At 27.1% G+C, this 138,556-nt stretch overlaps 5 protein-coding genes and 1 pseudogene across 15 annotated transcripts; 5 read left to right on the top strand and 1 right to left on the bottom strand.

Moving 5' to 3' along the window:
- The first annotated feature begins 9,840 nt into the window (after nucleotides 1-9,840).
- LOC113555223 lies at nucleotides 9,841-11,875 on the top strand. The gene is made up of 6 exons (XM_026959607.1): nucleotides 9,841-10,591; nucleotides 10,752-10,830; nucleotides 10,984-11,083; nucleotides 11,377-11,496; nucleotides 11,557-11,715; nucleotides 11,819-11,875. The coding sequence occupies exons 1-6, from the start codon at nucleotides 9,841-9,843 to the stop codon at nucleotides 11,873-11,875; spliced, it is 1,266 nt and encodes a 421-aa protein (XP_026815408.1).
- Nucleotides 11,876-14,576: 2,701 nt separating this feature from the next.
- On the bottom strand, nucleotides 14,577-17,384 carry LOC113555222 (annotated as a pseudogene).
- Nucleotides 17,385-19,079: 1,695 nt separating this feature from the next.
- LOC113554633 lies at nucleotides 19,080-25,683 on the top strand. Its single transcript, XM_026958557.1, has 8 exons — nucleotides 19,080-19,145; nucleotides 19,271-19,304; nucleotides 23,306-24,073; nucleotides 24,214-24,292; nucleotides 24,439-24,538; nucleotides 24,862-24,981; nucleotides 25,051-25,209; nucleotides 25,627-25,683. The coding sequence occupies exons 3-8, from the start codon at nucleotides 23,323-23,325 to the stop codon at nucleotides 25,681-25,683; spliced, it is 1,266 nt and encodes a 421-aa protein (XP_026814358.1). The 5' UTR covers nucleotides 19,080-19,145; nucleotides 19,271-19,304; nucleotides 23,306-23,322.
- A 27,149-nt stretch (nucleotides 25,684-52,832) lies between these two features.
- On the top strand, nucleotides 52,833-102,745 carry LOC113552254 (ATP-binding cassette sub-family D member 1). Its single transcript, XM_026955034.1, is given in 11 exon segments — nucleotides 52,833-53,846; nucleotides 81,569-81,807; nucleotides 94,623-94,795; nucleotides 96,906-97,086; nucleotides 98,038-98,153; nucleotides 98,793-98,958; nucleotides 99,927-100,170; nucleotides 101,681-101,911; nucleotides 102,031-102,156; nucleotides 102,300-102,369; nucleotides 102,445-102,745. Coding segments are annotated over 11 exon segments (2,220 nt in total). The 5' UTR covers nucleotides 52,833-53,238; the 3' UTR covers nucleotides 102,511-102,745.
- A 9,213-nt stretch (nucleotides 102,746-111,958) lies between these two features.
- Nucleotides 111,959-123,740, top strand: LOC113551602 (ninjurin-1-like). 11 transcript variants are annotated; one of them, XM_026953941.1, is made up of 6 exons: nucleotides 111,959-112,178; nucleotides 113,175-113,221; nucleotides 117,334-117,584; nucleotides 117,652-117,849; nucleotides 117,924-118,043; nucleotides 120,738-120,873. In XM_026953941.1, the coding sequence occupies exons 3-6, from the start codon at nucleotides 117,351-117,353 to the stop codon at nucleotides 120,807-120,809; spliced, it is 624 nt and encodes a 207-aa protein (XP_026809742.1). In that variant the 5' UTR covers nucleotides 111,959-112,178; nucleotides 113,175-113,221; nucleotides 117,334-117,350; the 3' UTR covers nucleotides 120,810-120,873. The 11 variants fall into 11 exon arrangements, with proteins under 11 accessions (XP_026809742.1, XP_026809741.1, XP_026809736.1 ...); XM_026953942.1 differs by lacking the exon at nucleotides 113,175-113,221 and having other exon boundaries at nucleotides 111,962-111,998; nucleotides 112,098-112,178; XM_026953940.1 differs by lacking the exon at nucleotides 113,175-113,221 and having other exon boundaries at nucleotides 120,738-120,941.
- Nucleotides 123,741-126,474: 2,734 nt separating this feature from the next.
- LOC113553393 (egalitarian protein homolog) lies at nucleotides 126,475-138,308 on the top strand. The gene is made up of 7 exons (XM_026956707.1): nucleotides 126,475-128,064; nucleotides 133,538-133,618; nucleotides 134,834-135,078; nucleotides 135,890-136,087; nucleotides 136,156-136,245; nucleotides 136,304-136,398; nucleotides 136,474-138,308. Exons 1-7 carry the CDS (start codon nucleotides 126,838-126,840, stop codon nucleotides 136,728-136,730), a joined length of 2,193 nt encoding a protein of 730 aa, XP_026812508.1. The 5' UTR covers nucleotides 126,475-126,837; the 3' UTR covers nucleotides 136,731-138,308.
- The last annotated feature ends 248 nt before the right edge of the window (nucleotides 138,309-138,556 follow it).

Raw genomic sequence — 138,556 nt, 5'->3', positions numbered from 1 at the left:
TATGGCCTTTCAAAAATATTAATTGGGGACCCCTGATCTAAAATAATGTAATCATGCTAATAAATTAATTGTTAAAACAACGTCGAAAAAATTATCAATCTACAATTAATTAATAGTGTATCAATATCACTATTAATTTATATATAAATATATGTATATTATATACAAAATTTAAAAAATAATTATGAATGGTATGTCTATATTCTATGTTATTATGTAAGTTGCAACCTAAACGTAATTCTATTCCACTTATAAATTATAAAAATAATTCATGAGTTATAAACTGTATCGAAACACGTTACACTTGCACTACTCGTCGGACATGTCGCGCTCTACGTACGGGTGTCTCACATATTTTCTAGTGCTCATTCGTAACAAAACTAATAACAGATAGTGCTATCCTTTCAGAACATTAACCGCCTACAGATATTCATTATTTCAAAACCCTTTTAATTAATATTTATAACATTATAGTTTTCGTCAACCAAATCAACTAATCACACAGTCCCAATTCCAGTCACCAAATAAATCATATTTAATAACCCATTTATATTTATATTTATAATTAACGTATATTAAATAAATAGGTAATGAATAATTAGATTTTGTTAAAACAACATGAACATTTTTTTTTTTTGATTTTGTCACTACTTTTTAGATAAATAAGATTACTTCGACATAAAAGTTTGACGTTTGTTTATGATTAAAAGTTGAATATTATTTTAATTAAAAGTATAATATTACAATAAAAATGTATAACCATCATCTCAATCCTTAGTTTTTTTTCATTATTTTTAATTTTGAAGAACACCATCGTCTTAGTTATCAAGAATATATTCAAACATTATTTTGAATGGAAATTGGAGCTGTAGGCATTACACGTATTGAGACAGAGATAACACTGCTTATTAGTGTTTCGGAGAGAGACTTGAATGCCCGGCATTTATAAACTACACGGAGCTTCACAAATCATATAGAGTTGACATTGTGTATAATGCCAGAATGTGTATGTTCGTTATGATGTACAAACCATATTATATATCTATACAATTATATAATAGAAAGGAAACAAAAATATCGCTAGTACACGAGAATTATCCACATCATCGTGATACTATCGTTACAATAACAATTATTGTTTACAATTTACAAATATGATCGAAATGTCAAGAGATATGATTCAAATATATCAACTGTATTGGGATATAATATTATAATAATGAATTGGCAGCTCTCGTGTATAAATTTAAGAATAAAAATACGGGAAGAACGGATGATTGACACAGAAGTGACCTAATAGCTACCTTCTTAAATTTAGTTAGTATTACTATTTATTTTGTAATTTGATGCAGCACAATCTTCAACAATAATTGGCGTTAATGTTAATCACAAGCTGTAACATTTTCTCAGCTATATTGATTATAAGTTCTACATAAAAATAAGATAAAGTAATATCAACATAATTTCCAGTCATTTTGATTTATTTATTAATAATGATAGTATGTCCACTTTTTAAAATTTTTCAGGAACAATTAAAAACGAAAGAACCATAATATTATTTAAGTAATATTTTAATTGTTAAATCTCAAGTTATTATAATGGTATCAAGCCAATAGCTCAATAACGGTGTATTATAATAAGAAGAGTTTTATCTTAAAAAAATTAGTGTCATAAAACTTTCGTTTATAAAAAGTTACAATAACTTTTTCATACAACAATACTAAAACGTTAATAAAAACATAAGATATTTACAATAATATTATTGTTTTGTAATTAATTAAAATTAATTTCTGAATGTAAACAATTGTATTGTCTAATGATCGGATTGAATTATATTATGAATTATTTTTCGTAATGTAAAATAATATATAAATCACAAGTCAGAAAAATAATAAATTTCATATTATCCTAAATAAATATCAAATTAATTTTAAATTCTCTGTACTCAGACATGTCATGTTCTCTTGGTGAACATTTAAATGGAATGACATTTCACATTTCTTAAAAATTAGCAATATAAAAATATTACCACAAAGTAATTAATTCTTCTATACAAAACCTGACTGAAATACGTGTTATACTTACTTTAATTATTTTATAAGGAATTCGTGAACTAATAGTAACTACAGAATATTTAATTTGAATTTTCAGATCGAATCTTTAAGAGCATGGCATTTGAATAAGCTTATCGAAGCCTAATGGAGTTTGCATAAACTTGAAATTGCTTAAGCTATTTCGTTTTTTTCATGTATGTGATCCAAAAAGCAAAACAATTTTCCATTTCAATGTTTACCATCTATTTTATTACATCATAAGTTTCGTAGTTGGTAGTATAGTAATTTACGGATTGATGGGTTATGTTACTGAGAAGGAAGATGTATTCATTATCACTGACATACTGACAATGTATTGTTGTATATTATTTTATCTATGTTTAGTTAAAATAATTACATTAATTTATAAAGCGAATAACATTTGGAATTTACTCCATGTAACTAGTATTCATTTTCTGACGAGTACCCAGTATCAAATATATGTTGGATTTCTCCAAAAACATCGCAAAAAATCAATGAAAATTACTAATACAGATTTTTTTGTTGGTTGTGACGACTGTAATTGTTGTTGATTTATTATTTATTATTTATTATTTTATTTTATCTTTAAATGGATTACTATAATTATTAGTGTGATTGATATATCTTGCATTTTAAATGCAATTCCGTTTTACTTTTAAAATTATATAAAATAAAATAAACATTATGAGTTAATTTATGATCTAAAATGTTAGTTGCGACTTAAACGTAATTCTGTCCACTTATAAATTATAAAAAATAAGTCATGAGTTATAAACTTATAACTAATCGATAACCACTAAAATATTATTTTATGTATTCTATAATTGTACATAAACCTTTATGTAATTATGTAATTTCTTTTATTTCTAATAATTATAGACATTACGTACATTAATCTAATAGGTAGTGAATAATTGAATTTTGTTATAATAACAGAAACATTTTTTTTTTGAATTTGTCACTACTTTTTATATTACTTTAATCTTCAACATAAAAGTTTTACGTTCATTTATGATTGAAAGTTGAATATTATTTTGGTTAAAAGTATAATATTACACTAAAAAGTTATAACCACTGTCTCAATCCTTAGTTTTTTTTCATTATTCTTAGTTTAGAAGATTGCGATTTCCACAGATATTAAAAATATGTTCAAACATTATTTTATACTTATAATTCAATAACACAATATAAGTTGAATTGTATAATACCCTAAACCACCAATGTTTTCAAAATTTACGAAATATGTAAAAACATGTAAAATGAAATATGCTTTGTTTTATTGAAAATCAAGTGAAATGAATTTATCATTTGCAATACTTAATTTATCATGTTTTAGTAAAAATATATATTTAAATACAAATCCCAGCCCTACATATAATATATAAATAATCACACTGCAGTAGGTATTTATTAACTTATACATAGATACTATAGTACCGTAAAATAAAACATTAATTATATACATTTTTTAATTTTTTAATATATTAAAAAATGCATGTATAGTATAAAATAGTTTGCACAATGAAGTCAGACAGTGAAACTACATTTTTTTTCTTACTGATTTTAAAATTTTGGCTCAACACTTATACCAAGTCCACGGAATGCTCGTGTTCCGCGGAACGCTGGTTAAGAACCACTGTACTATAGAATACTAATTACTTATAGTTATATAAGGTTAGGTATTAATAGTAAAAAGTTTCTGATTTAGTAATTTATAAATAATTAATATTTACTAATAAATAATAATTAATAAGTGCATATTGCATAATAACACATCAAACAACATATTATTTAAAACAGTACAAAAAAATCCCCATATAAATCTAAAAACAAACTATTTAAACACATAAAAAATAATGTTTTATAAGTATATAAATGATTCATCACTTAAGCATACCTATCCTAATTTGTCAATTAGTAATGTATTTACTAAATACTGATAAGTATAGGTTGTAATCAATATATATTTATATATATATATTGATTTTCAAAATGTTGACTATTTTTATCAAAATTCCAATTTTTATGCCCTTGTAAAGAAAATTATTTTTATCGAAATTTTATTTGTATTTTACAATAATCGAGAAAATTTCCTTAGAAATGATGTTTTAGAAAAGTAGGAATAATATTTTTCTTATAATCAAAATATGATAAGTTGCTTCAATTTTCTATTGAAAACGTACCTTAATACTGATGATTAAAATTATTTTATTAATTAAAAGATAGTGATTGATAAAAAAACTGTATTTATATTTTTATAGTTAAACTAAATTGTTTACTACCTATTTAATTCATATATCTAATGTCTACGATTATCAATAATAATAGCAATTACAAAGTAACATTTACATGTGTAATTATAAACTATAGATTAGAATATTTTAGAATATTATTATAGTGATTATTGATTAGCAAATTTAGTAGAATAATTAAAACTAAAAAAAAAAAATGCCGCGAGTTGAGAATTTTATATTCAGTGCGTTGAGTAGTCTTCCTACAGTAAGTTGAAGAAGGTGACATTTGTAGTGTTGGCAATCTTTAGATCGGCATTTTCGTGCGATAAAGCGTTCTTTGCATGAGTATAATAAAAAGTAAAATAGAAAGTCAACTACGAATAAAAACCTAGAGTCGTGTTCGAAACTTAAAATAACAAGTTATGGGCCCGAATCGACGAAACTTTTTGAATACATGCAAAGCCCATGCTGCCATTGATGTAACCATGTAACTATCTATTATCTGCAATATTATCCAATAACTTTCGTTATATTATTAGTATGATTATATATTATTATACCTAAAACAATTGAATATGTTTTATGCTAAAAATGTTTATATGTCTAAATATGAATAAATATTATTTCGTGCACAACGCTAGTGACTAGTTATAAATATAAATATTTTAATCCATATTCCTTGTCTTTGAATGTTTTATAATTATTAATGTACGACATAAATATGCACTATTATACAATATTGAATATTCTTTTCGTCCTCGTCGTAACAATGACACTACCAACTGATGCATATTATTGTTAGTATCAGTATGGACACTGGACTATGAAAAAGGTACAAACGAACTGTTCCAGATAATAAATCACTAACTTAATTTGTAGCATTCTACTTATTAAACCATGTTCAACGTCAACAGTATTTGTTGATAATATCATTAACTTAAAGCTTACAAACGCAGACTATAATTATATAATGCAATACATCGTTTGGTAATTATTAATAAAGAACACTTGCATTGTTTTCAGCATAACCCATTAATTATTAATTATGTTACTGATATAATCTATATTTGGGCTTACATTATATCAATTTATTTTTAATAGGTAAACATTGCTGCGACGGATCTAGGAAAACAAAGCTAATATGCTATTGTACGTTAAAAACATTTTCGATCTAACTAATCATCTTGAAAAATGGAAATAGTTGTATGAAATAGAATCGACATTTTCAACAATTTCAAAAATAAAATTAATTAATTGAGTCCACGTGGTCTTTACATATTTAAACTAAAATTGAATAGCATATAAATATTTTTTGTTAATTTTGTAGGGTATTTCAGAGTTTGTATGTAATTTTTAACACCCACTTTAGCATAATATATTTCAACTATGCAGAATTCATGTTAAAAATTTTATTTTCTAACGATTTAATGATTGAGTTGATTTATTTTTAGGGATGTCATTAAATACATAGATTATTAGTTAGTGAAATAATATATTTCACATTTTCAATTTTGAATAGCAGTTTATAACTCTATAGTATAAATCCCAAAAATTTTACATAAATATTAAATCATACATCTAACTATACATAAACATGTCATATTTTTAAATTTAATTGATGAGCAGTTATCTAATTCTTGAAATGGAATCTGCATTTTATATTTCTGGAAAATGTAAATATTAGTATTATTTTTTTGTTTTTTTATAAATGAAACGAAAGAAAGTAAACGTTTCATACCATTACTATCCTCATACGTATAAGATAAGTGTTAAACTTATTACTTTATAAGTAATAGTAACTATAGAATATTTAATTTTAATTTTTAGATCGAAGCTGTATGAACATGACATTTGATATAAGCTTATAAGAGCCTAACGAAGTTTGCATAAACTTGAAATTGTTTAAGTTATTTTGTTTTTTTCATGTGATCCAAGAAGCAAAACAATTTTCAATTTAAATGTTTATCATCTAGCTTATTACATCATAAGTTTCGTAGTTGGTAGTATAATAATTTACGGATTAATGGGTTATGTTACTGAGAAGGAAGATGTATTCAATATCGCCAACGACATACAAATAATGTTTTGTTGTATATTATATTATACGTGTTTAGTTATAATATTTATATTCATTTATAAAGCAAATAACATTTGGAATTTTTTCTGTAATCCTCCAAGTGAAATGTATGGCTGAATAAGTTTTTTACACAATTGATAAAAAATTTAATTTATAGACTAATATAGTAATGCATTAAATTGAATATTTTCAGAACACAAAAATGATGTTTACATTAACGATTGTTTTGATGATTTAGTATCAATTATGAAGGATCAACAAAAACTTTTTGAGTTAGTACTTATAGAATAAATGTTTTATAATAAGTCATAAGACATTTATTAAAAAAAAAACAATTATTTTTTTTGAATATATCATTTAAACTTGAAAAAAATAAATTTACTGACTATAAATTTTAATAATGTGAACGACTATTTTGATAATTTAATATCTATATCAAGGATCAACAAAAAAAATTTACGTCAGTGCTTTTAGTTTTAGAATAAGTAATGTTAACTCTATATTATGACCATTTTTCATTTTTATTATGTCATTAATACCCAGTTCAAATAAATTTATTGATATTATTTATTTAAATATTTTTTTTTATTTTTCAGGAAATTAAAATTATTTCATTCTACGTTTAAGCTTGTAATTGTTTCAAATGTTGTAGTATATTCGTTGTCTATTATAATTTTAATATATTGAATATTCATCCACTCTGGTAATACACATTTAATAGATTTAATAAAAATGTGTAACCAGGGATTGATCTATGATTATTTTGTAGAGGGTAAAACGATTTCTAGACTTCCGATCACCATTCCCAACCGAATTGTCGGTGGATAGATTTTCACTCGACCACTTCGAAAGGGGTTTTCTATACACTGGAATCAAGTTCCGCCAATTCCTAGTAAATTATATAAAATAAGTCATGAGTTATCACTAGTCAGTAATCACCAAAATAATTCTCTAAAATATTTTGATCAGTATTCTATAATTTCACTTAAATTATTTCTTTTTTGTTTTCTATTGCTAATTATAGTCATTACGAGTATTAATTTAATTGGTATTGAATAAATAGATTGTATTACAACTACAATCGATGACTGCACTTAACATGACTTAAACTGTAGTCTATAACATATTATAAATAGTAGGTATACTATTATTTCGCTTTCGTAATTTATAATATTCTTGTTGAGATGAACTACGAAAGTAATCTTGATACAAAAATCGACGTGGGCTTTACGCAACTCTCATTTTTAGGATGAGGCCCTCATAGTGTCAATGACGAACACAGAGCTGCTCAATTTACTATTATTATTTGTTCAACATAGTAATATATGATGGCTTCGATAACAATTAGGTATTTACTATTTGAATAACTTACATAAAATAAAAAATTTTAAGTAGTAGTATACTACGACATTTTTATGTCATCATGTTGAATAAAATAAAAATATTAATAAATAAAGTATTTTTATATTAAGTATAGGTACTAATTTTGTGTCTTATATAACTAATATACAAATTGGGTTTTATACATTAAAATTAAAAATTCTAATTAGACCTTAAAGTATGCAAATGATATATGTTATCATGTTATAACGTTCTATCCGCTATATGTTGAATACACAATATAAATAAAATAAAAAGATACTGCAACGTCAAAAAAAATATCAATTATAATTTTGGTTAATTTAATTTTTCAATTTTAAATTATGTATCTATATTATAATAATAATATGTTAGGTACAATCTTAACGTAATTCTGTCTCCCTCATAAATTATATAAATTTATTAAGTCATGAGTATTAAACTATATAATAACTAAAGGTCTTTTTTTTTATAAATATCAAATTGCTTTGATAACATTTTAAGTATCAAGTATTATGTGGAATCAAGTCATCTATTTAACAATTGTATATCATGATCAGTAAAGTTTAACCTCAATAAATTTATTAGTTTCATAAAAATTATTTGTCATGTACTTTTTTAGAAAAAATATTTGTTAGAAAAATTATATCTTGCAAGAATATTACGCACCTACAAAATTAATAGGTACAAATGTTTATTAAATAAAAATATATATTCTTTTGTCTGCAATGGTTGTTATATTTATAATTTATAAACTATGCAATTTTAACATATATAATTACATAGTATGGTATTTCAAATTAAGTAGTAAAACTTAATTTAGTGATACAATAATTATTAATTGTAATTTTATCAATTTGTTAATTACTTTAAAATAATACTGTAAAGTGTATAATATTCTACTATATTTTGTTATTGGTATATAATTTTAACAGATTTATACGGAGTGCAATATTATATTTTGTTTATCGCCACTTATTTATATTCAAAAAACGAATAGTACCATCACAAAATTATATTAAATTTCTAATTTAGTTATTTGATTAGGTCTACTTAGTGTTGTTGTATTAAACACTTCACCTATACTGGATTAAGGTCTCAATAACGGTTCAATTGTAAACACGCAATACGTAGTTATAGAGTTATTAATATTTTAATCCATATTCCTTATTTCCTTGAATTTGCAATTTAAATTGTTATTTTATGAAATAATTATACAATATAACATTTTTTCTTCGTACACCATGTAATACAATGCATTTTTTTTATACTTTCAGTGTCCTACGCCTATCTACGGATAGCTAGTGTTAGATATTTAAAAATATATCTTTTAGTATCGGCATGCATACTGAACAATCAACAAGGTACCAATCAACTATACCATATAAATAAATACTACTTCTTACATGTTAAATTATCAAAAATATTTGTTTAGAATATCATTCCATTAAAGTATACAAAAATTGAATATAATATTATACTCTGAGAAATCATTCACTAAATAAGGTACGTTTACTTTATTTTTAACAAATATACAACAACAAATAACATTGTTTATATAATATAACTTGTAATACTATAATAATTATTAGTATAACAATAATTAGTTAACCAGTATATTTTTAAATAGGTGTAAATAGGTATATAATTACTGCAGTAACGGAGCAAGTGAAACAAAGTAAGTATAGTATGCTATAATCACTACAGTAACAAATCCATTGTTAATCAATATAGCGAGTATAATACGCAATCGTACAATTATATCGATCTAATTGATCGTTTTGGAAATCAGCTTACACAATTTCGTGCCAATTGATATAACTAGTTAATATTTTAGTAAAGACAGAAATTTTTCAAAATTAAACTATTTATAATAAGAAGTTGCAGCTTATATATTATATATATATTAAAATATAATAGCAGGAATAGATATTCCTATCTTATTAATTTTGTGGAGTATTTCAAAATACGTAGGTTATTTCTAACACAATTTTTATTTTAAATGATTTTATCCAATTTACTTTATAAGAATTACATGAACTAATATTTACTACAGAATATTTAATTTTAATTTTTAGATCGAAGCTGTATGAACATGACGTTTGATATAAGATTACTGGAACCAAAGGAAGTATCCTTAAACTTGAGATTGTTTAAACTATTTCGTTTTTTTCATCTATTTGATCCAAAAACCCGAAAATTTTACCATTTCAACGTTTACCATCTAGTTTGGTACTTCATAAATTTTGTTATTGGTAGTATAGTAATCTACGGATTGTCTGGTTATTTTACTGAGATGGAAGATGTAATCGACATCGTTTTTAACTTACAGTTAATGTTTTGTTGTTTAATTTATTCTCTAAGTTTACTTAAAATAATCACATTTATATACAAAGCAAATTACATTTGGGATTTACTCCGTGTTACTCATTTAAATTTTCTAACGAGCATACAGTGTCAAACACATATTGGAATTCTCCATAAATATCGCGAAAAATCAATAAAAATTACAAATTACCTAAGTGTTTTTGCAATTACAATTACCATCCAATGGTGCTTGTATCCTTTAGTTCTGCTGTTGTTACAAAAAGAAGATGCAAATCAATCAAATCGACGGTTTGAGAATATTTTCAACTTTCGGTTCCCCGTGACTATTAGTTACTACAATAATAATTATGTTATATTTTATATTACGGAGACATCCTTTGAAATGTTTCTGTTGTACGTATACGTAGTGATTGATATCTTCTTTATTTCTATTTGCTATATTATGATTGCTCATTATGAGATGATCAAAAAAGCTTACGAAGGTGTCAACAGTGAATGCAATTCTGAAAATAATAATGGTAAGTCAATAGATCTAACATTTTTTTTAATCAAGCTTTTGACCGTTAACCCAAGTTAGTGGTTTGATTGTAGGGTAACTTTTTCACACGATAAATAATGAATAAATATCTAATAAAATCCATTGACTAATAGTAATGCATTATAATCGAATTTTTTCAGAAAACAAAAATTATTATAATATGAACGACTGTTTCGATGATTTAGTATTAATTTTGATGGATCAACAAAAACATTTCGTGTTAGTACCTAATATATAGTCAAAACATTTTAGAATCAATAATCATAATACATTTCTTTAATAAGTTTTTTCTTTATTTATTATATGTCATGAAAACTTTGTTAGCATTATTTTTACGATGTTTTTAATTTAGATATTTATTTTATTTTTCAGGAAGTTAAAATTATTTTATTCTACGTATAAGTTTATTATTTTATCAACTGTAATAATAAATTCCGGGTCTATCATAATTTTAACATATGCATCAGTTGTGGTAAAGACAAAAGCAGATTTAATGAGAACGTATGACAAGGGTGGATCTTTATTTTATAGAGTGTGTTACGTTTGTCATACACAAATTATAATAAAATGTATTGTCATTTATTACTGAATAAAAATAAATGTCAACATTGACTTGCAAAACAGGCAGAATGTTGTTTGTAGGTTTTGTGTAAAATTGTTTTACCGCTCTCCCAGTACTTAGATCCACCCCTGTTTATATTATTTAAATATAATATATAAGTGTTGCTAAAAAAATATTGTTTATTAATGTTTATATATGTATAGATATTTACGTCATCAGAATCTATACCAATTCTTGGTGTAATCAAGTTAATATCAGCGTTTGGTTACCTGTTAATAATTTTATTTTTTCTTTGCAATTTATTAGAAAGCATTCATAATAAAGTAACGTTAATTTTATTAATCTCTAATTTAGTCGGTTTATAAATGCAATATGTTTTGCAGATGGAATCCGTTCACTTTGGGATGTATAGTTGTAATTGGACTTCAATGAATTTAAGATCAAAAAAAATGTTATTGTTATCAATGAAAATGAATAATGCTAATAGATTTATGATTAAACTAACACCGAGAAAAATTGTCAATCTACAATTATTTAATAGCGTAATAACATTTATACATATATATATATATATTATATTACATTATATTATCACTCATTAAAACAAATTTGAATAAATTAAAAATAATCAATTCTTAATTTCAGGTATTAATCACATGCTATAACGTTCTATCAGCTATGTTGAATACTCTATCTAAATAAGTAAAGAAGATAAATAAATAACATCAACAAAATTTCAACCATAATTATAGTTTTGATTTATTTAATGTTTTAATTATTAATAATGCACGAATGATATATCTATGTTAGATGGGTTTTAACCTCGTTTAACTTATACAATTTTATAAAATATGAGTTATGGCTAATCACTAATCAGTAATTAGAAATCAATTAAATAGTTTTTTATAATATTCTATTCTATATTCTACAATAATTTCACATGTGTGTGTTATTTTGTAATCCGTATTATTAATCTATAGTACCTGTTTCATATAGCTATATTATAAATGCATCGGTTTGTTTTCTAAGCACTCTTTTAATCTAAATTTATAAAATGTATTTAATTAGATTACCAAAAAAAAAAAAAAAAAAATAAAAAAATAAAAATAAAAGTAATTTTTTTTTAACTCCTTAGTTTACTTTATAGTTACATTTTATACATAAATAAAATGATCACACTGCAGTAGGTATTGTATTGACATATACAAAGTCAGAGATTCCCAACCAGGATGCCGCAAAATTTATTTAATTTAAATTATTTGAAATATATTTTTAGTCTATAGACGATAGGCCATAACATAAGTACTACAATTTAATTATTATACTAATATTATTGTAATGCTAGCAAAGGCTAAAAAAAAATGTTATCTACCTACAATTATTTAATAGAATAATATTAACATCAAATATTAATATATATATATATATTACATAATATTATATTATCACTTAATAACACAAATTTGAATAAATCAAAAATAATCAATTCTTAGTTTCAGTTATTTATGACATGCTATAACGTTTTATCAGATATGTTGAATACGCGATTTAATTTAAAAAAATAAAATAAAGTAATATCAACTGTAGTGACTTAAGTTATTGAAACCTTGAGAAGAATAGATTACACAAAATATTTATACTCGCATAAGTTATAGAAAATAACGCTATAATTTCTTCAAGAAAAAGAGGTAGAAAACACTATATAGTAGCTAGTAAATATGCGGCGACGACGTATTTTGAATAATGTTCCAGAAGAAGAGTAAAAAAATAATATTTGACATACGTTATATAAATTATAACAGGTTTTGTATTATATAATATTATAACCAAAATACTATATCAACTAAATTTCAACCGTTATTGTGATTAAATATTATATTAATTATTAATAATTAATAAATCATATATCTATATTAGTTTTCATTTAAACGTCATTCTGTCCCACTTATAATTATATAAACAATGTTATAAACATATAACTAGTTGATAATCACCAAAATAATTTTCTCAAACTATGTTTTATTTATTTATGGTTTAAAATCGAATATTATTTCGGTTAAAAGTATATAATATTAATTTATTTTTCTAAGACTTCTCAATGATCGGGAAAAATATAAAACTATATCGGTAAAATTGAAACTAACACTGAAACTGATAACGTGGACAGATAACAGTCAGATGCGTAAGACAAGATAATTTCTTTTACAAATGGTAGTGGCCGGGACTCCGAGAGTAAATTTCAGCCGTAATTTTCAAAGTTGTATATCTGGGGACGAGATAAAGTACAAACCAGTACAAACAAATGGGATAATTTGGTTTTAAAAATTCGTAGTGGGCGGCTAATTATATACCCAGCCCTTTTACTTTGTGAGTTGAATAAAGTTTGGAAGGGTTTAAGCACAAGTAGGTTAAACTTAACCTGAGTGGTATTAATTTTTATTCAACTCCTATAGAACCTTTAGTTACTTAATTTTGATGCTGAGTGGACTGAAACAAATTGTACAAATCCTAATTGGTGATGTCAACAGGCACCAATGAAATTTGTCCCGTTTTCCGAATAAATTACCTAATTGTTAAAAGTTAAATCATAGACCATTTACATGTGTATATAGCCTTACAAATAGCATACAAATATTACCTTTATAGCATGGCGTGTTTTTCATACATATTAGTATGTTGATCTTGATCTTCTTATTTCATTTATATTGTGTACTCAACATATAGCTGAGAGAAAAATAAAAATGTAGTAATAAGTATATTATTACTTAAATATATTTAAATTATAATTATTTATGGTTCTCAAAACTTTTCAACATTTTAACATAATTTTTTTTTTATTTTAAAGCTCTTTAATAATTATACTATCATCCAAAATACACAATTAAACCAGAAATTATGCAAATTATTATTATTAAATAGAAAAAGAAAACATTTTTTATAAAAAAATAGAATTTTTTTAAATAAATCTTGTATGACTATAAATAACTCAATATTTAATATGGGCTTTTTGTTTGTGTATATAAATGATTGAGATAGTGGATACTCCTATAACATTTTAGTGTAATAATATTATACTTTTAACCATAATAATATTCAATTTCAACTTTAAACCAACTTTTATGTTGAACATTGAAGTAATCGTATTGATCTAAACAGTAGTGACAAGGACAAAAAAATTTTTTGTTATTTTAATTAAATCGAATAATTTAATACCTATTAAATTAATATAATATAATAATATCTATAATTATTAGTTAGAATAAAAATTACAAAGTAGCTTATACATTTGATATTACAGAATATTTAGAATATTATTTTGATGATTATCGATTAGTTATAAGTTTATAAAACTCATGAAGTCATGACTTATTTTATATAATTTATAAGTGGGATAAAATTACGTTTAGGTTACCACTAACATATGACATAGATATATCATTAATAATTAAAATAATACATAAAGCAAAATTGTGGTTGAAAATTTGTTGGTAATAATATAATACAAATAATACATATTATATTAATGTATAGTATTACACTACTAAAAAATGTAAATTGACAATTTTTCTCGGTGTTATTTATCATCAATTCGTTAGCATTATTCAACTGCATTGATAACAACAATATTATTTTCGATCTTAAATTCATCGAAGTCCAATTACAACTATACATCCCAAAATGGACGGATTCCATCTGCAAAAAGTATTGGATTTATAGATCAACTAAATCATTGTTTAACAACATTAACAACGTTATTTTATTATTAATGTGTTCTAGTAAATAGCAAAGGAAAAATAAAACAATTATCATGTAAACAAATGCTGTTATCAACTTGATTACACTGAGAATTGGTATAGATTCTGATGACGTCAATATCTATAATATAGACGAAAAGACGCAATAATAAGTTATCAACACGGTATATTGGATTTACAGATATTCACAGGGGTGGATCTAAGCAATTCAGGAGTGGTAAAACGCCATGACCACAGTAGATACTTTTTTGTTCAGTAAAAAATTATGCTTTTTATTATTTTTTATGTCAGATAAACATAGCACACTCTATAATATAAAGATCCACCCCTGTTATACATTGTCAATAAGTCTACTTTTTTTTTACCACAACTGATTCATATGTTAAAATTATGATAGACCCCGAATTTATTATTACAGTTGTTAAAATAATAATCTTAAACGTAGAATAAAATAATTTTAACTAATTTCAACAAAGTTTTCATGACATATTATAATAAATAAAAAAAAAACACGTAAAAAATGTCTTATAATTGGTTCTACAATGTTTAGACTAATAGGTACTAACGCGAAAAGTTTTTATTGATCCGTCATAATTGATACTAAATCATCAAAACAGTCATTCACATTAAAATCATTTTTGTTTTCTGAAAATATACAATTAAAATGCATCACAATTAGTTTCTAGCTTATGTTATTTATTCATCGCATGATAAAGTTATCCAGTCAAACCTCTCACTCGGGTTCGTGGTGGCAAATAAAACTTGTTTTATCTATCGACTTACCATTATTATTTTTTGAATTCAATTTAATGTTGACATTTTCGTAAGCTCTTTTTATCATCTCATACTGAGTAATCATAACATAGCAGACAGAAACAAAGAAGGCATCAATCATTACGGATACGTATACCATAAACGGTGCAAAAGATGATTCCATAATAAAAAATATAACATAATTATTATTATAGTCGTTTATGGTCACCGGGAACCGAAGGTTGAACATATTCTCAAGGCGTCGATTTGATTGGTTTGCGTCTTCTCCTTGTAATAAATTCAGAATTAAAGGATACAAAGTCCATTCGATAGCATTTATAAACACAAGAACACACGTGATATTTGTAATTTTTATTGATTTTTTGCGATAGTTATGGAGAATTCCTATATGTGTTTGGCAGTGTGTGCTCGTTAGAAAATTTATATCAGTAACACGGAGCAAATCCCAAATGTTATTTGCTTTGTATAAAAATACAATTATTTTAATGAAACACAGAGAAATATTCAAGCAGAAGAACATTATCTGTATATGAAAGACGACGACTGTGACACCTTCCGTCTCAGTAAAATAACCCAACAATGCATAAATTACTATACAACTAAGAACGCTGTTTATGAAATACCAAGCTAAATAGGTAAACGTTGACATTGCAAACTTTTCTTGTTTTTGGATCAAATAGATGAAAAAATCGAAATAGCTTAAACAATTTCAAGTTTATAGGAAACTTCCTTTGGTTCCAATAAGCTTATATCAAACGTCATTTTCGTACAGCTTTGATCTAAAAATTAATATTAAACATTTTCTATTTAATGTTAATTTATATATTACCTATAAAATAAATCAAATATAGTTATGAAGAATTTCTATATGTTATCTAACACTGACTATCGGTAGGTCGATATATAAATTAAATATTCATTAAATTGAACGAAAAAATGTTATATTGTATAAATATTTTATACTATATCAATCATTAAACATTCAATGACAAGTAATAAGAATTAAAATATGTATAACTAGTGCATGTTTATCGTGAAAACAATCACGAGAAAATTAAAAAGTTGTCATCACCTTAAACCGATATTGGTATTTATTACAAAAATAATAATCATTATATAATAATTAAATTAGAAATTTAATATGATATTTGTGATAGTATTATTCGTTCTTCGAGTATCAATAAACCATAAACATAATATTATAATATATTACGTTACACCTTACACTTAATCCCGTTATAATTATAACCTATAGTAGAACAAAGAATAAAAAATATACATTTTAGAGGTCTATAAAATGTATCCTATATAATTATGTGTTTTAAAATTGTATAGTTTATATAAAACGATTGCGTACAAAAGTAAATATTTGTATTTCTATAAATTGTGTTTTTTAATAAACATCTTATGTTTCTATTTACATTGTAGTATACAAACATTGAATATTAAGATTGTACTCTAAGAAATCAATAAAAAAGATACGTTTACTTTATTTTTAACAAATATATAACAACAAATAAACATTGTAATCAAGTTGATATCAGCATTTGGATACATGTTAATTGTTTTATTTTCCTTTGCTATTTAATAGAACGCATTAATAATAAAGTAACGTTAATGCTGTTAAACTCTAATTTAGTTGGTTTATAAATACTATTTTTTTACAGATGGAATCCGTTCATTTTGGGATGTATAGTTGTAATTGGACTTCGATGAATTTAAGATCGAAAACAATATTGTTGTTAGGTATCAATGCAGTTGAATAATGCTAACGAATTTATGATTTAACTAACACCAAGAAAAATTGTCAATCTACAATTATTTAAAAGCATAATATTAACACTAAATTATATATTATAATATATTATCACTTAATATCACTAGTTTGAATAAATTAAAAAATAATATGTTTTTAATTTCAGGTAATTGCTACGTGCCCTGATATCCCATACATAATACATAATAGGGATATTGAGACGTAGGCATAAGTATTAGAATGACGATCAGTAATATATCGGGATAATACGACGTAGAAATAAGCAGTCTACCAAATAATTAGAGTAGAGTAGCCAACGTACCGAAACGGTATTGCACTAGGCCTAAGAAACAATAATAATAAAAACATTAAAAACCGCATTAACTTTAACCCTCTGCGATAGGAGACGCGCCCCACGATGTATTAACCTAACCCAACCACAAGAATATATTATAAAAACTATATAATTATATTGATAGTCATCGGACGTCTTATTGGAAATAAGTGCCACCTGATATGCGTAATTGCATGAGAATGAATGACGAACTTAGGAATAGGCCAGAAGGGACATGAGTAGTAAGTCGGGGGACAGTGACTATATAAGGGGGCTCTGGAGAGAACTCCGGCAGACGTGATTTACCAGGGTCGGCGCAAGCACCTTCACGTCAGTCTACATCAGAATTTTGTCATTTGGACTTAGAATATTTTCAATTAAAAAACTGGTTGTTTTCGAGAACCAGTTATTGGCCCACTACATAATCGTCACATGCTATAACGTTCTATCAACTAAGTTGAATACACAATCTAAATAAAAATATAGACAAATGATATATTAACATCAACAAAATTTCAACCATAATTTTGATTTGTTTATTATTTTAAATATTAACGATATATTTTTGTTCTGTGTTAGTTGTGATCTAAACATAATTATTATTGTAATGAGCTACGGGTATTTCGCATTTAATGCGGTATATGTGTTTTTTGTCTATTATGTAAATAAATAAGTATATAATATTATATTATTGTCGTGAATCATAACGAATATACAAAAACTGTTATAATACACAGCGTCAACTCTTGCTATGATTTGCGAGGCCTCGAGCAATTCATAAATAACAGTATCCAAAGGCACACTTCCGATGTCTAAAACGTTATAACCAGTGGTCTCGGTCGTTTGTTAATCCATCTTTATTTATTAATTTGAAGTCGAATCTTAGTTGTATTCATTAAACTTTCAAAATATGTCGGAAGAATTTTGTAAGTTTGAGAAATTATCAAATAAAAACCATAGTATTACACGATAACACGCACTAGCAATACAAATATTAATATTTAAATCCTTATTTTTTTTTTTCATATTTTAATGCTTAATATATTATGACATAAATATACACTATAATATTTTCTTTCCGAATTCATTGTAAGAACGACATTTTTCAATTTATAAATCCACCTACTGATAGTTATTCTTAGAAACTTCAAATATACCTTTTAGTATCAGTAAGGTCACTGAACAACGAACAACGTACCAATGAGCTACTCGAGATTAATAATCGATTTTCGTTTTAAGCTCCTTATCAAATCACGTTTTATCGTCAAAAATATTTTTTTGATAATATAATTAAATTAAAGTTTACAAATATTGAATATATATTTAACTCTAGGAAATCATTTAAAGAATAAGGTATGTTTAAATTATTTTAATCAAACATATTACATTAAAATCACGATTGTAATATTACTTGTATAATTATACTATATTTGAGCTTGCAAATTTACAAATTTAAAAACCGATTTGTTTGTAAATAGATAATCATTGCAATAACGGATCTACACAAACAGAGTGAGTATAATAATATGCTATTGTACTTTATTATCATTTTCAATATTATTAATCTCTTAGAAATTCAGTGTACCGATTGGTGTGTGAACTGATAATATCCGTTAGTTTATATTCTATAATGAGTGTTCTAAAATTTTCTGGCGATGTCAATAGGATTGTGAAGATTTTAGAGACTATTCTTTCTATAAAGAGTCGCTGTGTATCATGATGTAGTTGTGGTTGATATCTGCAATAATATTGTATTGAATGTATTTGAGAATAACCAGTACTTCGGCCAGTGACGCAACTACGGGGGTACTAGGGGGTAGGGGGTGCTGAAGCACTCCCAAGTTCCACGTCTTAGTAATTTCAAATATCTATAGTTTTCACAATGTAGTTTATTCTATGATTTTATGTCATAAAGTAGGTATGCAAATATTTTTAAAAAACCTGAAAACATGCGAAAATATGTACATTAAAATTTAATTTTTGAACTCGTTAGATTGTGATTTGTTATCTCATCCAGCAACTTTTTGATGCACCCAGTAAAAAAATGCGAATGCATGAACTTCCAGGCTTGGAAATTTTGGATTCACAAGACCTCTTGTATAATTTGATCTAGAATTATATAACTGTTGAGCATACTATCCGTAAATCGCGAACAATGATTATTATTGTAACGATTGTATCACGAAGCTGTGAGTAATTTGCGTGTACCATCGATGTTTTTGTGTCCTTCCTATTATATAACCACTTACGCACATAATATAATGTGTCATAAGGAACATAGAAATTCTGACATTATATACAATGCCAACTCTATGATTTGCGAGGCCCTATGCAATTTATAAACGCAAGGCACCTGTTTTTGTATGGAATGAAAAATAATATATTATATACGTAACTATCCGCCGAATTGCGGTAAACACAATACAATCATTCGATCAGATGCATTATAATATGTTTTAATAATTAAACTTTAATTGAATTTATTTATTAGACACGCTCGAGTATTAGTACAATAAATATAATTCATACTACTTGATATACTTCGTTATTGTTGTTATTAAACAGATTATGCCGAATTATGTTTAGGCTACATAGGTAAGGAGTACACCGTCTCCATGGGTATCGAAAATAAAAACAAATACATATTTTCTCATATGATGAAATAACACACTTCTTTCACGCGCCTCGAACCAGTGCTGGTGAACACCCATTTATTCATGTCTGTATTAGTGTATTGAATAATAGTATTTTGATTTTGTTGTCGATGAGAATATAATGATATTCCATTACACCTTATACACAAGTCTTAATGTTTGCCTATACTTTACACCTGCAGTAGTTGAATGGTTATGGATTTCGATGTATATTGCCATAAAAATATCACTGACAAAAAAAATATACAATCGTATATTTACGAATTATTAAACATAGAGATATTTTATTTCGAGAAAAAACATTAAACGATATAGATGAGTATTAAATTCACACGAATGTGAGTCGATAACGTTAGCAATATAACTGCGGTATACAATAATAATTAAGTAAACTAATAAAATTAATACTTATTATATTATCGTATATTTAGGTTATACGTATAAATAATATAATATTTTTTATAGACAAATTAAAAATACACTAAATGAATGGTTATTTATTATAATATTTAGTTTATTCAAATTAAATATTATATGATTTATATGATATACAAATAACTAATATTTTTAAATTATTAAGCTTTAGTATACTTAATCAGTTTAATATTGATTAAAACAATAATTAAATTCCATGTTTTATGTTTAATCTTTAATTAATTAAGTTGGTAAAATACGATTGAGAGCGGAATTTTAAATATAAACAAGTTATGATTGTTACTAGACTAGACCCACAATTAATATTTACCTTTTCTGATTATGAAACACATTTATTGAACAATTGATTTAATACTAAAGGTAGGTAATTAGTTATATTGTTAATATTTAATTATTATAAGAAAAAAGTTTTTACGAATTTCTAACTAAAAATAGTTTGCAGTTTTATTCGATTTCGACGAATTTTGTCAAAATTCTAGCTACAAAGCGTATGAAAAAAACTTTGGATATTTTTTTTTTTAATATTTTTACACAGATATAATGAAGTACTTACTTTCTTTAGTGTTACTTAAAAACATAAAAACATTTAAAATCCATTTCTTACATTATCTAAAAAAGAGAATAAGGAATTAAATTATGTTTTTAAAAGTGAAATCGGACTTTAGGTACTGAGTGAATTTTTTTTTCGCTTATTGGTCTAAACGCACGAAAAAACGAACCACTTACAACAGCTTTAATATATTTAATTATGTAAAATATTTTATTTTCTAATGATTGAGTTGCATTATTTTAGGAGTTATTTTTGTGCTGTAAATCAAAACATAAATTACTAGTCAGTTAAATAGTATATTCCACATTTTCCAACATAAATATATCAAATTATTTTCTCCATTCAACAGTAATCAGACATGCCATAATAACGTTACTGCGTTGATGTTCACTACTATATGTAGGTATAAAATTTTAACAGATTCAAAGAAAGAATAATAGTTAGACAAAAGTCATATTAAATTTTGAATTGTAATTTTAAATTAGGTCCGTTCCTTTTTCAATAAATAAACATACACTGTGTTAAAATGTGAACAGCTGTTAATTTTTCTCAGTTCAAATGTTAAATCCGTATTAGCTAGATGGATATAAATATTTTAATCCATATTCTTATGGCTTAGAAGTTTTTATGATTAATATATAACATAGAAGGATGTACAAAAGGTGGGCCGAATCCGATTGTAAAATACTTATTACATGTTAAAAAAAAATACGGAACTTCCCTTTGAAACATTTTTCTGGGTACACCCCCAATGACATAAATATTTAATATATCATTTTCTGTTCATACTCGTTGTATGTATGCCATTTCCAATTCCAATACATACCTGTTGATAGCTATATTGTTAGAAACTCTAAAATACATCTTTTAGTATCTGTATGAACACTGAACAATGAACAAGTTACCAACGAACTAATCCAGATAATAATTGGCTACCATTGTGTGTTACTTATTAAAACTTTACTAACATTGAATATCATTTTATACTTTGAAAAATCATTTAGTAAATAAGCTAAAGACTTAAGGTTAAACTATTTTTATCAAAAATATTACAGTAAAATCACTAGTTATAGTAATATTTGTAAGGTATAATATTTGAGCTTATAATACATTACATAGACATATTTGTAAATAGTTAATCTCTGCAGCAACGGATTTAAACAAACAAAGTGAGTATAATAATGTCATTGTACCTAAACAATTTTTTCGATCTCATTAATCTCCTAGATAGTACGTGTTAATCTAAGTAGTGACAGAAGTCTTCAATATAAAAATTTGCTCCTTACAAATAAACAATACAAGCTATAATATTATATAGACCTACTTTGTTGATTTTGTGAGATATTTCAAAATATTTGGTATTTTTTAACACTATTTTTTAGCATAATATATTCAAATTATGAAGAATTTAATATATTAAATATTGAACGTTCTGATGATCTACTTATTGGGTTGAATAATAAATTTCAGTAATTATTTTTTGTGATGTAATTCAATATATAAATTACTATAGTTTAAAAAATATTAAAAATAATATATTTCACATTGTTTAACATCAATATCAAATTATTTTTTACATTCTATTGTAATAAACATGTCATATTCACTTAGGTTAACAGGTATCTATTTCATGAAATTTTAAATTTTTTGAAAATGAAAAATACAAAAATATTCCACTACTACTTGTACATGGTTACATAGGGTCATTTGTTCTTTTTTATTATAAAAATAAGTTAGGTAGGTAGGTAGAAAATATGAATTTCATACATTTACAATCATATCTAGTATAATAAACGTAGTATACTAAATTTAATTATTTTATAAGTACTGAATAAATTAATAGTAACAACACAATATTTCATTTTAATTTTTAGATCGAATCTGTAAGAACATGTCATTTGATATAACCGATATGGAGCCCAACGAAGTTTCAATAAACTTGAAATTATTTCAACAATTTCGTTTTTTTCATCTTTTTAATCCAAAAACTAAAAAATTTTGCAATTTCAACGTGTACCATCTAGCATTGTACATCATAAATTGCGTCATTGGTTGTACAATAATTATCGGATTGATGAGTTATTTTACTCTAGAAGATGATACATTAAATATTGCTGATGATGTACAGTCAATGTTTTGTTGTTTACTTTATATTGTATGTTTAATTAAAATGACTTCAATAACTTATAAAGCGAATATCATTTGGAAATTACTCCATGTAACTAGTATACGTTTTTTGACGAGCACTCAGTGTCAAAAACATGTTGGAATTCTCAAAAAATATCGTCAAAGATCAATAAAAATTACAAATTATATAAGTGTATTTTCAATTATAACTACCATCCAATGGTGCTTTTTTCCTCTAGCGCTGATGTTATTACAAAAAGAAGACGCAAACCAATCAAATCGACGCTTTGAGAATATTTTCAACTTTCGCTTCCCAGTAACCACTGTTTACTATAATAATAATTATTTCATATTTTATTTTATAGAGGTATCTATTATAATGATTCTGTTATACACTCATATATTGAGCGATATCTTTTTTATTTCTCTCTGCTATGTTATGATTGCTCAATTTAAGATGATCAAAAGGGCTTACGAAAACGTCAACAGTGAACTAAATTCCGAAAATAATAGTGGTGAGATAATAGAAATAACAATTTTTATAATTTTCACTGTTATGCCGAATAAGTAGTTTGTTTGTATAATTTTTTTACACAGGAAAGAAATAATAAAATGTATTAACTAATTGTTATGGATTTGAATTGTATATTTTCAGAAAACAAAAATGATAATAATGTGAATGATTGTTTTGATGATTTAGTATCAATTATGGAGGATCAACAAAAACAAATCGCGTTAGTGCTTATAAATTAAAAGTTTTAGAATATGTTATAACACATTTATTTTATGACCATTTTTAATTTTTATTATGTCACTAATAACCAGTTGAAATAAATTTATCGATACTTTTTGTATAAATATTTTATTTTTTATTTTTCAGGATGTTAAAATTATTTCATATTACGTATAAATTTATAATTTTATCAAATGTTGTATCATATTCGGGTTCCATCATTATTCTAACATATGCATTTGCCGTGGTAATAAAAATTTAATAGATCAAATTAAAATGTGTAACCAGGGCTGGATCTATATGATTATTTTATAGCGGATGATGCGGTTTTTATTTATTCATATTTTTATCAAACAGACACAATTTGATAATAAATAGTATAATTTCTTGCTGGACAAAAACAAATATTAACAAGAGCAAACGAGGCAAGAATGTTGTTTTACATGTTTGTCGTTAAAGTGCTATAGTATCATTCTCGTGGTCCACCCCTGTGAATGTCTATGGATAAATATATATATATTTATTTTATGAATATTTTTAAAAGATTATTACGTATTTACGTTTATATAGATTTTTACGTCATCCGAATCGTTACCAATGTTTAGTACAATCAGATTGATATCATCATTTGGAAACGTTATTGTTGTTTTACTTATCTTTTGTCATTTGTTGGAACGCATTAATAATAATGTAATATCAATGTCATTGAAATCTGATCGAGCTGGTTTATCAATTCATTTTTTTTTTTTTTTTTTGTAGATGAAATTCGTTCATTTTGGGATGTATAGTAGTAATTGGACTTCGATGAATTTAAGATCGAAAAAAATGTTGTTGTTATCAATGCAGTTGAATAATGCTAACGAACTGATGATTAAAATAACACCGAAAAAAATTGTCGATCCGCAATTTTTTAGTAGTGTAATATTAATATTTATTGAATATTTTATATTTTATTTTATTTTCACGCTATATTGCATATGCCAGTTACAATTACAGGTTACACAGTTAAAAATCGTTAAGCGTAAGATGCTAATAAGAGTTTAATATTAAATGAATATGTGAGTTGAAGGGTAGAACAACTTCAGCAAAATTAAATGACGCGACATGTCGCAATATTTAGTACAAGTCTGACCTGTGGTAACCAATTATAAGAACAGTTAACGTTAGTCTGTACTGTGTGTAGAAAAATGCAGTCATTGGTACTCGGTAGTGTGTATTTTCATGTCGAACTTTGGGAAAGGATAGTTGAGACTACTGAGGCACATATATGTTTATATTATAATTTAATACAATAACATAAAGTCGAATAAATTAAAAATAATTTCTTTATTTCAGGTGATAATCACATGCTATAACATTCTCTCAGCTATGTTGAATATAAGTTCTAAATAAAAAGAAAATGAAGTAATATATCAACAAAATTTCAACATTAATTTCGATTTATTTAATTACTTTAATTATTAATAATGATAGTTTATTTAATTATTGTCAATGATTTAACTATGTTAGACGCATTTTGAATGTAATCCTGTCTCACGTATTCACCATAATATAACATGAAAGTTGTAACTATCCACCTAATTGTTGAACACAAAAAGCGATCATTCGATTTGCTGCAATGTATAGTTTAATTGAACTACGTGTAATACGCATTTATCACACTAATAAACCTATAGTTATTAAATATACACGATGTATTTACCATATTTGCACCACACCCGACGGCCGTAAGCGTTACCCGCTCTTCGCGTATTTTGAATGTCATCATATCCGAGAGCTGTAGATTCATTACTTTAAGATGATGTCCCAATGATCTAGTACAGAGGTTTCCTTTTGAATTATATAACTATTGACGCATTGAACGTGTACGAAAATTGTAAACAATAATTACTATTGTAACGATAGTATCACGGAGCTGCGGGTAATTCGCGTGTATCGGCGATATTTTTGTTTCCTATTCCTATTCTATGACTACATCAGTGCTTGAATTGTGGGTGAACGTGGGGGGGACAGAGTCTTTATTATCTTTTTTTTTTTTTTTAGAACGGAACGCTGTAAACGCAACATTTGCTGTATAATGAATTTGTGAATCATCAGTTTTTTCTGATGCAAAATATACCTATAACCTATTAGTCATAATATTTGTATCGACTGTGAAAAAAAATTGGTTAATAATAATGGGTAATTAATTTTTTCAATCGTTAGGTTGCGGCGACCACACTTAGACCTTTTTTCTATGCGAACGCTGCGATTCTAGATATTGTGAACGTGATTATTTTACACTTTATTATAAAAATTTATAAGAGAAGAAGATGTCAAATCTATGAGCGTTTTTTCAACAAATGTTACACTAATTCACTTTCAACAGCGATTGGCCACAGTTGAGTTGATTGCTCATTTTTTATAGGAAATCTATAAAAAAAAAAATATTCATAACTAGGTATTTATAAATAATAAACTTAACTAAATGAACGTGGATATATGTATAACTAAAAAAGATCTTGTATAATAGACATTTATTATACGTTACAACTTTACACACACTACCAAAAAAAAATTAACGTCTTCGTAATGTGTACAATGTTTCGAGCAGATTTGTATATCATTCAACGACGTCACAGCCACCGAATAATCGGATCAGAATCGAATCGCACGCGTTGTCAGATCATTACAGCGGCACACGAGACGGGCAGCTCAAACGAGAGCGATACACCCGTAACGCGAAACTCTGACGAGTCGCTGGAACCGTGCCATATGCTCGCTAGATTCGACGTACGCGCGACTTGTCATTCCTGCGGAACGTAACACGCCGTGGCTTTGCGCATAATATGTCGACGCACAGGGAAACGGGGTTTTACGAATATACGTTCTGTTTGGGAAACATACTCGAACACTTACGAATAACGTATTCCTACGAATGACTGTCTATCGCATAACACGGAAACAGAAAAAATAAAATATGCGTTAACGCGAATATTTAATACGGATATGACGACGAACGCAACGAACGGTGTCAGACTTATATTATAGGCCAAGGTCGAATTTTGTTTGTGCATACCAGAGCTTGAGCTAAGGAAATGTTAGAGCTGCGAATAGGTATGAATAAAATCACTTTTTGGTAATACGAGTACAAGCAATGTAATGTGCAGGAAACATAATATGTTAATGATCAAAAAATATAGACACCAGATGCCTTCCCTGATCGTGCAAGTCTGCCCGGGGTGGGTCTTGCTACGACGGAGGGCAGACAGTGAATGCCAATGCTTGTCGTTTCGCCGGGCCTTTTATACCCGGTGTTCTGTGACAGATAACAAGAAACCGTAGAAACCTCAATAGTGCAATCGCCGATAAACGCGCAATTTAAATAAAAGTTATTACAAGAATAAAATAATTATAATAATAATAACATTAGGAATTAGAATAATAAAAATGATAATAATAAAAAGGAAAAGAAGAATCTAGAACATTATCCGTGCAACACCCACCCCCCCCCACCCCGAACGGAAAATTTCCCATCGCGGACAAAAATTAAAAGTTAAAATATTAAACTACTATTCATTATGTACAAACTTTCCACGGGATTTTAAGACTTTTCTAGAGTTTTTTTCAACCCGTTCTTTTCGTATTCGCGTAGTTTGCGTCTTTTGAAAGCCGTGCGTGTATACGATTTTTTCGCCGTTGTTTTGATTTTCGCACGTAGGAACGCGGACGCCGACCGATGTACGTGTTATTTACTCCACTTTTATTGTTTAAATGTACACGTATATGATATACGTCTGATTCGAAGCCCGTTTGTCGATGTACAATACTGTTTTATTTTTTATTCAATAAATTGCATTACATATTTCTGTTATTTTTGTTGTTCTCGGTAGCTAAACGCTTACGTCACACTTATATCTTCAACCACGGGTTGTGCTGTATACCATAAAAGCGTTATGATCGACGGCGTTTGTGTCGCACAATACTGTATTCACGTACATGGGTGTATTGGTGTATATATCTAATAATACATGATAAGTTTTTTGTAGGTGTGGTATTGATGAGTTATTAACAACATTTTATATATCTTTATAAATCGCAATTTAAATAATAATGTCATCGGACGATGTGTAACAAACAAATAAGTGTCCCTTTATTTTAAAATATTTTTATATAATAAATTTAATGATTTTTGGGGATTATGGGCGACTGAAGGTGATGTGGGGGGCTTTGCTCCGCAGTCCGCGCACAGTAATGTGATATTGAATTTTGTGTGGAACGCTCGTTCGTCCAACATCCACTGAGTCCCCCTTCTAGTTTTTTTTCCAAATCAAGCACTGCAGGACTGTACATAAGTATATCATTAATATGGTTTGTAAATCATAACGAACATTCAAATACTGACATTATGCACAGTACCAACTCTATGTTTTGCGAAGCCCTGTGCAGTGTATCAAAGGAAGGCACCTGTTTTTATATTATGGACATGTAAAATACTATATTATTTGTCCACCGAATTGCGGTGAACACGCAATACAGTTATTCGATCAGATGCATTATAATATGGTTGGATTGAAGTCATTTGTTAGACACACTCGAGTATTAATACAATAAATATATCGTACTACCTAATATACTTAGTTATTAAACATATTGTGACGTATTATGTTTATGCCACACAAGGAGTACATCACCGTCTCCATAGATATCGAGAATTGACATAACATACAAATATTATTCTTATACATGATGAAATAAAACACTTCTTCCAAGCGCCTCGATCTATTTATTGATTAGGTTGAATCAAGCGTGAAATTATTTCTTGTGCTGTAATTTAATACATAAAATACTAGTTGCTAAAATAATAAACGATACATATTTCATACTTTCCGTTTTGGATTTCAGTTTCCATTATAAATTCTATATTTTCGACATGAATATCAAATTATTTTCAAAATTCTTCTTTACTCATATTATACAAAACATGTCATATTCACTTGAACAATTATCTATTTCATGAACAAAATATTATGTAGGTAAAAGGTACGCGTTTCATACATTCACAATCCTTATGCGTTATATTTTCTTTAATTATTTTATGAGAAATGCATAGTTTAATTGTAACCTAATACGGTAATTCACTATACCCAACTAAGGTTTAGTGTTACAATTTTGTTTCGATTTTATGATTATTATCTAATTTATTGTTATTAAATAAACCCTTATAGAGTATACTGTATAATATACTGTACTATATTAGTAACGTAGCGTGAGGTTCGACTTAATATATGCGCTAAAAATTATAAGACGATGAATTTGTGGGGGGATTTGTCTAGAGTATAGAAACTATAATATTCTATTATAAGTATATAAGTATAACGAATTTAGGTTTAATGTCGTATACTATATTTTGTTTATAGTTTATTAATATTCAAGGTCTGAATAGTATTCAGAAAAAATTCATATTACATTTTTAATTTGAATTTTATATTAGGTCTGATGTTTTTTATTAAATATACATATACTCTCTATTAAGTTGTTAATAACAACTGTTCATTTTTCTCTGTTTTTACGATGAACACGCACTAGCTATACGGTTATTAATATTTTAAATCCTTATTCTTTGTCACAGAGATTCAATGATTAATATAATATGACATAAGTATACGATAATTTTTTTTTTCGCACGCTATGTAACAATAATGCAATTTTTTATTCCTATACCTACCTGCTTGAATTAGGTTAGTACTTTGTTTTATTTTTAAACGTGATGCAGCATAACCTATAATTACCGAATGAGTTATTTGTATTATGTATTCTGTACGTATTATTATATTTTTCATTTTCAGCTATAGATGATTGCAGTAGAGGAGCATTGGCGTAACTAGGGAGGTGGGAGCTTTTTAGCTTCAATTAGCCTTCAAATTATTTTTATCTTTGGTTTTTTAGAACTCCAGCCCTTAAAAAGTTGTTATAATTCACCCTCATAATTCACGATAAACACGCACCATCGATATTATTATTTTAATTATTTATAGGTACCTTGTCATTGTATTTTAATGATTAATATATGACATAAATACAAAATAAAGCTACTTTTTTCGTCCGCATTGTAATAATAATATTTTTTTAATACATATTTGCCTACCATCTTGAACTAGGTTAGTATTTTGTTTAATTTTGAAATTTGAAATTTGATCCACTGCAACCTTTACTTAGAGTTATTTGTATTATGTATAATATTATTGCAGAATTTGTATACAGCCATAAACGATTGCAGTAGAAGAGTAGTATAATTGTTCACACAGAACCAGCTCTGATTTCAGTTAAATAGGGGAAAAAAGTTATTACTGTACGTGGAAATACCTACTAGCTATACATAATAAAGTTTTCATGATTACGAATGAAATAATTATTTTATATAATATAGGCAGTATTTTCTTTTCGTGCTCGTTGTAACAATGATATTTTTTTTATCCCTATACCTACCCACTGATAGGTTACAATGACTGTTAGAAACTTCAAAATAAACCTTTTAGTATCGGTATGAAAACTGAACAATAAACAAAATACAAATTAGTTATCTCGTATATTGAGCTATTAGGTTTTGTAAAATATTTACAATCAAATACAATATGACTTAAATTGTATTTTTATATTTAATCTTTATGTATCGCTATGTGCTCTGATCATTCATAAACATTATAACAATATTCTACTGCAATTATAATATATTCCAGAATATTACGAGGGAAAGCTAGGTTTAATAACACTACATACACTCATGAGTAGGCCTACTATGTCCTAGCTCCTACGGGATCATCAATAAATTTCAAAAAGTATTAATCTACACTTTCAAAGATTATAGTCATTGTATATTAAATATATATGAATAGTACGATTAGATAGGTGTGAGTTACTACGCAGTAGTTTTGACCGAGTGGATACTGCGTCCTTAAAAGTAAGGCTGGGCAAGTTAAAGATTTTTTTAACGCGCTAAGATAAGTTATTTTAAAATAATAAAGTTAATTAAGTTAAATGTTACTCGTGTTTTTTTCGTTAATTCGTAAGTTAAAAGCTATTTAAAAAAAAAAAGTAGCTGAACTTAACTTAGTTTAAAGTAATAGTTGAAATTTTCTAATTTCCAAAAATAAAAAAATTCCTGACATATAATATTGGTTATTAGATAGTTTTTCCTTACGCTTAAGAAAACTAGTAAGGACATTTAAAATGATACATCAAAGTACCAACTAGCTATCAAAAAACATAATTTTCTAAAATAAATCCTAACATTTTAAATTATTCTTGCATTATGCTTTGGACGAAAATTAAATTAATTTGAATACTCTAGAATAAAATTAACATGAAGTTAAAACGTTAATCAAAAAAAGTAACTTATTAAGTTAAAAGTTAATTTGAAAAAAATAAGTAAGTAACGAGTTAATTAACTTAATTTTAACTTTTAATTAGTTCATGCCCAGCTTACCCTTATAGACTAGGTACGGGGAGAATCGTCATCCAGACACTATAAGACCACGGGATCATCGGATTAGGTTGTCGTGAATCTGAGAACGCGTAAACCGTGGAAACACGACGACGCACATCTTTTGACCAGCAGGGATCATGAGAAGTAAGACGCGGAAAACTGTCTTTATAAGAGATCTCTGGATGGGACTCCGACAGACTTGATTTACCAGAGTTAGTACGAGCAACTTCACGCCTATATCTATGTCAGAAATGTATTATTTTAACTTAGTTTATTTTTTCTTTGTAAAACACTTACAATAGGTAATTCAATTAAATATCACTGAAATATCTTTAAATAAAAATATACGTCATGCAAAAAATTTCATAATTATTTTACCACGACTACAACATCACTTTTCAACTGTTAGATGATAGGCTCACCACAGTTGTAGTTATGAACTAAATCGATAAAATACGAATATTAATATTAAAATCCTTATTCTTTGTTGTTTTAATGGTTAATATTTTATGACATAAATACACACTATAGCATTTTTTTTTTTGTGTGTGCTCATTATAACAACGATATTTTTAAATTTTTAAATCCACCTACTGATAGCTATTGTTAGAAACTTCAAAAAATACTTTTCAGTATCGGTATAGTCACTGAACAATGAACAAGGTACCAACGAGATACTCCAGATAATAATCGACTATCATTGTACGCTCCTTATTAAATCACATTCTATCGTCAAAAATATATTTTGATAATGTAATTAATTTAAAGTTCACAAATGTTGAATATAATATTTAACTCTAGGACATCATTAAATTAATAAGGCACGTTTGAATTATTATTATTATTAAACATATTACACTAAAATCAAAATGGTTATATTATTTTTTTAATACCTTACACTGTATTTGAGCTTAGAAATTTACAATAAACCGATATGTTTGTAAATAGGTAATCACTACAGTAACGGATCTAGGTAAACATAGTGAGTATAGTATGCCATTGTACGTTAACATAATTTTCAATCTTATTGATCTTCTGGAAAATCAGCGTACCAATTTTTATGTGAACTGATAATACCCGTCAGATAATATTCTATAATAGTTGTTCTAAATTTTTCTGACAATGTCAGTAGGATTGTGAAGATTTTGGAGACTATTCTTTCGACAAAAGAGTCGCTGAGTGGGAAAACATCATATTCCCAGATCGTATTGTATATGGCTAAAAGTTTTTTTTTTTTTAATATATTCAACAAAAGTTTTTTGCCATTATTAACTAATTTATAAAATTATACGTTTTAATATCATTAAATGTAAATAATGTAGGTAGATGGAATTTACACCTTTCACACATTTACAATCCTCACTTGTGCAATTAACGTATTATACATATATTTTATCAGTTATAACTGATAAATAAATTAATTGTACAGAATATTTATTTTAATTTTTAGATCGAAACTGTATGAACATGACATTCGATTTACGCTTATTGCAGGCTAACGAAGTTTGTATAAGCTTAAAATTGCTTAAGCTATTTCATTTTTTTCATCTATTTGATCCAAAAACCAAAACAATTTGCAATTTGAATGTGTATCATCTAGCTTGGTACATCATAAATTGCATCATTGGTTGTACAATAATTTTCGGATTGATGGGTTATTTTAATGAAGCAGACAATGTATTAAATATTGTTAATAATGCACAGTCAATGTTGTGTTGCTTAATTTATTTTATATGTTTAATTAAAATAATTGCATTTATTAACAAAGCAAATTACATTTGGGATTTACTCCGCGTTACTTGTATACATTTTTTGACAAGCTCACACTGTCAAAAACATATTGAAATTCTCAAAAAATATCGTCAAAATCAATAAAAACTACAAATTTCATATGTGTTTTGCAATTATAATTAACATCCATTGGATCTTGTATCCTCTAGTGCTGATGTTATTACAAAAAGAGGACATGAACCAATAAAATCGACGCTTTGAGAATATTTACAACTTCCGGTACCCCTTGACCAATGGTTACTATAATAATAATTTTGCTATATTTTGTATTATTGAGTTATCTGTTAGATTACATGTGTTCTACATGCTTTTAGTGAGTGAAGTTTTTTTTTATTTCTCTCTGTTATGTTATGATTGCGCAGAATGAGATTATTTGAATAGCTTACAAAAATATACATCTAATTCTACCCCATTAATTATAAATTATATAAAATAATTTATGAGTTATTAACTGTATCAAAACACGTTACACTTGCACTACTCGTCGGACATGTCGCGCTCTACGTACGGTGTCTCGCATATCTAGTACTCATTCGTATTAAACTAATAACAGATAGCGCTATACTTTCAGAACATTAACCGCCTACAGAAATTCATTATTTCAAAACCCTTTTAATTAATATTTATAACATTATAGTTTTCGTCAACCAAATCAACTAATCACACAGTCCCAATTTCAGTCACCAAATAAATCATATTTAATAACCCATTTATATTTATATTTATATTTAACGTATATTAAATAATTAGGAACTTAATATTTGATTTTTTTATAACAACATAAACATTTTTTTTTTGAATTTGTCACTACTTTTTAAATCAATAAGTTTACTTCAACATAAAAGTTTGACGTCTGTTTATGATTGAAAGTTGAATATTATTTTAGTTAAAAGTATAATATTACAATAAAAATTTATAACCACCATCCCAATCCTTATTTTTCTATCATTATTATCAGTTTTGAAGAACACTATCGCCTTAGATATTAAGGGTATATTCAAAAATTATTTTTAATGGAAATTGGAGTGTAGGCATTACAAGTATTGAGACAAAGGTAATAGTGCTTATTAGTAATTCGAGGAGAGACTTGAATGCCTGACTTTTATAAACTGCACGGAGCTTCACAAATCATGTAGAGTTGGCATAGTATATAATGTCAGAATTTGTTTGTTCGTTATGATTTACAAACCATATTATATATCTATGCAATTATACAATAGAAAGGAAACAAAAATATCGTTAGTGCACGAGAATAATTATCCACAGCTTTGTGATACTATCGTTACAATAACAATTATTGTTTACAATTTACAAATATGATCGAAATGTCAAGAGATATGATTCAAATATATCAACTGTATTGGGATATAATATTATAATAATGAATTGGCAGCTCTCGTGTATAAATTTAAGAATAAAAATAGGGGAAGAATGGATGATTCAGAAGTGACCTAATAGCTACTTACCCCTAGCTGGTTAAATTTGGTTAGTAATGCTTTTTATTTTGTAACTTGATGTTAGCACAACCATCAATCATACGATGTGTTCTTTGTATTATATACACAGTATACATACAGAATAAATCGCTGACTGCAAAAAGGGAATGTCCACTTTTTAAAATTTTTCAGGAAAAATTAAAAACGAAAGAACCATAATATTATTTTAATAATGTTTTAAATGTTAAATCTCAAGTATTATTATAATGGTATCATGTCAATAGTTCAATAACCATGTATTATGATAAGAAGAGTTTAATCTTAAAAAAATTAGTGTCATAAGACTTTCGTTTATAAAAAGTTATTCTAACTTTTTCATACAACAATACTAAAACGTTAATAGAAACATAAGATATTGACAATAATATTATTGTTTTGTAATTAATTAAAATTAATTTCTTAATTCTAGGTGTTAATCACAAGCTATACAATTTTTTCAACTATGTTGAATATAAGTTCTAAATAAAAGGAAGATGAAGTGATATCAACAAAATGTCCAGTCATTTATTAATAATAATACTTTATTTAATTATTGTCTATATACTAATGGTATAGCTATAATAATAGACGGATTTTTAACGTAGTTCTGTCTCACTTGGGGTATACATATTTAATATTTTTATAAAAAAAGTTCTATGTATTGACCAAACTGTTCTATACACTAAGCGATCATTCGATCAGCTTCATTGTATAGTTTAATTGAAGTAATTTATTGTCTGACTCGCGTATGTATACATAATACGTATATATCATACGAATACGACTAACTATATTTATTATATTTTCACCACAGACCACGACCGTGTGTGTTTCCTTCTCTTCCCCTAATTGTGTCCTTATCGTACCTGAGAGCTGCAGTTTCATTGCATAAGATTATATCCCAATGATCTAATGCAGTGGTTTTCTTTTGAATCATATTATAACACTTGACGCGTTGAGCGTATACGAAAATTGTAAACTATAATTATTGTAATAACGATAGTATCACGGTGCTGAGGATAATTCGCGTGTATTGGCGATGTTTTTGTTTCCTTCCTATTATATAACTACATAAGTATATTATATGGTTTGTAAATCATAAATAACATACAAATACTGACGTTATGCACAATGCCAACTATATGATTTGCGAGGACCTATGCAATTTAAAAATGCAAGGCACCTGTTTTTGTATGATATGTAAAATAATATATTATTTATACATCCACCGAATATTGCGGTAAACACTATTGTGTAATCATTCGATCAGATGCATTATAATATGGTTTAATTGAAGTTTTTGTTAAACACACTCAAGTGTTAGTTCAATAAGTATACCATACTGTCTAATACACTTGGTTTATGGTTATTAAACAAACGACGTATTATTAATTAAAATACCTAATGATTTTAATTATAAATAGTTATACTGATTACAAAGTAACACGTACATGTGGAATTATTATATTTTACAAAATTCATTTTAATGATACTAATTATTAATAACACTAATATCTGATTTCATAGCTTATTTTATATAATTCATAAGTAAGACATAATTACGTTTAGATTGCAACTGACATATATAATTATCATTTTTTTAACTCATAAGTTACATTAATTTATTTATTCCAATTTGTGTTATTATAATATATAGATATATGTTCTCTTATTAGTTATATATCCTTTACCAGAGTGCTCTTATTTGCTGAAAATATTTGCTAAAATTTTAATTGCAAGTCAACACTACCGACGACTGAATTCGTCTATAGACTAACCTCAAAAAGACGTCAAACCCGCACGTAATTTCTCCGTCTTACAAGTACGTAACATGGTCAATTTACATTCAGCAGATCGCGTTTAGCTCAATTAGTTTAAAAATTGGAGCGAGTCGATTTATTATGAAACTTGATGATAAGAACATAATCTGAGTTTGTATGTTGGTTTTTTAAGATCGTTCAATTTTTTAGCAAGTTATGCGTAACTATACAACAATAACGTAAATTAAAAATACTAATAACTCACTTTAAACTGAATAAAAAACACCATCATATAAACACAGATAATGTTCTTACCATTAAGTTTCATAACAGGTCGACTCACTCTAATTTTTAAACTAACGGAACTAAACCTGATCTGCTCAGCGTAAATTGGATATGTTACATACTTATAAGACGGAGACAACAAATGCGTGTGTTGCAGCCTCTTAACTCTTTTTAAAATAAGTTGATACAGGTCGGACTTATTCCGAATTCTGCAAAATGCTAGGGCATATAGTTTTGCAAAATTCGTTATCCCCTCTTCCCCACCAATTCACTTAATATATTGTCACTAGAACGGATAAATCTCGTTAAGATTCTTGAGTTTTATATTGACATTTACTTGACTACAATCCTTTCATTTGATCACCATATATATACCACATTCTAGGTAGAGCACTGAAATCTATATAGGCTTCATTAATCTAAAGTCTATGCCCCACCTCGTACTTTAACGACAACCATCATATACACAGGACGCTGTCAATTAATGCTTTATAGCTATATAACAAAATAAAATTTTAAATTTATTCAATACATATTAATATACTAAGTTATACTAATTCTAGTACTAATTACTATAGTAATACTAATAATATACTAGTTACTGAGAGTATTCTTGGACATATGACTTAAAAAATATACATATTATACTACAATTGTATTTAGAAAAATCGAAAACAATGTGAAAACTAAAAAGTACTGTTAAAATACTATATTGGATTTTAATATTTCAACATATAACAACATCAATCATAGGAGTGTAATTTTTTATCTATAACATAATTCAATTTTACGAGGAAGTTAATAGGTTTTTATTATCTTTTTTTTAGATAATCTAGTTAATTTCAAAGAAGCGTAAAGTAATCAAGTCTGCCCAACTACATTCCTGAGGAAAACTGTAATCCACTCATAAATAATATGTAAAGAAAATTATAAATGATGAAAAAATATTGTAAATGCTAGTATACTAAATTTTAATACTTCATATTATGTAGTTAAATTAAATATGGGGCAGCAACATAAATCATTAAAACATAATTTAAATTCTATGTGTTTAATAATAATAATAAAAAAAAAATTATATGTATAGATTAAGTAAATTAAATTAATGTTTAAAAAAATAAAACCTATCACAAATGTATGTTATGATTATCACTAAGTACTTGTATATGTATGTATTTTCAATTTAAATATTAAATTAAATATATTTTAAAAATTATATTTAGGTATTACTTAGTAATTACTTATTAGTAATATGCAAAATAAACATTTTTTTTTTTTGTAAATGATTGATGTTGTTGCCTATTTATTGCTAATTATTAAGTTATTAATTATTACTATTAAATTTACATATATAAGGTAATATATTATTAGTACTACTTTTAAATGTTACTATTGTTTTAGGTCTGGGGTTAATGGAGAATTTGTTCTGAATTTCTTGAACACGTTTATCATTACACATATTTTGCATAACTGCTTAACGAAAATTTTGATTAAACTGTGTCATCAAATTTTGAATAGATTTTTCATAATCCTGGACTTTAAAATGATATTAACATTTATTAGTGGTTACTAATAATATAAAATAAAATGAAGTAGGAATTTATTTGTTACTAGGGCCCGGTTTTAATGTAAACAATTAATTGAAGAATATGAACATATTTATGCATTAACAATATAATATATATTATTTGTGAATATTATATTAATGCGTATAAATAATATTTAAAAAAATATATAAAGTATTTAAAGATTTATTTACTATGACAAAATTGAAATGTCATTAATAAAGAGAATAATAAATTTAAACACGTATAACTGAACTAAATTAAAATTATTTTACTTAATTTTATAATATTATAAAATATTGGACTTGTATTAAACACCCAACAGGTATTATAATTATCATTACAATGTTACATTTTATTTAAGGTTATACTAGGTATAGAAATAGAATTTAGAAATTAGGAAATATTGATCATATATTTAATCAGAATTATTTGAAATGTAAAAATATACATTTTGTTAAAAATCGGGCCCTAATGACTTGAAATATGACGTTTAAAAAATAACGATTAGGTATATGTATACTTAACTCGTCGTGAATTGCCTAATCATTAAATTTATTAATATGTCTTGTTCAAAAATTAGCTGTATATAAAAAACGTGCTAATTGCTAAGTAATAATGTTTAGTATCTTAGTAGATAGAACTTTTTTTTATATAATTTCAATGAATTAGTAGAATCCAGTTTTACTCTACATTTATGATTTGTTTTATTTGTTAGTATATACATATATCTATTCTAACGGGTTATATATATACCATATATATAAGAACTTAGTTTTAAGTATTTCTAAGCTACCAAACTATTCTTAATCTTACATTGTTAACCTTACAGGCTAAATGACCTTCGTTGTCGAAGCCTTTATTCTTAATAAAAAAAAAAATAAATAAAATAATATATACCACGAATTATATATATTTTAATTCGTGATATATACCATTACACAAGATACACAAGTCTTAATGTTTGCCTATACTTTACTCTGCAGGAGTTGAATGGTTCGGATTTTAATATAGACATATTAAAATGTATAGTTTCTATGGTAATATCACTATAACACTAATCAAAAAAATAAGTTAACTTTAGTTAAACACGTAGTTACAAGGACAATAAACAATCGTTTATTTACGGCTAATTAATACAAAGTCATATTTTAATTTTGAAAAAAAAATATTAAACGATAAAGATGAGTAACAAATTCACGAAAACGTATGTCGTTAACGTTTACTATATTATAGCTGTGGTTATTACTATCGAATAATAAACATCCTGAATATATTATTAATATATTTTATAATTAAATTAATGTATCTCTAAAATATAATTAATTAGACTAAATTAAAAAAAAATTACAATAATAAAAAAACAAAAGTAATTTTATTAAAGAATTTATTGTAGTCAAATTATTGCACACAATATATAAATAATCAGACTGCAGTAGGTATTGCATTGACATAATCAAAGGTGTACTAATATTAGCAATGAATATGATATAGGTTTTAGTAATTTAGAAATAATTATTAATATTTGCTATAATAATAGCAAATAATAGTAACATATCACACTACACATTATTTGATAAAACAGACAAAAATTCCCACATTAATCTAAAAATGTAATTAATACATTTCTGTTTCTGAAAAACTATTAACATTTGTTTAACCTTATGTAGGATTTTTGTTCGACTATCATAGAATGAAATGTCATTTTGTTTTCTGTTTTTAATATGTACCTAACTATAGTTTGCACAATTGACTTAATTTAATACTTTCCCACTGGAAGCATACGAACGTGGCCTTCAAAGCAGTACCAGTACTTAATGCTATAACTTCAAATCATTATTCAAAATGTTGTTGTACATTTGTTAATTTTTTTTACGCATTCTTTCGAAGTTGATACTTGCTAATTTTTGCTTTACGCAGAATACGCAGAAATCGAACATACCATGTGCTATATTTGCGTAGTAGAAACATTTTGAATTCTTACAGTAACTAAAATTTATCGAAAATATAATTATAATATAATAATATATTATAATAATAATATATATAATATATATTATATTATATTATAATATAATTTATCTACAATTCTGCTTTAGCGTTCGACTTTAAAATTATAACGAAAGCCGCAAAAATTTTAAAAACTTAAAAACTTTTTTGTAATATAAAATTAAAATTTAACAAAACCTATGTATTTATATATATATTATATATAGGCAGGTGTTTGTATATGTGATTTATATGGTAAATAAAATAAATCAAACTAAGATGCTTAACTATAATAAGTGACATCGGTCGCATATTAGACAATATCGTCATCACATATTAACCTGTGTGACGTGAAACAAACACGATAACAACACAAAAAATGCATTTTTGACTGCGCCGTACCCTAATGAGTGTCCAGAACTGGTTGGCGGTCATTTGTGCAACGTGGATACAAGTGAGATGCTCACCGGTAGCCGTTAATGGTACCTAAATGCCATTGCAGTATAATTTGCTGATCCACAGTCGGTCACGGAAAGTCATATTTAAAGTTCAGGCTGCTTTAAACATACTCACCCCCAATAAATTACAATTTACAATTGAACTTGACAAAAAATAATAATAATATTAATTGAATAAATACCTACATATAGAGGTAAAACATATTTTAAATCAAAGAATCAGTTCAAGTACAAGGACGAGATCTGTAAAATTATATTAATTAGCTGGCCAATGAAAAATTGCACTACTATTATAATATTTACTTTATAATGATCAACGAAGTAAGAACTTACTTCAAAATTTAGTTTGAAAAAGTCATCTATAAGTGTTGTAATTTCTAAACTTTCAGACGAGAATCGTTTATTCTTATTTTGAATTATACAATCCAATACAGGAAAATAAACATAATATCAAGTAATCTTCTTCACTTTTTTCCTATTCCAATGGTGTCTTATATTTATCGTTTGTAGTTGTACTAAAAACAAAACTTGATAGACTGTATGGCTGTAACCTTTTTCTTTTGCAATCATTATTACAATTTATAAAGAATACAATATTCATTATCACATACATCCGTCTCTAAATATTGTATAAAATTACCTATATTAATGTATACAATGTATAGTTATTAAGCTAATTTTACTATAAAATCAAGTTTAGTAAAAAAAAAATTATTAATTTTATACACCTAGTTAACCACATAATAAACACTACGATATAAAATCAAAACTAATAACCTTTGTTTTTGATGCTTTTTGTTAAAAACTTATACATTATTTAATGTTTGTATTTATTGTATTAGTGTTATATTATATTAACTTATCGGCTAATAATATTATTTTTTATTTTAGGAATTACAACATAGTATATTATATTATTTTCTCTAGAAAATAATCAAAAATTTTTTGAAAAACTTAATAATTTAAAATGGGCTAAAACCCCTTCACCCCCTCTCCACAATTTAAGCCCATGACAATAATATAATTAGGAAACAGATTTTATTGTATATACATATTTTTATTTGAATGAGATTTTTTAAAAAGAACAAGGATCTCTGGAAATTGAATACACTCCTTTTCATATAGTGAATAAGAATTATGCCTCTATCACATCTGTTGATGTGAAACGATCTTTTAGACAATACAAAAGTATTCCAAAGCGTCGTATTTTTTTATTTGCAAACCTATGACAATATGATGTTGCTCATTGCTTTGTTCCGAAATAATATTCATAATTTTATATACCTACAATCTACATCATATGTATTACTTTTATTTAATATTTGTAATTATTATAAAATATTTATTTTTTGTAATTTTTAATACTAAATACATTTTTTCAATATTTACATATTTTGGATTTTTTATTCCATATTTTAAGAAAAATTGATACATAATATATTGATTTTTTTTTTACAATAAAATCCGTTCCCTAATTATAATACAAATTAGAAGTATTACATAAGACAAGTACATATGCAGTGTTTATTATATTATACATAATATACTATATTTATAATATACTATATTAGTATATTACGAACAAATTATAAATATTTAAAATTATTTGTATATGACGTAGTTATATCGTTAAACCTTGACTTTTCTAGTCGTGGTTATATCTACATGTGTACCTACGCAATCTACATATAATAATAATATTATGCACGAATAACTCGCAGCGTTTCTTATCATGTTTGATGTGTGAATGGTTTGGATAAATATAATTATTGTTAAAAACATTTAGATAGCTAAGTATTTAATGTTTAACGCGTTTAAGCGTCATTTATAACTTACTTGTATACATAATATAGATTATATACTGAAATAAATTGCATTATAGTCTATGATGAGTACTGATAACTGCAATATATAACAAATTAATTACAACCAAATCACGATTTGAACATGCATGTTGAGATAAATATCCCATTTTATATTGTTTGTATCGTTAAGTAAGTAATCTATATTTAATATGAGATATTCAAAACCAATGATAAAACAATATTTATGTGCTTCGATCGAAAATGATGAATCGTTGTCTTGAAACCTATTTTCGTTGATTAAATTCATACTATGTTATTATTTTAATATTATTTAAGTTACTTGTATATAGCCTGATTCGAACATAGGTTTTGATTTCTATAAGTTCTGAGCCTATACTGTACTTACACTTTTTTGGACATATCAGTATCTCACAAAATATCTTTGATCGGGTATAACATGAAATCCTATTTGAATTTCGTTCGTAAAGAAATTAATTCCTACCTACATCACCATTTTACTTAATTAAATCGTCATGGCTAATATGATGATAATGATGAAGAATATGTATTTACAATTCCGCAACTATATAATATAAGTACCAAGTCAAAAATAATAACTTTTATATGAATCATCAATGTTGAGCATTAAACAATAGGAATTCGAAAAATGGTTTGAATGGAGTTCGGTATAACAAAAAATCCTAACAATGATATTTCTTCTGCACAGTTGAAGTTAACATGTTAACTGATTACAATTACAATATTGCATAATTTTATTATTAAATCGTATTAAAAATATTATTATATTTGATGTTTCCCAATCTGCCGATGTTATACGATCTAAATTATTATGATTTTCTCTCACAGCACGAATGGAGCTTAGCTGGAAGTATTGCCGTTTCGATTATGTCGATGCGGGAACTATAGTTTAATTAATGTTTTGTCTTTGAATTAAAATTGTTTATTTTTACCAAACATTTAAATTGATGGATCAATTATTCAGACTTGATTATCATCAAACCATTATTTTATATGCTAATATGAATATAATAACAATTTAATTATAACTCAAAAGTGTAATCATAAGCTCATAAAGCTCTTATAAGCTCATAACAATTGTATTTTATATTTTAGTTTCAATGTAAATTATTTTTTATTTTAAATATGCTGGAGTGGTGTATTGATACCATAATACTATATGGAATATATAAGTTTCGATTTATTATGAAACGATTTTAATATTGTACAATTTTATTTGCGACTTTTTCGTTCTTACTGAACCGAATCAAAATATATTATCGTATAACTGATAAACCGGTTTCCATCTGAGTTCGTATTTTTAAGTTGCATAGAAATAAAATATGTACTTGTTTTTTATGGTGGGGCCATAGTATTCTAATATAATAAAATATGATTTTAATTATTTGAATGTCTGGTCAAAAAATTATTTATGAAGGTCACAAGTTGAGTAATATATTTTTTATATTAAGACTTATTATTATTTCAGATGTTTTAGCAATATAACTCATTAGATATTACATTACGGGCACTGTCGATGAGGAGGTATTTTATTTGCTTGCTTACTTAATTTGTTGAAGTGGTATTTGATATGCAGGTACTCTGATAGATAAGTGATAACTTATCTTGTGTTTTAAAATCTTTATGTTGATGTTATTTACTGATGACTTAAATTTAGGTTAAAAAATATGATATTTATTTACTATTTAGTAGGTTGTTTAAAACTCCATAACTTATAAGTAAGATAGACAGATAGATAGATAAATAGATAGATAGATAGATAGATAACTAACTTAATTCTATGATCATAATGCATATTGTAGTTTTTCACAAAACATTTTTTAAATTTTTATCATTACACTGATTGTTGGCGATTAAAATATTTTAATTAAAATATTATAATAAATTAATATTATATTATTTATATTTTATTTTTTAATTTTTTTTTTTTTTAAGAGTATTTTTTTTTTTTGGAAAAACAGCGTTTATCGAGTCAGCTAGTAGTTAATAAACAAATAATAAAATATTCAAAATATGAATATTTTTAAGCTATTTATAGACATAAGATATTTTCAATCTGTTTATTTTATTTATTAGATATGTCGATTAAAAAATATTCGTCAAGTAGAAATACTTGAAAATTAAAAGTAAAACTCCTCTAAAGTAATTTATTTCTCAGTTCAAAAATATTAAAAATGTATAGTTGTAATAATTTTTAACTTTTTAAAATTAGAATTTTGACAGAATGTATGGAAATATGAAAAATAGCAAATCATATTAAGGTTAAATATAAATAAAAATTTTTGTTCATACCTATGATTTGAAAAATGTATACAAAGTTCTTAACAATTTTTTAAAAATAAATGTTATCAGAATGGTCAAATTAATTTTTATGAGCATTAAATTTCAAGTTTAAATTATGTTTTAAATAGGTATTCGATATTCGCTTGTAAAATAAGAGTATATCCTCAAACAATTTTTGATATTTTATTGAATTTGAAAAAAAAATACCAATAAATTAGTACTTGAACTTTTTACTAAATGTATATATTAATATTTTGTTGTATGCTAAAATGTTCAAAATGTTTTTTAACTCTTTTGAAGTTATTTATAGATATGACCAATTTTGAATAAATTTAGTTTTTTTTTCAATAAATGTTGATAAAAAATTATTTACAATCTCCAAATTCTAAAAATGTATATCTGTATAAGAATATTAAAAATAATTAGGCACATAATTTTATAGATATATTTAAAATCGAATTTGAAAGATACTTTTAAAAATACAAAAAACTTTTTTCTTATAACAATAATTATGTATTAACTATTTAATTTATTATTTTAATAATATTTTAAGTATTATGTATTACCTATGGTATCAATTAATGTGTAGAATAATTGTGTCTCGTGGTCAAAAGAGTTAATTCTTATACAAATTAATGTCATAAAGCCTTATTTTATAATACATAGTACTATTATTTACAAAATGTATGTCTTATAATAATAATATTTCTTATCAGTATTAATTAGTTAAAAATAAATGTTCATTAAAAAAGCAACTAAAAAAATATTCTCTTATTATCTTATACGCAATACCTATACGATACAATTGTACATGCATAGTTACTTATTAAATAAAATTTATTTTAGTGTTGTAGTGTCGTTTAAACTTTATTATTATTAAAATATTGATTTTAAATAAACCCGTAAAGTGAATATAATAATATATTATGCTATATAGGACACAAGTACAAAATTTTAACAGATTCACAGAAAGAATAATATTCAGACAAAAGTCATATTACATTTTTAATTTGAATTTTAAACGTAAATCTGTTTTTTATATATATATACATATTATAGTAGGTTAAGTTGTCAACTGTTTATTTTTATCCGTTCTCACGATGAACGCACACCAGCTATGCGGATATTAATATTTTAAATCCTTATTCGTAGTCACCCAATTTCATTGATAATTTATGAAATAAATATACAATGTAACTATTTTCTTAGGGCGCATTATCGGATTATAACAATAATAACATTTTTTAATACATATACCTTCTTGACCTAGGTTAAGTACGTAGGAATTTCGTTTTATTTTGAAATGTGGTGTAGCACAATCTGAAATTACCCGATGAGGTTATTTGTATTGTGTATAATATTTGTATATTATATTTTCGCAGAATTTGTAAACGGCCATACACGATGACGGAAAAGGAGTCGTGTATGTAATTTACTGTCAAATAGTTAAAGAAAAAAGTAGGTAATTAGTGCTGCATGGCAACACGCACTAGCTATACAGTTATTAATATGTTAATCCTTATCCCTTGTCTTTAAAAAAAACATGATAAATATATGGTATTATTAAACAATATAGCATTTTTTCTCTTACTCGTAACAACGACATTTCTTAATTCTTTTACCTACCTATTGACACGTCTTATTGTTAGAAAATTCAAAATACACCTTTTAGTATCGGTATGGATACTGAACAGTGAACAAGGTACCAAACAGCTATTCCAAATAATAAGCAACTATCGTTGTATACTACTTATATAAATACATTCTACGTTAAAAATATTTATTGATAATATAATTAAATTAAGTTTGAATATAATTTTTAACTTAAAGAAATTATTTAGTAAATAAAGTACTTTAACTATTGTTTATAAAATATACAAAAGAAAATCACAATGTCAAATCTAAGATCACTGACGAGATATACCCGTTTTAGTTAGGCAATCCATTACGCGAGTAGGTGATAAGGTGTGAATAATGACTGCTGTGAAATGGCATCTGTGGCATTTCTGCATTTCGTTCAAATGGCATTTAAAATACTGTATCGTGTACAAATAACAGCACTTTGGAATCGGATAGTTGACTAATGAGGCACATAAATGTATAATATAATAACTCAAATTAGAATAAATCAAAAAATAATTTTTTTTATCCCAGGTGATGATCATGTGCTATAGCATTCTCTCAGCTATGTTGAATATAAGCTCTAAATAAAAAAGAAAATAAAGATATATTAACAAAATTTCAACTGTATTTTTTAATTTTTTATAAAGTTGGATTATTATAATTAGTGTGCTTGATATATCTTGCATTTTAATCGTAATTTTGTTTCACTTTGAAAGTTATATAAAATGAAATATATGTAATGAATTAATTTATGATCTAAAATAATGTAATTTGTATTGATATAGTTGAATAATGCTGATACATTTATGGTTAAAACAACATCGGAAAAATTACCAATCTACACGCAATTAATTAATAGTATATCAATATTAATATTAATATATAAAATATCTATGATATCCTGATATCCATGATATTTTGGATTTTACTAAAGTATATAATTATGTTAGTATTTAGTAATCAGCAAAATAATTATTTAAAATATTCTATTTTATATTCTATAATTTTACATATATGTGTTACTTTGAAATTTGTATTATTATTAATAATTTTGGAAATAAGATAAATTAATTAAATATGTACTAAATATTTAGATGTTATTGTTATAACTTTGTATACATTTTTTTGTCCATCACTGCCTATTGGATCAGTTAAAATACATCAATCATCAATATCAACATCTATTTTTGATAAAACATTTAATATATTTGTTGATTAGTTAAAGTAAAATATTATTCGTTATTTTCTTAGATTTTTCAATGATCAGGAAAAACAAAAATACAATTTCGGTAAAATCGGAACCCAATACATTTTTACCAAAATCAATTTTTTTATTTTATTGGAATTCTGAAACGAATAACTTTATAGATAAGCATTTGATATTTTCATAGACTATTAATTGTAAAAGCATTTTCTATATTAATAAGGTAAATTAGTTACTAAATGATAAATGAGGATTTGCTTCTAATATGAATTAATCTACATTAACAATGTATAGTAAAATATACTAAGTATAAAACAATTATTTTTATAGACATTTTAATCTCTGATTTGGATGAAATTACTTATTTAAACGGTAAATAACGATATGTCAATTACCTATACCTTTTTAAACATGTATATTTATAGTAATATGCAGACCATGTAGATACCTTTATGATTAATGATATCATTAACAAATAAATATTATTTATAATTATCAATGATTATATGAATTATGAATCATAAAATAGTTATCACTGTAATTAACTATCGAGTGATTTTTTTTTTGATCAATTTAATAAAAAATTATATAATTTTTATACTTATATTTTGTCAAAAAAATACTAAGATAATATATCATATGTTAATATGTTATCACTTATATTTATATAATGGAACTTTTCTATATTTAACTATTATGTTGAATGTCTTTCCAAATGAACCGTTTGTTCCACATCTATGAAAAATGCACGAGTCTGATGCATTTGCACATTAAAAATGTAATCTGAATATTGATAAACCATTTTCGCATACGATTTAATTTTATATATCAATACAATTTAACATACAGACATACAATACAATTTATTGTAACCATCGACTACCAGTGGATAGCATATTTTATTGCTTACCTGAGCACATAATATACTAAAACTAAATTTAATATTTTACACAATATAATACTATTAGGAACCTACCTATTATATTATACTGGCTTTGTAGTAAACAAAGCTAAGTGTAACGAACTTTGTCAAATTTCCAAAATGCATGCAAACAAACCGAAACCCTTTTTAAAATATGAGTGTAAACGGGGTTGACAGCCATTCTAAATTCTAACGGTGGTAAATATAAATTAATTGATTCATTTATTTATGATTATTGATTGGTATATTATACAATACAGTTATTGTTAGTGATGTTAAATGCTTACAATAAAGTAAAATAATGGGGGTTAATGGTGGTTATAAAAAAAAAAATTAATGATAAGTAAAAGCTTCATTAAATATTTAATGATGTTTTTCAATTGCTTTGATTCGTTATTTACATCGTCAAAAACAAATGAATAATTCAATACTATTGTCACATATTTTAAATAAATATAATAAATTACGAATGTTTATTTTAATCTATTCAATTAAAATAATACAAAATTTATCCAATGAATATATTATTCTCGTAGATATTTCCAAACATTAATATATTTTATTGTAATTTATTTTTATTTTCAGAAATTTATTAATCTATAGCTGTTATACGTACAATACTGGATATGTGTGACAAGGGTGACAATGACTGCTCCACAGATATTATTTGTGTTATTATATTATTATTATTATATTATATAACATTACACATTATATTTGACACATCTTGACAACTACATCTTACTCGAGAGTAGAAAATAATTTGATTTATAAGCTCTATTTTCCTCGAAACCTTCTTCCTCCAGGCCAGATCAGTCGTTAATTTTTTGTTTCCTCGCTTTTACAGACATATCTATCCTCGCAAAGGCCAAAATAAAAATAATAAAATGTATAGGTAACTGCTCAGCCGTACTGTAAAATTTCAGTGTAATTCATCATTGAGTAAGTCACCGTAATGTATGTGTGTTAAATTTTAATTCAATCATAAGTTATTACATACGGAAAACGATCCTAGATGAAGACCACACGTGGTCTATCGTTTCAGCTTATATTTTTATAATACATACATATTCATATATGAAAGTATACTTTATAATTGATGTCACCATTAGTCATAAAATATAGGCATTGATTTATTTTTGATGAAAGATTGCATATTTTATGATATTATTTGGTAATATTTGATTATTATAAGAGTAGGTATACATATTTCTATAATGCATTATGTAATATTATTAACTTTTGAATTAATACTACCTTACAATAGAATAGTGTAAATATGTTGTGTTATAAATAGGCAATGACAGCTTAAAAATAAATATTAATGTTTTAAAAATATTTTTGTATAATATATAATATTTCTAAAAGCTTCAAGTCAACACGAATAATGTTATTAATTACGAAAAATAATCACAATTTTTATTCTTCATTTAAATACCTAACTATAAATTAATTTTGATATTTAATGTCTCTAGAAATAAATAGTGGGAGTGTGGATATATTTTTTTTGTAATTCCAGTAATTCCAGTTATTTGAGAAGAAATAATTATTTTGCAAGTAATTATCGAAGGTCATAAATATTTGAATTTGAATTTCTAACCACAATACATTTAGCAAATTTTTACGATTTTAATGAATTTTATGTAAATTTTAACTTTAAACGCTTATAAAAAAATATTGTGACATTAGATTTTTAATATTTTTTGATTGATGAATTAAAAACGTATGCGGGACTTTATATTTAATTGTCAAGCGAAATACTTTAAAATGTTGTAAACATAAAACGATTATATAAACATTTTGTGAACATTTCAAGTAGCTAGGGTGATTCATTTTTAAGATAAACAAAAAACACCAAATCTATTTTATCAAAAATCGAAATTGCGTGAAAATTTCCGTTTTTCCTTAATTTTTGTTTGTTTTTCCAATTATAAACAATTACTCGGAATTTTTAAGTTTAACCTTTTCGAAGTAATAACTAGATCCTATTTTATATCCAAACTACTTCCATTTTTAAAAATCGAAGCATTTCATCAAGAACTTATCGAGTACTCGTACACAAAATAAAATACACACCATGATAAAATCAATATAATAAATTCATCGCTCCGCTCAGAATCTAAAAAGTGGTGGCAATTTTCCAACAACCCATATGCCGTACTTGAGGAGTTTTTTTTTAAAAAATTGTATTATATTACAGTTTTGAGATATTATATTATGTTATATTATGAATAAACCTAAACTGCAAAAATATGTTTAAAACAAATAGATACATTATCGTCAATATCATTGTATTATTAATTATATTATAGACTTCAGTCACGTACAACAAATGCCACATAGTTTTTTCGTATCAATTGTACCCCGCGCATAAGAGACCTAACTAAGGGTGTATTTGAAAATAAAATTTAATGGAGAGGAGAGGACGCAAAAAGAATTAAATATTTTGCATTGTCATTATCACTGTTTAAAAATGTACATTCTGTTTATCAACATACATGTTTGTACTAGTAACTTAATATTTTTTTTTTTATAAACGCAGCTCTTGATAAAATAACACATATATTCGTTAGCTACAGTTAATTTAGGGGGTACACGGTGCACTCGTGACTTTTCCTCACACAGTCGCGTATTTTGGGGATAAAGTATCCTTCAACGATCCGGTGAAATTCGAACACATTAAACTGTAAACCTAGGTTAAAAATATAGGTACCTCTCAAATCGTGTCGTCGGATCAAACAAAATATTAATTTCACTTTTGCACTTCGCATTGAAATATTATGTTGATAGGCATGAGTAAAATACTAATACATATTGGACTAATTTTTATTTCAAGTACAGATATGCGGAGGACGTCCCTACACCCCTTCAAAAAAAAAAATAAATAAATAAATACACCCCTAAACCTATGACTCGACGTGACGATAGGTATTTACACGTATCATGAATAATAAACAAACATTAATTACAATTAACACGCTTTATACGTGTAGTAGTATACCACACGTATAACAATCGCGACTCGCGAGTCAAATGTCGCTAAAATATAATTTACCTAAGTGTTAAGAGGACGTCTCACCCGCATGTGTTGCCTCCGTCTCACGCGCGTACGAAATAGTGAATTTTCGTTCACCGGTTTCAACAGTGTGCTTTTAGTTTTAATATTACAGTGAATTGACCTATTATCAAACTTTTAGGTAAGAACATTATCTGTGTTCTCTCGTTGGCTTTTTACGGTATTTTAATTTTTAGGTGAGTTATGAGTTTATGAAATTATTAAATATTTGAAAATGATCGTAACTCGCTTAACGTACGCGTGTAAGACGGAGACAACACCACACGCGGGTGAGACGTCCTCTTAGAGTATAGAATGTTAAAATTCAAAAAAAAAAATTCCATAACCTAATTACTATGATTATTGTTTCACTTCGCAGTCATCTCGGTCCATATCGTCGTAGGTAATTAATAAATTATTATTATTTTACAAAAAGTAAATAACGTAACAATAATATTATTACGAATAACGAGGCGACGAGAGAATAAGAGTCACCGCCGCCGCCGCCGCCCGCTCCGCTGTGGTAAAAAACGCGTTGACCGACTCTTCGCGCGGTGTCTGGTCGGGTGGTGGGGGGGAAAGGCGATGGGTGAGGCGGCATTCGCGGTCGGTGATTTCGTGGCGGCGGTGTGGGCGAGGTGCGGCGAGGTGTTGTGGCGCGCGCGGGGCGAGGAAGGCTTGTGGAAAACGGACGTTGGCGCGCGCGCGCGCGCGTACTGAGTATCGGGCGCGCATCGGTCGCCGCCCGCCACCCACCGCCGTGCCGTCCACGGCGGAAAAGACGGCGCGGCGAGACAAACGCACACACAAACTGCGCGCACGGGTACGCGCCGAATCGTTCAGTAGCAACGTCGACTCCGACGCGCAGTCTGGTCGGTTGCACGTTTGCGGTTCATTTTCGCGCGTTCGCCGTATCGTTGTGTTATCAGTCGTTATAATATATCACTCTATTATTTCGCCACTCGTTATCGGTCATATTTTGCGAACAGACGGGACTGGCCCGGTCAGATCGGCCGTCGATGTTATCGCACACGTATCCTCTATAACACGGTCGCATCGATATCCGCACATTATTGGCGCGGGCACAGATGACTACCGTTGGCACGCACGAGTCGTCCGATACCCTTTTGACAACGACACCAGAACGTCGTGCAAGTCCGCTAGTGATAGTACTCGTCGCTTCGTCTGCGAGACAGGACATCTGTCGTTCGGTTAAGTCACCACAACCATGCCCGCGGTTATATCGAAATACCTGGACGGACGGATCATCCGCCGGGACAACGTGAGCAAAGGCGTGCTGGCCGCGGCCGTGCTGCTGTACGGCTGCAAGATCGGTTACCCCATCGTGTTGAAAGTGTGCGGCGGCGGCGTCGCCGACGGTGGCAAGGGCGACAAAGGGCCCGAAGGCGGATCGCGACGACCGTCGGGCGAGTCCAACGACAACAACAACACCAAAGGGTCTACGGCCATCACCGCCGTCGCCGTGATAGGCGGCGGTGGCAAGAGATCGGCGACCGGCAAGAGGACGAGAGCCCCCGGACCGGGCATCAACCGCGAGTTCCTGGTCCAGCTCAAGAAGCTGCTCCGGCTCATGGTGCCCGGCTTTTGGACGCCCGAGGTGGGCCTGCTGTCCATGCACACGGTAGCCCTGGTGTGCCGCACGTTCATGTCCATATTCGTGGCCACCATGGAGGGCAAAATGGTCAAGTTCATCGTCCGCCGGGACGTGCCAAACTTCGGGTGGATGCTGTTCAAGTGGCTGCTGTGCGCCCTGCCCGCCACGTTCCTCAACTCCATGATCCGGTATCTGGAGTGCAAACTCGCCCTGGCTTTCAGGTAAGTCGTGACTTATCACTGCGTAATACTTACGCATTAATATTCAAAAATACGCCCGATGGAGAGGGGGCAATCCTCGCTTTTGCACGTTTTACCGCCGCAGAGGTTGCTTTCATCCGTGGTTGTGTAACGGGGGGCACGATACTCGACGAGAAATTAGCCCATGGTACCTATAAGCACAAACTAATAAATGGTTATTTCCAAATAACCGCTCAAACCTACTCGAAATATTATGGTAGATAATTTTAATGACGTTTATATATACCTGTTGCGTGTTAACAAAATCGTTCCGTTCCAACCGAGTCCCGAAAAATCTTTTAAGTATCGAACGAATTGAGTTCCTAAATCATTGTTTTCGTGGTACATAATTTTTACAAATAATTAAGAACTGTTTGTAAGAAAAATATCATAGGATTTGGTTTTAAAAATTAAATTATTTTTTTATGTATATTGGGAAATATTTGATTTAAAATAATAAATAAACATTTTATGTGTTATATCAGTGAAAACTTAAGTTATAAACTTTTTCTAATTTCCTTTACTTTAGTTATAAAGAATGATATAATTTAAAATATAGTTACAAAATAATACAAATATAAGGACTTGTTATAATGATTTATTTTACTTTCTACGAGTGTGGACTCAATTGGTATATTTTTCTTTTATACCGGGACTCAATTACCTTATTATTTTTTTCCTCGTTCAAGTATGGAACTCAATTACTAATTAGTAGGCACCGAAAGTGTAACATAATTTTATAATCTATCCGATTACCCTCAATAATGTACCTAATAGAATGATAACTGGACATGCATTAGAAAATGACAAAAAAAAAACCCATCAAAATTAATGCAAAAATGATACTCTATACATGATTTTTGTCTTTCGGTCCGTTGTTTTTGTTATATACCTAAATATGGTTTCAATATAACAAAACAACAGTGTTGCGCTGTGTTGTTTTGTTTGACGATTATGAAAATAAAGAGCGCGTGACTTGGGTTATAATGATGGCGTATGCGATATTCTTATTAGATAGTGTAGACGTATAGTTACATCTTAAAAAGCTATAGACCGGAACCAGTGTAAGTATACTGGTAATAACGATGTATATATTATTTAGTAAAAACAAAAAGAGTTAAGGAATTAATTTTGCTGGCTTTTATACACAAATATGAACGATACTACATTATCATTTCTCGCAACACCGTTTAAAATTTAATAAGGTTTATTTTTATCGTTTTCTAAAAAAAAAGACTTGTTGTTATTGTAGAAAGTACGATCAATCGCATGCCTCTAATCGTTTTAAATTCCGAAGCGAGGAAGACAGATCCAACTTTAATGTATAGGATTCGGTAATAATATATGTTTTTTTTTGTAAATGAATAGTTTTTAATTTCACATATTACGCATAGCTTAATAACTTTAACCGTTACTTTACATAGCTTATTCAATCAGTTAATATGATTCATAAAAATTAATTATCTAATTATAATTATTTAAGTTTTTGTTAAAATGTCTGTATAACATTTTATTACTTAATTGTTATTATTTGTTCTTCGTAATATGATTACTATGTAATATAAATTTTGTCTCTTATGACAGAATATGTGTTACAAATATACATTTTATATGTTTGGAAATAGCAAAAGTATTGAGCTTAGCGATATAACATGCTAGCTAAGTCGTTTATTAAAAAAAGTGTCAACGTTTACTGTTTTACTGTTTAGGTTTTGGAATTTATTTCGATCGGTTTTATGTATAAATATATTTTATATTATTATTGCAAATAAAATCAATGCGTTGAAATAATGATTGGTATTATAATGAAAAATAAATCGAATTAATATTGATAACAAAATGGCTTTAAAAAATGCACTCATACCTCATATTAATGTTTGTTTTTATTACATAATCATAATATTATATGTAATATCGATTGTATAGTTTTATAAGTCAATCATATATATAGCAGTCATGGTAATACCACCGTGTAAATTATACTATTAGTGCTATACTACATAATATATTTGGCCAAAGTCTTCTCTAATCAAGTTAAATATTTAATATTATAGTATGTAACATTATGTACATTATAAAGACGTGTTGGACAATAAACTCGTTAAGTACCTTATAATGCTCATAATCTGCGCAATAAAATATTTATTTTCTTTTTTTAATCAGCTTTTCTGTGAATCGAAAAATAATATTAATTTTTTTACATAATATTAATTTAACAAACACCATTTTTGAAATCTTTTATCCCTCTAAATTGTTTAAATTTATTACTTTTAAAAACGACAATATATTATTATTTTTATTTAAAATTTCTAAGAAGAATATTTTTTATTAATGATTTCGACATAAAAGTTTAAAATTCCAAATTATTTTAGTTAATAAGTATTAAAATATATATATTATATATAATATGTTCTTCTTGTGGGATAGAATCTCATAAATTGTGGGGTACCTCTGTCATACCACTACGCTCGTATAAACTTTTAATTACAATAACCTACTAATAAGCATTTAACTTAAAACTTACTATGACTATTGCGTTTGAAATTGTATTTTAAAAATTTTAAATTTATGTAATGCATTTACTGATAAAATGGAAATTTATAGTGACAATATCGAGGATAATATAATTACTCTAAATGTATTAAATTACATTGTTCAATGCGTGTTTTCTGTAAATATACAAGGTTAGGTTAAGTGCCAACCAAACAAGTTATAATTACACTAAATCATAATAAAATATAATTATTCTGTAATATAAAATATTTATTAATACAATAAGGTTATATAAATTTAAAATGAATAATAATTGACATAAATAATCACTTATCCAATCTGCGGCAAGAAGCAACGAAAGTATTTTTCTTGTCTAAATCACGAACAAAACAGCGCAACTATTGAATGAAAAATATACATAATAATAATATAGTATATATTTTACGAATATACGTCATATACCCGCGAGTAGAAAGATCGACGACCTACCTATACAAGTTTCCATTCGATATGTGACGTAACTTACATAGGTAATATACGAATATAATAATATTTTAGGCTCTAGTATAACATTATTGTTGTTTATTAGTTATTGCTAGTTAATAGTTGTAAATAAATCTTCCGTCTTTAAATTACTTCCTCAATCGTTAGTCGAGTGAGAGGATCATCTTTCTTTTTGACGATTCGAATTTCCAACTCAAATATATATTTATATATAATCTGATCGACTGTTCAGAATGCTTTCGTCGATTTGTTACGGCACTACATAGTTATACATAAGATCAAAAATGTGTTCTAAAGGCTAAAATAGTATCTTAGGATTATCGTATCTATTGCTGCAGTATTTGAAGTTTATAAATGAATAAATTATAGATATAAAATTTGATTAAACTGAAATTTGTTGTTTTAAAAAAATAATGTAGGTAATATGTAAGTAGGTAATATACAAAAAAAAAAAAAAATTATTTATTTACAATTTTATAAGTTCAAAACAATTTATTAAATACTTTTATATTTAGGGCATCTGTTACTATATATGTGGGATAATAAACTAAATTTGAAACTAAACGATAAGCTTAATCAATTTAAAAAATAACGACATGAAAAATAAGTATAAAGACGTATGTATGCGTTGCGTTCACATGAATTCACAACCGGAGGCAGTTCGTGTTTTTAAAAATGTAACATATTCTAAATTTTTAAAATAATATTATTAATTTATAATTAAATTATATATTTTACAATTATAATAATTACACAACTATGAAATAATAAAATAGTGTCATTCAATTATATTATATGCTCGCATGAGGTGTAGGATTTAGTAGTTACTAGCTAGTCATGTAGTATTTATAGGTAGGTACCTATTATACTGATATAATAGTGTGACATAATGTCTAGATTGTTATTTGCTTGTTTTTAGTCCATTCACATATTTTAATTTTATAATATTATCGATATTGCTAATTATTATTAGGTATACAAATAGATTATACCTATATACAAGTGACATCCGTATCGTTTTTGATTATTGATCATTTTATCATTGCAATCAGTGAGAATGGTTTGTTAGTCATTTTTTTTTTTATTATTTTGATAGACATTCGATTGTGAGCATTCCACTACGATCGTCAAAACGTTTAATACTTATAAAGTTATAAATAATTATAATTTATTACTCGTTCAAAGTAGTTGTATTATATGTTATTGTTAAAATAAAATTTCTAGAAAAATATTTTATTTTAGAGTTTGAAATTAAAAATGAATTTTATCATCCAAAATTAAAAATATAACGATAAATAATATAGTTTTTTTAAAAAATATTTGTAGGTTATAAACTTATTCTACATAGGCAAAAAAAAGTTAATACATTTTGAGGTAGATAATGAATACGTCATGTCACATTCATTCATTGTCACATTGAGATATACATCTGTATACATAGGTGTTAACTTATGCCTTATATATTATAGTCATATAAAAGAATCGCTATATTCACCATACATATTATAAAAACATTAAGTATTTATGCAATTATAATTTATTTATTTCTATAAACCTAATACATTTTTTAGGTATTATATATTATCTTAAATGTTTATACATTTTTCTCTAATTTAGCTGGTCGTCCATTTCGATCACAGTAGTGAGTGGATCCCACTTCACGAAGTTGGATATTTCAAACAATCATAGAACCATAAAATAAAAAATAAAAACATTTACTCATATGTAAATTGAAACATTAATGTAATTAAATCATTTACCGGAAGCCCAAAGGACTTCCATCTACTCCGCGAATTCGGCACCTCCTCGTCTGTTTCCTAGGTGCACTCCATATTACAATCGCGAAATACCAGCTTTTATCGAAAAAGAAATGCAATCATAAAAAACTTCTGCTTATAAGTATAGTGTGTAATAAATCGTGGTTTACACTTTTTATACCGGAAATAATTTGGGCTTCCATTGTCCTCACATCAAACTTGTATCAGTGCGGTGACATGCGGAACAACGTACTCAGTATTGAGACCTACAAAAAATATGTACAGGGCATCCAATAAAGGGCAAACGTTAAACAAATATTTGAAATTGAAAAAAAAGCTTAGGACCGGATTGGACCAAATTTTCCGTATTTATATACGTATACCACCAACAATATACAACCATCATATACTATGGTGTATGCATCATCTCCATTTCTTTGACTTTTAACTCTTGACGTTTTTAAGTCAGCGGCTACTTATGACCTCAATGGTCCGAAATTATATTTGTTCAACGTTTGGTGATCTCTTTATTGCGCGTCCTGTACATATGTATATGTTAACAAGAGTCCTGGCCAAACTGCGTTAGTGCTACGCGCCGTTCGAATACTGAGCAAAATTTTATACGACCTGACCAAAAGCGAGTTGATTTAGAGAACCACGTTATTAAACCTAATAATAATATGTGCAAAGACTAGTAAATAGTAAACATAAACTAAATGTTTAAAATTAAAAAACTTTAATAAAAAGTGAGTGTGAACATTTCCGCTTGACTGTCAGCAATGTACTTAACAAAAATTTCAAATTATATTTTGTTTATAATATTAGTTTGTCGATCAACGCTGTTAATTATTTTGTAATTACGCAATATTGTGGCCAGATACAAAAAAAAATATTAATAAGGTTTGTAATTAATTAGTCAACATTTCTTATATTTTTATTTCAATGAATTAAATTATTTATATCTTAGTATTTTCCTTGTGAAATTGTATACAGAGTTATTATCTTCAATCATAAACATATAAAATCTCAGAAAATAAAAATATTTAAAATTAATTATTTTATTTACTTGATTTAATTTATCATGTAAAATATAACATGGAATGTTTTTAAACGTAAAAAAGTACATTTTATATCCCGAAATATTTCAAACTGGTCCACGATAAAATAATCACTCTTATATTATAGACAATAGACATATAATCATAGAATTGTATAGTATAAAGTACAAATTTTAATTTATGTTGTGAACGAGTTGTAGGAAGAGTAGTGAACAACGCTTTAAGAGAAGGATGTAAAGATTAGTAGAAATAAAACAGAGGAATTGTGTTCGCTTTCATTTTTTTTTTTTGTTTTTGAAATAAGCAATCGACAATTCGATAGGGCAAAACGTTATAAGATAAAGATGAGGAATTATGACATGATGTAGTGTGTGAAGTTATAATAGTTTCAAGTACTAAAGATTGGTAGTACAAAAGAATGGTGGTATTGAAGTTAGAAATTAAGTTATGCGTAAATTGTATAATAATGCAAATTGTGTGGCCAGTAATGTTACTTGGATCAGAATGTTGACCGATGGAAAATAAAACAGAACAGAGAGTGGCTATAGAGAAATGATAACGCTAAGATCGACGTGTGGAGTGATGAGGAAAAATAGTATAGGGTATTAATTCATTAGGGGTTGTGCAGTAATGGCACTGGTTGTTGACAAAACTAAGAAAAATAGATTTAGATGAACCATTTTATTCTTTTAACTGCGGGTCGTGTTATGAGTAGAGGTGACTCAGAGCCAGTGAGAGTGGCTAAGGAAATAAATATAATCAAGACCACACGAAAAAATACAAACCAAATTCCTCTATACTTGTTTACTTTCGTTCAGCCAGAACTCTTTTTACATAATATAATCTTATGTTCAGGACCGGACTGCGAAGTTTTGTAGTTTTATTTTACAGTATGGTGATATTAACTATTTTGAATGTTCTCGTTTGGCTATCGCGAAAAAACAAAGACTACATTGTTTTTACACAGTATAATATTTTATAAATGCATACAATGGAGTATACCTGTACATTTTTATTGTTATCGAATGTGGACGAAACTAACACAACATTGTTAGTCAGATGACGTCTTGAACCTTTACTCGATCGTGTTAAAAGCTGTCGTGTATTTTTGTACACATATATGCATGCCCTTGACATCTATCGATTGTCGCCGTCTCTGTAATAATATACTTCCTCGTATTTTCCCCCTAAATAAATTCACACAATATGATATATATTTAATAATAGCATTATACTGTATGACATTGTATACGCGTTATTGACACAATTATTGACAGGTTTTCCTTAGAATTGAAATAAAAAAACGTATTCCTATCTAACGAAAAAAAACCCTATCTCTAAGAGTTAGGTACGCTGAAGTTTGATACAAGCTAAAATAATTATCGCTAATAGGTAGTAGGCAGGTAATAATATAATATGTGTGTCTATACACATTATTTGTATGCGTCTGTATTAATAATTGTACACTAATCGAATATTTTAAAAGGTTATGTATTACATTATTATTATCAATCAAAATAATAATGATTTATAATGCTAATCGTGATAAATAGTAATGTATGAACAATGTTTTGGGACGATGCATCGCCATGACCTCATCTGACGCGGTGTGATCAATAACACGAGTAAAGGAATGATGATAGTCCGTATTGTTTTATTCTTATTTCTTTTGTCTCCAAAACGACGTACACGCGTGTTTTGTTTGTTTGTGTGTGTGTGTTTTTTTTTTTAATAATGACGAGTATTCAGCATTTCTGGGAATAACGTCAATGGAATTTATTATACGGTTCGAAACTTTAAGGAAAATCATTATACTTGTATCGTTTCTACATAGATACATAGCCTGTACATGAGCCGTATTGTATTACATATTTTTATAGCATGTATTAGATTATTGTGGTGACCTTAGATTTTAGTAGATTTTTAATAATGATAACCACGCACGGAAATAAAGCGATAAATATGCATATGCGTACGTTACACTGCAGTCACCGTACGTGGTACAATATTATACAGATTTAATGTATCATGTGCACAATGACACTGTATACATTGTCTAAATAAATTTGAATTTCACCGCAACCTCAAGAGTTTTTGAGTTTTTTGAGATACCATAGAATCGTATGACGTTTTAGTGATTAGACGCTTTTTGTATTTACCGATCTGTTTTTTATTTTTATTTTATTTTTTTACATATACCGATTTGCATGTAACAAAATAAACAATTTAGATAGTTTAGTAGTTATATTTTATTTATGTACAATAATATTATTTAATAAATTTATTTTATACTTTGTGCACGATACCATATTATTACCTTATCAGTCATAATTGATTTATCCTGGCGATGGATATTGTACAACTTCAACATATATTATTTGATTCAATATTATTATAACTATGACATACTCTGATTACAGATATATTCATTCAGTTGTGTTATACATGTTATTCTTTGAATTTGTTTCAGTCATATTCAATAAATATTCTACATAAAAATTTATTTTTCATTTTCATTTTTGCATAACAAAACAATTTTAAATGTGACGTCAAGTATTAGGTATAGTACGAAATTCTCTCCTTCTTCGTGTAATCTATCAATAATACATTTTGTCTTATTGATGATTTTGTTTTGTTTTTAATAATTACATGCACATTGTATCATATCATTTTAGTTCTAAATTATTTTAAATTAGTTATTTTTGTCCATGTGTGATTATTTTACTATTTATTTATTAATTGCTGTTGTAAAGTAACGGTCGATGACGAAATACACATTTGAAAATTGTGAATATAAACATTTTGTTGGAATATTATTTAACCGTTTATTTTTATGTGCCAATTAGTTTCAACGTTATTTTTATTATGTGGTCATAATAGACCTGAATAGTCAATGGAAGTGTCAATGACTTGCTACCTATGTCTATCCAGTAGAATGTGTAAATATGATTAGTAATATATTAATTTTATGCTTGGCTAATATAAAAACCACATAATAAGTTATTATGAAAATCATTATTATTAAACATTTTGCCTATTACGTTTGAGAATATACAATTTCTAATAGTTTGCAATTTATTTTCCTTTTCATTTATCTAACTGGATAAATTCAATATAGGTATTTAAATTTAAAATATTTATTTAAGTATTTTCTCATTTTATATATAATAATAATGACGTATATATTATCCATCTAACGATATTGTTCAATATGGTTTTCGGTTACAAAGTTCAATATATTATTTGAATTGCCAAGTTATTTATATTAAAGTTTACAGCTATTAAAAATGGCTATTGAGTAAAATATGTTTTTCGAAAGATTACATAATATTTGTTAACAGTAATGTATAAAATTAAAACATAAATAATAATTTATAATTATATACTCGTATAGATGTTTTGAACTTCAATAGTTTAGGAACCCACGTATATTTATAGTGTATGGGAATAATTAACATTAATTAAAAATTAAATAATCGCTTATGTTTACAATTAAATGTAAACATCGCTTGTGTTTTGCGTGTTAAATTTAAGTCTTACTAATCATACTATTATCTGTTAAGTGATAATGTATTATGCTCATTATTGTACATATATTTGAGTTATGTCTAATTGTTTTATAGTTGTATATAGCAACTCGTTACAGTTGGCGCACAAATTAACGATTTATTTCTAAAATAGAAATTATTGATTATATATATATATATATTTTTTTTTTTAAATTTTAATTGCTCTGAAAGATGTGTATTTTTTTAATAAAAATAATAAAACGAGTTTAACTATACAATTGATTTGGACAATTGCATTGATCTACTGAGTAATTATAATTCGAATGCAAAAAATAATTATGTACAAATCTACGTTGAATTAGAGTTTGCATAGTATAAACATATATAAAAAATAAAACAGTAACCGTTAATAATTATAAGCGATTATAATAAGCCCACAGTTATTCACTAAATAGCAAATAACTTGGATTATAATGCTATTTATTAAATCTTAAAAAAAAAACAATAATAATAATAATATAATAACATTAGCAAGTTCCCGATATACTCTCTGAAAATGCCCTGAAAAGTTTCAGGAAAAAAAAATCAAATAACTTTTTTTTATTTACGTTAATGGGTACACACTAAGCATACCGTATAGATTATTTATGATCACAAAAGTTTGGATTTGTAAACGCGATAATTCGGTAGAACCTTAATGGTTTCAAAACACGCGATTATTTAGGACATAGGTTATCGCGATACTATATACTATATAATATTAGTACCCGCAGAAATGTCCACTGCAGCAAAACTTCGACCATCGACGATAGACATAATATTTAGCTCACGCGTCTATCGTTATCGTAATCGCTTCATCATCACCTGACGTGCCTATGTACGTATAAAAATATCATTGCGTTTTGACGATTAATAATAGCACCATCTGTGTGCTTAAATAGCACGTGAAAACAAACGATCATAAATCTCGCAAATAGGTTAGGTTATTCACAAAGGATTTAAACGCTACTCAATCGGAGATTATTTATTTATTTATTTATTTTTATTACTAAGTATTCATTCCATTGACAATGCACATATACCTATTACGCACAGTCCGTAACGAGTCCAACAAATACGGCCTAATGGTGGTGCTTATTACACCGCTCGGAGCGCCAACCGTGGTTACGAGATGGAAGTATGTTTCTTTTTTCATTTCATTTCATTTTTTTTTTTTTATAATCAACGGTGAAAGGAAATCTTTGTACTTTCGAATTGGAAACTATGACAAAGTTAAACGCGTGTTATCATCATCGACTGCGTTTTGTGGTAATAAAGAATTTGTTTTCTTCAAAACAAAGATTTTATATATTATGTATAATGTATATCGTATATGCATATACACGTACAGAACTCGCAAAGATTTAACTATAAATGTGCCAATTAAAAACGATTCAAACCAGAGATGAGGTTTTCTTCACATTATATTTTACAAACAAAATAACAAGTACGATATTTGTTTTCGACGATTATTGTGGTACGGAACGCTTACTGTTTAGTGTATACCTGCACATAGCTATAGTGAGAAATCAAATATGACAACATAATGTTGGGAAGCGAGTGTGAATTAAAACAGATTATTTTGTGTTTATATAGTAACATAATATGATATTAAACATACGAGTGTCTTATTATAGTGTTCGTTCAAAAATTAAAATATATACTTATGTTAAATTGAATGTTATGTGTACTAAATAATCATAAGGTTTTATGTCATTAAGGTAACTGTAGTTTCAATTAAATAATTCATTATTACACGATGATATATAGGATTGGTAAAAGTTATAATACGAAGTATATAAACAGGTTATTATGAAATTATATTTAAAGCAGGCTTATATGATACAATAATAAAATTAAGCTGGCATACCATATGGTATTTAAAACGAATTATTATGTAAAGTTGAAAAATTATTGTGGAATACGTAGTTACCAACTATAGTTAGTAGTTATACTGGACTACTTTTTCTTCTCTCGTTAAAACGCCGCGTGCGAATTAACTATACTGGAATATTGGCGAAACGAAGATAATATTATTAATACAAATTTGAAATTGCAAATAAAACTTTCAATGTATAAAAACTGTTACTTCAATAAGAGCTATTACGAAATTTCAAAAACAGATATCAAATTACAAAAATAATATAAATATACGGGGCCGAGAGAAGTGATCAAATTATCGTTACGTTTTCGTGCTTTAAATTTAATAGGTGTACGAAATAATCTATAACCTTTATTATACGAGTAGATAGTGTAATATTTGACTGACGGAAATGTTAAATCGAAAAACAAACTTAATGTTATTTTAAATCAAATTAATAAAATAAATACTAGTTCAAACGAAAACGTATTTATAAATTCATAAGATTTATTCCATGAGAAAAGTACAATAAATTATTTTAGTTCGAATTCATTTACGTTCGTACTTTCTACTGGTTACAAACACATTTAATCACATGAGACATAAGTATATTATACACAGACTTCTTAAAAATACTTATCTGACGTTATTCATAATACCTTATACCTATTAATGATATTATTAAAATACATTCAAATAAGTAAAAATAATTTTACATTTTGAGAATATAGATACTTTTTTACTTTATAATAGATACGATATTTGCTTGTATTGCTTCTATTACAATATTTTGTAATTTTTTTTCCCAAAATGATGACTATTAATTTTTACTATCAATATAAAATATACATAAATATACAACAACTATGATGATTAGTTTGTTTTGTAATAATAAATTGGACATTCAATAATAAAATATTAAATTAAAGTAAAGTTAATCTTCTTATAAATAGAAATATTATTTGTAAGCACGAATTTCTTCAGAACTCTTACTATAGATCACTTTTTAATAAGTTTTAATTAGGTACCTTAGATATATACATTTTTAATTAAAATAGTTGTGAATCAAATTGAATGTAAAAGAATTTTTATTTAATAAGGTAAACATTTAAAATTTAAGATATTAGTTTTATTAAGCATGTGAAATAATATAAAACCAAAAAAAATTGTTTTTATCATTCCGGATAAATGTACATATGCGAATGGAATTAAAAACTACTTTATATAATTATGTTAGTATAATAGTTAATGAATTATTCAATAACGAACACATAAACGCCCTTCTCTCCTCAAAATATGTAATATTGGATTATTAAAAATCATCGTTAGTATATTAAACGTATAAAAAAAAAGTATGTGTGAATCGAAATGATTATTTGTTTTGTCATTGAATCAATATTTAGAACGTACTTTATATAGTATAATAATATTATAATTTTAATTATTTTTGGCTCGAATAATCTACCTTGTTAAATATTGTTTGTGCTCAATCATAGGAGGTGGCGATTTAAAAATTGTAATTCATCTCAAAATATCACGAGGAGCCGCACCCATAAACCTCATTTAGGTTTATCGGTTAAAGACTTAAACATTTCTTAATCTCTTAATCACTATTTTCTTATAACACCGATAACAACGAATTATCAACGCACCCTTGACCAATAAATAATCTACGAAAACAAGACCGTTAAAAATTGTCAAGGGGATAACCACGACCCCTCGCCACTCATACACAGCACTGTATTATGCCGTCAGGCGAATACGTCGATACAATTTTCATCAGTCTTAAAACTCAACACGCATATACATTATACATTGATTAATGTTTCTATAATAGATTATTATAAAATCATTGGTACCTATATGGCAGTGTACGGCAATAATGTATAATCGCAGTGTATGATGGCGTGTTGGAGGTCGTTGTGGTCGTGGACGAAAATCATGAAATCCGGTAAGTATAGGTGTGTACAAAAGATTTTAAGAAAATAATTCACGAATAACGACGACCTTCACAAACTGATAATACTAATAATAAAAAAAGACGAATAATACTTTTAAATAATAGGACAGAAAGAAACGGTATTCTCTATGTTTTTTCTGTTAAGTATACTTATTCTGGTGTTGTACGGATGCAGCGGCTAAGTTTTCACCCAATTTGAGCGACCAATTCAATATATAATTAGTACTATATACGCGTATTGCAAAGCGCTCGAATTGGGGAAAAAATAGAAGGGAGTCACAAGGGCGTAAAAAATATGAGTATCCGAAAATTTAAATGTTTATCGATTATAATACAAATATAAGAAGTACCGACGCATAATTTTTTTTTTTTTTTTAACGGAAGCGAGACTCTCCTCCCCACCACAATTCAAGCAGTGGACCATTACTATATTATTATAACGGCTATATTTGGCGATCTTATTTTCACGATATTGTGATCTTCTAGACATTATCTACGCGTATTATAACAGACGATTCGGGCAGCGGCCGTGGCGTAAATGTAACGTGCGCTGGCCTATGCGTTTAACTTCACCGTGGAGCTTTATACGAGCTATGTAGTATCCACGCGTATATTATAGATATCACGATTGCATCGGGTGCGATGGGTGTTTCAACTCGAAATCTGTCGTTCTATCCCCGCACTCGTGGGTGGGGGATCACGTCTTACAGTCCGCGGGAGAATTATGAGATGTAATGACGTTCTCGACATAACACATGGTTTTCGGATCGCTTTATTTTTTTAAATCTTAACGACGACGGTTGCCGAGTGCCAAGATAGACGGGACGGGGCGGGTTAAACACGACTGGCACTGCAGCGATGATCGATATTACTATTATAATATTTTCATGATATTTTACACTTATGACTTAGGGTTCAGAACTTGTTGCACTTAAAATTATCGAAATATGCAGTCAAAATCGTCAAAAAATGCAGCTATTTTTGTTTTTAAAAAACGCATAAAGTATATTATTAATTATTGTTATAAAAATAAAATTCTAAAAATTAGGTAGGTACATGTAATAAAAATAATTTTTACACGGGTTACTCATCTAGTCATCTGTATCGTCTTCATGTTCGTCTGTAACATAAAAAAAAAAAAACATTAATTTAGGTATTTTTATTTTTAATATTTTTTTTTTCGTAATTTTACCGTTAAAATTATTGCACTGTACGGGGTAAGACATTTTCTCATGCTCGCGAATTTGAATGCACGGCGATTATCGGTCAGCATATTTTTGTTTATAGAGAAAGAACGCTCAACGTTAAGTTATGACGGACGTACGTCGTACTATATGACGATGATAACGATATTAATATTATGGTCTCTAAGCGCATCGCCGTAACACAATACGTATTTCGGTACGAAACGTCGCAGTGCGAGCGCGTTCGCGAAACGGACGCGTCGTGCGCGGCTGGATCGCGGTGCGCGCGCGACCTTGAGCGATCCGCAAACAAACTATATTGCCATTGTAGCGTTCGCGGGCCGTCGTCGGGCGTCGGTTACAAACTGCCGACCGTCAATTAATTAATATTCATATACGCTGCATACGCAGTCGAATGCAAACAGACACGCTCGCGACATCACGCCATTCGGTCCGGGCGTGTATGTACAACGTTTTGTTCCTGTGCCCACGATTGCCCAACCCTTATACGGTATATTACATACATAATACCATATACATATTATACCTACGTATTATCAAAATATTTTGTGCAACTAAAATCCGATTATTCAAACTCGACGATGACGAGTATGACATTACAATATAATACTGTATCGACTGGTCACGGACGTATCCGCGTACGTTTAGTGCCTCGAGGATGAAATCTTTTTTGTGTTTCATCTCACACGTTAGACGGTTGAATAAAGTCCCGACTTTCGATGTCACTGATCGGCCGATCGGTACATATTGCATTATTCTTCGGAGGCGTAATATCGAGATGGTGATGACGAGGCTGATGAACGGGATAGATTCGTCCCGAGCCTTGTTTGACTCATAAATATTTTGCAATATTTATAATTTAAAAGTGTCTTAATAGTTTACAGTTTTCTAAAAAAATTAATCCCCTTCCCCTCTAAGGCAAATTTCTAATTACGCCATTGTTATACTACTTACACGTATTATAATATTGCCGTCGACGTGCGATCACTATATATGCAAATATGATTATTATATTAGTCTATTTATTAAGGTAGTTATTATACCATAATGCATTATTCATAGATATATGGACCTAAGGACGTAAAGTATTTACTTTATTATCCATATATGAAAAATAATAATAATTATAATGATACTCAAACTATATATAATATATGATACATATACGTCATAACTCCACGGAACGCGTGTACGTATACACTGGGCATGAAATTAATATGCACGTAACACGTAGTTACTACCTAAGTATACACACTGTTTTCCCGGGTAACAAATTATTATCATCAGATTAATTTATACACACACGTTGCATGCTTATGATACCTCTTATATGATAGTTCGTACATCATTCGGTTCTACCTAGCTATATATTATATACCCCATAATATTACACAATACATAGTCTTATACATATTCGTATACATAAAGCATGTGCAAGCGACAATGAGTGGGTACACAATAGTCAATAGTGTAATGTTGCAGCCGTGTGCGCCCCCTTGTTCGTAATTAGTACAATTTATCGAAGCACCTTATTTCTCATCTAAAATATAATAAAATAATACACTAGCTATATTGTACATCACGCGTGTATAGCGGTAGCGCTGTCGTATAAGTACGTTATCAAAGCTGCTAGGACATCGACGAACTCGTGTCATTGAATACAACATTTATATTATTATAAGCCCACTTAGAATGAAACTATTTACAGTTATAATTTGCGTGTTCAAAGTGCATGAAAAGCATGAAATCCTGCGACATTCATATTTACATTGTTATGATTTTAATTATATTATGATAACACAAATTATACATAATATAATAAATATCTGAATTAGGTATTTATTCGTTTTGTATTTCGTGTGATTATTTGAAATGTTGACTATTGATTTAGTGTTTTATCAATTGGTACAGGCAACGATTCTTATTTTTATTTTTTTATTAAATTTGCAAATCTTATGACTGTTTTTAATATATAATAAACATCGTTTACAAATCTCCGTCAAAAGTTCTCTACACAATTCAACCACGATGCTGCGTTCGACGGTCCAGACTTTTGAAAATCTTAAATAGATCGTATAAATTCTATGTCACATTTTTTTCCACCGTGGTCACGTTTCCGATGCCAATTTCTATTGGCTAGAACACGGCCACAACGTTTCCAATTTAATTTAAGGCGCTTTTTGTTTTCGTTTAAATCTCACAACTTTAAACTCGAAAATCTCATTTTTAATCACTTTTACAGTTGTTCAAAAATATCTACACTGTTAATATTTATTAGTTTTAGTTATAAGAAATAAGATTTTACGTACACTAAACTATTCAAAAACGCTAAAATGACGAATTCCAAATAATAATTAACCAACATTTATTAATTAAAGTGTTATATACTTATATCATAAAAGGTATATTTTATTTGCATATTTTTATTTTTTAATCAAGAATTACTTTGATAACTTTTTTTACTAAAATTGTACAAATTGTATAATTTTTTATTTTATATTTAGATTTGAAGTCACCGTGTTTTTTTGCCACTCATCTTTCATTTATATCATTTTTTTTTTAATATTTTTACTAAAACTCTTCTGTATCATATATAATAACATGTATCAAAATGCACGTACTTGTATAACAATCATAATTATTTTCATGTATAACGCTGTCATTGTATGCGAATCCATCGTATATTATTATTATAAAATATCGATTACTATAATAATAATATTATAGTTATTATACTATTGTTATATTCGGCAGACGGAAGTGGATTGGCTCAGAAATCGATATTTACTCCGCGTACGTTCCGATCGATATTATTTTCCATCTCGTACCACAATAATAATACTGCAACTATACAGCCGTGATCGTAATAACATAATATTACGTATACGCTGCACACAGCCGCCGGCGATCGACGACTCCGCTCGGACTAAAGAAAATACTATATTAAATGCTGTAGACGTGTGCGTGTTGCGTGCGATAATATTGCATAGGTATTATAATATACATAGTAAGTACGTTTACCTACGTCATCATATCAATACCGACCGACACGGTCGGCCGAATCGAGTTGACAGTGAAACAGAATAATAAAATAATTGCCTTCTGCCGCGGTCATTGTTTACTACCTATCACGTCATTGTGATACATTATAATAATACATGTATGTATTGTGATTCGTCCGACGCTTATCTCTCGTCAAACTTTTAAAACAAAATACGCATATATTTAATGTTGTTCGTCGGTCAAAAATATAACCTTTGTTATTTTATACTTCCGCGGTCGACTAAAATACGCACACGTCGTACAATATACCTAAGTAATATTACTAACATAATGCCGTACAAAGGTTTATTTCATTTGGTGGTCGTGCGGGTGTAATGCGACAGAGCTTATTACTACCCCGGCTTGCCTCTTCTAATCGTTAAATTTTGACAGGACGTCATATATTCATATACACACACATATATACACGAGTAGGTTAAGGGTAGTTTATGCGAAAAATAGAGTTACGATGTGAATATGTGGCCACCAGCTAGTTGGTTAATTTTTTTTGTTATTTTTGTAAACAATAATATTTTCTAGGGTTTTTAACATATTGAAAATGCCCGTAATTATTGTGTTATTATGTTTCTATATTATAGTGTACACTATACGTAAACCGATTCGTTCAATATTTAACAGCGGCACATAGCTTATATTAAGCATAATTATTCAAAAATATCATAAATTCGATTAAAAAAAGAGAGATCATAGTCATAAAATATGTACTTAATAAAAGTCCTGTAAATATAAATTAAATAGGTACTTAAAATTTTAAAGAATAATAACACTATTTAAACATAGCTTATAAAATAGTAAAATATATTATTGCGCCGTTTTTGTGAATTAAGTAGGTACTTTATATAAATTTAACTTCAATTTGTTTTATTACACAATCTATAAAATAATTATTATTTACTATTTGTAGTACTGTACGATAGGTATTAGATTGATTGTTATTTGTGCTCACGAGTGAGTGAGCTGTTTTTTCATTGAAGATATTTTTGCAACTACTCATTGTTAACGATAAAATATGTATCTTTGATATTAAATTTAAGAACGTTGTGCAGCCTCTATACCACCCCCTGTATGATACGCCTGTAAATAAGTTGAGCCAAAAATGTATAATGTATTATTTATAATAAGTAATAACTAATACTAACTAAACTCAGTTACCCATACGACACGTAACATCTGCGATTACTATTATTATTATTATGTAATAATAAACCAATATGTTTTTAAACTCATGTGTATACTGTTATACGAGTATTAGCGCATACCTGTGAATACAAATATTAAACATTTTTACTGCTACTACCTACCGTCTACTTTTAAGTAGGTATACACAGTATATTTACGATTTACCTACTGTTTAACAAGTTACTGTATATTGACGTCTTGTCATTTGAGTAGATACAACATAAACTTGGACAATAATTACAGTCATAATACGCGTGTATAGTAGACAATGTGTAACACCATCATACACGGTGGTCGGACTTGGAATAAATTCATCCCTCCATATTTTTCGGTTAACATGAATACAAACCACGGCTTTGCCATAAACTGCACCATTTTTCGAAAATAAATTGTATTACTAACTTTTTCACAGTTTTACATAAAGCAAAATTTGTGATATTTTAATTTTTAGTATTAGTATAAGTAATAAATCTATCTTTGCAATTTATTATTTGAAACTTTAGATTCATCTTCCGTAATCGTACGTATATACGCGTCGTAATGTCCATGGGAAAAATAAGGGAGCCTAGTGGTGCACAACCCCAAAAAACTGATCATGTAACATCATATACGTATGACGTATAAATATAATATACTATGAGAAATATATTTATCAGATTTCATCAAAATAGCTTTTTCTCGCTCTAAAATTTAGTATAATATTTGCTTCTATATACAAGATACAGCCGTTTGCAGGTATTATTAGTATATTAGTGTATGGATTCGGTCTGAATGTTAAAAAGCCAATAATGATATTCACAGCACGCGTGATGTAAGTTAAGACATTTATAATGCAATATATACTAGGAGGAACCATGACTGTTGACTACCGAGGGGTTTACTTTAGCGTTATATAGCTTTGAAAATGCACAAATATATATACGTATATAGTTTAAAAACAATATATGTAAATATGTTATAGGCACTCATCAGTTTGGAGTATTATGTGTATAAGCTGATCGTATATTATAAACAGTTTAATATTGTAGGTATTATACTGTAGTTAGTTCTTTGTTCGAGGACCGAGTTGACATACAGCTTATGAAGCGCTCAAACGCATTATTTATTATATCAACTCAATACAATATATATATATATATATATATATATTATGTAAATCGGCATAATAATATGCATATTAAAAGTTTATACTTAAAAATGTTAACTTCATTTTGTCTTGAAACATATTCTTGTGTGATACATCAATAATTGTACGGTTCTACGACCAGCAACCTAAAATAATAATAATGTGCAAATATTTTAAATATCGTATACTCTGTACACGAACAATAATTCATAGTCTAGTAAAGTAGTAATAATCACACAGCCGATTTCGTTACGCGTGTTCACCGGATACAGCGGCATGGTATGCAGGACGCAGGTACCTACACGAACACTGAAACTTAAATAATATGCTAAAATATATAATATAATAATATAATGTATTCGGTCAAAAATAACTGCGGCATATTCGACCTCGGTCATATTATAATGCTTTTACGAACGTTGTAATAAATAAATAAAATAAAAAAACTGGTTTTTATTAACTACGAATCCATGGGGTTTATGTTACAAAAAAAAATTAACTTAACGTGACTATAAAATTAATTATTTATAATTTAAGAAAACTAGAGAACAAATTTTAACTCTTCAAGTTAGAACAGTATTAAAAGCAAAATAACTTGGTTAAAAATAACTTCACTTTTTTTTTTTTATTCGGACGGTTTTAATTTTTAACATGTAAGTAACGTCACAGTCCACCTTGTAGTGGCTTTGACGAAAAGACGTGTGGAACTTTTATGTATTTATTTAAGTCCTTATTTAATATGTTTTATACTTTTCCTATACGCAGGTTTACTTATTAGGTATACATTGTTATAATTTACATCAGCTGACAAACCAGCTGTTATTTGAATTATATTATACATAATATTGATATAATAATGTATACATCGTATTTTATAGGTTAAATTTAAAAAAGAACATTTTGATATTATGAGGGGATAATGATGAAAATCAATCGTGCAGTCCCGGGTCTGTTGTGGAGGCTTATCACCCCTCCCTTCTCGAAAAAAATGATACCCCCATACTCAGATTAATACTTTTCGGTTATGATATTTCCTTCGGTAAAATCTGTACGTATCATTTGTCCACTGGTCATCATTGTTACTGTATAACAAATAATATAATATTATCAACTTCCGCATCGCGTTTCGTGACAATCCGTAGCAGCAGTTATGGTACACGCACTATGAATATTATATTATATTATATTCTATTACAATGACAACGCGGTGACACGTTTCGAATACGATTACTCAAATTTTTACGCGGTGTAATAAACGTGTAAAATGTGTAACATTATGCAGTGTATCATCGTCGTTGTTTGGCTTTCAAATAAACGCGTAGGTATAATAATGAATAAACGCGCGTTGAAAGTAACTTAAATTTTATTGTTATATAAAGTAACCTTATATTAAAACACATTATCATCATTATTATTATAGTGAGTTTTCGACATAAAAACACACGACTTCTTAAAAAAACATAATATAAGTTTTAATTGGTGTAGAATGTAGGTATAATTGAATGTTTATAGTGTTTGCGATATTTTATTTCTCGTTACTTTTAAAAACGTTATTGACCAAACTTTAACTTTAAGCTCTAATATTTCCTTTTTGTTTTATATGCATACAATATTATGTTTAATTTTTGCTCTTAAATGAATTAAGATTAAAATTATTAAATAAGGTTTTTCTTTATATTATATTGTGCATCATATATACGTCATGTATATTATGTATACTTGGTTATGAGTAATAACTATTCAACGTTTATTAGTTTGTTTTTCGAATGGTTTGACACGCGTGTTTACTGATTAGTGACGATTATTATGTTTTGTTAATAATTTATTCAATAACTAGTCAAATCTTCTACCATAGTAGTCGATAAAATACATTCAATTATAAAACTAATAATAGAAAATTTAACGAGAAAAATCACCGCAATCCCATTATAAAAAAGTAAATGCAAATAAAGTATAATTATTTAAAATCTATATTTACGCACTAATATTTGTAAAGTTAATTTAAAGTATTGCTACAGCAGTAGTATGTTTATAATAATTATACCATTAACCGTGTTATATTAAATAATAATATGTTTCTCGTGTTTTATATGTACCGTAAAAATTATGTTGAATATAAAATAAGCACTTTAGACATTTATTTTATTTTAAATAAAAAACCAGTTTGTACAATGTAAAGAAAATGCGTGATATTTCTAAAAATATGTCAAAATCATTTCGAAAATCAGCCCTTTATGGAGTGTTTACGAAAAACGATGATTCGCTTACAATATTATGAACGTCACTGTACTAATGTACTAATATGATTGAACTTTGTTTATCTACGTACAGTATCACTATGTACTATTGTCTATTTTATTGTGAAATCGTGTGTGTAATCTCTTATGTATTGTGCAATAGCGAAGATGAGCCCAGACTGCACACATAACGGTTTAAAGTCGTTACGGTATTGTTGTTTTCTGAGTTTAATTGTTGTGATTATTTTGCAAACAATTTTTTTTTTTTTTTGAAATTATATACATTGCGCACACGCAACCACAATATTACGTCTATATACGAAAATAAACGACAGTCACTGGTCCTACATAACAAAACGTGTGTCTAAGAAAACATTATAACTATCTATACATTATATTGACAATTTATTACGAGTATCTGGATTACAAATATTTCATTACACATAGGGTGAAACTACTGTTCAACGAGTACTCCTCTACCACCGAGCAAAAATCTCCCTAAAAAAATATTATAATGTTTACTTACACATTTCACTATATTCGCGATCACCTAAAGTAGACAACCGCCTATTTGAATATTAGTACCTAAACCAATTTTTAATATAACTATAATAAATGTTGTACTTTTCTTTTTATGGCACTCACAATAATAATAATATTTCTTCGTGTACCTATTAATTATTATATACTTAAATACTATTTTACGTCACGCAGAACAAAACTACCAAAATATTATTATTATTATTATAATTATTATAATGACTATTTAGATTATGCTATTTTACTATCCTGTGGCGTGTACGCGAACAAGACGGATACATTAAAATATATCAACTATAGTAGAGATTATAATACACGTGACACGTATAGGCACTATATGTGTATAGACTTATATTATCCTTACAAGGTACAACCTGCAATTTATCATTATATATGAGAGTGAATGAGTGCGTACCGATCAAGTGATTGATGTGTTGCACGATTTTTAGTTTTAGTTTATATTATATATAGGAATAGGTACTCGTTTTCTTGATTGTACGTACTACCTGCAAACGAAATTTGATGTATTATTTAAAACGCATTGGCGTGTCTCGACGAGATATCCACGTCAGTGTATATATGAATACAACGTTACAACAACCAGTAAGTAAACCAGTAAATTGTGAAAATATAATAATAATTCATTTTTATTTTTTACAAATCCCAATACAATTATAATTATAGTTCATAAATATAATAATGCCTTTATTCAATATAATATTATAATGTATACGCAATACGCATACGCATACATATATTACATACAAATATATTTTTTCATACATATATACAAACACAGCTATTTCCTTAGGACATTTTTCCCATCTATTATTGCTTTTATTTCCGCTTAGTCTAATAAAATGACATTTTCATCGGACACCGCGTAACAGAAGCGGGTTACGTTCGATTTGCGTTTATATTGAAAAATACAAATAATATTTGTATAACTGAATTACAGTGTACATGTATAATAAGAAACAATAAATTATTTATTAAATATGTTTTAGTAGTAAATTATAAGTGTGTACTCGTATAATTTTTGATGTGACATTTAAAGTGTAATATTGATATGATATTCTCGGTGGTATTTATTTTCTTTGCCGATGTTTCATGTTCGATAATAAAATTATTTATTTATATATTGATTAAAAGTTGCTCTGTTTTTAGAATCTCAGTAAACCACTGTGATCGGATATTGTACAGCTAATATTATTATACAAAATTATTCATATCAACCATCGATAAATAGTTATTGATTTTTGGTAAATTATTGCAAGAGTATTAGAGTTATACACTGACTCTACAACTGATTAATATATAATATTAGTTAATGTTAGTTTATTTATATTACAAATTTAAAATAGGTGGGTGACGCAGTTCTTATAAATGATCATTCGATTTCTTCAAATTATCTATAGTTAATGGAAACAAAAACTCAATTAAGTTATAGCTCTATATATATATATATTTTTATAGAAATATCGATAAACATTGATAAATTCTTAGAAAGTATTTTCCGATTAAAGGCAATGTGTACAACCAAAACAATATAATATAAGTAATCGATATTACATAATTATCGTATCTAATTATTTCCATACCTGAGGTCTAATGGAGAAGTGTTTGAAAATGTTAAAACAATATTTTATAGATTTTTCTTATACTTGCAATGAAAACATATAATTTGTATTTTTTACCACTTACTTAACGTATGAGCGCTCAATATGGTATTCGGTGAAAATTTCATTTGACGACAAAGTGGCTTAAAAAATATTGGACAAGTGTACTGAACGAGGAAATTTCTGAAGGAAAACAGAGACGAAGAAATAGCTCACGGGGATGTGATCGGGTATAGGAATATATTACTCGGATATAGGGTTTTTGTTTGTTATGTAAGTAATCAATTATTCAAGAAGTATGGAAGCCAGATGGAATAATTCTCTAAAAGTTAGTTGTGCAGTCCTTTACGTATATTGATTGAAAATACTAAGTACCGAAAACCACCGCCTTGACAATGCACGCTGAAAGGCACCGGCCAGATGAAAAATGATTGTATCTACTAAATTTTTAAAAGTTTATAATTCTACCATTTATTTTATTTTTAATATTATTTTATCATGGACGTGATATAATTTTCTAAAAAACATTGACCATGAACTATATAGAAAAATATGTATCTATCTAAATATATAATATATTAAAAAAATTAGTACCTATAACTATAACAATTCAAACATTTCGAAAATCAAAGGTTGGCATTTTTATTTAAGTGTTTAAACTTTAACATTAAACTAGACGAGTGCTATAACTATAGGAACAATTTATGATCATATCTTGCAACTACTAACATTAATGATATATTTTAAGGTCTGTTAATTAAATAAAAAATTATAGTACCTAATATGCGATTCTAACATTATTTAATAAATAAAAATATCGGCTCAAAAAATGTCTGTATTAAATGTTTCCTCAATTTATTGTCAAAATTTTAATTTGGTACAACTAATTGTTTAAAGAACAGTAATAATTTTATTTTTTTTCCTAAACGTATTATTATTTTTATGTATGTTTTAATGGAAACCATTTAGTTTTTACGAGTTTTCATAAAACTTCGAATTTTAATATTAGTTACCATGTAAATATGATATGAATATATTATTATACCAACTCAATCATTTATGTTTGAAATGTTATTCATAGTTTTTTTAGTTTTTTTTTTTTTTATGAGCACTTTAAGTTTTCATGAAACATTCTATGATATATTATCATATTTTAGTAAACCGAGCTCTCTCCATTAAATAATATTTTTCAATTTTAATGATTTATTATTGCTTTTAAATGTAATGTATTTTACTAAAAATAATAAATCCGTTATTTGTCATTCTATTTATACTTTTTATTAATATTTTATTTAGGGTTTATTCAAAATCAAATGTTTTTTTTCTGTCAGTAAGTGCGTATACCCTCGTTTGAATTGATTAAATAAATGAGATTAGGTACACATTTTTAAAACGTAGTACCTACCACCTACGTGTAATACTCGATTCAATTGATTCACAAACCATTTGTAAGCGAGAAATATAACCGAAAACGTGTAAGTGGTTTTCCTGCGTAACTTACACAAACCGTTTATACCGGATTAAAACGTATTTATATAATGGATTCTTTGACGGAATTTGTTGTATTCATAGTTTGCTTTTACGCACATTATCGAAAAACCATAATACTCTTAAGTAGATTAAATAGAATTATGCAAAACGCAAATTTTTCCAAGTGTTTTTTTTTTCAAACTTATCTTATAATATGGTGTATACTGTGTATGTACATGCTACATAGACATGTATCATTACGTTAAAATTATTAATAATAACGCAAAAATTTATTTCGTTTTATTATTTATCAATAGGTAATTATTGCTAAAAAAAAAAAATAACCTCATTATGTCAACACGGTTAACAATTATTGATATTGCATTATTTGCAATTCATTGGTCTATTATTAAATCAAAACACGACGAATAATTATCGCATAATACTAGTAGCTAATGTTTATTAAAACTTTATTTTTATTATAATTTTTCTTTTTTAGGCTAGTGCTCGTTGTTAATGTATTACTATTGAAATGTTATTTTAGAGAAAACAAACAAACCGCTATATTCACACAGGTACCTACATTTAGCTGATAAATGGTGTAAAATATTTTTTTTTTTTAAAACATTTGTTTTGTATACATTTCGCGCGTACACTGATGGAATAATACAAATATTTAAATCGTTATTATACATGCGTATGACGTGTTTTAGTGGTATGGTGTATACCGTAGTAGACCATCTAAAACTACATTATGTCTATTATACCGCAAAAATCGAATCCTAAGCAGGTTGTCGTAGTTCGATATAAATGCGACGACGAACTACGGATTTTCTACATTCTATTGTTATATACCGACGCACATAATAACATAATAGTTCGCGTACTTTATTATACTTTTAATATATTACAATAAGTATACATCGAGGTACGCACGTTGTAGTTTTAAGTCTAAACACTCTTAACGGAGACCGGTAGTGTCACGCATATCATATTGTATTATGTCAGTGGCATATTTACGGGGGTAGATTAGGAAAATATATCATATATCACCCCCCCCCTTGGCCATTCTTTTTACAGATATTTTATTATGGTTAATGGTTATAGTTGTTTTTCTTCCGCTTATCACTTTGCCAGTAGATGATAAAATCCTAAGACGTTAGTTATCGAAAATTTTAATCACATCTCCTCCCTTAGACAAATCCTATATAGGCCACTGTATTATGTGCAACACAACTGCGAATTCTGTAAATATTACAGCACATAATATCAAATGGCTTTAATGTAAGTATAATTGTAGGGCCTGTGTTTAGAATTTGGATATCGGTATTTGGTATATAATTATTTGAACACAACTGCAGATTGCGAAATAAAACGAATTTATCGAGGATATAAGTACTATTAAACACGGTTAATACCGAATGTACGCAGCAATATAATTAGGAATCTCAGTTAAGTGATTGACATAAAAACGGTAACTATATAGTTGACGGAGATTGTTATTGCTATCAGCGTATTACGAAATATCTGCATTTTTGTTAATTTTTGTACGAGACCGAAAATATTGCAAGATCTATTGCGATTGCTGCTGTGCTACTGATCCATTATAATAGACAGTGTGTAGTACACTGCAGCGATGGTCAGAGTCCAGCCGGGGATAGGGTAAAGAAGTTTTAAGACTTTAAGAGTCGAAGATGCTGAAATTCACGTCGTATTTTTACATTCAGGATAAAATGTTGATCCTTATTATTTTTGTAACAACTATATTATACACCTAATATTTATCATATTGTGCGGGTTTACAGTTATAATTCTATATTGATATTATTTAGCGTTATCAGTGGGTGAGGATACACGTAAAACCTGAATTGCATGTTTAACCGTTTTTCTATACAATCCATGCATATTATGTGATATTATTATCTATAGGAGGACCATAGCACTTATTTTACAAATACATATAATGTAAATATATATATATATATAAATACTGGTATATCACGATACCTACACATATCTTATGTCATATTGTATGTGTGTGTACAATATACACGAGTTTTGACAATGAATTTTTTTTTGTCTAGGACTCGACTGGTTAACCACGCGTACGGTATGTACTTCAAGGACCAAACTTACTATAGGGTGAGCAACATGGACGGCCGGATCGAGAACGCGGACCACCGGCTAACGGACGACATCACGGCGTTCACGTCGTCCGTGGCGCACCTGTACTCGCACCTGACCAAGCCGCTGTTCGACTGTGCGCTGATCGCGCTCACCTTGGCCAGGAGCAGCAAGCAAATGGGCGCCGCTGTCGTGCCAGGTGAGTTGATTATCCCACTGTTCGGCCTTTCCCCGTGGCTGTTGAGAGAAAAAAAAAATCTTATGCTACGGTTGCATTTGAGATTGTTTAACAATATTGTTATATAATATTATAAAAAAAACAAACCACAATATTAATTTATACGATTAAAGATTCTAATTAGATGATTATGGTAGTCGAACGATAAATAACTTTAAGGTAAAATATAACGCGCTTATAATAATATGCACATACATATTATGTATCAACAGGTGAGTTATAATTTTGAATCGAACACGCTTCAAAAGTGTACATGTTTATTAACTTTTTATTTGACCTATAGAGTTGACGATAAAATATCAATGATAAATAAAATAATAGTACTTATATTGTAAACTATAATTATTAATTATATACTATTAAAGTCGATTGAAAAAATAGCAATGGCCAAACGGCAATTTTGCGTTCAGTAGATACTATAGGTTTATAATATAGATATATTAGCAATGCAATTTAAATCTATAAGACGCGATATGATGCATATTTTATGAAATTCGATAATAGAGGGTTACACTAATACAATTTTAACTGTTATAAGTATACCTCGCACGAAATATTACATTATCATTTATCGTTACCGACTTATATATTATTATACCCTCGAGAATATCAGCTACCCGAAAATCCGCCCAACACACATATCGTTCGTGTTGTGTTCATATAAATATCTAATACAATATCTATGTAAGCGTACGAGATACGACGCATCCCTATTATAAGCTGTACAATACGATATCAGAGAAATTCTGCAGGCTATGCGAGACAGCAATCGCGCATCTCCGCGCATCGCAGACTTCAGCAAACGTCATCAGAGCGTGTTCTTTAAACGTAATATATTTAATGTGTGGGTATAATTATAAACAATAGCTACATAATATTATTACGTTTTGTTTTGTTTTATGTAATTGCGTCACTGCGCGCTAAGTAGGGCTTAGTATAGGCATATTACACAGCGTATAAGGCAATATTCAGCGATAAGTCTCACGCCGAGGTGAAACGCGCAATTTTAAGTATCTACCTGTCTATATATTATTTTATGAATACGAATAAAGAACACTCGCATATATATATATATGTGTGTGTGTGTGTGCGTGCATGTAAATTTGTTGAAAAACCACGACAGACGTATATGACTAACCACGTGGATCCGCGGTTGACATTGTTTTCTTGTACCTTGGAGTGTGTCAATGTACTTACACTATAAAACGAATACCATTTAGTGTTACGCAAAAATTAAAATAAAAAAAAAAAAAAAATGCACGACCTCTGAACCCCAAGGATTCACTTCAAATTGTATACGGCCCTGTGTCCGGTGTACTTCTATTGTTTCGTATCGGACTTACAAAATAATAGTATACATTTTTTTGTCGCGTCTACGTGTTCGTTCCAATACCTCAAATTTGCTGCAGCAGTGATTTTAGTAGATCAAAAAATAAAACAAATAAATTTCAATAATTTCAATAGAATTTATTACCGGCTTACTGCATAATTACCATATTGTCCATATTTTCCGTGCGTAGGTACACACCGATACGGTTACGTATACATTTTACATTAAACGATAATAATATTATTATTTATTTTTATGCCATTACACGCGGTGGTGAGTCATCGCCGTTGTCGCCGTCTGTTTGGGTATGTTGTATTATAATACTTGGCTAGTTCGTTTGAATATCACACTCGTGTCATTTACCACGGAGTGCCATAATAACGTCGTTTCGTGTTTACATTATACGTAGTTTATTATAGCACGCCAAAGCGATATATTATACAAATCATACATTCAATTTCAATGTTTTTTTTTTCGTATATTTCAACTCTTATCAAACTCTAAATTCCGCCTGACATTATATATTATCTACATATTATTATACAAATAATTCAAATGAACATCGTGACATTGTGTTAACATTACGTACTCTAAATGTAAAAGAAAAAATGTATATTAGAATTGTTAACATATTATTATATTAAATGTTTAAATAATAATACATCATAACAAAGGAACAATTATAAAAGTTCTAATGTAATTTAGAGATTATATTACTGTACAATTAAATTGAATGATCAACGGTTTGATTTAAATTTATTATACAAAATCAAGTTTCAATATCAAAATTTATGAAGGCGTAATTAACATTCACCAAAGTTGCAACAGATAATTATTCGTTTGACTATATATGACGTGGTTCATAGTGTTCATACAAAATGCTACTAATAGACCGGTTTCGTATGTTTTAATTAATAATAATGATTAATTAATTTTCATTCGACCACTAAATTGAAACGAATATATAAAAATTAATTAACGCCATTGTTTTTTATACCTACCCCAAGCAAGAGCGCCCACTGTAGTTTTTATTATCTTAGTCGAAATAAATCTGAACACAAATTGTAATTTTTTTTATTTTTACATCAATCTGTACATCAATACGTAGATAAAAAAAAAATTATTAGCCGTTTGGTATAACACATAATATTAGTAATAATTACTATATAGTTAGTAATGTTACATGCGTTTACGAGTGTAACAGTGACATTATATAAGCCATAGCGCGTGATTGAAAAAAAAACCGTTTCCTAGTACATAAAGGTACCTACATAAATCATAAGATGCTTGTTACCATCCTATTTTTCCTGTAATTTCATATTATATAATATATGTTTATGAGTAACAATGCAACTTTAAAAAGTATAAACAATTTGCAGTCGATTCTCGGTACTTCAACATCTTTTGATACATTATCGATAGATAATTTTTCTATTTTAACTGTATTAACATTGTATTCATGATACGATTCAAAACTTTCAATAAGTTAAATTAATTTGATAGTAAAGTTAAGATTTCTATTATAAGGATATAACCATTATTAGTATTTATTAGTTATCACATTTATATATTTTCACCGACATAGGTGTAACAATCTACAAGATGATTGGTGTCTGGTACTAACGAAAATAATCTAATTACAAATATTTGATTGAAATTGAGGAAAATACAACTAAATAATTAGGTGAGAATTGTGGTTTTAAAAGTTAAGGGTCTATAGTGTACTTGTGATTATCCAGGACATGCGTGAAATGTGCTTTTAGACATAAAGTCAGCCTTTTTTGTAGATCTTACGTTATTTTCGGAATCAGATAACACTGCCATTATAATAGATACTAATTATAAAACTAATTTATAACTTAACAAAAAAACGTAGCAAAGTAAAAACATCTTTGGGCATTTTCTCGAGGAAAAGGAAGTTTAACTATTTTAAATCTATATTTACGATACAAATGTAAAAAAAAAATGAATATTAATTTTTTTTAAATTTGTTAACGGAGAGATTGAATTTGAATATACATATCCACACATAGGATACGTTCTAGATTACAAAATTCCGAACCTTTTTACTCTATGTTTCTTTTTGTTAAAATGTATTTATGACTATCAAATATTTTGTGATAATTTTCAAAACTAATTATAAAATTATTTTTTTAAATAAATACCAAATTTAGTTGAGTTGGAGTTTACCGAAAATACCTTAAGTATTAGCGGTTATAAGGCTGATATTCGTAGTAAACGCAGATACCTGATACCGATATCAAAATTTGAAATACAGCCAATCATATTATAAATATTATAATTACTATAAATTCCATTGTTTGTACTATTGAAATCATAGCCCGTTCATAAATAAATAAATAAATAATAGATACATGAATATATGGATGAGTAATTTTATAAGATGTCTCATCGTCGAAGTATGAAAGAACTCATAACCTGTAAGAAATGTTCTATTTACTTATATATTACATGAAGTATATTATATGAGTATAAAGTTACTGAAATTATATAATATAAGTATACTTATCAATTATCAAGCACTCATCAACCAGAAATTAATGTTTGTAATTTTTACTCAATTTATACTATTTATACTATTTATTATAATTAAAATTATCAGGAAGGTAGTTAGATTAATCTGCAATCGATTAAATACTTATGTCACGTATGATTTGCATTATATACAATCTACTCTAGAATTTGATTAGTAATTTAACATTATCTATTTTTGCTTTAAAATTTAAACATATCCAATTACATTTATTTTGTATAGCTACGCATGATTTATTCCTTTAAATTATAACCTATATAATATGTAATATGTATATTATACATTATAATATATACAGTACAGACAGATAATTTGATTGCATAATTGGAAGATTTTACAGCATCGTGATGTATAAGAATTAAGAATCGCCATTACGAAATGCTCAAATCGAAATATGTAAACAGACAAAATAACCCAGTGTGTAGGAACTGTTTCGTTGTTAGCAATCAATCCATTAATAGCAGGCGAATCGTATAAATGTTGATGGCATATCACGTGTCGTTTATAAATGACGTACAATATACTCAAACACACATATCATCACGAAACCTTCAGAAAAAAAAAACAGATTCACCAGACTAATAAAATTCAAGGTCTGGATATATTTAAGAGAAAAAAAACTGTTAAATCGAATTATAACCATTACATGATGTTTGTCCTTCTACGTAGCATGTACTACTTAAAGGTCCATTTACATTTATCAGAGTGCAACGTTAAATCCTGAAGTAGATTTTCAATAGTTATACCTATATTATATTATATCTCTACATAATGAACATAATGACTTTTTAAATACCTACCCAACAGTTTATACCGATTGGTGATTTATGCAACACCCAAATAGTATATTAATCAAATATTCGTAAGCATATCAAATTATAATTAATGATATATTATATCATACGAAGCGCAAACATTTATAAAGTTGAAAGTATGAAAAATAATTGTTATAATTTATGTGTATACAACCAATTATGATGTATTGCAAAAAATAATGTATGTATATACTATTTGAACGTATGCATATATTGATAACGTCAAGGATGCTGGAGAGAGCTTGGCCATCGTATATTATTATGGTTAATAACTATTTTTTATTAGTAAATAAAAACGTTTCGTTCCTGTTTAAAATGTAATCTCCCTCATACCATGAAGGATTACCACAGGTGCTATTCAGCCATTGCTCGACGAAGGTATATCGTTTAATTATTATATGTGCACTGCTGCAAGTTATTAGCGATATGATGAGCTGTATAATACATAATGTATGACTCGCACGTAACTAAAAAAAATAGTAGTCGATATAATACGTAATAATATATTAAAGTAAAACACGCAGCCCAGTTTCAGAAATAAAAACATAAAAATTCTGCTAATTTTTCATACTTTAATATGTATAGACGAATTTAAATGTTTCAAAATGACGCCACACCCGTTTGTGTTGTCTTAGTTTTAATAACGTACATCATAACAAATTTTCGTTCAGCAGAACACATTTCGTGATGTTAACTTAAATATTTAAGTAAATCTACTTATTATCAAATTCAAAGGTAAGAATATTGTATAGAAATTAACACAATATGCTTTTATTGATATTATAATTTTAAAATGACGCCCTCTAAGTATCAAATATATCTTATAGGAGTCAGTATTATACAAATTCTTATCTTATAAAATACTTTGCTGTAATTTTAAATTCATATACAGATCCACTATTTAGAAATATTTTGTGGGAGTGGGAAGAATCAAATAAATTGTTCTACCATTGATAATGACACTGATAATTCAATTGACGTATTATTGGTCTATTATGGTCAGCAAGCGTGTATCTTTACGTGGTACCTACGTATCTGTTTCATATACTTATCTAGATATATTATTTATAAATAGATAAACATTTTGTGCAAAAATGCTCAATTTTTCGAAAAAAGCCTACTTGACTCTGTGATATACAAAATCAAATAATTCGACTAATATACATATAAAATGACTTAAGTTTAATTTTGTTCGTGCACAGATACAATTTTATTGAAATTATTTAATATTTTTGTCAAAGACAAGGAATAATAAAGATTTTCAATGTTATCTTTGCTATTTTAAATTATTATAGGTACTGTTTAAAAATTAATTTTGATAATGAAAATATATGTTTAAATACAATTAATTATACTTTTGAATTTTAATTTTAAAAATTAAATGTAGAAAATAATTACAACTATCTATAATATTAAAAAGAATAGCTATAAACTTAAAGATCTGAAAGTTACTGTGTCTCTATGATGAGTTTTATTTTTCTCTTGATTTATAGTCTCTTCAGTTTTCTTTTATTTATTTAAATTTCAAAATTTTTTTTGCATCATTTTAATTTCACAATTTCATTTGTATGAGCAATTATGAAATTTATACTCTTTAATTTAATTTCAAAAAAGACAAGATATTATTTCATTTTTGATACCTATTGGTACATTATAATGTAAATAGTATGTACTTTTAGTGTATTATTAATAAAATATACATTACAAATATACATAAATATTACTTGTTTTTTACGTCATAACATTTATGCATATTTTAATTTTTTACTGATTTCAACTCCTATATATCTTAACTGTGACTGACCAAATAATAATTTCGAATTATTGTATAGTTAACTACACATCAATTTATACTATAACTCATGTTAAGTCAGGTAAATAGTAACCTAAAATAAATGTCATATATCAAAGTAATTCCATAAAATAATATTCATTTATCACTATAGTTACGTTTAAAATTCATATGAACACTAACGCAATGCCAAAACATTTACTTATATTATACATTTTAAGTTACAAGTATTTGAAATATTTTGAAACATTTGGACGAACTAATAATGTACTGTTTAACTATTATACTTTTTGTAGACGTAACCTTATTTAAACTACTTATGTACTTTAGTAGATATTTCAATATTGATAAAATGTGTGACACGCTATTTCTGTATTTTACATGTTTGAAAATGATAGATTACCAACAATAATTACTTAATTTCAACTGTATTTGCATTAATGTCTAATTAAATAATCTGGAAATTATAATTTTTTTTTACACTATTTTAGTGAAATCTCTGTTTTTCTAAACTTGTTTGGCAGCAATCAACCTGATATTACTTACAAAACTGGTTGTAGGAAATATTTGCTCGGCAGTAAAACTATTTTTAAAAAGCAGAAGTGTTTTTTTGTAAGTAACCAAACTAAATTTAATATTTGCTTGCGAAATTTGCCAAGATGTATTTTAGTTAGATTTTTGATTATACTTGTAAGTATACATATACTTACTAAAAACTAGTAATACAACTATTTACATTGTAAATATACTATAATCTAATTAATTACCTGAGAATAAAATAATTATATTAACATAAAATTAATTTTATAATAATTACTTAACTAAGTAATTTCTCATATTGTTTCCTATTGTTTGTTACTAATACAGTTAAATGTTGTGTTTTAAATTTTCATCTGCGTGACATAAGTTAATAGTGTTAATAGTTTAACAACAGCCAACCTAATGAATATCATAGAGCAATAAAGGTATCAAGTCAGTATTCTAATAAGGAAATTCATCGAACTAAAAAACAATGTATTCGTTATCGTGCTTAAGTGCAAAACAATGTCTAATATATTATTATTATTATTATTATTATTATTATTATTATTATTATTATTATTATTATTATTATAAGGCACAAAACAGTTACGATATTATAGTTTAAATCTAAAATTACATTTCTATACGCGAGAAATATATGAAGGTATCATGCGAATACTTTATAAAAGAGTCTCTTATTTATAATGCCGTAACGATACGACTAAGACATTAAAACATACAACCTATTCGCTACTGCGACATAAGTTTTAAGCAAAACTAATAGATCTGAGACATAACAAGAAACCTTTTACAAATCAGTTTAAAGAAACCTTTCAACGTATAATAATCGTATTTGAAGATTGAGCTTCGATGTGAAAAAATAAATAAAAAATAAATGCAATAAAATGATTAAAATGTATACCTATGTGCAGCAGCGTATTTACGTATAAGCACATTCCTGCGACTATAACATTCGTGTAATATTTCTTACATTGCACCACAATATCACTGATGCAAAAGATTGATTTTGCGATGGACATTTTTTCTATATAGAACATTTTTACAATCATATAATATAAGAGTAAAAAACAGACCTTTTTGTAGACTTTTTATTTAACTTTTTTCTGTAGTTTATTTTTATATCTAATTAATAATAAGTATTAAAAAAAAAAAAAAACCATAAAAAATTGTACATACAATTTATTAAACACAAAAAAAACATTTTTCCCCAAACTATTTCACCGTTTTCAAGTACAAAACAGTATCAACTAATATGAAAAAATTTAAAAACTCATACGATTCGGTCCTAATGTATGTTTAATTACATCAATTACGATTCGGCCATTACCTGTTTAATTAAAATAAATAAATATTAAATTTAGACGAAAACATGATAGTTATACACTATCGTTGTTTTCGCGTCGTCATCATTTTTTAGCGCTCCTTAATGTTCCTATGTACAATATTTATAAAGTCTAAACGTCTTGGTATATATAATATGTTAGTATAATACCTATGTATTATACACCTATCAAAATCGTCCGTGGGATTCGGTCGTATTATAGCTATAAGTAGTGTATACGTCATAGACCTCGTTTATATACGAACGTATACTTTCAGAAAACCTTTTAATTTGAATTATAGATGACTATGACAATGCATCGTATTATTACAATATTATTCCTGTGTAAAATAAACCAGTTCGGGTGTAAATAACATGTACGTCATAGGTAATCGCTCTCAAAATTCTGGAAATGTTTTGTTCGTGGGTCGAATAACGTAGTAGTATACACAAAGAACCGACCCGGTACTTTTTATTGTGGTTATTATTGTATGCGTTTATATTATTGTAAGCTGTAACGTTCACATTAAAGTTATCACTTAGCATATTACATGATATACATATCTATATTTATTTTTTTCTCATTAGGAACAGAGCATTACTGGAATAACCAGTATACTGCTACTTTATAGCACAAAATCACCTTGACCTACTGTTTCAGGGATTACACATTTAAAACGGAATGAATAAATAATCTGATCGTATAATAAATAAAAACCGATCGGGTTTTATCGTATGGTGTATTATATATGGTAGCTAGCTCGTAATAGTATTTTTTACCCGGTATTTATCTATTTTTTTCCTATACTTACTTACCTTCCGAAAAAATAGATCCAAGATGGTATATTTTTATTATTATTATTATGTGCCGTTTGGACAATCGCCGAGGCGTATCTTTACAGAGAATTCGTAATAATTATCATCATCGGTATAAAATATATATTTTCGTATAATAATCAAGTATCGCCGTGATTCGTTTGTGTATCATGTATGTATTTAACGGGAATTTTAACTGCATAATGGGTTATTTTCACTGGAGATCCTTGAAAATGGTCCTTGTTATATCGGCACATAAATATATGCATATTGTTCGTGACGTAGAAACAATCGTAAATATCGATTACATTCGCTTTCGAAAATTAACCACAGATCGCAAGCGATGATCCATATATAAATAAAAATAAATTGACAACAATACCGTGTCTGCCATAATATAGCTATATAGCTGTTGTGTTTTTGTAGTCTCGACTATAGAGACGACATTTTGTGCAAATGAGCCGTTTGTCGCATGTTCACATATACAATCCAAATGCTTCAATACTATTAGTGCAATATTTGACATTCTGTATATCCGTTTTTTTTTTTAAAGTATGCCGGTTCATCCTACGAAATTAAAACTGTATATATAATTCAAGATTTAAGATTCAAAAATGTATATAGACGAATTAACAAGAGGGGTTGATCAAGAGCGAAGATCTGGCAAGATGGCCCATGTATATGAAGCCACAGTCCTACACAAATATTTATCTTGAATATTTTTTATTTAAATATGATACAGAAGACCCACCAATTTGCCCTCCATGCATGTGCAGTTCAACTAACCATTAAACATATCCCAATAGAATTCTACACATGCAAGAAGTTAAGGGAAATGGTTAATCTATCAGAATACATGTTCACATCACGTGGAAATTCTCCAGATTCGACCAAATCAATTGTAGATTTCGTATTTTCGTTAAAACTAATTAATTGATTTTTTTAAACGATTTATAATCCTCTATTGTATATTTGTATATTATATACTGTAAATTTATTTTGTAAATCCCTTTGCTACCGAGGGTTAATTAAAAAAATAAAGCAATGATTGGAAAGTATTATACGATATGCAGGATCTGTGGTACTTAAGCCCTTATAGCATATATTATGTGATGAATACCTATTTTAGCTAGTAAAAATAAAAATAGATTAGATACATAAGAAACGAGTTATTTTGTCGTATTATAAGATTAACAGTGTCATATAGTGATATCGAGTAAATCGAGTGATTTATATAACTCATATAGTTGATATACTCGTGGAATAAATTATGATTATGATCTAACGTCCTGTAATCTGATCACAACATTTTTGAGTTAAACGTGTTTATTGTTGCTTTGATAATGAAAAATCATAATCACAATTTAATAAACAACTTAAAATATGTATATGAAAAATTCAAACAAAAAATCTCAAGCAACAGAACGGTTATACATGATCTAAATAGAAACAAAAACAAAAATCGTATTTGAGCTCACAAGGCTAGTACTTATTAGAAGGAGTTGGGTTACTAAAATTGAAATCATTTACATATACTTACATGTATTCCATTGTACTTGTTCACTTGTACGCTACTGGGAATGTTACACTCGTAATTCGCAAGTATAAAGTACGTGAACGCGATGATGCTGTTCACTGCGTGAGTAGTTATGATATATCTACATAATATTAATGATAATATACAAAATATCGTAATACGAGTGTTGATAATAATAAGAAAAATTATACATGGTAATGCTAAAGACAACTAACACATTTTTGGTTTATCGTCGTAATTATTTAATTCTTTGTTTTCGTCAGACATTAATTATGTAGAAATGTAGAATAAAATCATAATACTGCAGACTAAAGTGTTCCTATAATAAATGGTAATATCTTCATCTAAAATATAATAATATTATTATTATTTTTTTTTTTTATAAATATTTGAAAATTTGATCGATACGAGCTATGGCCTGTCAAGCGATAACATTTTTCCAGAAACTATGAATATTAAACTGTGCGTTTATATTAAATCTGTCACAATATTAATAGATAAAAAAAAATGCAATTATATCACCGTTGTTTTCGTTCGACTTATTGATCATTTTTTTAAGCCATGTCCATTATCATGAAAACTATAAATTATGATAGCTTTTTGAATATTATAAACTAATGTAGGGCCATGCATTTGAAATAATTATATATAATTTCAATGCAAATATCAATTTCGATTATTTGATTCATTTTTTTCAGTAGTTTTTTATTTTATCTTTTTTTAAATTACAAAATTTAATTTTCAATTCAAAATATAATATAAATGTATTATTAAGACCTTTTTGTTTACTGAAAACGTAAAATAACTTAACCAAATTCAGCGAAGGTCAAAGTGTTCAGTACCTATATATATATTATAATAACGTTTTTATTTAAAATTATATATTCATATCTATACGGTTAATATTTAATATACCTATTTATGAGAACAAAAATATCATAATAATGTATTGTTTCAATTGTTTTGTCTTTTAAAATTAGAATTTAATTTTGATTATATGCATATAAGCAGTTAATAATTCAAATTAATAATACAATCATTTATTTCTTTTCGCGTAGTATAATTAGCCATTTTTAATTATATGCCTTATTATTTTTCTTTGTAAATATTTTGGAATATTGAATGAATTTTTTTCTAATTCAGAAAAAAAATAGCTAGGCTTTATCACTTTAAAAAATGTATGCATATATTATTAAAATTAAAGTAGATGTATCATCTTAGGATTTTCATATTAATGACTTTCAATATCCACTACATAATATGCACGATGCTGTTTATTATTTTTATTGTTTTCTTAACATGTCAACATTTGAACTGTATTAGTAAAAGCATTCATTATATTTTGTATATTATACATACGATTATAAAAAAATAAAAACTTCAATATATTATTTGAACTTAACACAATTTTATACTACTATAAAATCGTTTTAATTACATTTATTTCACAACTCATGTAATTATATTTGTAATTACTAATTATTAATAAGCTATTGCGTATACTGAATAGGAGTATACTATTATGAATCGCCCATATTACAAGACGTATTATAATAACGATATTTATTTATATACAGCATACACATCCGACAGCAATAATATTTTATCACGCCTTTACGCACATAACGAATCACAATAATAATTTCAATGTCGAATGTCGGTCTATTATTATATTATTATCTGTTAATCAAATCGTCGTTTTGAAACCAAATATCATCTGTTTCTATGTTTATACATATTATACATTATACAGGAACAGGATAATTCTTTTGAAAGTATACACTTAAATTCTCCAAAGGCATTAATTAGTGCTTAAATAATGTTTTGTAGACACTTTAAATAGTTAAAATAAATTTTATTAAGTGGCGTTTATTGTGTTTTGTAAAATACGCTTGTTTCAATGTTTGACGCTGAATGTTAATGTCCCCGTGAGAAATTAAATGTCCCGTTTTACTTTTTGAATTCTTTCTCGCTATAATGTAAAATAGCATAGTGAAACATTATATACATGTTATAGTAGATGGAATATTTTAATCGAACGAGATTCGATTTTGTTTTGTCGTTTCAGGACCCTTATTGGCCATCGTTGTTATCAGCATCACCGGACAGATACTGCGAATGCTGTCACCAAAATTCGGTTCCTTAGTCGCCGTGGAGGCAGACAGGAAGGCTTACCTCCGTCACATCCATTCCAGGGTTATCACGAATGCCGAAGAGATCGCGTTCTACGGTGGTCACAAGGTAAAAAAATAATAAATTCCGTAATTATTTTTAATGGCGCAATAGTCTTATATAACTAGTCTAGTTATGTATTCAAATACGATTTTGAATACATTTATTGAAATGTGATTTTGTATTCTTTGAAAACTACATTTACATCTTAACACAAAAAATTACTACTTGTGATAAAAGAAAACAATTTTTTTGTAAAAATAGTCTATCTTTAAAAAAATTGTTTTTAATATTTATAGCCCCCTAGTTTTAAAAATCCTTGTTTTAAAATATAATTTTAAAAACATTTATAAACTAAACATATTAATTTGTAGTAAATATGATATTAGGTTATTATATAGGTACCTATATATAGAGTACAAATTCTGTTCTTATATAAATCACACAGTGATTTAGTTTGTTAAAAAAAAATTAACAAATATTATACTAAGTCACGAAGGAGATAGTTATAGAAAAATTGATATGAATGACGACCAATGACCATATAATGTAAAAAATAATATATAATCGATTAGTTTTTGTGTGCTATTTATTTACATAGATATTTTGATTACCTGCAAAAAAAGTATTCTATTAGTTATTATATGGTTTTAATATTGCACCTATGAGTAGTTTATAGTGTTTACATACAAATATGCACAATATGCAGCTATAAAACCTGTTAATAATAATACGAATGTGTCGAACTAGTGAACTACACCACAATAATTGTCACCTATAAAATGTATACCGACTTAAGATCGGTCTTATTAATTAAACGTCGTAACATTATTTATCATTCCACAGTGGCTAGCCTTGACACAGGGCCGGCGACTGTAGTTGTGCAGCAGTGACATATGACAATCTGATACGGGTTATCGAACCCCGACCGATCTCGTACTGTGTACTAGGGGGAGAGTTTCCTATATATTAAAATATTATTATAGATGAAAACCTGCAATATTTTGTTTGGCGTTTACACGCATAGTGCCATTATTAATACGACAAAATAATATACCTAATATACACGGATTAAACGAGTTTTCGACAGTTATAATATCCCCACTGTCATTTGGGTTAAGGTCGCCGTGTACCGTGATTATACATTATTTTTAAACGCGGATAAACACCCGCTAATAACATTGTGTCGTGTATCTATAGAATGAGTTTAATTGCTTTTTACATTAATTCCGGACATCTACTGTGTTCAGTTCATAAACTATTGTAATACGACCTTTAAACTATAAGTAAATCCGGTATAGGTGTAGATATAATATGTATAATATAAGACCCTCATAAAGTTAACAGTACATGCAAAACAAAAACATAATAATATGAAATATATTTAATAAAGTTATTGAACACTGTTAAATAAATCACTCGAAATTAGGTTGGACTTTATTTTTATCATTAGAGCTTTTTGTGAGCTTTTACTATGATAATACACTAAGTTGTAGTTCTAATTTTATGAAATTACGTAGGTATAGCAGTGATATTGATATAGGTTTTGTTTTTTTTATAAATCGATTACTTATTAACTTAGTGTTAATAAGTTATTAATATGTATTCATGGCGATGACGTTTTTTTATAAATTATATTTACAATAGTTTGTATAGGTACAACTAAACTTTTCACTTAAAACAAGTTAGGATGTATAGGAAACAATTTTAGAAAAATTTGTTTTAAAATAAAAACACAAGAAAAAAGTAAAGTGTACCAATATTAAGGTAGGTAATAATTACCTTAAAAAGGAAAAATATATGCATTTGAATATAAACATAATTAACATTTAGAATTGATATAAAAGATAATTTTCAATAAAAATTTAGTATTTATAATCTTTGAAATAATTTTATTAATCAGCCTATTTATCTGACTTCTTAAGAATAATAATAAATTGTGATAAAATAAATCATATTGTTATTCATAAAATCGGAATTTTTAAAAAAAATCTTATATTCTACTATTAAAATGCCGATGCCCATTATAAAGAAAAATGTATATTTAATTTATAAGCTATTTGTGTGGTTCTTTTTTTGGCGTATAATAATTTTAGTCTTCGTGGCTTTCATTGATTGATTTTTTTTAAGGTAATTTTTTCGTTTATCATAACACTTTTTTATTTTATTTTCTGTACAGGTGGAAATGATACATTTACAAAACGCTTATCAGTCGTTGGTCCGACACATGAATGCAATATTCTCACAAAGACTGTGGTACGTCGTCCTAGAACAGTTCCTCATGAAATACGTATGGAGCGGAACCGGAATGGTGGTCGTGTCGTTACCGATAATAACTAGCTCAAGATAGCAGGTAACGTGTACCAGGGTAGTGCACTAGGTTACTCACTAATTTTCAATGTCATAGAATACGTATAATAATTTACAATAAAAGTTGTCTCATTCCGATATTTCACAATGTATTAATAAACTGCACACAAAATCACCTGAACAAGCTCTTGTCCAAAAATATCGCGGTTAACGATTAGTTCGTTAAGGTCCGGAATTCGGGAAATATATCGTTCATACTGCACACAAGTATGAACGATAATAATATTTTAAATTTACTGACTTTTTTAAACGTGTTAAGGGAACACTTTTTCATGTAATTATCTATTATGTAACGTCCCACACAGAATTATTTTAAACATTTTATTAAGGCGGCATGCGGCTATAAAAAAATGTATTTATTTTGTGTATAACATGCATTTCATCAGTTAATAGCCAATGTTTGTGTATGAGAAAAACATTCAAAGTATTTAAAAATTCTAATTTGTTCTATGTTTTAATATAATATAAGCATTTAATATTGCAATTAATGAAGTAGTAAAATTTCAACCCGCGATTTATTCCTTGCAGGTTGCAGCCACTCAAATCTTGTCTGGAATATAAAATATGCTTTAAAAATTGTAATAATAAATCAATTTCCCACAATTGTTATAACTAAATGTTTTACTTGACAATACGTGTTAAATAAAAGGGTTGAAAAATTAAAATATCTAAAAATCATTATTACAAAAAGTAGAACAATTATTATCGATGTTTAGCAAAAGCCGCGCAGTATTCAAATATTTACCTAAGTACATGAATACTTTATACGAAAACAACACAGGATCTTAATATATCATATTATAATATACTATTATCTATATCATAGCATACTTTAATTCATTAATATAATACTATATATATATAGCATTTTTAATGTAATATAGATTTATATTAAAATATTATTAATATAAGTAATATTATGTTTGGCTTGTTAATTTTAGAACTCAACGATTCTCCGGACGGAGGAGTGAGCGAGCGAACTCAATACTTGACTACGGCGAGAAATCTGCTAGCTTCAGGAGCCGATGCTGTCGAGAGATTAATGACTTCGTATAAGGTATATAATATTTATAAATAATATTGTCGTTCATCTTGTATATAATAAAATAGTGTAATGAAATAATTTCAACGTCTTGGAAATAAATAGTATTGAATAATATTAATGATAAACTATGTAGTTTGGAACTTACAGCACAAAAATAATTAAAATATAGGATTCTATATTTTAAGGAACTATTATAATTACACATAAAATCCGCAGTTGATTAATAATTTTCTTTAAAAGTAAATAAACGTACATAGCTTTTGATCGCATTATATAATTATTTTTGCCAATTACCCAAGCAATGAGAAAAAAAAATATATTTTTTCCACGGTCAAACCAAACATTATATATTATATATAAACCTGATATAAATATCGTCGTATAAACCAAATAAAAAATATGTCATTTATTACGTTTTTAACAAACCACTAAAAAAAAAATCGTGCAAAAAAAATGAAAAAAAAAGTGTCATCTTTGAATTATGTGTATTGGCTTTACTTTAAACACGGCAAATATTATTTTATATTTCTAATAAATTTTACTACACACGGATATAAAACTGCCATATTATTATTATGAGTATAAAATCTCAACGATGACGTAACGACGAAGAAAAAATCATTCTTTATTTTTATTAAAATCTTTTTTTAGGAAATTGTCGAACTCGCTGGCTACACGTACAGGGTAGGCGCTATGCTCGACGTGTTCAACGACGTCAGCAAGTGCAAATATCGTCGAAACGGATTGAACAACGGAAAGGTGCACAAGACGTTACCGAAATTGCACTACAACAAAGACGGGCAACTCGTGATCAGAGGTAAGACGTTGTTCCTGTACTGGTCTACTAGAATACGAATAGACACATTATAATAATAATAATAACAGTAATATTACAACGATATTCGGTCGGATTGTTTTTCGTTTCGAACAGGTAGTCCTCCACTGGAAAGAAAAGTTAGTTCCGTTTTCAAAGAGGTGACGCGCTATCCAGCGTCGTAACGGTATTTTTTCCCCGTATATTATCACGTTAACTCGCTTTCGCATGAAACGAGACTGAAATCGTGTATTTGGTCACCGCATATCCCAATAGAAATTTTTGACGCTACTATACAAACCAGTGGTAGAATACCGGTTGTATCAGTGTTCTGATGTTTTAAAAATAGCGACAGGATCAATAATAATAATTATTCGCGTAAAAACATTTTTAAATAAAAACTTATCACGTCATATAATATTAGTTGTTTAAATTCTGATGTACAAGATGTGATGTGACAAACGGATATTATGAACCATTTGTCCGTTTGCGTAGGTACTTATATACCATACCCATAAAAAAAAAAATACCTTAGGTTACAATCTACTTTCGATGTTCAATTTTAATTGACGGTAGTATCGAAAATTATCTGTAACTATATCATGATTGAAAAACTTTCATTATTTTTCTAAATAATCATCTTAAAATGTTAGTTATTGTCTAGACTACAATTAATTTAAAAAAAAATAGTTTTTGAAATTTTAAAATCATAAAATATTAGAGAATCTTCGTTATCGTCTCATAACAATTATATAAATTTATAAAATATAGTGTATAAAATTACATCGTACCTCAAAAATAATGGTCACAGTGGACAAATATTTAAATTAGACTTAAAAATGAATGGACAAAACGACATTGAGAACAAAAACATATAATGGGGACATAGCTGATAATTTGACTAGACAAAAATTGGACATTATGTATTAAACAAATATTCTTATAGCTCGACTTTGACGTATTGTTCACAGGCGTCGTAAAAAACAGTCCAGACGGCAGCATATCGCTGTACGACGTGCCCATAGTGACGCCCAATAGCGACGTCGTCGTGTCCAGTCTGACGATGACGATGAAACCCGGCGAACACCTGCTGATCACCGGTCCCAACGGATGCGGTAAATCGTCTCTGTTCAGGGTCCTAAGTGGACTGTGGCCCGTCTACGCAGGCACGCTAATAAGGCCGCCAAACTGTTGCATGTTCTACATACCACAAAGGTATAAAGTATATATATATATATATAAGCAATATAGCCTTGCCGTTATACTTACCTGTTGTTGATAAAAATAATAATCATGATCATTTTAATATTATGTACTATGTAGTTTAGAGCGTAACACACGGATACTATATGCTATACGTTTGTTGTAGACAGTGCTGCTACTGCTGATGCTACTGCTGCTGCTTTGATTCGCTGTCCGAGCAGTAGTATTTGAGAACGCGATAGATTATACCTATAAAATAGTAATTAATTGATGGGTCCTAAGAGAAATGGCTCAATAGTCATGAAGGATAGATACCTACTTTCTAGAATACTGGAAAACCGTTTGTGTTTTTAATCACGTTTTAATCATTTTATTATTAAATTATTTTAATTATGTTATGATTTTTAAACATAATTAAAATTATGCGAAATATGATAAAATATACAATGAAATTAACAATAAATGTCAAACAATAACTAAAGTAAAAGTCCGATGTAGTGATCATCTTCTGATATTAAAATAGATTAAAAGAAAAAAAAAGTTTATGTATATAATATATATATATATAGATTAATAATTTTGGTTAATCGTATGCCTAAATAAATTCTTAGCGTATTTAAATTGTTTTCATCAAAGACTTAAAGACAAATTTATGCTATAGTTTTACGAAATTGAAATAACCAAAGTAATGTGACGCGGAATCTAACCTTTCCCTTATTTTTATTACCACATAACAATCATTTTTTGTGATTTTAACTAGTTAAAATTTGAAATACCATGGTACATACTTAAAATATGTATTAATATACAAAATAGAAAATTGAACATTATTACATCACCATAACTAACCACATTTTCAAAAGACTACAGCAACAAAAACGTATCCAATTTAATTATATTATTGCATATTATATACATCTTATGAATTTGTCCCTTCCTCACTACACGAGCTATGACTTGGCATATTTTTTTTGACTTATGTCCTTGGCATTCTGACTTATGACTTTTCTGTTATAACATATAAAAGTATTATATAACATTATATTATCACATGTCTTTTGTATAAGAATGAGGATATTGTGTATATCATATTTCATTATTATTGATTTTATTTAATGTTTAAAATAAAAATAAAAAATATAACTTATTGACTATTGTCAAACATATTATATTATGAATGGAAAAAAAGCTTACATGTAAATACAATGGTATAATTGTATACTTACAGCATTGTATTCAATGTAGCTTCTTAACATTGCTCACAGAATTAATGTAACTATCTATATATATATACCAAAAACCTAAATTTGACTAATTGAGCTTCTCATATAAACCGTCCAACATTATAATAATAAATATTACTAAACGTATATTGTTATACTAACCAGTCAATATTTCGTGTAGCACTATATATTATAATATAATGTATTTAGTGCATTGTGCTCGATCACCAGTGTAAAACACGAATTATTTTTTAATACATAACCAATGAAACAGTGGTACTCATATTGTGCATTTGTAGGCCGTACATGACAATAGGAAGCCTGAAAGAACAAGTAATTTACCCAGACACTCTTTCGGACATGCTGACCAAAGGCATTACAGAACAAGACTTGGAGGCGTGCCTTGCCCAAGTCCACCTGTCCCATTTGGTACAGAGAGAAGGCGGTTGGGACGCGACTGCCGACTGGAAAGATGTTCTATCTGGTGGCGAAAAACAAAGGATGGCCTTTGCCAGAATCTTTTATCACAAGTGAGCATTACGATGCAAATTTTAAATGTGATCTTATTCGATTACCCAGTCCCTTCTCGAACAGAACGTAAAAAACCGCAACAATTGTATACTATTATGACCGTTACTTGCATTTTCAGACCGTCATTTGCCCTTCTGGATGAATGCACCAGTGCCGTGAGCATAGACGTCGAAAGTGACATGTACCAGTCTGCCAAGGACTCCGGCATCACACTGCTCACCATCACCCACAGGCCGTCCCTATGGTAAAGTTCATTATACTATTCATATATGATTATTTAGTGAAAACTTTTAATTAAAATTATTATTACTATTATAATTTTATTATTTACAACTGACAATAATATCGACAAAAGCATTATATATTTGCTCGTTTTTTTCGTTTCAGGAAATTCCATTCGCACATATTGCACTTTGATGGTGAAGGCGGGTGGAAACTTTCAACACTAGGACAAAAAGTAATATATTATACTTACTTTGCGTGTCAATAAACACTGTATTGATTATTCTTTGTTGTCTTTTTTAATTTCCAGGAAAAAGATACCGGCATATTAGCGATTGAACAACCGAAAGATAAATTAATGAATGGAATTTCTTAGTGTGAAAATCATAAACGTTGAAAACATATCTTGCCAACCTTTAAATTTTAATGAAAACCATGTGATTATTAATTTAACGATTTATAAAATTTATTATTTTTAAAATGTATATCTATACCGATCTGCGTAGGTACGTGTTTTTCTTCTTCAATTTGTATAAATTTAAACTGGAGAACAGAATAATATGTATTTGAATATTATTATGTATAAAATATAAATAAGGATGACGTTTTTATATAATGTTTATTTTTCATAGATTTACTAAATTTCTGAGTGTACCTATATGTAATATGTAAATTGTATAGATGTGAATCAAATATGTTATGTAGATAAAATATTATCATCTACATAATTCTACATACATGTGTCGTAACTATTTTATGTTAAATGTGTATAAAAAAAGATGAATAAATCTTTGAATTATTGTTACGAAATTTTATCGATATTGCCATTAAATTTCCATATAATTTTTTATTTCATTCATTTATTACATATGAAGATCGAATGAAGTGCACTTAGAAAATGATAAAATCAATAAAAATAAAATCGCTCTTAATATGCACGAGTTTAGTGTTAGGTGCGGTAAAACTCATACAAAAATTATAGACAATACAAAATAGTTTTTGAGATTAGCTCTATAAACGAAGTTAGTATTAAAAATAGTCATCAATTAGTTCATGCGTAATAAGAAACTTCACTACTAAAAAATAAATCCTGAATATTACACTTATTGGACTTTAAAATCAATTAAACAAATTCTGCTTAAGTACTCGGAACAACTAAAGGAGTTCTTCACTATAAAATTGAAAAACCTTAAACAGCTAACTGTAATCATACCTTTCTCAAATTATTTTTCAATGCCTTCGCCATATTCAATAATTTAATTTTGTATATTTAAATTTATAATCATAATATATTTCATAATGATTATTTTTTCAAAATTAATTTTTAAAAAAAGTATACTCATGCATTGAAACAACTTGATAGAATAAAAAATAAAAAATAAAAAATAAAACATTCAAACATAACGATCTTCAACAAAATAAATTTCTATGATTTCCGAGTTAGGTATTTTTTTAAAATATAATGTCCAATAGAAAACAATGATATTCAAACATATAGTTAATGATTACTAGTCAATAATTAATAACTTACTGTGATGTATTCACTATTTATTATACCATATATTTATACACATTTTAAAAACCAAGATTATATGACTTATACAGCAATAACACAAGGAAAAACATATCTATTTCCATAGGCAATTCAGAAATTATCAAACTAATTAAAAATAACTTATTTTATGTTAAGATCATACAATTTTGATTTATTTCCACACATCATTGTTTACAGAGTTAATTAAAGATAATTTAAACAGTACAGTGACGGATTCTGAATATGAAACAGTGGTAACTAATTGGTTAAGGCATGGTAATACTCGATTAAGTAAATCTAATAGTAAATAATGAATAGTATTATTCAAAAATTCATATTTAAAAGTTAGTATCTATATTATTATTAACTCAGTTAAATAAATTTAGTTAAGATTATATACTTCATTTTTTTATCAGATGTATTGAAACCTAAATATTTGTATTACTTTTTAGTACAATTTGCTAAAGAAACTATAGTTGTTTTTAAATATTCATTATAATCTTTTAAGAAGTAAAATTTACCAGTTAAAAATATAATAATGTATGTACCTACTAAAGTTAGTTTTATATATTGTTCAATATTTTTCATCAAATATATCTTAAATTTGCTAAGTAATTATAACTGTTTAAAATTAACCAGTATTAATTCTTATTAAATTTATTGATTTAGGTATATATTTTAAACTATTAACATTACTCATTTATCTAATAAGGTTTTATTCTTATTTATAGATTGTTGAGCCTTTAGCGCGTGTAGAACTCAAAATTCAATTCAGTTTAAAGGTATTGACAAATTTAGAGTAGAAACACATATCATAATTGAAGACAAATTTGTAACAGAATTAGGTAAAAGGATAACTGCATATAACTATATACCTCAGCATTTTTTATTTATCACTAAGTTAAATATCCAGCCAGATAACGATATTAACTTAAACTTGGACCATTTCATTTCTATGTATAAAGATAATATAGAACCTTGTATAAAAAATTAGTTGGTTCAATTTAGTCATTTAGAGAATATTGGTATCTTGGTATCACAGTAAACCACCATTTGATGCTTCAAATGTGCATAAAATATTAGAATGGTTTGAAGAAATAAAATTAAAAGATGTATTTCCTAATATTTTAATTACAATTAGATTATACTTAACAATTCCTGTCACAAATTGTTCTACTAAATGGGCAGTTTCAAAGTTGGCATGCATAAAAAATAAGTTAAGAACTAATCAGACTCAAGAATCTTTAAAATCATTTATAATATTATCTTCTGAACATGATTTGTTACCATCGATTGCTTTTAATGAAACTATACTGACTTTTGCTCGTGACAAATCAAGAAAAAAAATGTTTTAAAATAAGATATATTATACATCACTTAATGATGTGTATTATTCATAATAATGTATAAATATAAATTATTTATATGAAGTATTTAATACTTATTTTGGTTAAATATAAAAATAACTTACGTAAATTTTAAATATTATATTATGTGTAATAATTACAATTTTTGTTTTTCATCTGTTACATATCTATACAATTTAAAAATATTTTAGATTATTTATTTTGTTAAATTTTTTGTTACCTTAATGGGGCCCATTCTAACTATTTGCCCCAGGCTCCATTGTTCTATAAATCCGTGTCTGCTACCCGGGAACAAGAGTTAAAACCAGAAATCTTATAAAATTAAAATCGATATTTTTAAATAAGTTTTACGACTTCTAACAGGTTATTTTTAATTTCAATAAATTCTAAAACGACCTAACAAAATATTTATATATATATATATATATATATATTATTAATTTATTTTTAAAAATCGCACATAGAAATTATAATATATTAATGTGTAAATAATAGACAATTCGATCTTAATATAAACACCTCTTAACAATAAATATAAATAGGTATATTATATATTTTCTGAAAGTAAATAAGGATGCATCATGCATAAATTATATTCTGATTTTATTAAATAACATATTATCTATTGAGATTTTTAATTCTAGTTGCTTAAATTAGTTAAATTAATACAATTGGTAGGCTGTCATTTGTTAATTTATTGAGCAAAGAAAGTGTTAAGTTTGGCATATATTTGTCAATTACCTGTAAACATAAATACAATTTTAAAGAATGTTTATGTATTATATATTTTTATTTATACAGCAATATAAGTGCATGAATAATATATTTTATTTTTTGACGGAAGTGGTAAACTGAGTGCCAAATAATTGTGTGGATATTGGGGCTGGGTAAATTGAAGCCGGAAAACTTTAACGTCCTAGGTGAACTGAGTCCCGAGTAATAATATTTTTCGAATGAATAATTTATAAATAACGACGATGTACCTACCTACTTAAAAATAAAAAGTCTCTACATTCAATGAGTACCGTATAGTGACTAGTCACCTGCAATTAGTGATTAATTATCGGTTACCGATTTGCTTACTTAAATACATTCAAATAGATACATATATAAAAATACGTAGCAAAGAAGTAATTAAAATGAAAAAAATAACAATGGAAAATTTTTTTTTTTTAAAACAAGAAATATTGAAATATGAAAATAAAAATATTTCAAGATTTAAATTCGTTAAAAACATATCAAATAAATTTTTACTATGTATACATAATAACAATAAATATGAATAATAAAAAAAAAATTTAACTTGAATCTGTATAATATTATAATATATTATTAAATTTAATTAATCGTGATTTGTATGTACAATGTATAGTGAATTATATTAGATATTAAAAACAAAAAAAGCATATTTTTAACCACGCCAGTTGTTAACATAACAGATAGTCCTAAGTCTGTAAAAGTGAGAAGGAAAATATGTGCTGTTTTGGAAACTAAACCTATTATAAGCCAGTTTACCGTATACCTTTTCAAATCCGGGACTCAGTTTACCACAAAGACGGTATTTCGGACCCAGTTTACCTAACTTCATTTTTTTTAAATTCTTACATAATTTATGAAACTAAACCTAGACTTGGCGGGCCTAAGTGTAAACTCAGCTTGAGATTACGAAAAGCAATTAATAAAATTAATCTATTTTATTTAATCTATTAAAATCAATAAGAACCTGTTAAGCGTCATGAGACCTCTAACTAAAATACCAATTTTAGTTTTAAAGTGTTTTCGGTTCTTTGCGGTTCAGTTCATGGCATGTAATTTTATTCTGATACTCATAATATAAATTTAAACAAAACATTTAAAAGTATACAAGTTAAAGCAATAAAAGGTCTAATAATTATTTTAAAAAGTTATACTTGCATAATTAGAGAAAAAAAATTATTTAATAACTAAAATTAAATTAATGCTAAACTAAGCATTATTATTTCAATAGTTTTAATTTTTAGAAAAGTTGACGGCTAAAACAAAATTAATTAATTCAATGCCAATACTTTAAACAGTTTAAACGTTATATTATAAAATTTTCATTGGTAATTAAAAGATGCGCGAAGACAAAAAAAAACAATAGTATTTTAATATTTTATTACTAATTTTAAATTAAATTGTAATACATCCAATTGCTGGCATATATCGTCATGTATTTGGGAATTTTTTCATATGTTTTTGATGTGATGAGGAGCGTGTGGATCCACACCGTAATTTATCTATCCATCTTTCAACCAAAAGCTATTTATGCCGCAACGTAATTTAAGGAAAAAATAGTAAAATGGTTTGGATCAGAAGAGTCGTAATATAATATTTGTATTATACACAAAATACAGAAATACATTATTTAAATTATATTAAATTACAAAATAATATAATATTAATAATAAATAATAATATCTTTACTCGATCGTTATTGTATCAAATATAAAATAATTGGAAAAAAACTTTGTTTATCGGAAAAATATGTTATATTTAAAAATAGATCCACCTATAAGTATAAAACAGGTATAGTACAGAAATCAAAATTCTCGTTAAAATATTATAGTACCTATACTTAAGTGGGTAATATTAAATAATTAACATTTTTACAATATAATAATGGTCTTTGGAAAAATAACGGACATACGGGACTCGTCGCTGGCTAGTAATAAACAATACTGTATCCGTTGTCTAGGAGATTTTCAATTTTTTTGTTACCTAGCGTAAAATATTTTAAAGGCTCATTAACAATAAATTCTCCGGATATACTACACATTTATTCTCAATACAAACGACAAAATATTTATTAGTGTAACAATGTCACGAAATATAGATCAGTTTATTGAAGAACTACGGTTGTTTAATAATCAAAATGTACGGGCAATACAGAACGATCTACTCTTGCAACCGTTAGTGTCTAGCAGAGATCATTCTCAAGTTAGTTGCGACGATAATGCAATGTTTACGGGAATTGTGCAGACGGAATTAAAAGGTTTATCGCCCGAAGATGACTTGACTAGTACAAGTAAAGAGGAGGAAATAACAACGTCCGTGATAGTACCAGAGATAGTGGAATCTTTGTCGACCGATGATAAATCACAAGATGGCGATGTTAAGATGGCAGTGGAAATCGATACAGACGTCGTGAAAATAGAATTACAAATTTCGTCGTCCGAAGATGGCTTGGCTGGTACAAGTAAAGAGGAAGAAATAACAACGTCCGTGATAGTACCAGAAATAGTGGAATCTTTGTCGACCGATGATAAATCACAAGATGGCGATGTTAAGACGGCAGTGGAAATCGATACTGACGTCGTGGAGATAGAATTACAAAATTATATACCAGACAAAATAGACAAGGATGAGTTACGCGAAATTGAATTGGTTGGTGCAAACGAAGAGGAAACAGTAGAGAAGGGCACTGTGCCGGAAAAAATGGATGATGATGCGTTGCCTGAAGGCACACTTGCTGGCGGCGATGAGCTGGAGCCGATAGAAAAGGACGTTGTAACGGCCAGGGGTGAGGAAGTAAAAAATAGTCTTGGAGAATTAGTCGGGTGGCTGGCACCGGGTGTAACCATGCAACCACTCGTCACCCCTCCACGTCATCGAAGATTTTCGACGGCGTGGAAAGGGGTACGACGGACTTTGGGATGCATGTGTTGCATCCGGGCCGATTAGCGACTGGAAGTTACAAGATCAGGTGGTGCGCGACTCCGGTCGGCACGCCGGATGCAGATACGACAGACGGGACCGCCGGGACGAAATTTAAGGAGAGTCTGAAGATAGCGTTGCGTCGTTGTCCGCTGACTCCCTTTTTTATCTCGCGGCGATTCCGTCGTCGTCGCCGATCCGTGCGTTTCGGTCTCTGCTGTCCGCTGCCTGTCGCCAGATCTGCACCACATCGCGCAAAAGACGCTCCTGAAGCCGAAGCTGTCTGGACTGGCCTGCTGTCATGATGGTCGTCAAATCGCGCTGCCGGGCAAACGCCTCAGTATCACTCGACCGCCCGCGTGGTCGAACGCGAGAACGCTGCACGGGTAGCTGCAGAAGCCTTTATCTTATACGCTTACACGCCTCCCATTACCTGATTTTCTTTTTCTTTTTTAAAAGACTAATTGTTTTTGTTCATGTTAACACGTTTTGTTTTGATTATTGTTTACAATGTTTCACACATTTAGACAGACTCAAAATTATACACTTTTTATCAATTATTTGTTCAATATTACAAAATTTAATTTAATATGCTGTTTGAGTCCTTCGGCCACAATTTATTTTGATTTTTTTCAAAAAATTTTTGTTGTTAAAAAATGTTAATAAAATTAAAAATTGTATTTTTATAATAGATACAACTCTATTGTAATATTCTACATTTTTAACACAATAAAATCCTTATTCTTAGCTAAATTTTAGTTGTTTTATTTAGAATAATTACGATTAGTATATTATATATGTAATACCTACCGATATCTACGTTTAATGTAGGTACATAGTATTATATTTATTACTAAACTTGAATATCGACGAAGTTTTGACTATTATTTCAATTAACACTAAATAATAAAAAAACATTAATATAAATAGTCGTTGGAAGGACAAAATAGGATATAGTTTAATATGATTTACCAAACATTAAAATATTATAATCTAAAAGGTATGGGAAAAAGATAAGATGTAACCCCATTTAACCATATAGGTATACTCCATTTGTGTTTAGATAGGTGTACTTTGTCTAAATACCATCACTAAACACTGATGATATAGCACATAATTTATTATTCTTAACAACAATAATAACTTGTTCTTAAATTTGATTTAAAATCAATGATTTAACTAATTTATATAAAAGCAGTGCAAACGTATATATATCCCTAATCCCCCCCCCCGTAAATATGCCACTGAGGTTAACAACAAGACCTATGCTGTGGCATTGTTTATGAAATACGTAACACGGGACCAGCAGGAGCGTCATATACCCGTGTAATTTTATGAGAAGACCTATCAATGATATCGGTGTATGTTACAAAAATGAAAATGTTCAAGAGAATCAAATAACTGAATACATATCTTTGAAATCCGTGTATGTGTGCATATTTAGTCAATTTTATGCAGTAGGTACTGCGAGTATACATATTTTATACACGCGAATACGCGATTCTAGTGATATGATTAATCAAAAACACGTATAAAATAGTAAGTACTTCAAAAATATGTTTGTCTTTCTCGATCGGATCTTTGTATTATTTTTTCCTCCGTCCGTAAACCGTATGCGAATGCGTGTGTCTGTATAGTACCGCGGAGACTGTGCTTTGCCAAGACACACCGCGCAGACGCACGTTGACTGTATACACCAGGGGTGCCCAAACTTTTTTTTGTCATGATCTAAAAATATACTTCACCTTTGAGGTTATAGGTATGGCTACTTCCATAGAACATTTTTCGATAAAACTTGTCGACAATTTGTTCACTACAACCTCGATTAATTTTCGTGCGCGTGGCCCTAAAAATAAATTCTAACATGATTGACTTTAAAATTGCCCACGATCGACCGTTTGGCCGCCCCTGGTATATACCTATACGGGCTATACGTATATTGTATATATTATGTATAGTTGTATAAGGAATTCCTCTTGCGGTGGCGTGAGTGATTCCTGCATCTGATCAATCATCGCCACCGCGTCCCAACTCCAAAAAAAAATTTTCACTGTCAAATTAAATCCTTTGTCGTGTTGTCGCCAAAAGACTCCGCGGATGTGCAGAGTAGAACACTGCCGTGTTAATGTGTTATCGACTGGGAATGTAAGCAGAGAAAAATCACACTGTATTTAATATTATGACTATTGACTGTTATAATATGTAACTGAGTATTTTTTTTTTTTATCTTTTTACGCTATATTATATATTATTATATAGGTTTAATAAAAAAACACTATACTATGATTTTCAACTTTGGTGGTGGTTTCTGTAAAAAATAAATCTAATTGGTACTTAGAAAGGTCAAAATATCTGTCTTCGATACTCTCTACGCTCGAGGTCTTCGTATGCAATGACTTATTATTATTGAATTCAAATTTAACACAAATACCTATTAGATACAATAACTTACTCCTCAGTGGCGAGGTACGGTCGCACCTACTTAATAGTATAGCAAAGCGATTACTTACTCTCCCCCGTTTTAATTTAGGTATTTTGGCCGCATCAACTATATCAACACGATAGTAAAAACATGCTCAGAAATTCATAACGTTTAACATAATGTTTTTGTAGTAATGTTACTTGAGGCACTAATGAACGTATAATGTATATTATACATACCTAATAAATAATCCGCCAAACAAATTCATACTTTTCGCATTCAAAACACAAATAAAAATTAAAACCATTATAATGACGACGATGGTGATGATAATAATTAATAATATATAGTATAAATACACGAGTTAGCATAAATTTCACTTACCTAGTATTCACATTAGTATAAGTAGTAATGTATAGTATTTATAAGTATTTTACATCCAACCTTACACTATTTGAATATACTATATTTCATATAAACAAATATTAAATGTTACTTTGCCATTAAATTACTAAGACGTAACTTTTACCATAAAAAAATCATTATTACGTTAATTAAAATAATATAATACACATTTTTCAGTTACTACGCTATAATATTATATCGTACATTGAAAAATGTATTAAACCGAATATTTTCTCGGTCCGTATTATGTTGATTATCTTCCGTTAGCCTGCTAGTAGTAGTCCCCTCCCAATTACTGAGAACTGACTAATTTAGCAGACGATTCATACTCCAACCAACACAAAATACGACGTCCGCCTCCGTGAATTCAGACAAAATAATAATAATATGATATCGCAGTAGTGGTTTTATTTAGTTTGACGAACCCGTTCGTACGGCGTCCGTGCAGTTCGTAATCATAGGTGACTTCAGAATATTTTTTTTTATAAACTTTTTTTTTGTTCGTTTTTTTATTTGTTATTACTTTTTTTTATTATTATTTTGGGTTTTTGCCACGTTAGCCGCAATAACACACACATTTGTCCCCGAAAGTTTGGCATCGCTTATTTGGACGATAAACACGAAAAGCGATCGTAAATCAGGTAAAGTTTTTCGGTTAAATTTTGTTTCGTTGTATTTGTTCACGCCACACAGTAATAATATGACAATTTCCCGTGGTGGTTATTATAAAATAATGTTCTAATTATTTTATGTATACTACTATGAAATTGCGCACGAGTCTATCATTATAATAAATACCTATCCAATATGAAACTTTTAAGAGGACGCTACACACGCGATATTTTTCTCTGATGCCTCTGTCTCTGTACGAGCGTACACTCGTAACAAACTGAATTTATGTTTAATCTATTTTAAAACAAAGTTTTGTGGTTTTTAACATTGGAGTAATAGTAAATGTATATGCCACTTTAAAGATGATAAGTTTATTATCCGTTTTCAATTATCGATTGTTTTTATATTTTTACATTAAATCTGTAGCTTTTATATAGCGACTATATATAGACTAGTAATTTAACAATTTTAAAACACTCGCTTGACAACTAATGCGTTTGAATTTGTAAAACGTCCTATTAGAAAGATATAATATATATTTTTTAAACGAATAACCGTTTAAAATCCCATCGAATATCCCAGACACGCTTTATATATATATAATATAGTAGATATATGGCAACAAGTGAGTTAACTATACTTGCTGCTATCATTCGTGTCTCGTGATGGTTTTGCCATCTCATATCACCCATTTACTCCCCCGCCCACCTACTCGATTTAACTTTGCGTTTTATATCGTCAATGTGACATTTTAAACGAATTTGCGTCTCATCGATCCGGCTTAATAAGCGTAAACTAAACTATTATGTATATAAACGGCTTGATTTTAAATGATTAATGATAAATGATTTTTATTTTATATATATTTATGAGCTTGTAATGGAAGGAAGATAATGTTTTTGAAAAATTTTTTATGGGATAAATTTGGATAAATTATTTTAAATAGTTAAAATGTAACCCCTCGTGCAGTATTTTGTTATAATATTTTCTATTCTGTTATTATCTTCGTATATTAATTTGTATAGCTCGAGTTACTACATTTTAAAATACGGTCACAATTACAAAATGTCAAGTAAGTATAATATTATAAGTTTCTACACTAAATTAGTTTTATAATTTCTACTATCATTACATTATAAAGAAAAAGCATTCCTATGGAAACCAGAAAACTATCTATCTGTGTATAATAATATACAATTAACACAAAATCACAATTTGTGTATAATTATATGATTTTATTTATCATTACAATATTACTTTAAGTTGTTTATTTATTTTACGATTAAAATTGTCTTCATTATTTTTCAATAAATTCAAACACACGCTTCTTCACGAAAAAATATTTTATTTTTAGAATTATCGATTTTATAAACCTACAAATTGTTGATGGCCAATTATTTTAATGTATATTTACTTTTTATTTTAATTCAGCAAATGTAAATTAACTCATTTATTACAGTATTTATTTAAATACTTCATGTTCAACTACCTTTGTTTTTTACGTACAGTTGTTAATTTACTTTACTTTTTCATTTTTAACAAAAAAATAATTTGTTTTCATTAATACTACATATTTATAAGTTCATTGTTCGATCACGGATAACTGTACGTCTCTACTATATAAACTATAAACAGCTGTACCATGCGTGTTTAACAAATTAAAATCTATACCTAATGTAATTTATTAAAATATATATATTGTTAAAATATTACTTGATTTCAATACCTATATTATTCTACTATTGTATTTTTTATTAAGTTTAATTCCAAAATTTGTTAAATATTTAAATGTATGACTAATGAAGTGCTAAAATAATTATTTTTCAAACCTCGCTGATAAATAATATATATATATATGCAAATAATCGTTTTAACCTGTAGGCAGAAGTTATACATCTTACTCACTGGACAGGTTTTTCCAATACATAAAATATTATACTACCTAGTTATTAGTATATTCCTTATTTCGACTTGTATTTCCTAATTTGTACTACATATTTAATATTGTAGTTCATTAAACCAAAAGCATTGATTTTTATATGAATAGATGTATATTTATTTAAAAATATTATTTTAAACGAAATAAAATAAGAAGTGTTATAACTGTTTGGCTTTGTCGAACAGGCATTTGCACTTAGTCAATCAGCATAATTCTTATTATTAGCTATTATTCCCTACACTACAGATTGTACATCATATATTTTAAAAAGAAAAATTAAAAAAATTATTTAATATATTTAATAGCATCGTCCCTCAAAGTTTCAAAATATTAAAAACGGAACAACATAGTTAAATATCAAATAGTTAATTAAATACTAATTTCTTCCACAAATGTTATTTACGCTTTTTCATAAATGAGTTATTCCTTTTGTTTTTTAGGTACTTTTACTATAGACTTTAAGGTTATTTTTAATATTTCCTTATTTGAAAATGTGCATTTTGTAATTAATTTAGGTACAAGTAATTGATTACATTGACTTAAATTAAAAAATATACTTGAGGTGAATAACTCAAAGTTAAGGCACTAACAATTTTACATAAAATACAGTTGGTGCTATAATTACAATGTGCGTAAATAGTCAGATAACCACACATTTCGTGCATTGGAGAATAAAGATATTATTATGTGTGGAATATTAACTTTAATCTCTGCATAACGTAAGTGTGATAGATTGAAAAATGATGAGTTTGTTGCACTAGGTTCATTATCAGAGAAGCCAATAAGTGAAAAATATCTGTTCTGGTTTGACGATTTGGGAATCATTGGAAAAGGGACTATTTTGTTGATTTTTATTTTTATTTTTGGCAATGTTCAATGAACAATTAAATTTGTTGGCACTCTTTTTGAAGAAGATAAGAGGAGAAATACGATATTCAACTGGTGGCAATCGCGCGGACACAAAGACCTGTGATTATTAATTTTACGTAACTTAATTATTTTTATAATTTATAAAACTAAATACAAACTTATTTAATTTAGTAGTAAAATTGTTGATGTTAAACTTAGGTAAAATAAAAAGATACTTAATGCACAATAGGTTTTATTTTATGTTAAGTGTAATACGCCATAATAATTGAAAAACGAAGGAGAATGGCGTTGATTAGTTGTGAGTGCTACGAAAGATATGATGGGGCTAAACTTTGGACTTATTTTCTTACTGAGAATACTATATTTTAAGGTTAATTGCATTTAACTTATTCTTATCGATAGTAACCCATTCTCATAAATCAATTAAATATATAATAATATGCATTATAATCTATAACTATATTAATTATTTATACTTATTTAAACATTACGTGTCTATAATAAATCTTAATAAACTCTAATAACTTGATAATCATGATTCTTCAAAATATTTGTTTTTTAACATAAATAAGGCAATACCTATTAAATTTTATATCTTTTTAAATCCTTATATTAAAAAATTGAATTGGAATTTTTTTTTTGATTATTTAAATGTGTAATATTTAATGTTAATTAAATTTAATTGCGAATATATTACAAAAATAGTGTAGTGAATACTGTTTAATTTTATTATGTTTTGATATACCTCCTAATGTTTAATAGGTAAGTATAATAATTATACTCTTATGATTATTTTTGGTTTAATTTTTAACTATATTGATAATTCATCATAGAGTAAGCTTTTATTTGTATGCATAAAAAATGCTAACTACGGGGATAATAATCAAGGGCTTAGTGAACTATAAAGCAGTATAGGTAAATAAATAAATATAATATAATATTACCATATATTTCCAAATATAACATTATTTATTCATTACTGGCGCACACGATTTATTAATTACTTAAGTCATAAAAAAGATAATTTTATACATTATTTTTGGTTATTGACGTTTTTATTAAAAATAAAATATATATTTTTAATTAAAGAAATGTCAATAACAAATTATAGGTATGGAAAACATAACAGACGATTATCACAAATATATGAATCTATATTTTATCAATATAAATAGTATTAAAAATTTAAAATTAAAACAAAAACTGCATGGTATATTATGTATTTATGTCTATAGCAAAATATTACATGTTTTGTTAAGAATTAATTAAATATCATACACATGGCGCCGATCCTTTTTTAAACCACTGGGGTAAACCCTGTTTGAGGATATCACCTACCCACCCACTCAAGCCTGATTAAGGGAGAAAGAGTATAAGGTATCTTCTCTATATTATGCCTGCTTACTGCATTAAATGCATTTTGCTTATGTGTTGTCTACTTCTTTTTATTTACTATTTAATATTTACAAATTACAACTATATCAAAAAAAATTACTCACGACCCATTAAAAAGTTCTGAGGTGTTTACCCCACTTGCCATACGTGATCAGCGCCACTGATCATACATGTAGTAATTATATATTTTTATTCACTAAATTAATGATTACGTAGTTTAACTTGAAACCTGTAAAGACTTCTAACAAAGGTATATATATATATATAAATAACTGTATATACACACAAATCGCATCAATACATTATTGTAATAATACATATGATGTAACGGTACAATATTTTTTTCAAAATAGCAATAAAATAAAAATAATATAGTAATAATATAGTACAATGTGTATTTTTAATTTAAAAATTAACATTTTTGAAAAAAAAAATGTATTTTACTGTTTTCTAAGCTAAATTCAAATTTAGAAAAAGACTACTGTTTTCATATTCGTTTTAAATTGTATTGAAGAAAATTGCCCATGTTATATGCACAAACCATTGGAATGGTTTGATATGTAGAAGGCGTAAAAATAGGCAGACAACTGTGCATCATTATAATGATATAATTATATTTTATAAACTGATAGAAATCAATAATGATTATTGCATATATATTCTCTTAAAGTACTTTAATATAGAAATATAATCTATTTATCTATCTATTTGATCTTTTTACAAACCTATTTATTTTTCAATATTATTTTAATGTTAATACTTTTGTATTTCGATAAAATTAATAGACTATCGCATAAATTGTTACATCTTAATACAGAATAATAATAATAATATTTCTTTGGCACCAAATTAAATATTAAAGAAAATTTATGAGTAACAAAAGATAATAAATTTTGTACATTGGTTCTCTTTTCAAAAGCGGAGCTTTTAATTACTTATGTATTAGTTAATACATTAACTATCTTTGTATTTTGTTTTAGAAAAAATTTTATAGGACATGGATAATTCCATTTTAGAACAACGTCGGATGCTTGAAAACAAGAAAAGACAAGAAAAAACCGCTTCGGAACAAACCGATTCTTCAAATTTTACTAAGATACAAAATAATATTAATGGTTTATCTGATCCTTCTCATGTAGAACTTGGTAATACTTCGACACAAATTGTTCAACCTACTGAAGACAATGAACTTCAACCTATTATAAAAAATAAAAATGGAATTTTTGAAAATGTAAATACACAGTATTTACAATATTTAATTCACGTTAAAAATATAAATAATTAATATTTTTTTTCAGATACTTGCAGATTCTGATGATGACACTTTGAAAGCTTTTGATTTATATAGAAAAAAGAAACTTTTAACTCAAAGTATGATGGACATAGCGTTGTTTTCCGCAAATGCAAATCAGTTGAGGCATGTCTTAGAGACGTTTGATGGCCAATACATTTCATACATTTGTGTAATACTTTTATCAATGAGCATAATCTTGCAAGTAAATTAAATTTAGAGTATTTCTGAATGTATCTATATACTTGCTGTCTTTATTGATGAATTTCTTCTTATTAGATTTTGGTTGGAATGACTATGCTTTTGAGTATTCAATACAATGTAACTAATTGTAATGACCGAAAAATGGCATTCAAGTTCGGAAACTACGTTATTGTTGGAATATTCCTCATAACAGTGGTTAATATTTTAATATCTGCATTTGGAAAACCAGCATAATCATATTATTTTATACATTAATAGACTCAAATAACTCACATTATTTTATCTATTTTTATTACATTTTTTTTTTTTATTATTATTATTTCCTCAAATCTAAAAATGATGTATTGTGCTTATTGATTAGAATTGAGAATTAACTTTCAAATAAGAACTGAGACCCCACAAGCCACCTCCTTCGACTATTTTCACCAATTTACTTATATAATATATATACTTATAACATTTTATACCATCTTATGCATAATTAATTATAACTAATTATTTTTTATAATTAACTATTTATATTATTACTAATAAGTACCAAATGAAAAATTTGAATATTGAAAATATTTAAAATTAAAAAAAAAATATGTTTATTTAAAAACGTATTAACTCATTATAACATAACATAATATTTATTTATTGATAGTTAATTTCTACGAGACAGATACTTATTAAACTACGACAGTGTACATCTGTAATCTTTACATATCTCAGTATCTGTATTTTTGATGAAAATGTACTGTTGACATATTATATTTCTGTATCAATGATTAAATTAACATACGGGAAATATTTTTAATAAGGATACTATTTGCATTTATATAAATTTGACCTAGAATATACTTTTTTTGTACATATATATATATATAGTTAAATAAGTAATGATTAGTTTAATTACATTTTTCTAAAAATTTTTTATATTATATAAATATAATAAATTATACTTTTAAATCTTATTTTAACACTAGTCAAATAAAATTTATGAATTTTAATCATTAATACAAAATCAAGTATTAGTCGGTAATATAAGTATTATTTAATATTTAATTTAATAAGTATTAATTATTGATCTTGTAGAATATTTACAAATATATAATAATCTTAATAAATAACACAAATACACAGTGTAAAAAATAAAATGTTACTATAGTTACAATAATTTTCAAAATGAATACTTTATTACAATATTGACAATAAAGCTGGAATTTAACAAATTAAAAATAATTTTTAATTAATTTGCATAACGGATGACTCATTTTAACTATTAAATATTCACTAATAAATTCAAAAGTATGTAACTATTATTTGTACTTAACATGTTAATTTCAAATTCATTCTACCATAAGAATATATACTTAAAATTTAAATAAAAGTTTAACTTTTTAAGACAAATTTTTTTTAAGACATAATCGAAAATTTCTAATAACTTATACAATATCCTAAGCATCTAAGCTAAAAAAATGTAATTGAAAATTCAAATACTATTTGTTTTATCTTTTATTGAATTGAATATTATAATTTATAATGCACTAATTATTGACGGTGTTATAATGTTATTTGTTGGATTTGATTGTTCATAATATTGATTTATACCTATCTAATTGTTATAATTTATAAAAAATTAAATAAATATTATGAAACCAAAACATTGATGTAATTTAGCGAATAGAAAATATAATTTTTTTACAATAAAATATATACCATTTATATTGTGTTTATTTAATTTTAATATATCTTTCTATAACCTATAAGTGTATTGCACTATTTTTATGATATGTTATAGGATATTTATAAATAATTATGAAATGTAAATGTTATCATAGATATTATTGTAATGATCACTCTTAAATAATAACTTTAAAATGTAGAGTCATATTAAACTCTAAACACAACGATGACTATCGATTCAGTGCTTAAAAAATAGTCAAGAAAAAAATTATGTAAATTATATTATATATATATATAAAACAACAGTAAAAACTCAATTATACAATTTATATTATTATTTAAAGTAAAGATAATAATAATATATAATTACATTTTTGGGGAAAATTTGGGGGGCATCTCTCCCGTGTCTCATTGTATACCAACCACTTGCCTGCTGTTTTTTGATTTTATTTGAATCCTGAAGATATTAACTACAATTATTATTTTATGTTATAATATAGAAAATAGACTAATATTAGTGCCTATACTACATATAATATAGACAGATAAAGCACATAATATAATATGTACATACAAAACTACAAAACATCCGTTACTAATATAATATGATCATGCAATTTTAATTCCATATAACTTAATTCAAAATCGAAAAAGATTTCACGAAAATCTTAAATCGTATAATATTGTCATTTGTTTTTATTTATATTTATTTAATATTTCAATCGACACTTAGTATTATAATATCTACTGTTAAATTTTGTTTAAAACAAAAAATATTTTATTTTTTGAAGTATACAAACGTTTATAAAATAAATAAATATATAAATTTATTTCAGAGTACAAATTAAATATCTCAAAAATATATTAAGTATATTATACGAGTTAATAATTTTTAATACAAAATAATTTATTATTTCATAAAATATGTTGGTAAGAAAATAATAATAACGCACACCTGGGATTTAAAAAAATAATTTATTGTTTATTAAATTATGTAATTTTATATTAAAGAAATACTGAGAAAATATATTAATGAATGTTATCATTTTTATACGTAATAATTAATAAGTAATAACGTATCGTATTGCTTACTAAGTTATAGCTCCTTATAAATACAAATGAAGTACACGTGTTCTCAAGGCTAATAAATGATGATATTGCTTGAATAAAACAACTAAATACAGGAATCCCCTACTAATATATAAGATTTTTTTTTTTTAGAAATACAGACTGAAATCGGAAATTACCGTCGACTGCAGATGGACATCAGTTGAAACTAGATTCGATCAGTAGTTAATCTAAGACAATGCATGCATGTCCTCCGTCTCACTGTAGTACCGAACGACAGATATTGAAGGATCAAAATCAAGTACACACCAATAATAACTGCAAAACCGTTGAGCCAAAACTAAAACACGCTCCAGCACTAACACCTAACGGATCGACCGACATTAAGACCCAAGAAATAGAGATGAACGAAATAGTAACTGAAAATCGTAATTCAACAATAGATTTTTCGAATGGTCACAGTAATACAAATGGTTCTAAAATGGCATTAGCAAATAATCAAAACGACAAAGGATTCCCGGCAGATGATGACAGTTTATTGCCGGACCAAACTGTTATAGCCAATGAGGTATGAAAGTGAAATTAATACATGTTATGTTTTTATATGTTGTACTACATGTAGTACATGATATGTGGCTTTTCATGATTTTTAATCAATTTCTAAACTGTTAGTATTGTAACTCATTTATTATTCATTTATAATGAGCGAGGAGGTATCTAAGAAGTGTTTCGGTTGGTTCATAATGAGGAGTTATACAAGGATAATAGCCTAGCCAGTAATTACGGGGTTGAAGAATTTAAATCATTTCTTGTTCGATATTTTTATTGGTCCATAGATTTCAATATCATATAACACGAATCTAAATGAGTTATTTTAAGACGCCCGTGAATTTGTCCTTCAAAGTAAGAAAATGTTTTTCCAGAAACACTAAAAGCATGCAAATTCTAAAAATTACATAGTAAATTCTAACAAATATATAGCAAATTTTCTGAAGAAGTTTGTAGTGTCTGGCCATAAGTGATGGGGGACTTCACGAACGTTATTTAAGTTTTGAGTGAAGCGATGAACATTATACTTATTTTACAATTATGTTTTTTTATTTTTTATTTTTTGTATATGTATACATGATAAGTACCTAATTGAAAAATGCTTTAATTTTTAACTTTAAGGGTTGTTTTGAATAAAAACTTGGATCTACATTAAAGATATACAAATCGTATTCTATACATATTACAATATTACACATACATTTATTTATATAAAAGTAAAAATTCCCAATGAATAAAAATCATCGGAAAAGACAAAAAAAATTAAGGAAAATGCTAATTTTTACGCAATTCCTGTTTATGATAACATTTATTTTATTTTTGGTTTATTTTAAAAACGAATAACCGTAGATACTTCCATTAAATGTTTAAATGATTATTTGTATACACAATATAATTTTTAAATATTATATTTTAAATTATTTTGAGCTATTTACAGACATTTTTAATTTTTTATTCTTATAAATGTTAAAACTCTATACATTAAATAAAAATACTTACAAATTAAATACATGTAAGTTATTCTTATATAAATATGTAAAAATATTTAAAATACATATGTACAATTTATTTTTAAAAATAATTGAAGTTTAAATTTGAAGAAAATTACATGTTTAAACTATAAATAACAGTATTCATTATGATTCTGTTATACTTCAAAAACATTATTAGTGTGGACATAAAACTTTTACATATATTATTATACTTAACATTAACACACACAATGATATTTTCAAGAACAGTGTGGAAAAAATAATTCAATCTACTGAATTACTTATAGTAAAATAAATTACATAACCTAATAGGAATATTAAAAAAAAAATTATATTAAATCATAAACTAATGATATTATAATTTAAAAAAATGTAATTCCAGGTGATCGGAAATATAGATGACGATACTCCAAAAGCGTTTAACATATACAGAAATAAAAAGTTATTATCTCATGGCATGATGGACGTTGCATTGTTTTCTGCAAATGCAAATCAATTAAGATATGTATTAGAAAACAGTGATGGTAGCGTCCTTTACGTCGTTTGTATCGTGCTTTTGTTGACTAGCATATTTTTACAGGTAATTATACAAATTATTAATTTTAGATTTTCTAATAATTTAATTTTGTCATACTAGATTTTAGTTGGCGTAGCGCTTTTACTAAGTGCTCGATATAATGTGACTAATTGCGAACAACGAAAAATGGCATTTAAATTGGGTAACTACGTCATAGTTGGTATATTCCTTATAACGGTCGTCAATATTTTCATAACGTCATTTGGAGGACCAGCAGTAATTTCACCTGCAGTAGTGTTGTCAACTTCTGTGACTGAGAACCCAAATTTATTATTATAGATCAAGGCCATAGAGTTTATCTTCGTAAAATATTAAAATTAATGGCATTTTAAATTTTATTAATAAATAAACTATATCATACTTATATAATAAAATATCCATGTACACACGAATTTATAACTTTTAAAGACTAAAGTTTAGACTAATAAAAATAATTGGCAGGCTAATGTCCTGAGTTGATGAAGCCTTATTCCCAATAAAAATAAATAAATAAATAAATAATTGGATAAGGGATACTAAAAAAAAAAAAAATCCATTATTCCCCTCAACTAAACAATCTATTTAAATAAACAATGTATAAATCTAATAAATATTATCGTTTTATATGACTAAAATAGTAAAATTATATTTATGTACTTACCTACTTTATTAGTTCAATATTTTTTTAAAAATATACTGCTTCAGATTATGAAATTAATAAATAGAAAGTTACAGCAGAAAGTTTAACGATCAATGCATCCATTATCAAGGTCATATATAAAAAATGGGAGAAAGATTCGTCAAAAATTGTTATCATTTTATTGACATAGGTATAGGCGTATAGTCATTACTTAATATATTTTTTAATATTTTTTCTAACTATGAATGTAAAAAAGATTTTTTAATTGTGATTTAATAACAATAAATATTTTTATATATTAAAAACTTCGAATTATTGAGTAGGTATTCACTGTTAATATAAAGAACATAGAAATATAAAATAAAGACATGTCTCTATTAATGTAATTTAGAATTGCATATAGGTGCTCTATTAAATAAAAAGGCATTACTCATAGATCATTAATATAATATATTAATAATTTTAAGAATATAATAAATCATTAGTTTAAAATAAATAAAAGATAATTTAAAAATCCTTAAAATATATTCATGAAATTATAATACATTACATAATTCTGCATTAATTATTAGTTTATGTTTATAACTTGGGTAGGTAAATAATATTTAATAACTTCTTATCAATATTATAAATAAAAGATTATAATAATAAAAATATATATAATCTACTTAGATATTTTTAATAAAAAAAATTATTAGTGTCCTATAATTAATTACACTTATTAATATTTAAATTAATTTTTGAATTGTAACCTTTATAGCTAATAAATATCATACAATACATAAATATACATAAATAAATATTTTTAAATTGTTAACTATATGAAATAATACAAATGATTTGTTTGCATAATAAATATTTAATAACCATCATATACTTAGATTTTATTACTTGTATAGGTACTTTTTAAGTTACTTTATATTTATTAAAAATATAATAAACATGTATTTGATGTATTCAAAATTAAAATTGTATATTTAACTATCTAATTTTTACCGTATACGTATGTCGTATACCTAATAGTAATGTATGTTACTAAATGTTTCTTGTAAAGTAAGATATTAAATGGGTAATATTAATAATATTCTGTAAACAACTGCTAAGATTACATATATTAAAGTATTTATAGTATTTGAGTAATGAGTATTATCATTTATTGTCCCTATATATATATATATTTATTTTAGTACTTCTAAATTACATCTGACAACTTTTAACTACCTGGCTTTAATCCTTATCATTTAACGTGGATACCTGGTAATAAATTGGTTCTATATACTTTGTTCAGCAAGAGAACATGCTGTAAACCGACAAAAATTTGTTCTTTTGTAAGTACATCTCTACGCGATACTGTAGCATAGTGAAACTGGTTACGAATGTATCGATAGTAAGGTGTCGTGTAGGGATGCGCATTGCGCAGTCTTCGTGTTCTATCGCTAAGCAAAGTATAGTTGGTACTGTGGGTAATGGAGGAAAAGGGTCAAAAAAATACCAAGATTTTCTCATTAAAAATATATAATCTAGAAAATTTAAAATAAAATCGAGATATTAACACAAAATCAGATTTTACTAAGTACGTAAATTGAATTGAAAAATGAATATTCGCATGTAACCTATTATAGTGTTCATTTTTCTTAAATTTATTATAACCCTGTATCTATATTGTTATTATCAGGGCTTGGAAGTTATAGCACCAAAAATATATTTTTAGCACTTTAATATGCATTTAAAAACACCAAAAATAGCACTATAATAGGTAAATATGTAAAAAAGATTGTCAAGCAAATTTTTAAAAAATCGCAAAATACATAATTAAATATAATAGAAACATTATGTTTTCTGATTCGGTAAATTTTACATTTCAAGCACTGACTACAGAGTAAAAAAAAAAGATAAAAGGGTTAAGCTCCCTTATATGCGTTTCGTAGAGAAGGGGAAATGACGAGTTAAAAAAAGACTCAAAGTTTTATTCTGTTATTCATTCTCTATATTTTTACCTCTTACGTGAAAAAAAATAGTTCTACCAATTTTAATACATTTATTATAGTATAATTTTATTGTTACGAACTTATAACCTATATCAACATTAAATATTATTATTAATAATATATTATACGAGATCGAAGTCTACAGAATGTACCAAATGTAAATATTATTTTAGAAGACTTTCCACTTCGTTTTCAACGTGTCAGCGACACGTCAAGTGTTCGATAGGTAATACGTCACATTATTATCCTTCACGTTTACGTTTTTACCATTATATGACTTTCATATTGAACATAATACAGTTATACCCTATGGGTAAATTAAGTTAGTTGTATCACTTGTATCAACCCAAAAACTAATACCTGAAAACTCAACACCTGCTTATAAATATTACAATTTATGAAAATGATCGAATGTATTTAGTATTTACCAATTAATCTATTAATTACTATCACTGTACAAAGTAGGACAGCAGGTAGTATTATATCAAAATACCTCTTGAAAATTGTAGACAGGTACGCATTTAACAATAATATGGACATCAAGCGAATATGGAACAACGGAACATGGACCATAATTATATAATCAAATATAAACGGTTCAAATTTCAAATGGAGTATTTGAGAAGTAGTTAGTGAATTGTGAACTTATTGTTGAAAAAAAAAATAAACAAATTAACAAAGATATTTTGGCCTGTGATTCTTGCCCTGTGCACGCGATTGATATCGTAAGTACAGTGCGTGCAAGACCAAAGAATAAAAAAAAATGAATTCAACTCGTACTTACCATCAAATGCGATACAACTATGACATAATTATATACTATTATAAATTGTATTGGGGGCTTGAATAAAATTAAATTCAATCGGCATCGCAACGAAGGATCGATTTTGAACTCGTGAACCAACAAAAATTAACCAAACATATCTTCAACGAAAATCTTTCGATCATCAACTAAAAGTCAAATTAGTAAATGTAGTAGTTTATTAGAGTAGTGTTGTGTACGAGTTGAAGTCGCCGCGTATTATCTTGCCTGACATAGAGTTGCCAACGTCGATAGCTGATGTTCAAGGTCGACCCCCCCACTTTTCATCATCACGACGTCACGACACGCGATAATCGTCGTCGGCGGCGGTCGACACTCGGCGACGGTGTTTTAACATTTTTTTGTGCCAGACGTGCCAGTGCACTAGCGCCGCCGTTACCGCTAGCCAATTCCCGTAGTATTTTGGTATTCGTACCGTCGGCCGGTGTGACCGATGTGTACTGTGTAGTTTAGGTAAACGTTATTTTTTTTAAGTTTTTTGTTTTTATTTTTTCTCTTCTCTTTAAGCAACCGAAGATGAATCAGCTCAACGAGTCAGAGCTGTTCGGGCCATCCCGACGACCTACACAACAATCATAACAAGAATGCAACTGCCTACTTACCAACCGATGGAAAAAATAAAATATACTGACACCATAACATCTATCAGCAGCTACATAGCAAAACAATAATTATAATTCCACTGGGATTGGTTATAACATTATAATGGACAGTTCAGAATACGAATCGGTAAGAAACCAAACGCTGTTGTTCTTTTTTGAAAAATTGGTAGACAAGGGCACTCCACGATCCTTGCACGATCTAAGTTGCCAATTTGGTTCGAAAGGATTCACTAAAGAAATGCGACAGATCGCTGGTGGATCACAATCAGGCTTGAAGAAATTCCTGTCACAACATCCGTCTTTATTCACATTGGATGGGGACTTAGTCGCCGCGTCTCAGATAGTTGCACCAGTGCAATCCGATACCAATTATAACCACAAAGCTGTCCATTATTTTAAGGATAAATTGTTGAAATATGGAGTTGGAACTGAAGTACCAATTCGATGCCTACTTGGGCACCGTTCTCAAGCGCCACCAGAAATCCGATTAATATCTGGTCTACATATCAAAGAATTTAGAGATTTTCTGCTGAAATATCCTGATGTATTTACTGTAAGTGAAGACACCATTATACTTACAGAATATGCAGGACTGGAACGTAAAATGTATGATGATAGCGATCAACGTGAAGTCAAAATTGATCCAGAAATTACAAAGCGTCTTTTAGCGTTTTGTGTACAATGTTTGGAATGCAAAGGGCCAATGTTAACTGATCAAATGTTTCATAGTATTTCTTTGCGTTTTACAGAAAATACTTGGTCTCCAATTTTTAAAACTCCTTCAGATTTGTTCACATTTTTAAAAATGCATCCTGACCAATTTAACACACAATCCAATTTAATAACATTAGCAAAAAATGATCCTAAACCAGAAGTTAAAATTGCTCGAGTTCCTATAGAAGTCGTACCATTAACTCCTCCTATGTCGCCGCCTCTACCTAAACCAATACCAAATAATAATAATCAATCCCTTAAACAAAGAATTAATAATTTGGTTATGAAGACAATCGCAGAAAACACTGAGCGAAATAGCAAAACGCCAAATGGTTATGATGATAGTGATGCATGGAAAGGAAAAATGTTGAACAATATCAAAGCAATAATAACAAATACTAAAGAATGTTCAAATATTGTCGATAGAATTTTGGCACGAAAGTCAGCTATTGGTATAGATTTTGAAGGTGTGTGTATTGGAGCTAGTGGTCAATTAAGCTTAATGCAAGTGGTAACCGAAGATGGATTATGTTTTATATTTGATTTAATTGCTTGTCCACAATTAATTAAAAGTGGTGGATTACAAAGTCTACTAGAAAGTGAAGAAATACTTAAGGTTAGTAAAATAAATCTATTACTTTAGGTAATATCAACTTTTTTAACACAGTACAACATATATAAATATTACCTACTTAATAAAATCAAATAAAATTTGATGTATATTATTAGTTTATGACTCTCCTATAGGTTTTTGTTTAAAATCAATATCTAGAGAAAAAATATAGACTTTATTAAAGACAATATAAAAACTGATATTTTTATGACTTATTTTATAATAATATACTAGTTTGATTATTACTATACCTACACTGATATGTTATTATTGTTTGGTATATTTATTTTGATGATGAATATAATAGATCGGTAACATATCTATTGAACATTATTGGAATGTTCTATTATTTTATTTGCTATGCCACCACTAATAATTAGTAGGTTAGGGTAGGTAACTAAATATCAAACAATAAATATAATAATTAAATTGTATTGATCCTTCTCAATGGTCTGATAGAATTTATATTACAAAATATTGCAATATATGTAAATATATCTATATACTTGAAGTCATTTGATGATAAAAAATATGTCATTGAGTTGAATGTCTTTCATACTGGAGATGAGGGAAGTATGAACATCCTAATTTTGATCCTTACTCAAAGTTCTTTCACTTATACATTCTAACTTTTTCACATTTTAAAAATATGTGCAGTTATTAATTGCTTATAATACTATATTTAGATTAATTAAAAATATTTACTTATTTCTGTTTCTTTAGCTACTTCCTTTTTTTCTTATCTTAAATTAGGTATTTTATACAACTGAGAGACATACTTAAAGATAACAGCGACAATAGAGTACCTTGAAAAATTACTTTTTTATCAATTGAATAACTGATTACTAAAGGAATAACTTAAAAGGTGCCTAAGTATTTTGAATAGTATTTTGATAAAACTATGTAAGTAAAGTTAAATGAAATAGGAGTACTCGTATATCTAATATTATCAATTTTACATTCAATTATTTTTTTAAATTATATATCTAACTATTTTGAGTAAAATAAAATGCCATGTGGTAATTTAATTTACTACTGATATATAATCAAATTTTAATCTAACCCATTTTTTTTTTTTGTATTTTATTGTGTATAATAAAATATGAAATATGATAATTTTATTAAGTAAATTATAACTTTCTTATTAAACTTATAATTTATCCATGTATGCCATATTTAGTTATATAAAACATCTAAATCATTCTAAATTAGTCTTTAATCCTTATTAAATTAAAATAACTTTAGATAACATTGGTTTGAAGCAAACTTTACTTCTCAACTACTAAAAATGTATATTTTTATATAGTAAGTACTAATTATCTTAGTAGCATTAATACATTTTATATTTATTTATTGAAGTTTATATTTTATAACAAGAGTAGGTAGATTTATTTGGGAGTTTTAGGTTTATTATTAATATCTATTTAAAAATATTTCATACCTTTAATAATTTTTAATGCATTGATCATATTTCTATACTTATTATGTTTTTGGAAAATAATATTTTAGAAAATGTATTCATTAAATTAACTCTGAAAGTTATTTTTTATCTCTTTATAGTTAGAATTATTAACAAAATCTTTGATTTTTTATGTTGAAAATAGAACTATTATGTTTATTATTATTACTGTATTATTGCATTTTTATTGGGCCATCTATTTTGTGATAAAACTAATTACATTTTGTTTACTTAATAATATTAATTAATTAATATAAATTGCCCAATATTCATAAGTAATTATTTTTATTAATTAATTTAATAAATATTAGTTTATTTTGTAAATATTATAAATTAAAACAACTCTAGTAATATATAGTTAACTATAGGCTATAACAATTACATATTTAATGAGATAAGCTATTAAGCGTGTATTTACAGCTGTATAATGTAATTAGTGTACTCATATATATAGCTTATATAATATGAGTGTACCTACAGCTATTAAAATAGATATTAAAGGTGTTTTTCAAAGTAAGCATTTGATTTACAAGCTTTGATATATTAAACCTAAACAAATTTGAAAAATTCTAGTGACAATAAATTACTTATAATTAATTTTATTTTCTGAAATTTCATTGTGTGTAGAAAATAATTATATAATAAATTAATTTGGAGTTTATATAATTAATTTTTAAATTACAACAAAATAATTTTGTCAAAAACTTAAATTATTGTGTAAATATTCCAGATATTATAAAAAAAATTTAGTTTTTCTCAAATTTTTTTAAAGTATTGTGCACTTTTTACTTTTAACTCTTTCAAAGTACTAACTAAATCTAATTGATTATCTTAAATTAAGACCAAAGCATAAATACTGCTCCGTAGACAAGAAATTACAAATAAAATAAACTTATCGTATAACTAATGCATTCATAATTTCGCTTAATATCTAAATTGGTTTAGGTATTATTTATAACGGGATTTTAAACTGTTTGTTAAAATTTAAACAATATTAATATATTTGGTTTTTATTTACTATGGAATAAAAAAAAATTACTATAGTTATATGTTGTTATATCATGTCTATGATGATTAGATTATAGTTTCAACCATCCTACTTTCTATCAAGTGTGATTTTAATGGAAATACGTTTCTTCTACACGTTTATGTCTCGTGCTGCTGTAGAGTGTAAAAATTCTAGAGTAGGTTGAAGAAATGTTATGAAACTATGAAACTGTTATTATGTCCTGCTATATCGAATGGGTGTGTAATGTGTATACATATATCATAGTATTATAATACGCGTGGTAGGTATGTGCGGAAGTTGTCCAGTTAAGTCGCGCGGTAAATACCCGTACTCGCACTCTAAAGCGGGGATCGGTAAAAATGTATGTGATAACTTTGTCGAGGTCATTGACGACTGGCAGGCGAAAACTGCATTCTTATTAGTTATTATTCAGTGGGAATGATAATTATTGTTAATGAAAACAATCGACTTGATTACGAAAACTTCGACAACAAACGGTATTAAACGTCGAGTAGGACGTGACGCGTCTAGGGTATTCGAGTTCTTATGTGTATATCGCTTGAGTGTGTGGGTTATTATGTGACGTGTGCTGACTTTTGATTACAAAACTGAATACATTATTATTTAAACAGTATGCTTTAAACTATAGTTACATCGAAAATCAAACAATTATTTTAGAATGTAGTGATTTTTATACAGAAAAAATATTAATCTAGTATATTTATAGGTACTAGGTACCTATAAACGCAAATATTGTGTTTTAGCATGTTCGGAATAATGTTGGTTATATTATTATACTGATATACCAAGTCCACCTTACGATAATACAAACAGTAAAATGTGTAAGAGTTAAGCATTTTCCTACTTATCTGTTGCGTTATGTTTTAAACCAACAAATTATAAATAAATAATAATATATTGTATAAATACGTGTGCTAATGTTAGTTAAATATACATGCTCCCTTCGAAATCTCATGTAAGATTCTTTTAAGATTACATCTGGGACCAATGATACTTATATTTAAAAATAAACAAGTTTAAAATATTTTACGTATTCGTGCTCTTTATTGTATCCTAACGATTTAAAAACTTTAATTTTCACTAAATTTTTAACAATATCCATCAAGTTATTATATACTTATATCAGTCATATTTTTAAATTAAAAATTGTATTTTTGTGTACTTGAATAGTGTTGATACAATTATAAACATTTTCCTAGTATTTTAGTCAAATAATTTACAATTTACAATTTTTAAAGTGTAAACATTAATTTAAAATACTCAATATGACAATATTTATGTACTGAGCCATTATACTTGAGTCATGTTTAATTATATATTTGTTTATTAGCTTTGTGGCTAAATTTGTTATTGTTCGTTAAATTTGTGTATGCTTAGTGTATACTGTTATTGTTTTTTAAATGGCAATAATATTTTTTTACTACTAATTATTTTATACATTTTAGTGATTAAACTCGTTTAGTTCAAAATGAGTTGACTTACAGGGATTTAAATGTATTCAATATTATTTGCGACACTGTTATATTTCTTTCTACTAATTACCCAAAAGTTGATTCAACTGCCAAATAGTTTTTTTTATGTTTTATAACCATTTTCAACTCGTATATCGTGTATTGATAATATAATTCAGAAAGTATGTTGAATTTTCATAGTTTTAATTGAATAAATATGATTAGCTAAATAGCACGTAAATATAAGTACCTAATTAGTATTTTTATTAATGTATTATATTCCTTTTAAAGTTTTAACGAATTTTTTAACACGTGTTATAACAATAATTTATATTGCTGTCTATAAGTTAGTCAATTTTAGACTTAGAAAGTTGTTATAATCTCTAAAATATATAGAAAAATAGGGAAAAAATAATAAAGTAACTAGTAATAAGGAAATTGTTATTCCAGATCAAAAAATAAGGTAGTACCTACTTTGTATACGTTTAATTAAGAATAACAATTTCAGAAAACATTATTTAAATGTGTATTATAGTGTTTTTGTTACCAAGTATAAGTAAATTTGATCTTAATAATGATTTAAATATAATATGTTTATGATATAATTTAATATAATTATAATATAATAATATGATATATTATTTTTAAATACCTAATTATAAACATGAAATTGAAGATATTTAAACATCATTCTCAATCTAAGTACTTTTTAAAACCGAAAATCTTCAATATCAGAATCTCAACAAAATAAAAAAAATTCCTTCTGCTATTAGTTACTTAAAAATTATTTGAACTTGTATAAATAAATATTAATACCGAGTGGCTTTGGTGAAAATACACCCGCACAGACGTGATATAAACCACGCAAGCATGCAGTTTTTTTGGTGTCAGTGGTGTCCACCTACTAGACCAAAGGAGATTTTGCTACGTGACATCAAATAAGCATCGAAAAACGAATTTGTACGTCACTCTCAAAAGCTACTCTGTCTATTCACTCATCTTTAAAAACCACGAATCAATAAAATCATATTTTTTATACCTTTATGTAAATATTATAATTAATCAAAAAAATTTTCAATTCAAATTGCTTGGTTTTGCGCATACATGATTAAATTAAATTGATGGAATAATATAATTTTTTCTTGTAATTGCAACTTTTTTATAATATATTTAAATAAAACCTCCATAATTTTACAATTTACATAAAATATAAATTTAAAATAAGTTGTACAATAAAAAATTTTATTCAAGTTAAGAGAGGGGGACATTTTACATTTTTAATACTCCAACTATTCTATAGGTTTTAAAATTGAAGTATAGTCTGATTTTAATAAGAGTTATGACAGTTGTGTTACTGGTTAACAACCATAAGTACTACCTGTTTTCTATTTATTTTTATTTTAACCTATAATACGCGTATTATGTGACTGAAAAGTCGATAAAAATTAGCATAATATAGATAATTAGTAATTACTTTGAAAAATTAATAATTAATTCATAATATTCTGCGAAACTATAAATTTATTATATTTACAGGTAATCAATGATTGTCGAAATGAAAGCTTAAACCTGTACAACCAGTTTGGCATTGCAATGAAAAACGTATTCGATATTCAGGTAAGTTTACCTGGGAATGCTATTATTAAAAAAAAAATATTATTTAAGTTTAAAGTAGAGTTGTGTGTTTTTGTAACATATAAACTATCATTTACCTATGTCAACTAATCACTTCTAGTCTATCACAATACTTTTATGGCACAAAACAACCGGCACAGAATAAATGAATTTATTGTGTTTTGTGTATAACCTGTAACAGTTTTTTGTTTCGTGTGGTATAATAAATTGATCTGCTTAAATTGTATTACGTTCACGAACATTCGTGACTAAATCTGATTTGTGCAAATAATGGTATGGTTATGATCGGCATGAAATTAAAATATTTTGTTAAATTGTCGTTCGTACCTTCTAGATAAAATTTAATTAGTAAAGTAGAATTTCCGAAACTCATTTGAGTGTAATTAGTAATTACTTATACGATGTTATGTGATTATTGATTAGTGATTATTATTTGTAACCGGGAGCAAATGTCATGGGAATTTTCATATTTATTTCTTTCGTTTTAGCAAGTTTGATTTAAATGTATTTATAATGAAAATGTATTCATTTTTATTTACCTATATTTTAGTTATGATTTTAATTTTTAAGTATACTGGGTGTAACAGATAGAACTGACTTTTGGAATAACTTTTGTTCTAATTAATATTTTAATTTTTTTATGTTTATTTTTTAGTACTGAAAATAAAAAAATTTAAATTTGATTTGAATTTTTTTTTGATAAATTTAAAATAGTCAATTTGTGAATCTGATTATAAGAACAATTTTGATGGTAAAAATATTAATCTAATTTATCTATTTATCTAAGTAGTTTATTTTTTAGAATTTTTTTAAAATATTAATATTTTTTGATTAAATTAATTTGGAACGTAATAACTTTTTTAAAAATATGATTTTTAAGAATTTGCTGACATGAGTATATTTCTTAAATTATTCACTCATAGTATAATATTAACAATTTTGTCATACGTTTAAGTAGCATATTTTTTTTTTTTTTGGTCAAGTTTATCTGTTACATTATATAATATTTAGTGTACTATGACACAATATTTATTATAAATCTGAAAAATTTCTGTTACACTAATGTATTAATCGTATTATTGATATTAATTTATCTATTATTTGAACATATATTAACCAATTTATACAATTTTTTTTTCAACAATATAAATAAATTAAAATATACAATAAGTTATATGATATGTTTTTAAATTTTAGGCGGCTATTGCTATTATTCAATTTCAAGAAACTGGACAACCAGTGTATAAGGCAAAAAATTTTAGTCTAAATGCCATATGCGAAAAGTATGGTTTGCCAATAAACTCATCTAAGGATCAGTTAAGAACTCTAAATAAAAAAGATCAAAGGTATTGGCTACGAAGGCCTTTATCTAAGGATATGCTTGCCTATGCTGCTAGTGATGTACTAACTCTCATGCCTAAGTTATATAAAACTATATCTGCGTAAGTATTAAATGTATAGTCTACTTTACTTTTAAACAAGTTATTTAAATAATCCCTTGAATAATGAATACCTATGTAGTACTTCGATAATAGTATTTGTAGGGTGCATTATACAAAGAGTTTATGATATTATATGGTTTCATACACTGACAAATTGACCCGGCACATTATCATTATAGTTTTTTATATTGTAATATATAATATGCATAGTAGACTTATAAACTATTAATTGTATGCCTTGTAATAATATATAAATATCAAAGCTATTATAACTATTACTATTATTATTATAGAAATATTCATGTTCAAATAACGGAATTATGATCTATCATTATTTTAAAATTGTTATTTATTAATAATATTATAAAAAAGTTTTTTAAGAAAAATATAAAAAAACAATTAACTTATTTATTTTAATATAAACTCAATAAATAAATCTAATTAAATTATTGTTTGTAAAATTTTAGTATTCTATAACTAGCTTGATGATTATTAAGTTAATATTCCAATAATTCCAAAGAATCTGTCAAATCCTTAGTTTCATTTTTTTAAATTCATTAGTTGATTTTGACACCTGGGTAATACTTAATGTTTGAATTGTATTCAGATTCCTGTCCCTATTAGTTGTATAACTACCTAATGGTATACACAATTTCTTCATAATTTATTTCGTTCTTTATTATTCAATATTATAAATCTATTTATTACTAGTCATAAAATAAGCTTCATATTATGATTTATATGTTTTATTTTTCAAAATTACTAGTTCACTAAAACAACATTTATTTTTATTATTATTATTATCTTATAGTCAAATTCATCCGTCTAATACTAAATTACTTGAAGAGTTATGTGAAGAACAAGCATTTTTGTACATTGTCCCAGATAATGTTCAAAAACGTAAGCACCAGCGTAAAATTGATAATGAATTGCAAGTTCTTAAAGAAAAATTGTCTTCTGATAATGGGAAGAATGTTGTTCTTAGTAATAGAGAATTGAGATTATTAAGGTATTTTTATTAATATAAATTAAATATGTTTACTTAAAATATTGTTTAAATCTAAATAATGACTGTAGACATTTGGAATTAACTGATGAAGATAAGGAAAAGTTAAAAGGATCTATGAAGGTTGCAAAAAAGTTGGAAAAAATGGAAGGAAAAAATATGTAAGAAGTGAAAATAATTTAATTTATCAATAATGATATATTATCTAATGTTTTATAGAAAATACAACGGAGAGGATTGCGATTCCAACGAGTTTCTCAGTTTAGACAGTAATATTAGTGGCAAATCAACATCGTCAGATAATTCTGCATCTGGTAAATATTAATACATCTTTTTTTAATTTTTGTTTTGTTCTGTTATTTATTTATTGCCATCAATATTTTAATTAGGAGAATTTCAATCTATTGTATCCGAACAACCGCCAAGTCTTACTGAATCTATGCAAATGATGGATGATGTATTATCAGATAAACTTATGGATCGTTTGGAAAAAATTGAGCGTTTAGAATCGTTGTTGACTATGGCCATGGATGCAGAACCAGATCAAACAGATAGTTTAGATACTTCACCTATGAGTTGCAAATGCACATGCCATTTATTTACTACCGACACCATTGATATGTCCACACAAACTGAACCACTATAATTTATTATTGTTGGAAATGAGAGTGTAATAATTTGGGTTTATTATTGAGATTTTTTAAATCTTATACCCAGCCATGGCTTTTGAGCCTAAATATTTAGTTTACGATCAGGTTTCATATTGCTTTTGATTAAAGTAAAAAGTAGTATTGGAAAATTTGGATCCGTGTATATAATATCTATAAAGAAACTAATTAACAGGGTTGAGTCTGTACAATATCCGTCCATAATATTATTATACCTGTTATATTTTGATTAACAATATAGCATTGGTTATAAATAATATTCAAAATTTGACAGCAATAAAAAAAAAAACCGCAAGACGGTTAGACAAATTAGACTGAAAAATATTATATTTTTATTAAATTTGCGCTAGCATCACGACGTGCCTATGTAGATTTTAGATAAATTAATTATAGTTAAATTTGTTTGCTCAAACAGTATTAACCTAAACGATAGTATTGCATTGTGAAGTTCGTGTATAAATAATAACGTAATTTAAACTAATGAACTACCATCATGGAGTAGAAGGTATGTGTATTCCTGTTAAGGATTTACACTTATTTAACTTGAGTAATCCATGCATGTAAGTCTTACTTATTTTTCTGAAAAGGGGGAATTCATTAATCATAACCGATGTTAAATTACAAATTAAAAATTATATTATATAAGTAAAAGATGATTTTGTATAACATTGTGGATACGAGGGTTCTAACATCGGATTCCCTCTGTAAATGTGCCTGGTGTGTGATATGGTAGATGGACATTTTCTTTTGACAATTTTTAAGTATGAAAAACATTTTATTTTATTGTATATTTTAAACATAGTTATTCATAACTTTATAAATTTGTTGACTAACTATTGTCTATCTTATAAATCTTTATGATAATTACTGATTGTATGATCAAGGTTGACTGTGAGATATATATAAACACTTGATGAGTGATACAAAACAATGTATGATTCTACACTGAGACCAGTCTAGTAGTCTGTAGGGTATAGGTATACAAGTGATAGATATTTGGATATAAGTACATACAATTTGTTCTGTACTTTAATTCCATATCTATTTGTTTAATTATGCATTTATTTCTATATTTTTTTTTCTTAAATTAATAACGATATACATTTATTTTCACTTGGCAGTTATATATTCTATTATTATCATAGGCGTGCTCAAGGGGTATGCAGCTGCATACTCTGAAGTTCTTTAAAGGGCAAAAGTCAACTCTAGAAAATAAACCTTTTTTGCACAAGAAAAATAATTATAGGGGCGACAGTGGCCTTTTGCATACCCTGAAAAAGAGGCCTGCGCACACTTATGATCATTATTCTATAATTATTATGTATATGAACAATTTTAAAATTAAAATTAAGTGAGAAGATGTCCTACATTCACCTTGTTTAATCCTATTTGTCTTCCTTGAGTGGTGTCATTATAAATTGTTAACAATATTCTTAATATTATAATATTTATGTGTCAGTGTTGATAATGTTACTAAGTATTACTATTTTATTATCGTTAGAAAAATATTAAAATGTAACATAAAGAAAATTGGTTGTATTTAAATGTATACTCTTACAAGTTTTAATTGAAAATAATCGTGTTATTGATTTACTAACAAGAGTTATAAAAATAAAATGTATATTTGACAAAGAAACAAAATAAATTGAGTGTTTTTTTTTTCTTAAAAAAATGTTTTAATCCCAATAGTATTACTTGCCTATGTTATGTAATATTGCTACATTGATGTATACTTAACCACATATTTTTTTGTCGTTTTTTTAATTTCACAGCTAAACATTATATTATTTGAAAAACGTAACCT

This window comes from Rhopalosiphum maidis, chromosome 2, assembly GCF_003676215.2.
Source record: "Rhopalosiphum maidis isolate BTI-1 chromosome 2, ASM367621v3, whole genome shotgun sequence".
Taxonomy (NCBI): Eukaryota; Metazoa; Arthropoda; class Insecta; order Hemiptera; family Aphididae; genus Rhopalosiphum; species Rhopalosiphum maidis.
The sequence above is the reverse complement of the archived record's forward strand: the minus strand, read 5'-3'. Positions and strand labels throughout refer to the sequence as shown.

Coding starts and splice junctions, on each gene's coding strand:
- LOC113555223 (XM_026959607.1), top strand. CDS start 9,841: ATGACGTTTGATATAAGATTACTGGAACCAAAGGAAGTATCCTTAAAC. Junction 11,084..11,376: donor TAACATATGCATCAGTTGTG/GTAAAGACAAAA, acceptor ATATATGTATAG/ATATTTACGTCATCAGAATC. Junction 11,497..11,556: donor TAGAAAGCATTCATAATAAA/GTAACGTTAATT, acceptor TATGTTTTGCAG/ATGGAATCCGTTCACTTTGG.
- LOC113553393 (XM_026956707.1), top strand. CDS start 126,838: ATGGACAGTTCAGAATACGAATCGGTAAGAAACCAAACGCTGTTGTTC. Junction 133,619..134,833: donor AAAACGTATTCGATATTCAG/GTAAGTTTACCT, acceptor TTTAAATTTTAG/GCGGCTATTGCTATTATTCA. Junction 136,399..136,473: donor GTCAGATAATTCTGCATCTG/GTAAATATTAAT, acceptor TATTTTAATTAG/GAGAATTTCAATCTATTGTA.
- LOC113554633 (XM_026958557.1), top strand. CDS start 23,323: ATGTCATTTGATATAACCGATATGGAGCCCAACGAAGTTTCAATAAAC. Junction 24,539..24,861: donor TAACATATGCATTTGCCGTG/GTAATAAAAATT, acceptor ACGTTTATATAG/ATTTTTACGTCATCCGAATC. Junction 25,210..25,626: donor ATCCGCAATTTTTTAGTAGT/GTAATATTAATA, acceptor TCTTTATTTCAG/GTGATAATCACATGCTATAA.
- LOC113551602 (XM_026953935.1), top strand. CDS start 120,823: ATGCATGCATGTCCTCCGTCTCACTGTAGTACCGAACGACAGATATTG. Junction 121,153..122,507: donor AAACTGTTATAGCCAATGAG/GTATGAAAGTGA, acceptor ATGTAATTCCAG/GTGATCGGAAATATAGATGA. Junction 122,706..122,762: donor TGACTAGCATATTTTTACAG/GTAATTATACAA, acceptor TTGTCATACTAG/ATTTTAGTTGGCGTAGCGCT.